At 40.4% G+C, this 127,730-nt stretch overlaps 1 protein-coding gene across 8 annotated transcripts; it reads left to right on the top strand.

Annotated features, from left to right (window-relative positions):
• The first annotated feature begins 15,447 nt into the window (after nucleotides 1-15,447).
• Nucleotides 15,448-125,149, top strand: LOC139465757 (diacylglycerol kinase beta-like). Of its 8 annotated transcripts, none has more exons than XM_071247621.1 (27): nucleotides 15,448-15,534; nucleotides 60,434-61,361; nucleotides 71,587-71,663; nucleotides 72,298-72,661; nucleotides 80,751-80,903; nucleotides 86,293-86,499; nucleotides 87,899-87,948; nucleotides 88,862-88,936; nucleotides 89,920-90,039; nucleotides 92,851-92,968; nucleotides 93,781-93,869; nucleotides 94,665-94,781; nucleotides 96,006-96,104; nucleotides 98,453-98,488; nucleotides 103,600-103,773; nucleotides 105,049-105,140; nucleotides 105,973-106,047; nucleotides 106,529-106,614; nucleotides 106,778-106,867; nucleotides 107,500-107,666; nucleotides 108,503-108,567; nucleotides 108,687-108,777; nucleotides 110,571-110,781; nucleotides 111,756-111,876; nucleotides 114,802-114,862; nucleotides 117,249-117,364; nucleotides 118,044-125,149. In XM_071247621.1, the coding sequence occupies exons 2-26, from the start codon at nucleotides 61,298-61,300 to the stop codon at nucleotides 117,336-117,338; spliced, it is 2,892 nt and encodes a 963-aa protein (XP_071103722.1). In that variant the 5' UTR covers nucleotides 15,448-15,534; nucleotides 60,434-61,297; the 3' UTR covers nucleotides 117,339-117,364; nucleotides 118,044-125,149. The 8 variants fall into 8 exon arrangements, with proteins under 8 accessions (XP_071103722.1, XP_071103726.1, XP_071103724.1 ...); XM_071247625.1 differs by lacking the exon at nucleotides 15,448-15,534 and adding an exon at nucleotides 21,886-21,984 and having other exon boundaries at nucleotides 72,298-72,424; XM_071247623.1 differs by lacking the exon at nucleotides 15,448-15,534 and adding an exon at nucleotides 21,886-21,984 and having other exon boundaries at nucleotides 86,308-86,499.
• The last annotated feature ends 2,581 nt before the right edge of the window (nucleotides 125,150-127,730 follow it).

Below are 127,730 nucleotides of genomic sequence, written 5' to 3'. Positions count from 1 at the left end.
CGACACCCATCTCACCCTCTCATTTCAAATTCAATTATTGTAAAATGGATATTAGAAACACGTGATATTACAGGTATTTCTAATTTGCTGGTGGAACCGATGTAGATCTGTTTAAAGTCATTTTCTGAAAGAAACGGGGATTATTGTTAAGCTGTTAAAATGAAGTGAAACGCTACGATTATGATAATTCTATGTTACAGTATGGGAGGAATTTTTTATTACTTATACAGAGGAGCGGTCGGGTAGCCTAGTTGTTAAAGCGGTCGCTCGTCACGCCGAAGACCAGGGTTCGATTCCCGGCATGGGTACAAAGTGTGAAGCCCATTTCTGGTGTCCCCCGCCGTGATATTGCTGGAATATTGCTAAAAGCGGCGTAAAACCATACTCACTCACTCACTCACTATATATATATATACAGAATACAGAATAGGTCTTCAGCAACCTATTCTTGCCGTAAAGGGAGACTTTGTTTGTCGTAAAAGGCGACTAACGGGATCGGGTGGTCAGGCTCGCTGACTTGGTTGATCCAAGTCATCGTATTCCAATTGCGTGGATCGATGCTCGTGATGTCAATCACTGGATTGTCTGGTCCAGACTCGATTATTTATAGACCGCCGTCATATAGCTGAGTGCGGCGTTAAACAACAAACGACTACTTATACCGATGAGGTAACGAGTGTAACGGGCGCTGCAACGAGGTCATGATCACACAGACATATCCATGGCTGTCTTTGTGCGGCGCACTCTTTATGATAAGCAAGGCCTGATATTTTCCTGGTTCATTTCAGTGTATCCATTTCAGCAAATTCAGAGTCTATAGCAATTTCCATTTTGATTAACACCCTATAAGTTCGTACAATAAAGGTAATAACTAAAATTAGTATTGGAATGCAACTATAGAAGAAACTATTGGAGAAATAGTTATTTGATTTTGCACTTTTATCAAACTATGCGTATTAATTCCTTGATCTTAAACACGACTGTAGGAAAGAATCCAGTGACAGACCTGTTCATATATATGATAGAAATTAAGGTATCAATGTAAGTATTTCAAAGTACATGACCCAAAAATATTAAAGAAACTCAGAAAAAAACAGAATTTATGCATGTCATCCTATTATATACGCAGGCCCATCTACAACAGCTGAACACTATGTGAGGTATGAAATAACTGCGTACGAAGCATGATACTACACTACCGGGCAAAAGAAAGTATACATTTAAAAATTGGATTCGACCAAAACACAATTTCATTAAAATCAGATCTGTGTTCTTGCTGCCGCTCAACAAAGATCTGAGGACATCCCATTACGGGTCACGTCAGACCGACCTTTCGCGAACTTTGACCGACCACTGAAATGACTAACAAGAAGTCGACATCAGCCAATTAGAAAGCAGCTTTCTCGAGCCTTACGGCACTCGTTTCAACCTGGCGACTTCCATTTCAGACTAAGCTTGAAAAATAATGTTGACACAGTTCTCGATTAAATTTTTGAAAACTGAACAAACGAACATTCCGGAATGTCTAATATTTGGTTGAGATTGTATGGCAGTACTTCCCACGTACTGTGCAACGCCTCCTTCGTTCAAATGTTTATCCCACGGAAGCGAGAGTCGTACGGGTCGTAACTGTCGTTCGGCATACTACGTGTTAACGTTATCGGGGTTGCATGATTAGACAACACATTCCGACTGTCGCTTTCATGATCTGGTAAGCGACGCTTTGATTGGTCGGAAGAAAGGTCGTTCTGAAGTCACCCGTAATGGGATGTCCTCAGATCTTTGTTTAGCGATAGCGAGAACTAAGATCTGATTTGAATGAGATTGGACCAAAACATTACAAACGTTTCCAAAACGTTACTTCGCTGAAAACATTCGCCGAAACACTGCAAACGTAAGGTCCAAACACAACAGTGATACCCGTATTAAAGACATCCCCATCGAATAACCATGTTCGTTTCATTTTAGACACCATTAAACATGGGTGTACATTTTCTATTGCCCGACAGTTTCGCATGTCCCGTTGAACTGCTGGACAGAAGGACACGTTACGTACAATGTGACTCCTCTTCGATTGACACAGGGCGTGGTCGGTCGCCGACAGCAGCTAACTCCCTCCGTCGATGCCAGCATCGATCATATGATGAATATTCCAAATGCTACATGTCTCCTCCCTGTGTTCTTGTCTGCATCAACACCATATAGATATTATCATACACGCCGCAATCATAGTTGGACTTTTCTCTGTTCAATCTCAATACATTCCCAAACGCTGAACTCTTCGGCTCAGGCTTGTCTTTTCATTTGGTAAGTAAAACCAAGTTTTATGACATTTTCTTTATATTTCGCTTAGCATATTTGCGCATTTGTTTATTCCTATTATAGACATCTTGAGGAAAAGCGTATTTCTTTATCAAAGTTTGAATTTAGGAGAAGAGTGGATCCGTGGTTACAAAACTAATTACTATTTGCGATATAGTGGTCCGATTTCAATACAAGGCAGGCCAGCATTAAAAATCTCGGGTTGAAAATTGCAGTAGAATAAATAATTTTTCACATCAGCTTTTTTAAAGTTACAATAAATTTGTATAACATTTTCGTGTGGTCGCTGCCTGTCATGACGTTTACCGTGAAAGGGTGTGTGGTGCGGGAAGTGACGGTTATGGTAGTGTGGTGTAATTATGGTATAAGGTATCGTAATTCGACGTGTGTTTATCTAATAGTCGTGCAAGAATCCGCTGATTCGCCCAAATTATGAACCGTTGTTTTTTATCAACAATTTCTCATTGTAATACTGTTTAAAGCAGCTAAAACCACTCTCGCTCGCTGATTTTGGAGACACCACGCGAAAGATGCAGATCTTAAAGGTTTTCCTCTTTGGTCTTTGGTGAAACCCACAAGAACGGATGCGGTGCTGACGAACCAATTCATTACCAGGAATCTAAATTTCCACATACCAAAAGCCTATGTTAAAGTATAAGTGTTGGGATCATCGTAGTACTGAGCGACGAGTCTGATGTCGCTTTGAACAGTATTCTAGTTATGTGGATTTTGGGAGGTAACCTAGGAAAATGAACGAGGCGAACCGGGACTAATAATTACAGTGCTGACATGCCTGATAAATGTACTTGTATTTGTACTTAGACTTCGCCTTGTAAACATAGAGAGGTTGTAATACAGAAGTCAATCATATCCCCAGTGTTACCTAACACTACCAACCCTTTCATGTGTGTCATAGGCGTCTAACAGGATCAGATATCCGACTCGCTAACTTTGTTTGTTTGTTTGTTGTTTAACGCCGCACTCAGAAATGTTCCAGTTATATGACGGTGGTCTGTAAATAATCGAGTCTGGACCAGACAATCCAGTGATTGACGTCATGAGCATCGATCCACACAATTGGGATACGATGATAGCATCAACCAAGTCAGCTAGCCTGACCACCCGATCCTGTTAGTCGCCCCTTACGACAAGCATAGTCGCCTTTTACGGCAAACATGGGTTGCTGAAGACAAATTCTACCCAGGTTTGCAAACTTGGTTGATGCATGTCATCGGGTCCCATCAATAGTTGGAGGAAACTATGCTTGTCATAAGAGGCGACTAACGGGATCGGGTGGTCAGGCTCGCTGACATGGTTGATGCATGTCATTGCATCCCAACTGCGTAGATTGTCTGGTCCAGACTCCAGTATTGACAGACCACCGTCATATAGCTGGAATATTGCTGAGTGCGGCGTTAAACAACAAACATTAGTAGAACGCATAGGAGAGTCTTATAACTCTGCGTGTGTTATCCGATGTCTGTAACACGTGATCCGCTAATGTGTTTCCTCTCTGGTACAGGGAGTATGTGAACATGTGGTAACAACTTGAGTACAAATGTGTTAATTTCATTAAAAGTATTATTTAGGATTTTTTAAGGCTGCAAGTTGTATGGTTGTGGGATAGCATTTCCTCATCTGTAGTCGCTGACCATTATGGAATTTAAGTGTGACTGAGTGCATGAGTTGGATTTAACGCCGTTATAAACAGTATTCCAATTATATCGCGGCGTGTCAGCTTAATGTGGGAGGAAAGCCCGACGTGATGCAGGTCCCAGACGTTTACCACTTCGGTGAACCCCACGATCACGGGTGTGGTGCTGACAAACCTAAAAACATAAATGGGGGAACCGGGATTCGAACCCACAATCATAGGTTTCTGGCGTGCCCAAGGGACGCAACTCTGCACAGCGAATCGCGACGCTTTAGACGACAGGGCCTGCATCACTTCGGGCTTCTCTTCAAGACGTACAATTTCTTTTTCTGAAAGGAGGAGCGATACTTTCTTCTTCTTTTTTACTCAGAACACATAATTTTACCGAGCATCCACCATGTCCACAGAACACTTTTGGGGGGGTCAAACCCGAGGACACCTTTGTGTGGACAGATATGTATTTTGGACAGAGTGAGTATATGAGAGAGTGGATATATTAGAGTGAGTATATGAGAGAGAGTATATGAGAGTGGATATATTAGAGTGAGTTTATGAGAGAGTGGGTACATTAGAGTGAGTATATGAGAGAGTGGGTATATGAGAGTGTGGGTATATTAGAGTGAGTGTATAAGAGAGTGGGTGTATTAGAGTGAGTATATGAGAGAATGGTTATATTAGAGTGAGTATATGAGAGAGTATATGCGAGAATATATGAGAGTGGGTATATGAGAGAGTCGGTATATTAGAGTGAGTTTATGGGAGAGTGATTATATTAGAGAGAGTATATAAGGGTATGTATATGAGAGAGTGAGTATATGAGTGTGTATATAAGAGAGTGAGTATATGAGGGAGTGGGTATATTAGAGTAAGTATATATGAGAGAGTGAGTATATTAGAGTAAGTATATGAGGACGTGTGTATATTAGAGTGAGTATATGAGATAGTGGGTATATAAGAGTAAGTATATAAGGGAGTGAGTAAATTAGAGTGAGTATATGAGAGAGTGGGTATATTAGAATCAATATATGAGGGCGTGTGTGTATTAGAATGAGTTTATGAGGGAGTGGGTATATTAGAGTAAGTATATGAGGGAGGGAGTATATTAGAGTGAGTATATGAGAGAGTGGGTATATTAGAATCAATATATGAGGGCGTGTGTGTATTAGAATGAGTTTATGAGGGAGTGGGTATATTAGAGTAAGTATATGAGGGAGGGAGTATATTAGAGTGAGTATATGAGAGAGTGGGTATATTAGAGTAAGTATATGAGAGAGTGGGTATATTAGAGTATGTATATGAGGGAGTGGGCATATTAGAGTAAGTAAATGAGGGCATGTGTATATTAGAGTAAGTATATGAGGGAGTGGGTATATTAGAGTAAGTATATGAGGGAGTGTGTATATTAGAGTAAGTATATGAGGGAGTGTGTATATTAGAGTAAGTATATGAGAGAGTGGGTATATTAGAGTAAGTATATGAGGGGGTGGGTATATTAGAGTAAGTATATGAGAGAGTGGGTATATTAGAGTGGGTATATGAGGGGGTGGGTATATTAGAGTAAGTATATGAGAGAGTGGGTATATTAGAGTAAGTATATGAGGGCGTGTGTATATTAGAGTTAGTATATGAGGGGGTGGGTATATTAGAGTAAGTATATGAGGGGGTGGGTATATTAGAGTAAGTATATGAGGGCCTGGGCCTTACTGTATTGGAGATTGATTAAGAGGCCGGGTAAGGGAGAAAGCGTATAGGTAGAGACAGAGAGTTCATGAGAGGCCGAGTATATGAGAGACTGATAGGTATTACAACCGGACAAAACATAAAGGAAATCGCCCTGAATACAACCGTTCACATAACATGTCGTAAATGACCCGAAGACTGACGAGAAATATACGCGAACTGAGTTGAAATGAGCACCGTTAGTTTACAGTTTTTTTGATCGTGGTGACGTTGATATCCCATGTATTATAAGACTGGTGTTCCTAAACATGATGCCCAAACCTATTCCCGTTTCTAATAACTGAATTTCCAGAGACAAATCTGTACAAAGCGTTATTCCGTTCCGTTTGCTAAACGTTTTGCCGTATTGGCACACGTGCTATTTTATTGGTACAAACACAGGTATTACGTACGTCACTGTTGCATAGTTGATGAAAGCACGTGCAAAACATTTTTTTAGTAAAATGATAAGTGTTATAGCGGATATGATCAAAGATAATCACCAGCCCAGGCCAAATTAAAAATCTTTATTGATGTTTTGACAGTGGGTCCGTCTGAACAGGGGCGTCGACCATGTCGCAATGATGTGAGGAGCCCATTAGCGGAAGTACTCGTGGCTTATCCGCATCGAATCGCCGCATTCGTGACCAACTCGTGTCATTCCGGGACAAGCCAAATGCCATTCGTCATCACTCGGCCCTTTCCGTAACCTGCAAAAATCCTGTCGATGAATGTTCATTCGCCTATTCGGCTTGTTCCGGAATAACACGGGTTGGTCACGAATGGATGAATGTCATGTGCGAAAATACGACAAACCAATCAGAATGCGCGTTTGACTTCAAAAAATACCTCAGGAATAATTTTTGATTTTACGTATGTCTTGCATTTAAAAATATTCCCAAGATTCAGTTAAATGTGTTCAATCATGCAGTATTATAGTGTAAGTTATAATGTCCCAATAGCACCTGGAATATATATGGGGGAATAATACGTGAATCATAATGCACAACGAGTTGACAATTCTTTTAGCTATGCCCGTTTGCGCTTAGACGGAACCCAGTCGCAAAAATGGCCGCGGGAGGGGCACGAGTCGTTATTCGGCTTGTCCCGGAATAACACGAGTAAGACACGAATGGCCAAATGCAGGTTATTTGATTCGGAAAGGGGCGAATGGCATAACACCGGAAACCTTGAGTGAAAAATGCAATATTTGTGTTCGATTTGAAAAACCCTTGACGACCCAGGTGAACCCGTGTTGACCAAGTTAACCTCTGACCTCCTGGGGGCGGTACTCTACCTAACAGCCTCCAAATGACGTCATCAGTAAAAAAAATAGTTTCTTTTATTGATTCAAAGAGGAACAAAAGCATGTTAAATAATATAATTAACTAGGTTTTGATAATGTCTGTTTATGTTGATATGCGTCAGGAAGATTTAACTTTCGATTGTTGATACAGTACTGTAGAATTAATCCAATTGTGAGGATGATTTGCCATGTTGTTTTATCTTATAATCGTTATTTTAAGTTCCTCGACATTTTATATGAATTAAATTTAAAAAAAGGTACAATGACAGCTTTGTCAAGCAGTGAAAAACTTGTTGACCTCTCAATAATTTTTTTGATAGGCAATACTTAGAAGTTGACGGATGACAAAGTAGACACAATTTAGTGATAACAACTTCTTTAATTACTGTAAAGGCGACGTTTCGGTATAGATCCTTAAACCGTTGTCAAGCAATTGCAAGACTGGTCGTTATCCATAAACTGTGTCTACTTGGACCTCTCATTGGTTTGTCTCATAGCAAACGGTTGTTGGGGTTCTCCGTCTCCTTGCAGCCTTCATTACATCTAAGATTGCATGTTATGCGTTATAATTCGGATACTTCGCTAAGTTTCCTTGATTGACATTTGGTAACTCAGGTTGAATCCAGTCAACCCTGGGTGCTAGAAATGTACATGTAGTAGCCTCGGATGACTATCCTAATCGAACGAACGTAGCGATCGTTTAGAGACATCTTAGGTGCCTTACTCGGAGAGTGGGGGTTCGAATCCCGGATAGGACCGACCATAAAAACGTCGAGTTACTGGAAAGAACTCAATAGAGCTTTACGAAGAAAGTCTTATGTCAAATAGCATATGTTATATCTCAAAATAAGGTGAAAAAAGCATTTTGTCCGAAATGTGTTAGAATTCATAATAAACGGTTTGTATAAAATAGTGGAAGTAAGACAATTGTTGATAGGATGGTGCATTTAATAATTAGTTACCCTGATGCTGTGGGCAGTGGGTAAGGTCCCGGATGCTGTGTTCAGTCCATCTTCTCGAGGCAAGCGTGTCCACTAGACTATATCAAAGACTTTGATAAAAAGGCTAGTGGACGCTCTTGCCTCGGGAAGATGTTTTCAGTGACGAAATGGAAATATGGCCAGCCTGGTGTCCTTGCAGACCGATTAGCTCCTATTGTGACATGTTGTCACTGGAATCGATTTGATGACGACTGATGTGCATTATCCAAGCTGTGAACATAAATCATCAGAAGTCTGAACACATGAACAGCCTACCGAGAGGAGCTGAAATCCTTACCGCGCCCTGCTGAGGATAAAACTGGTTTTAGCACTCTCCGCTTCCTCCCACTGCGCCCTTTATTGCAGGGCATTTGTATAATACGGTATAAAATATTCACAAGAAATAATGTCACAGCTCACCCACTTAATACCATCTCGGTTATCATCGTACAGTTATATATCTAATAATCAATGTAAACATTTAGCGTCGCTCCGGCAACGGAATGGTATTTCAACAAATCATTATTTCCAGGGTAACAAAGCGAAATTGATGTGCAGTTTATTCATCATTTCGTTTGTTTAACTTGTCTAGATGACAGAGAAGTATGACTGGACCAAGTAACGGCAAAATCTGTTTTCCATCTATAGGCGTGCCTGTGTAAAGACGGATCCAAGTTCCCCGAGGATCGGACCATTGCCCGAGTCAGGTGAGTCCGTATGCACCAAGGACAATCTTATATCTGTACGTGTACACTGCATTCTCTATAAGCATCTCTGCCATTCCATTGTTTTCTGACCGCCTCCGTGGTCTAGTGGTAGAGCGTCCGCCCGGAGAGCGGAAGGTCCGGGGTTCGATCCCCAGCCGCGTCATACTAAAAGACTTTAAAAGATGGTACTTGTTGTTACCCTGTCTGGCGCTCGGCATTAAGGGGTTAAAGCAAGGACTGGTCGGCTCGGAGTCAGTATACTGTGTCTGAGTGGGGTATTCATGTTAAACTGCGGCATGGTATGTCAGTGGGCTAGCACTATAAATCGGCATTAGTCCGGTCTAGTACAAGCAGCCACACACACACGTACATGCACGTCGCTATATAAGTGCAATAATCTTGGACGCGACGTTAAACCCCATTTCACCTCACCTCACCATTGTTTTCTGGTAGCTAGGCAGAATGCACCGACAATGGTTGAGTCCTGGTGGTAATAGATTCCTTTATATGTGCCGCGGGACAGATGAGTGTTCTTTGAGAACATTCATGTTCAGTTAGAATATTTCCGTGTATACCCCTGAAAAAGGTAAAATGTTATATACATATCTCGAACTTCCGTTTATCTCTTGATGAGTTGAGGCGGTGGGGTAGCCTTGTGGTTAAAGTGTTCGCTTGTCATGCCGAAGACCTGGGTTCGATTTCCCACATGGGCCCAATTCTTGTGTCCTCCGCCATCATATTGCTGGAATATTGCAAAAAGTAGCGTAAAACCATACTCACTCACTTTTCCAGTGTGTGTGTGTGTGCGAGAGAGAGAGAGAGAGAGAGAGAGAGAGAGAGAGAGAGAGAGAGAGAGAGCGAGAGAGAGAAAGGATTTTGCTGTGCAGAATGTACGTCGATTCGCTACAGACGTACCTATGGGTTCGAATTCACTCACCCACTATTGGTCCCTGAGTGTGAGTTAACATTATAGGTCAGTCGTATTTTATCGTGACTAGTTGTACACAAACACTTTCTAAAAATAACTGGAAATATATGGCCCAGTATATCATCGATACCGATTGAGTAACTGCTACAAGTGCACTGTGCGCGCCCCAGATGGTCTCGGGTAGGCGTGATGAAGACAAATAGGGCGTTCAACGACACTTAGTAATATATTTTGTCGGAACGAGCTCTCTAATTGGTCAATCGCACTCACCGCCGCACCGTTCCCGCCCACCACCGCTGCCACCGCCTTCCATCATCTGGCTGCGCTTTTAAGTGGGTATACAGTACAGTCCACATTGTTTATTACAGGTATAAGAAATTGTGGGGCTTCTTGGTGGTTATTTATTCCCCCACATAACCGACACGGATTTGCCCTATTATCGCAAAGTACCTGCAAAGTACATTTATGAGTGGCGTTGAACACGTGGTCATGCAAAGAAACAGGAATCAGTTGATAGGGTATTCAAATAGCTATTGCCACGGATCAACAACAAGACATGTCATGAGATCATTTATTTCGGTACATGTCATGAGATCATTTATTTCGGTTTCGGTATGTGTTTTAGAAAATACAGCCGATTTCAAAAAATTTTTATATGGAGTGAGTGAGTGAGTGAGTATGGTTTTACGCCGCTTTTAGCAATATTCCAGCAATATCACGGCGGGGGACAACAGAAATGGGCTTCACACATTGTACCCATGTCGGGAATCGAACCCGGGTCTTCGGCGTGACGAGCGAACGCTTTAACCACTAGGCTACCCGACCGCCCCTTTCTTTCTCTTTTTTCTTTTTTTTCACCTCCGTGGTCGAGCGGTAGAGCGTCCGCCCGGAGAGCGGAAAGTCCGGGGTTCGATCCCAGGCCGCATCATACCAAAAGACGTTAAAAGATGGTACTTGTTGTACTCGGAATTAAAAAGCTAAAACAAGGACTGGCCGGCTCGGGCTCTTAGGGGGGTATACATGTTAAACTGCGGCATAGTATCTCAGTGGGCTAGCAATATAATTCGGCATCAGTCTGGACTAGTACAAGCCGCCACACGCACATACTCACGCGCGCATGCACGACGCGACGTTCAACCCCATTTCACCTCACCTCACATCACCATGTCCACATAAATTTCTTTAAGTGAGTGAGTGAGTGAGTGAGTTGGGTTTAACGCCGCTTTTAACAGTGTTCCAGTTACATCACGGCGTGTCAGCTTAATGTGAGGAAAGCCCGAAGTTATGCAGGTCTCAGACGTTTACCATTTCGGTGAAACCCATGAGCACGGGTATGGTGCCGACAAACCTAGAAACATAATCGGGGCGAACCGGGATTCGAACCCACAATCATAGGTTTCTGGCGTGTCGAAGGGACGCAACTCTGCACAGCGAATCGCGGCGCCTTACACGACTGGGCCACCCGTGCCCCCAATTTCTTTAAGATAATATCAGACCTGACAGCACTTTTAAGAAGTTTTATGTAACTGGGTACTTGCGCAATATAGATCCATATATGTTTTTGTATGTATGAAACACAAATAAATGGGCTCCGTGTGTGTGGCGATGCGAACCCATGTTCTCAGTGTGAACCATGAAGCAACACTTCGTCCAACTATACGTGCAACGTTCTGTTCCTAAATATGTTGGACTGTGTTAATGGAGTTGGTTGCTAACTATTGTCATCACAACCCCTCCGAGGTCCACACACTTCTGCCAACGAACCCGAGTCCGGGACCCCACGGGTGTACAAGGCTTCCTCCCGGTGGTGTTAAAAGTCCGCCAATTCAGAATTGACGTCATCGCCAATTGGATAATGCTTGCCAAGGCAGTTCTTTCTTCAAGTTCGGGAAGTTCGGGCGTTCAATGAGTTCAAGCCACAGTCATATACTGAATCCATAGTGACAAACGACTTGTGCACCTTTAGTGAATTTTCAACGACTTTGGCCTTGATGTTATCACACAGTTGCCTAGATTAGCTTAATATTGGCCATTGTTGTTATGACCTTTCGGGGGTAGTCCACCTGTAGTATTCCTTTAGAATATCCGGGGCGGTCGTGGAGCCTAGTGGTTCAAGCGTTCGCTCGTCACGCCGAAGACCCGGGTTCGATTCCCGACATGGGTACAATGTGTGAAGCCCATTTCTGGTGTCCCCATCACCTTGCCAGCTTATGGAGCAGATTTTGCCTTCTTCGAAGGAGGAGACGTAAGATGTTTCCACTGCTTTGACTGTTCAGTCTCTGACATAGTGATGATCTCAAGACTTGTCCACGGCTACACATCGCTAAACAAAATCTGTCCGCTTCAAAACGACGTTAATTCTCACGAAGGATGAAGGACTTTCTGGACAGGAGTCAGAAGCCTTAGAATCCAGCATGCCGAAACATTTGTCATGCCTATCAGTGCCGTAGCCCGCCGGGGGGCAGGGAGGGCAGTTGTCCCCCTGGATTTTTTTATATAGAAAACAGTTTTATTTGAATCATGAAAATACATGTTGGGGACAAGTGATACTTGTACAAATATTTGACCCCCCTGTCAAAAAAGAGTTAACTACGGCCTTGTCTATTTCATTCCTTAGAATGTTCGCAACTCTCTCATGAGTGAGTGAGTGAGTATGGTTTTACGCCGCTTTTAGCAATATTCCAGCAATATCACGGCAGGGGACACCAGAAAGGGGCTTCACACATTGTACCCATGTCGGGAATCGAACCCGGGTCTTCGGCGTGACGAGCGAACGCTTTAACCACCAGGCTACCCGACCGCCCCGCAACTCCCTCATGAGAGATGCCTGCTATATTGGCTATGTGGCGTGTGTTGAGTTGTCGATCATCCATTATCATATCATGTATTTTATCAAGTGTTGGCAGTTGAAGGCCTTCCTGACATTGGACAATCGTCGAGGGTCTCCCTTCCCCACTTGAACCCCGCTGCTCGCGTGATAACAATTTCAAAGGAAGGAGTACCATCCCCTAGCGTTGACCATGTATGGCTTTTGGTGTTAGCCCTTTCAGTTGTAGAGGGGGCACGGGTGGCGCCGCGATTCGCTGTGCAGAGTTGCGTCCCTTCGGCACGCCAGAAACCTATGATTGTGGGTTCGAATCCCGGTTCGCCCCGATTATGTTTCAAGGTTTGTCAGCACCATACCCGTGCTCGTGGGTTTCACAGAAGCGGTAAACGTCTGAGACCTGCATCACTTCGGGCTTTCCTCCCACATTAAGCTGACACGCCGTGATATAACTTGAATACTGTTAAAAGCGGCGTTAAACCCAACTGACTCACTCACTCACTCACTTCAGTTGTAGATACTAGATGACAGCGCGGTAGTCAATCTTATTTTTTCATCAAGACAGGAGCGGTCGGGTAGCCTAGTGGTTCAAGCTTTCGCTCGTCACGCCGAAGACCCGGGTTCGATTCCCGACATGGGTACAATGTGTGAAGCCCATTTCTGGTGTCCCCCGCCGTGATATTGCTGGAATATTGCTAAAAGCGGCGTAAAACCATACTCACTCACTCACTTCATCAAGACAGAATACCTTGTTACTTTGATGCCTGCAGAAATATGCTGTCTGGTTGCGTATTTAGTTCAAATGTTGCCTGTAAGCGTGGGAAGTACTGTACTTAATACTTGCAAACTGTTGAGGATGTAACAAACATCCTTCGTAGTTAGGTCTGCGCACTTTTTTAAACCTCGTAGCAAATTGCATTGTGTATTATACAAACACATTGCGTCATTAAAGAATAAGTTGTGGTATGTCTTAAAAGATAGATAGATAAATGGATTGACCGATATGGGTAGACCGGGCTCATATCAGAATGCACTTTAATTCTGCATCTTGTTGTTTCAGTTGCGATTGCTTATTTTTTCCTCTCTTCAATTGCGAGCACAGATATATATCGAGATATTTGAATGATTGTATTTGTCCCACAATAATTTTGTGGAAGAGAAGTGAAATACTAGACTAGAATCGGGTGTGACGTTCCTGATTCCTAAAATATATATGCTGTATAAACATATCTGGGTTGCCCGCATTGAGAACCCGGTTTCGCCGGTGCTGAGATTAGACAATGAATCGCACGTAAAAGACTTGCAATGGCCGCCTTGAATCATCCTTATGAACAGGTCATAATGAATGATGACATAAAAATATCGATTGCATTCCGTTAGATAAGAATGTATCCATTATGTTAAGATATATATATATATTTAATGACTACTTAGAACCAGACATGCAAGATAGACAAGCCTAAAGCCCGTGGCACGCCTAGTTCAGTTGGAATAGACCAGCTACTGACAACGCCCATTCACTAGGCGCGGTCCACGCCGTGATACAGCATTCGGAAGGGCCACTTGGATGTACAATACATGGAAGCTCAATAATGGACTTAAAGTTAGGGTTTATCTTAATGTCAATTTGAGTACTTGTGCATGATGACGATGATGATGAATTCAATTAGTTTGCTGTTTAACGCCGCGCTCGGAATTATTCCAGCTATATTTACGGCGGTCTGTAAATAATCGAGTCTGGACCAGACAATACAGTGATTGACATCATGAGCATATATCCACGCAATTGGGATACGATAACATGCATCAAGCAAGTCAGCGAGCCTGACCACCCGGTCCCGTTAGTCGCCTCTTACGACAAGCATAGTCGCCTTTTACGGCAAGCGTAGTAGTAGTAGTAGTAGTAGTAGTAGTAGTAGTAGTAGTAGTAGTAGTAAAATCAAGTAGTAAAAACCCGACCTACTAAATCCAACATACTGAAACTCCAGCTCAGTATAGTTCAAACGGTCCTCAATATAACGATGGGCAGACATTGCGCAACAAAAAGAGATATATGTTCCCCAAAAGATAAATGATAAACGGATAGCATTTGTCCTTTTTCCATGACAGTGTCGTCATAACCTTATCTCTCAGAGATCTCCACTATGGCTAACGCGCATGGTCGACAAATACAAGTCGAGCTGATCAAATATCCCCACAATGAGGAAGTACATGAGACCTACAGATACGAGCTCAATGCTCCGGGTCGGGTCTTGTGTTGACCTGTACCTGGCACAGCTATAGCTGGTCGTATCGATCTTGAAGCAAGTGAGAACATTATTTGTTTTCTCTTTCTTATATGCATCTGAAATTAGACTCCGATCCTAACATCGAGGGTTCGAATCACAGATTAACCAAAGTTATTATTCTGGGTGTGTCGGCGCAATACCCGTGAGGCCAATGTCTAAAACCGGCGTTACGTGCGCACACACATTTTGATATGCCATAATAATACTGAAAATATTTAAACTCACGTCACTCACTCACTATGTCACTACTTTAATTTTTTAAGATGCACACTGACCCAACTGCAGAAAGAAACACTGCAGAATTTATTTATTTATTTATTTATTTATTTATTTATTTATTTATTTATTTATTTATTTATTTATTTATTTATTTATTTATTTATTTATTTATTTATTTATTTATTTATTTTCTGTTTCACTGCAACAATATCTAATACATTAAATATTTATATTTCAGGTATAAATGGTGTAATATATTTAGGAAGTAACGTTTCAGAAAAAAAGTTACTCGTTCTGTTGCCACTATACTGATAACACAATCAAGCCGTCAACAATGTTCCACCAGGACATTTTTTAATTTAAAATAAAACTAGATTGATTTTTTTAGACCTTATCTTGTATACACAACGGGTTTGTTTCTATTGGCTGAGTGCACCGGGAATACCACACGTATACAGCCATGGCCCGAATACACGTCATACATTCAGAATAATCTTGACAGGGAATCAAGCCAACCCAGTGATTACTCTTTTTGTGGCAAAGGCAGACGCGATATGAAAGTGCCGGCCTACCTGTACACCATGCGGGTAAGTGTTTGAGGTGGTGTTTGTTTTCAAGTCTATTTGGTATGTCGTTGTCTTTTGTATTACTTCCATGATTCACTTGGAAATATTTAACAGCGTTATTAGCGATGTGTGGACAATGACAGATTTCAGAAAGCTTACATGACACAACATGTACTGCTTTTCATTGACAAGAAGAAGGGCCACCATTTAATACCTTGGGGGAGAGGGACTGGCACTGACGCAGGATAATGTATTCGGTCACTGCTTCAAAACACGTAATTTTGTGAAAGCTTACTTTATTTTTTTGAAAGCACATTTTAATGGACTTCCCGCTTTTAACTTTTGGGGTAATTCATGGGGACAAAATATTTTTATAAAATAATTCCAATGAAGTCAGTCCAAGAGAGATCGCACATGGTTCATTAACATTGAGGTAGAAATGTGAATATGAAATTTATACAATTAAAGCGCTATTTATCCTTTGGAGTATTTTTTTATTGTCAATTTAGTTAATCTGTCCTATTTTTTAAACGGAAGAAAATTAATTTCATTTGAGCTAGAAATGGCCCCGTTAAATACGGTTTATTTTGTCTGGGAGTAATGTAGACTAACATCTAGTCTCTGAAATGAACACATTTCACAGGTAAAGAAAAGTTCTTAAATTATCTTCATAATAAAAAGGAGCCAAAAGATTTTTGTTCATTTTCAGAAACTGCTGAAACAGCAGTAATCAAGACTTGCCAAATATTATAGACTTGCATGGACTGTATTGGATATATTTGTTTCGGGGTCTGTATGACAGACTATGAGTAATGGTTCGTTCACGGCTATTCTCGTGCTTTAAAGCCTACGAGAGTCGCTGTACCTAGTTGGAGGCATTGTCAATGCGACGTTACATTTTAACTCACATACCCTACAAGCGCCCCTAAAATATCTTAAAATGGTAATTTTCTCAAAAGAAATCTGATTTTGTTTAATAATGCGCTATTATTGAGACTGCGCCTGTGCAGTATAGTGATGACAGTCATGTACAGACTCCAGCTAATGGGAGGGTCACACCTCATATATAATCATGCATATAGACGTTATTAAATGCGCGTGCTGTATAGTACATGCTTTTACGAAGCAGAAATACAACAAACATAAACACCATTTTGCTCGAATCAGTATTAAATCACTCTTGGTTTCTTGACCACATTTTAGTGATTAGATGCAGTGAAAAGGCAGTGTCCTCTAAAGAAAAAGTAACTGAAGCTATGCTGACAGTGTCAACACCTTTATGACGTCATTACACTTTGCGTCAACAGTGACCACTTTATCGCGTCACAGTCGTGTTGGCATTACGTCATCAACGCTGTAGGGCCCATGAAACCATTTTTACATATTTTTATATTACCGGTATATAGGTTAATAAGATTCATGTCAACATGCTTAGAACGAATGAGTGAGTGAATGAGCTTACTTTGGGGCGAGTGAGTTAAAATTTAACGTCGCATCGGCATTATTTCAACCTTATGGCGAAAGCTTGCTTTGAAAAGTTTCTCATTTTTGCACGGCGTGTCAACTTTATGTGTAAATAAATCCCTAAAGGATGCATGAGAAACGTGAAACCAAAGAGCTGCTGGCATACAATGGTCATAGCCAAGGCGAGTCTGGGATTCGACCCGTGATCATCGGATCCTGATACGCATATAAACGGACTCAACTCAACAGCGAGTGCGCGCCTTAAACGACTGGGTCATGTCTCCTGCTCCTAACGAGAACCAATACCTTTAAGAATTATTTAATAAGATGTATTCTTTAAGGTAATATTCGATTTGAGGCGGTTGGGTAGCCTGGTGGTTAAAGTGTTAGCTCGTTACGCAGAACGTCCGGGTTCGTTTCCACACATGGGTACAATGTATGAAGCCCATTCTCAAAAACCTTTAAGAATTATTTAATAAGATATATTCTTTAATGTAATATTCGATTTGAGGCGGTTGGGTAGCCTGGTGGTTAAAGTGTTAGTTCGTTACGCCGAACGCCGGGTTCGATTCCCCACATGGGTACAATGTATGAATCCCATTTCCGTTTTCCCCGTCGTGCAATTGCTGGAATATTGTTTCATAAACTAATATTCATTCACAAATATAGATTTATGTTCGCAAGAGGAAGTGACGTTCTCCAGCACACGGGTGTTCCAATGTGTCAAGATTCGCGAAAGAGGCTACGTCACTGTCACCAGTACCTCTTTATCACATCAGTCTATACTGATCACATAGTTTTGTCAATTGATAGAAAAGATATATTAGACATACCATGATGTATGTCACATTATAATTGAACGGGCGACAGAAATATGTTATGAGAACTATTGAGAATAGTATGGAACATATATTGGCACTGACAGATATATTGCTTATGTGAGTCACTGATTGCCTTTTGTGTTTTGGAAATTGACATATATACAACTCCCCTTGTGATAGGAATATTTTTATCTTTCCGTGATACACAAAAATGATTCTCATAATATATCAAGTGTATTTGAAATAGAACAACATATCTGATTATTCCTATCAAAATATGAGCAGTATATCAAAACCATACAATTGCATTAATGCTTGAAGTGATTGTGACACTCGTGCATGATAATACCATTTTGAACAGTTCGTAATTATGATTAACGATAATGAGTGATGATTATAATTAATATTTGAATAATTATGCATGTGCGTGGCTATAACATGTGAATGGCATTGTCAAAATGCGTGTCTACTTCTATTCCCTATATATAGGGGCGGTCGGGTAGCCTAGTGGTTAAAGCGTTCGCTCGTCACGCCGACGACCCGGGTTCCATTCCCGACATGGGTACAATTTTTGAAGCCCATTTCTGGTGTCCCCCGCCGTGATATTGCTGGAATAATTGCTAAAAACGGCGTAAAACCTCACTCACTCACTCTATTCCCTATAATGAGTAGAAACGGTCGTCACTTCATGTCAATTGAAATGTTATCGTGAGTAGAAGTAACTGTTAAAAAAGGCACCGTGACAATCACATGGCTATCTTGAGTATTCGAATTACTGTGTATGTTTATAATTATGAAAGCGTAGAGTCGTCAAATTTACGCAATGATTAAAGAATCGTCTTGAAATTGTGAGTTACATGATACTTGAAAAAAACATTAACAGTATATCCATGAAGCTTACTTGAACAAAGTAGCAGTGACCGAAGAGGCAGCGCCTACCATACACATATACAGAGAGAGAGAGAGAGAGAGAGAGAGAGAGAGAGAGAGAGAGAGAGAGAGAGAGAGAGAGAGAGAGAGAGAGAGAGAGAGAGAGAGAGAGAGAGAGAGAGAGGGAGACAAACACAGCATACGCGAGCACACACGCACGCACGCACGCACGCACGCATACATACATATATACATACATATGGCTAGCACGCATAATACACTCTATGACTATCATATTTGACGTAATGTTTTCATTCAAACGCGGGACAAATGCGCCCACATCACAATACGCGGTGTTAGGTGTCATTGTGCACGTGATAACATGGTGCACGGTCAAAGTAAATACCGGTCTGTAAAGAGTATTTGCTTACCTGCAATATCTATATTCGCGCAGCAGAATAGGGCGTGGGTCTATCAAATCTGTTGTCAGTGATGCGAGTGTTCGTGAATCACAGATCGGGGTGTGCGCATAATGAAGGTACGTCCTATAGGTGCAGCTTGCTGAATCACTGTGTGACGCAAGCGATAACCCATGTTTTGTTTGTTTGTTGTTTAACACCGCACTCAGCAATATTCCAATTATATGACGGCGGTCTGTAAATAATCGAATCTTGACCAGACAATCCAGTGATTGATATCATGAGCATCGATCCACGCAATTGGGATACGATGACATGCATCAACCAATTCAGTGAGTCTGAGCACCCGATCCCGTTAGGCGCTTCTTACGACAAGCATGGCCGCCTCTTACGGCAAGCATGGGTTGCTGAAGACCTATTCTACCCCGGATCTTCACGGGTTGATAACCCATGTCTACGGGGGTACTCACCGTTGTCCTTGAGTGAGTGAGTTGGGTTTAACGCCGCTTGGAACAGTATCCAGCTATATCATTGTGTGTCGCCTTAATGTTGGAAGAAACCCCGAAGTGATGCAGGTCTCAGACGTTTACCACTTTGGTGAAAACCACGAGCACGGATATGGTGTTCACAAACCTAGAAGCTTCGGGGAGAGTCGGGATTCGAACCCACGGTCACAGGTTTCTGGCGTGCCCAAGGGACGTAACTCTTCACAGCTAATTACGGTTCCTGGTTTGCCTGGTCCATACACGCTTATTCAAAGGCCGTCGTCATAAAGCTGAAAAAGTGCTGAGTGTGGCGCTTAACAACAAACAATTCATTCCTGATATAGAAGGACGGCTTAGTCTTGCAGTTAAAGGGGGCACGGGTGGCCCACTCGTCTAAGGCGCCGCCATTCACCGTGCAGAGTTGCGTCCCTTGGGCACGCCAGAAACCTATGATTGTGAGTTCGAATCCCGGTTCGCCCCAATTATGATTTTAGGTTTGTCAGCACCATACCCAGGTTTCACCAAAGTGGTAAACGTCTAAGACCTGCATCACTTCGGGCTTTCCTCCCACATAAGGCTGACACGCCGTGATATAACTGGAATACTGTTAAAAGCTCACTCACCTGCGGTTAAAGTCTGGGTTCTTTTCCCCACCTGAGAAAAAATGAAGCAGTGTTATATTCTGGACCGCTAGAACAATGCCACTAAAATACTCATTAACACAATATCTTAGTTCTCTAGGACTCATTAAAATCATATTTTAGTTCTAGAGAACTGAGATCTGATTTTAATTATATTGGTATTTACTTAACGTAGTGTATAGACAGACAATGTGATATTGATATACAATGTGGGAATAATATAAATGCGTGTTGCGTACTAAACCATAAACTGGGCCCGATCTGATTATTGTAGCATATCAATATGCTTGAATACACCCGCACATTAAGGCTAATGAACCAGAACAAATCAAGCTGATAAAATTCAATTTAATGCGAAAACAGCAGACCTTCTAAAGGTAAGTCTACTTTCAAAGTATAACGCAAATGTTCGTCCTCTTCGTTGTAATATTATATTGTTCGAGGGTATATTCTGTCACATTTTAGTTGTAAACACGACCGTATCAGATTTTCCCATATTATTTTCAATTTGTGCCGTTTGTTTTGGATATTTGAAACAACAATGTATTCCTAACTATACCCACTTACTCAACGTTCCATTTGCTATATACCTTAAAACAACACAAGCCATGGTTGAACGCACCTGTAATCCTCCCCCTTTTATCTGCTAGATTGTATATCGGAATTACATATTATATTTTTGAAAGTTTGACTTTTTACAACAAAATTATGAAGGCCCTATTACATAAATGTGTTAAAAAGAATATAAATCTTATTGAATGGAATTGAAAATTCAGTCACAATCTTGTGGCAATCTATCATACTCAAAGTCAGGAGAGTGACTATTTTGCATATATATCCCATACAAACACGTGTCATGTTGTCTCAGTGTTGAATAATGTGTGTGTAAATTGTTATGAATATTAAATAATGTAAAGTTTCGACTGGTAACATTTAAATGCAATGCCATGGGCTTTTTTTGTTGTTTTGTTCAGGAGAAAGAATACCGCGAGAGAAAAGAACTACATATATAAGAAAACAGTATATCGCGTTTCCCGCTGTTTAAAAAGCGCATGTACACATTCAATTTTCATTTGACTGGGAAACTAATTATGAAGGGCGTCTATCGCACTCCCTAATATAATGAACGTTTTGGTCAGCTATCTTTATATCAGATATATGTCAGAAACAAAGAGACACGATCACATTATTAAAAACATATTTTCTGTCCGAATGTCAAAATGTACGTTTGATAGAAATTTGTAATCAATATTCTATCATAATAAACAGTGACATGGTCAGAGAATTATGTAGAGGTGTTGTGTATGAACTATGGTGTGTATATATCTGTTTTTATCATTACAAGACGTGCTAATTTCTCACTCGGTATTGGCGTTTCTACTTAGGTGCGTATCGTTTTAATGGAATTATGATTTGCTTCACAATCTTTAACGCGCACTGTGTATTTACATAACCGATACGGCTGCAACCGTGAGTCGAATGGCTATGCAACGAAAATAGGTTACGCTAAGAAAACCCACGATCGTGCAGGATGTGTGCAAACATTTCGTGATGAAATAAGCCAAGTACAATTAAGTAATATATATGAAATTAATATCCGGTAAACATCCCTCGAACTGCCACCATTTGTAGAACAGACTATACCATGGTTGATTTTCGCGTGGGCGTAGAATCAGCTACGACAGAAGAGGAAGTGTACTCGAGCAGTGCGATCATGGCGATTGTCGAATAGGTCTCAGGATATAGACATATTAATTACTCTCCTTGACGAGTGAGTATGTTTGTTTTTTTCAACGTTATACAATGCAATTTCAAGAGGCGCATCGGCGGTGCGAAAATTGCGTTAGAATGTGCCATTATTTCGCAAATATACATAACATATGTGTGCCGATGTTGTACTACAAGGCAGTTTGTTATGGCGAACGCCTTGAAATCTCGCGTGTGGTTTTGGGCGAAAACGTATGAAGATTGGCCGGAGTGGTGACAGGCCCTATCTATGACCAGAAGCATATGTGTGTGTGTCTTTGTCGTTTTTCGACCTCTCGTGATCTTAGACTTTTCAGTAGTAGACATCAAACGAAAGCCGATGTGCTTGTCAGTGGAGTTCGCATCTCTGTGTTTTCCCTGATAACGGCGTATTTGAGATGCTAATAAATATCCATTGCTTTAGGATCGTGATTTATCATGTGGCGTTGAAATATTCATAAAACACTTGTCATAAACGTTTTAAACAATCATGCATCTCGCTAACTACTATGAGTCGATGCAGGGTGTGAATTAAATCTTATAGTCTATATCATATTTGCCTTTGTTGTCGATTGCAACAAGTGATTTCAGTAACAACTGGCCAAACTTCAGAACGATGCATAAAGTCAGACACTTTGATTCGAAAATACACGAGGTCATATTAGTGTAAATATATATATATATATTTATATATCATTAATGTTGTAAATATATGTATACATAATTTATGCGAAAGCTTGACAAACTTAGTGTCTGCTGGCTGATTAGACACTGAAATAAATATTAGAATTCAGTAAATAATTATGCTTGTATAATGTTATACAGGGTTTGACCAGTTTGACTTTCTAAGGTAACCAGTAGGACTATACTGCGTGAAAAAATTGGTGGTACCACAGAAATTTGAAGGACAAGTTCAAATATCACGTAAAGTTTCATACCGTAAATCACAGTTATTTCTTAAAATTCGATCATTCTGTTTTGCAAACTCAGACATAGTCTTGACTGTGGTACCCGGTTCTCTTCAAGTTGATACCATGTATTACGAAGTAGCAGAACAGTGTTATTTACCATTCTGTGTTGCTCTGTTTTGGTACATTGTCTTGTTTTGAGATACTGTTTATGAATTCATGGCTTTGTTGTTTGTTTGTTTGTTGTTTAACTTTGCAATCAGCAATATTCCAGCTGTATGACAGCGGTCTGAATACTCTAGTCTGGAGAAAACAATCCAGTGATTGACATCATGAACAGTTGGGATACAAATGACATGCATCAACAAAGTCAGCAACTCTGACCAGGCGATCCTCTTACGACAAGCATGGATTGCTGAAGATCAATTGTAACCCGGATCTTCACAGGTCGAATTCATATCTTCCCATGTGTGTGTGTGTGTGTGTGTGTGTGTGTGTGTGTGTGTGTGTGTGTGTGTGTGTGTGTGTGTGTGTGTGTGTGTGTGTGTGTGTGTGTGTGTGTGTGTGGATCGAGTGATGAAGCATGGTGACTTGCATGTGAGTGAGTTTATGCTTTACGTCACATCGGCAATATTTCAGCCGTATCGGGATGCATGTCATCATGTCCCAATTGCATAGGTTGATGCTCATGTCAGTCACTAGATTGTCGGGTCCAGACTCGATTATCTACAAACTGCATTCTTACAGCTGGTTCATTGCCAAGTGCGGCATTAAACAAAAAACAAACTAATTCTTATTAGCAATTAGCCGTATATCAAATCTCCGAATACCACTTTTGTAATGCAATTGGGAAATGTAGTAATATTAGTTTCTGTTTGAATTCCCACCAGTCATTATTTACAGGATACTCAAAATTGACGAATGAGCACTATTGCATATTGATATGAAATCCCAAATGTGTTTCATGGGCTAAAAAGTTAAAATTTTATCATGTTCCTCTAAACCCATTTGATGAAATGAGTTTCCACTGAGTCATCAATAATTAATGAATATCATCTGATTTATCAATTTGAAGAAGCGGGGGATAATTAGCCTCTATAATGAAATGCCAATAATAGCGGCATATATATTTTAACATTGGAGGTACAAATATGGTTGTCATGGTACTGACGTTCAGGGTATGTGTGGCACTGATGCTTCTGTCTTCTTAAAAAATATTGTCTCTGAATTTAAATATTAATGTTTGTGAATTTTGTATATGTCAATCATCTAAAGTCTGTACTCATTGTAAGGTCAAGTTATTGAAGATGCAACATTAAGTCTAAACTCTTCCCTTGGGGATGCGGGCGGTCGGGTAGCCTTGTGGTTAAAGCGTTCGCTCGTCACGCCGAAGACCCGGGTTCGATTCCCGACATGGGTACATTGTGTAAAGCCCATTTCTGGTGTCCCCCGCTGTGATATTGCTGGAATATTGCTAAAAGCGGCGTAAAACCATACTCACTCACTCACTCACCCACTCCTTTGGGGATGGTGGGTTAAATTAATCCCCTCTTATGCTTGTTTAGAGAGGAGACTTAATGGATCAGTGGTCAGTTGCGGTGACATTCGAAGCCGTGCCATCGTACACCGATGACTTTGGATTGTTGCTCAAAATATCAATCACTAGATTGTCTGGTCCAGACTTGATTATGTACAGGCCATCATCAAATAGATGCAATATTGCCAGTGCAGTGTTAAACAACAAAACAAACTAACAAATCTTTATTCACTATCATATTTATACACACTGTGAGTACTGCAGGCGTTAGAGAATGTCTGCTTGTATTATTTTGTGTTTGCTGTGCAACACAAACTGTCGTATTTCAGGAGTACTTAAACGATATATGTCATATGATATACTGGTATGCCGGGGTATTTTAGGAGTACTTAAACGATATATGTCATATGATATACCGGTATGCCGGGGTATTTCAGGAGTACTTTAACAATATATGTCATATGATATACCGGTATGCCGGGGTATTTCAGGAGTACTTTAACGATATATGTCATATGATATACGGTATGCTGGGTTTATCTGGACCTACTCAGAGGCCGATATTCGGCCCCAAGTCGGCAGCAAATGTCAGTAAATAGTCTCAAATTGGAACTAAAAATGTTCTATTCCTTGTTACAATGTATTAATATATAACTAATAACAAATTGTGTGGGTTGGAGAAGTAACCAGTATTTTGCTTAAAACAGACCAATAAATAGAAAGAAGTTTTAATGCTTTGTTTTATATTTTTGTTTTAAATGCAATCTCCAAATACCTTGGAATTTTAATTTATTCCCAATTTGTCTGCCAGGGGAGGGGCATTAGTTAAGAATCCTAGATAAGTTCCTGATATGTTATGTAATGTATGATATATACTCACCGATAAAAGAAACGCAGATACCATATATGTTGGTTAATATATGAAGAATTACACATATTCAAGAGATATTAGATTGGTTTGATGCACTTGATTTGTTTCATGCAGGATTAGCATGTAAATTTTGGATATTACATGCAGCATATTGTGATAAGAATAAGGACATTCTGTGGTAACACTTGACTGATTGTTAGTTTTGTCATTAATTGGTACAAATTGGAAACATCTCTTTTTAATGTACATACTTTTCTATGATTCTATATGTGCCGTTGTACAAAGCGATCTTGGCGCTAAGGTGATCGTAACACCCCACCTTAACATAGACTTACGACAGTCGTAGCCCTGAGGTTGTTTTGTATAACAGCACCATGGTCGTGTTTCTTTTGGCAGTGAGTATATGTTAGGTCAAACTATGGCCAATATGAAACTATACAAATATGTGCATAATATAACATACAGTTACAAAACATGAAAAAGTTTGATTATTATGACAGGTTATGTAGTCTTTTCGGCAAAGGTGAATGAGAGTAACATCGTAATGGTCTTTAAACAATGACGTCACTGCATTGCAGCCTTGTTGCATGACAACATGCAGTTAAATGTCACTGCACATTTCAAATCGTGGGAAATAGTAAACATGCATGTTTTAACATCATGAGCATCGATCTACAGAATTAGGATACAATGGCATGCATCAACCAAGTCAGTGAGTCTGACCACCCTATCAGACAAGCATGGGTTGCTGAAGAGCAATTGTAACCCAGATCTTCACCGTGGCCCAGTTGTTATATATATATATATCAATACACACTCCACTGGAATTTTCTTTTAAGAAGAATGTGTTTGACACCTGAAGATTTCATTCTAGGGCGTGTCAATGTTCCCCTTGAGTCCTAGTTTTCATGTGCCACACTTTATACAATGTAAATGTTGATAGGGCGTTGAACGGCACAGCCTGTCTCAGTTGATTGTATAATAACCACTCGTTAGATATGCCCATATGCCAAACGTGACATGTAGTATTTGTGACACAAATGGATACAACAATCACTGACAACGAGGAGCTATTTACTGGGAGATTTTAACCTATCTCTGACCCATTGTATACTCTGAATGGCCCAGTTGTGTTTGCGCTCAAGTTGGCTGTGGGCCTACATTGTAACAGGCCTAAAATGAACACTACAATCTATGATAAGGCTGTGTTTGTGAGATTCTAGGTAGATATTTTGGCTGTTTCTTTTGAAATATACACGGGGCGATGGAGTAGCCGAGTGGTTAAAGCATTTGCTCATCACACTGAAGACTCAGGTTCAATTTCCCAAAATGTGTGAAGCCCATTTCTTGTGCCATTGCTGTGATGTTGCTGGAATATTACTAAACGTGGCATAAAACCATACTCACTCACTCATAATTATACACTCGGTTGCGACTGTTGGGAAAAATAGGTATGCAGTATCCTTTGCTTGTTGAAGGAGTTGACTTAAGATTGAAGTGGTGCCCAGTTTCATTGTCAAGTGGGTAGCCTAGTGGTTAAAGCATTGATGCATGACATCGAAGCTCTGGGTTTGAATCCCCACATGGTGTCCCCTTTAGGGCTGGGACGGGTACCTCGGGTACCCGGGTCGGGTGGGTACTGAGTAGGATCTGGATACCCACATGACCACCCTGACCTGTGATAATATTGTTTAATAGCAAAAATTATCTAGAACTCTATGGTAACACTATAAGTGATAAATTCTTTCTGACTTTATATGTTTGCATAATGATAAAACATCAGTCAACTTCACTGTATGCATGACCAGATCGGTTTATAGGTGTATCTAATTTTCTTTTGACAGGAGTATGGTTAATCTATTCCCAATCGGACATGTTTTACCTATCTCTTGAGACCTACAGCGGGTACCTGGGTAGGTTCGGGTAATAGGGAGGTGGGTACCTGGGTTGTAAGTTTGGACTCGTCCCAGTCCTAGTCCTCTGTCGTGATGTTGCTTGAATATTGCCAAAAGTGGCATAAAAAGCAACACACTCACTTCTGTTGACTTATTGTTTGACTTATTGTTTGCAGCAAAATTATCCAAAATGGTGATGCAGCATTGAGCAGTAATCACTTGTTCGCTTGGTTTATGGTGTCGTCCAGACCTGTGACGATCCGGGTAGAGTATAGGGTTTCAGCAACTCAAGATTGCCGTAAAGGCGAACAGAATCAGGTGGTCAGGCTCGCTGACTTGGTTGATGCATGTCATCGTATCCCCATTGCGTAGATTGATGCTCATTAGGGCTGTTACGATTCACCCGCATATTCGGTGAATCGAACCGTAACCATTCATGAATTGAATTTGTTATTCATGGCCACTAGAGTCGAATATTTATGATATGCTATCATGTATATATACATACCCTGTACCAATGGTACCTACAAATATCCATAACAACATATTATATGCATAGATTTCTTTCAATGACAACACTCTGATAATATTTAATTTGATAGTATTGTTTTCACTGGTCATTGTCGCATTTGAGCAGATACTAGTACCTGGATAAGTACAGTATATAAATGTATAATTTATTAATAATTAACAAACCATGTCAAATAAATTATGATGTTATTGTTTCACTGAATATAATAAATACTACATAAACTGCAGACTTGTTATTGTAATTGTGAATTAATATTCGTATTGGTTACCCTATATTCGTGATATGAATCGTATTCGCCTCATAGTGTATTCGTTGCAGCCCTAATGCTCATGATGTCAATCATTGGATTGTCTTGTCCAGACTTGAGTATTTACAGACTGCGGTCATATGGCTGGAATATTGCTGAGTGCGGGATTTGACAACAAACACATATGGTGTCGTCCAAACTCGATGGTGTAGATTGTTGCTGATGCTGTCACAAATATGGTGTCGTCCAAACCCGATGGTGTAGATTGTTGCTGATGCTGTCACACATTGTTTTATCTGGCCAAGACTTGACCCTGTTTACAGGGTGCTGGAATATAGCTGATTGTGCTCAACATGAACCACGCATGTCATGTATGAGCCTAGACATGTATGACTTTGTTGTTAAATGCCCACTCAGCAATTTCCAGCTATATGCCCAGCGGTCTGTGAATAATCAAGTCTGGAGCAGACGATCCAGTGATTGGCATCATAAGTATCGATCTACCGTTTTTGGATACGACATGCATCAACTAAGTCTGCGAACTTGACCACCTGATCCCTTTAGTCATCTCCTACCACAAGCAGGGGTTGCTAAAGACCAATTCATCCTTGATCTTCATGGGGATATAAATAACTTCATCTTCACAGGAGTGTTTATTAAGATGTTTTCATTTTTACGAAATACAAACAAATTGCAATGTTTTGCATTAACAAAATACTTACTTTGATCATCTTATTGTTGCAGTCTTGTAACGTCTATTTATAAATATATTTTACAAAAAATAAGAAAAAACATATTCCCAGGAATTGTTTGTTTCAATTTTGCCTTCTTCATAGTGACTTTATGGTCCAAACAATCTGTACAGCCGTAAACAGCTCAACATGATGTTAATTGCAAACTTGGTCAAGTGTTATACATAGATAGTATTATCAGCACCTTTCCCCTGTGATGGCTAAATGATTTCCAGAGGAAACACCAAGCTTTTCATTAGTAAAGCCCTTGGCAGTGGCCTTGCTACAACCACTACTTGTCTTGCTCTGGGTGATGAGTGTACTAGATTGTCTATCTCAGGTTTATGTATTTTCCGATGAACTGATATCTACAGTTTTATGGTTTTATACTCTGTTGACTTTTCTCTGTAAAATCATGGGCGTACTATGTCGGTGATAGTCGTGTTTCATGGTCATTGGGTGTTGTAGGTTGCGAGTGTCAGAGTTTGATATATAGAGGTTATCACAGGAATGTGTTTGATGATGGTAAATATCCTGTATTGGGAATACACATTGTATTTGGTGAGCCATGACGAGTTAAACACTAGTGGTGTAACGATACGGCGATACAGTATTGTATCCCGAGGCACAGCCCTTGATACGATGCATCGATTTGGAAAGCATGTATCGCGATACATACGATATTTTCATAACACAGTTTTACTTACCCGCTACTGGGGTGTGTGCATTATACATTGGTGCGCACTATACTCAAGAAAATATGGTACTTTTAAACATGAAATATGTTTAACAGTTTCAAAGCCAGTTTGTTGTGTCAGTAAAACATACTGTATTGCTGACAATTTGCTATAACAGTAAATAAACACCTTATATCTTCTTCAACTGTACTTGTCACATCTTTTAGAGAGCAGAAAGACATCAACTTGGCTAACTTGTACCAGTTAACACTGTATCGTGATATGTATCGTATCGCGACCCCTGTATCGCGATACATAGCGTATAGCGACCCTCCCGTATCGTTACACCTCTACTAAACATATGGTGTTTGTTCCTTATACAAGATATGTGCCATCCCCAAATACACAAGCATTATTACCTCCATCATATAATGTCATTCTTCAATTCTGTGCTCGAAAAAAAAAAATCTCTTCCCATCATTCACAAACATTACCTAAACATTGCATGTTTTCCTTGAATGTGCGTATTAATATATATTACATCAGAAGGTAATGACATGTCGTTTGGACAGTGACAACAGTCAATATAGTTGCAACTGAAACCTGTTTCTTATACAGTGGTGTAACTACATATAGGCAAATCAACAATTGCCCACACAAATTGTTTCTGCTTGCATTTCACAGTTTCTCAGTCTGTCCACAAGAGTAACTGCCCTTTATCAAAGGGAAGCTACTCTAACCCTAGTCTATGAGACGTCATTTATGTATATAGTCTGCCTGTCCAGTCATAACGTTAAAAAGTGCAGTCAGATGTACACGCAGTGACAGAATGAGATAAGGTAACAATTCGGACATATTTCAGCCAAATCCAACTGTTTTAATTTTGGGATTTGGTCCTAGCCACAGAGGTCTACACAGATATGGAAACTGCTCCCAATAGGCTAGTGCCCTCGCTAAATTATTTCGCAATTTATGGCTCCAAAGTTGCCAAAATTTGTAAAATATTTTAGCTATGTTAGACACTGATTTGATAGACTTGTTTTGGTAATGATAACAATTATCCCAGTAGTTTCTCCAGATCCCTGATGGTTAATTCTGACATGATCGCCAAATGACAAGGTCGACGGAATGAAAGTAGTCCCTACTTGACCTTTGATATTTGCATCTCTATCTGCATATGACCACAACAGATATCGTTTTATCCGTTGGCGTTATCCTGCTGAGAAACCTACCCGTTATATGATAAATATTGATATTCTTTGCCCAAAAATTGAATATGGACCTGTGGGGATTCTGGGTTCAAATTGGTCCACAGGAACATATGCTGGTCGAGATCGAGACACTGACACTGACACACACACTGACACACAAACACACACCCACACACACACACACTCACACAACTGACTAACACACATAACTGACTATAAAAGACCAGTTCCCACCCTTTCCGAACAAGGCTGGAATTATGGAGTTATGTTTCGGCTGGACTAACGAGTCGATGCATAGTCCAATCAAAATCGCATAATCATTGATAATGAAATAGACGCCTGGTTCGGTAACTGCTGTGCAGATTTTAGTCGAATGCAGGATTTGCAAAGCATGTTTTCTGCCAACTCGGCATCAACAGATATTTTCCAAATCTTTTCATGTTTTAGGTTAGGTGCTCACATGATTTGATGCACTTTGCGAAGTAAGACCCATTTCATCATAACATAGATCTTGACTATCAATCAAATCGTCTTGACTGGGCGCCCTAATTTGTTTGAAGCAAATGCAAGTGATACGAAAGGTGGAATCTGATTGGTCAATAAGAGGGACATAGAAGGGACGTAACTCATCATAACCACTGGTGGAGCTACGATCAAGCCCCGAAATTCCAGTCTGGTTTGGTAAGGGTGGAAGCTGGACTTTGACAGTCATTTAACTCCTTTGCCTTGGGAAAATGGAAACAGCTATAAAACAATTACACTAACATGTGGTCCAATTATGACAAGGAGTCAAATGGAGTGTTATGGACTAACTTCTTAATTACTTTATTGGGGTCAAAACATTTTTGTCATTTTATTCCGTATCAAATTCAAGGGCAGGTAACTGTAACAATATTGCAGTGTGGCGATATGTATTTAATGACTTGTAAATTTCACTACTACTGTGCATTTAAGTGTATAGTTTCAAGAACCAATTTTGGGGCGGCAGGGTAGCCTAGTGGTTAAAGTGTTTGCTCAGCATGCCAAAGACCCAGGTTTGATTCCCCACATGGGTACAATGTGTGAAGCCCATTTCTGGTGTCCCTGCCATGACATTGCTGGAATATTGCTTAATCGGCGTAAAACCATACTCACTCACTCAAGAACCATTTCTCTTGTGGGGATTCCAAAGTAATTGCTCCCCAATGACATTTCGGAATGAGTGTCATCGTACCACGACATTGTGGATCATTGCTCACAATTAATCCTGGATTTTCTTGTCCAGGCTCTATTATTTACAAGCTGCTGTCATATTCCTGTAATATTTCTGAGTGTGGACCTAACAACAAATTAACAAGCAAAGAACAAAATACTACACTTGAAAATATCTGAAGACAAGCCCAAATACACCTCCACCAAATATTGTACAGGAAATGGATATCACAATACCATGATATAGTCTTACACGTAAACATACTATATATGTTAATACTGAACTCCACAGGATTATCATGGCTGGAAATATTCAGACAATGCATCAAGATGTCGGGTCAATGGTGAAACTTTATATGAATGCGAGCATAAGATCCTGTCGGTAGTTAGTTAGCATGGATGATCATATTGTCCTTGCAACTGACCACGTCCAGCTCGTCATGTTCTTGAGCCAGGCTGTATGCAGGCAGCCCTGGTTACACTCGCCAGTGGTACCGGCGGAATATCACTTAGCCATATGATGCTGCCTGTTGCTCAACTTGATCAATATTTTGTATCTCTGCGGAGTTGGGGTGTGACCCTCACTCTGTGACAGTGCCCATTGGTTACGATACGGTAGCGAGGACTGAGAAGATTTCCTACTGCCAGAACATTAGTGTCTGTCAATATGTCGTGGATGGAGGCCGATGGAAGACTTGTATTATTGGATATCGGGGCCGTCTTAAAGGTATATTAGCGTATTTTTTTAAATATTTGTGTCATTTTGGATGAGACTATTTTACATGGGAATCATTTTTGAGAATGTTTGACATGGATGCTCATGTTTGAGTTAGTATGTCATGGTAATATTTTAACATTGGTTTAAAGATTGACAGTATAGGTGTAAAGTGTGTGGACTAGGATGTGACCACGGACAAGATAATATATGTTTGTCTACATGGTGGTACCTCATGGAAATTGACCGCTCAAAAAGCTGCATAAATGAGGTCACCGGACTGGTTATCTTTTGCTGTCCAGCTTGTCTCACCATAAGAGGTGTTAAACCCATTCTAAGGGTCTTAGGCATGTTAGGTGGCTGGATCCCCGTGTAAATATGGCTTGGATCCCTCCCCATTTGTGGCCCAGATTTTACCCTGTTCCCAGTGCTACCCTACTCTAATTGGGCTTGGATCCCTTGGGATTTGGTCAAGATCCCACCATGTTCCCAGTGGGATCCCCTTTTCATTCGCGTCACATATCCCACTGGAATGGGGTGAGATCTCTCTGGATTTTGGGCAGAGATCCCATCTCATCCCAGTGACATTTTCACTTGGGTCGTATGGAGCAAAACCATACTCACTCACTCTGTGAGATCCTCGACATGTTTTGAAGAACCCAGATAAACCTGTTATAACCAATCAATATTCGGTATAATTTCTTTTGAATTTTCTAATTTTGTCTAATATTGTTGAAAGTATATCCTAAAATATTTGTAAAATATATGTGTAGTAAAATGTCAATTCCCCGATCAATGCAAAGGATATAATTTATATGCATTTATTGGATCCAAGCTTTATATTTCTTTAAATTTTGAAAATCTCTTCTATCATTGTTGACAGTATATCGTTAAGTAAATGTGTGGTAAATTGCATTATTTCCCAGATCAATGTAAAGGATATTTTTTATACACCAGGCTTGCTGAGTTGTGGGTTGGTTGTATATATATTGATACCCTCCATGCATATATGCCATATCGTCATGTTTGTCATGGGCTCCCGGAGGACTCCAATCCCCCAGCAACAGCATGATGAGTTGTAAGTAATTATTTATACTTGCAATGAACAGGAATCCTGACGATTGTGACAAGCCATTGATGGATAGAAATGCACATTGTTAGTTGATGACAGAGCGATATGCCACCTCGGCCTCTCTGAAGGTTACGAAGGGAATGTTTTCTCAACAGAAATATACAATGTTGATTTCATTGTCAGGCCCAGACTAACATGAACGTTGTCATTAATACGCAGGGCTTTGTGATGGGTCTGTTCGAATGTTTGACACAATTTGTCTGTTACATAAAGCATGATCGGTAAGCAAAATTATCATGTGTGTTATGTTGCAGTAACTAAATCTCCATGGGCAATAAGCTTGCCTGTTACCAATATTGACATTTCTGAGAGTAATAATTCAGTTCATGATAATTGGATCTGCATATGACATGAAGGAAAATGGATGCCATAGTGATAGGACTGGACTCACATCTAGTCTCTGAAATGGACATATTTTGAAGAAAAAAACTTCTTAAATTATACTGCGAAAATATAATATTAAGAAGCCCAGAGACTTTCTTCATTTTCAGATACTGCAGTAATCTAGACTTGCCAAATATTATAGACTTTCATGGGCTGTATTCGATATACAGTAAATTACGTTTATAACGAACACGCTTATAACGAACTGACCATATAACGAACTTATTTTTTTAGTCCCGGCCATTTGTTGTATATATGCTGAAAAATACTTATAACGCACTATGGTTATTACGAACTAAAATAACTGGTCCCTTTGAGTTTGTTATTATGACAACCGTAGTTTACTGTACTTGTTTCTGTTTGACAGACTATGATAGGACTGGTTCTGTCTGATATACCTGACTTAACATCATGGTATTAAAATACTTTTGTATACTCAGTGTCCTTATTGAGGAGTCCTGAAGATAATAAGAAATTAAATGTCACATTTTCAACTTCCCAGGGTGCAGTTTTGTTGCTTGTGGAATGAACCACTTAATACTCATGTTGACATTTACTTGTCATGCATGACACTCCATGGTCCAAACCACTGGTTGTGTTCAAACGTGTGTTTTGGGTAGCTTTTTCCATCACCTTTGATCTTGCGCTTATCATTGTGTAAGGTCTGGAAGGTAATTTAAGGTACCGACGTTTACTACAATATCTGAAAAACTATTGGACCTACTCCAGTCAAAGTTGGTATGAAATTATTAAACAGTCATACATAAGTGGAAATTACATTTAAATACAATCGTTGCATGAATAAAAAATCTGTCTACTTAGCTATCACTATATTTCATCAACAACCAGACCTGTTTGTCACGGGTGGAACGAGCATTCATTGAAACAGCCATCTGCATAATGCTACCCATGCGTCACAGGGACATATGACACAGTTGAACCAATCAACTCAACTCGAAAGGGTGCACAGGAATCACGCACACGAATACGGTGTTAGCTTTGGGCATCTCAACGTGCGTGATTCCAGTGCACCCTTTCAAGTTGAGTAATAATATCCAGTTATGTATGACTGTTTAATAATCTCATACCAACTTTGACTGGAGTATATGTCCGATAGTTTTTCAGATATTGTAGTAAACGTCGGTACCTTAAATAACCTTCCAGACTATATGGTAGTCGTCCACTTTTCCAGGTTGATAAGAGCATCCAATCAGTGTTTGTTTGTTTGTTTGTTGTTTAATGCCACACCCAGCAATATTCCAGCTGTATGACCGTGGTCTTTCTTTGTTGTTTGTTGGTTTCTTGTTTGACTCTGCAGTCAGCAATATTCCAGCAATATGACAGTGGTCTGTAGATAATCGAGTCTGGACCAGACAAGCAAGTGATTTACATCATGAGCATCGATCCATGCAATTGGGATCGATGACATGTATCAACTATGTCAGCGTGTCTGGCCACCCGATCCTGTTACAGCAAGCATGGGTTGCAGAAAACCTGTTCCTACCCGGATCTACACAGGTATCCAATCAGTGTGATAAACAACAATGATTGTTTATTGCAATAAACGACATGTTGTTCAAGTGTTAATCACATTGTCAACATACTCAGACCTATTGAGGCTTGTTCCCGGCATATGGTCATGTTTCACACCCTCCATACCTATAGGTGACCCTTTATTAATGATGCTGAGTATATTATGATAGTCTGAATTATTTCTGTAGTAATGACTACATATCCAAAAAGTTTCAATTTGAAATTCTGTGCAGTTAATGAAACCACTCCTTATGATGATATTTTGTCATTTTCAATTTTTGTGAGAGTTGCACTTTAACATATTAAACATGTACTTATAGAAGGGGCACGGGTAGCCCAGTCGTCTAAGGCGCCGCGATTCGCTGTGCAGAGTTGCGTCCCTTGGGCACGCCAGAAACCTATGATTGTGGGTTCGAATCCCGGTTCGCCCCAATTATGTTTCTAGGTTTGTCAGCACCATACCCGTGCTCGTGGGTTTCACCGAAGTGGTAAACGTCTGAGACCTGCATCACTTCGGGCTTACCTCCCACATTATGCTGACACGCTGCGATATAACTGGAATAATGTTAAAAGCGGCGTTAAACCCAACTCACTCACTCGCTCACTATTTATAGAAGTTTTAAAGTTATGAAATGATAAACATTAAGATGTTTAATGTCATGCATCCTGTTAAAAGCTAATGTCAGCATGGAGAAATGATAAATGTGATTTAATGGAATGGTTAACTGGCCACCTGGCTTCCAATGACATTTGTTCAAATCAGGGATTTATCCCCAGCATCTAGTGATATGTCTGGGAGTAAGACACTATTTTCCCAGTGTCGAGATGGAGATACAATGGAAGCGTTTGAATACATGTCTGTACAAGATGAAGAATTTTGTGAGATAGTACACTAACAGTTCCATATACCGGGAAACATGAGATCCCATTTGTATGGAAACCCATATTACTGTTTCGAATTTGTTTTGTTTGTTTGTTGTTAATGCTGCACCCAACAATATCCCAGTTATTTGACAGCGGTCTGTAAATAATCTAGTCTGGAACACACATCCAGTGATTGACGTCATGAGCATCAATCCATGCAATTGGGATGCGATGGCATGCAATCATTAAGTTACCGAGTCAGACCATCCAATCCAATTTGTCACTTTTTACCACCAGCTTAGGCTCTTGGGGATCTATTATTCTTACCCAGAATGCCCCTGGGTTTGGAATGTAAGTGATTCCATGACATTTGATTGGCTAACCAAGCAGTCTTTCTGTGGGTATTGAATATACTTTTACACCTGTGTGGACACACATTCTTTTAAATAATTCTGCTTAAAATTCAGGTGACATCTAATTTGTGTCTGTAAATGTCCTACACAAATGTGTGTCACATCTCGCAGAAACTCACAACAGAGATATATATGTTCAAGTAACAATAACTGATGCGTGACGCCTCTTTTATGAAATATTTCACCTCAGTGAGTTCATGGATGTATGACGCTAATAAATACAGGTACATAAGTTGAAAGGATACTTGGTAACTACACAGAGCATAAATACTTTTGGATTTTTATCTTCTTGCGTATTTGACGCAAACGGCTCAAAATTGATTGGGTAATGGTGAATTATTTTGCGTATTTTACGCAAATATGCAGCTTATCTGGATGTCAGCCATGACAACCCGTGCCAGAAGCGCCCTGTGTAGGGAGCTCAGGTTATGCGGATATGTCACCTCGTCATAGTTTGTATTTCGTGTTTCCCCCATACACCCTCACTGCTCTCGCTGTAGTGGATACATGTAGGTAGCAGTACTGTTGTCACTGATCTCCGTAGTGGACCACTAATCACTAAGAATGTAGCATCTTTCTCATCCAGATGCTCCGTTGCTATGGTTATGTGGAAGTAGAGGAATTGCAATAACCCTAATGTTAGATACTGGAAGGAACCGGCATCATTGGGGGTTGCCCTCATTCAATGTCCGTTAAGACCCACACAGAACACCCATTTCTAAACTATTGTATGATGAGGGAGGGATATTCTCCACCCAATGCAGGATTCTCCCAGGTTTAGTGGAAGGCAGTACAGATGGATTTTGTAGTACTTGAATAACAGCACTCGCTGACTGCTTTAAGTAATAGGAGGATGGGCACTTTAATCAGTGAATATAGCTGAATATATATCAACAATTATATTTCCAGTTAGAATATATATCTGAAAATGTTTTCAGTGAGCGGAGACTTTGTAGATTGATATTATTTTTCTGTGAATGAATTTGCTGTGAAACAAAATGGTAGACTCGCATTTAGTCCCAGAAATATAGTTATCATATTAAATGATTTATGTCTGCAAAATATGAAAATGGAAAAATCCAAAAGGAGCCCAGAACAATGCTTAATTTCTGCATCTGAAGCAAATCTAGACTTACTAAATCATTCTAGACTTGATTTAGATTTGTTTTTTATTTTATTCTCTAGGGTCTGGGAAACTAATAAATGGTTGAAAGATTTTCAAAATATAAGTTTAGTGATGGTTGGGTTTATGAAATGTGATCATACATCAAGTAAGTATTAGACTTTTGGTTTTAGTTGTGTATGTGCAAGAGGTATGATTTTGGAACATTATCCAAGATAACGACAGATAAACCTGGGCTAGTACTCTGTTCTGCAGTTGGACTACTTTCGGGTATAACATTACGATAATTATGTGTGGAGGATATTTTCAGATACCATTTTGTGAAGGCTGAGACGATCACTAGTGCTCCACGATATTAACCTAAGGGATGCGATACACCTCATACTTGTTTTTAATCATCTTCTCTACAGGGGATGCAACAAACTAATGCGGATGTTGACTCTGGGTCTAGGATATGAAGCTCATGGTACAGGGTTATTGTGTATAAAACCATCTCGAACTTGATGGCGGGCACTGGTGGCCCAGTTGTCGAAGGCGACTCTTTAGCATGCCAGAAACTTGCGATCGTGGGTTTAGATCTCGGTTTGCCCTGATTCTATTTCTAGGTTTGTCAGCACCATACCCATGTGCTTCACCAAAGTGGTAAATATCTAAGACCTGCATCACTTTAAGCTTTCCTCCCACATCAAGCGGACTTGCTGTGATATAAATGGAATACTGTTCAAAGCAACGTTAAATCCAACTTATGTCACTCACTTTTGAAAAAATGTGCAATATGAGCAGTTATTATTCTACTCTAAAAGACATACTGTGTCATGTGTTATTGGGATGTCAATGTTTACCTTTAAACATTACGTTCTTTTGACTTTCATGCTTGATTGTAACTCTTTAGGCTTGAACCTAATAAGCTATAGACAAATCTGTTTTTATTAAACATATTTTATTGTCCAAAAAGACAAAGGACCACTTATTGCTACCTCCCAACAAATCTGTCTGGTTGTGAATATTAAATGTTATATCATAAACGATGGAGATTCGGAGACAAGCCGTTTAACCATAATTACCACCTATTTGTCATTTATAAAGTTTCCATGACATTAAAAGGGCAATTGTGGTGATTTAAAGATGAGGTTACAATTCAAGAATCAGTCAGTTTCAATCCAAATCAGGTGAGGCACCTGTAGCATTTGTGAGATTCCAACCTCGATTGTCCAGTGTATCCTATCTCCATTACGTTAATGTATACATACCCTGGACCCATTCATCACGGTAGTTTCATTGGAGAAGTGACGTCAACATCTTCATCCCTGTTATCACTAAGGTAGCACAGAATTCCTGGCATCAGCATCCAATCAAATGTCTCTTCTGAAGGCACAGTGGGAGGGAAGTCTTTATGCTACAGGATGTTCAGGTTGTATTTGAGATTCCACACACAAGTTGAGTAGAGTTCCTGGGATATTGTCACTTGTTTTAATCCTGAAAGAACAGTGGAATTTGATTGGATGCCTAAGGTTAGCATCATACCATGAAGGTCCGGGGTAGAGTAGGTCTTCTGCAACCCATGCTTTCCGTAAAAAGCGACTATGCTTGTCGTAAGATGCGACGAATGGGATCGGGTGGTCAGACTCGCTGACAAGAGGTTCAACACTTATTTCCACAAGGCCGCCACAGCAGACATATAAAAAATCTTGTCATTGCCATTACTTGGCCAGTTTCACACGTTTAGGTTGATTTTTTTTCAAGACACAGAAATTTATTTAAGCACAACAAAACTTTAGAGGACACATTTGAAAATGTAAACATGGTTTGGAGAATTACCTCCCAGTAAGTTATATGAGTATTGACCTATTTGAAAATGGGCATAGGGTGTGTACAAGTACAAGTACAGATGCTTCTAAACTGTATAAGGAGATAGTCATTGAGTCGAGTCCTTGTTACCTTGAGAAGAGACAATTTAACAATAGGGTATTGTGGTGGTGTCTTTTTATGCTGTGCTTCCTTTAACCCTTTTTACAGTAAGGTTCACTGGAACACTTAACGACTTTGTCAAGAAAGAAAGAACATTAGCTTTATGGGGTTAAATCTTTCAGGAGTTGCCTTTACATAAATATTTTTATTGGCTTGTCATGCTTATTAAAGATGAGGTATGTATGAGAGGGACATGTTTTTTATGTTTACAAGTTAAGGGGTTAATTGGAGCAGTGTCAAATTTAGATTAAGATGGTGTCGTGTTTGACAATGTGTTGTGCAAGGTTAAATTTCTATATTGGGAGTCGAAGCCATCAGGAAAAGTAGAATTGGGTAATGCGTAATTGTTTGATAAAGTAGTGTTTCAAATTTGGAGAAAGGTTATTGTGTCAGTCATGCAGAGTTTGAAGCTGGGTTTGATTATGATTTTTTTGTTTGTGTGTTTGTTTGTTTATTAATTCAGCAATGTTCTAGCTATATAACAGAAGCATTTGATTATGAAGGGGGACAACTGAAATATGTTCTTTGTTTATAGCATGTGGTTTGTTTGCTCCAATATGAAAGGTATTCATTCTTTTGTTGTGGTATATCAGAGCTCCAGATAAGCTTTTGGTGTTGTGGGTATTTTACCCATGCATTTTAAAATCATTGGGTATCAGTTATTCTATCTCCGTATTCAAATTTCTGTTACCCACTAGTTTTTACACATGTGGGTATTTAAGTTAAATATTTAAAAACACTATTCATCTAGTCCCTACAAACTGGTGTCGTGTGGGTTCGAGAGCTTTATAGGACTCAAAAATACCTCGATACTTCCACAAGAAAGTGTGATGGCCAATGATCATGATGTAACTGTCATCGTGGAGTTTGGCAAGGTTGACGGAATGCCCGATGCTGATTTGCTAATTGAATACGCAGGGTTACTTCACAATATTTTGATGATACGCACAAGTTTTATTTTTGTAGCGTATCTGTAATGTTCGTTGCGTATTTGATACGCTTGGATTATATTTTACTGTGTATTTTTGCATTTCTGATGTGTATTTCACGCAGATACGCAGCTTATCTGGAGCTCTGTATATCCATTATAGACACATGTACCCATGAAGATCCAGGGTAGAATAGGTCTTCAGCAACCCATGCTTGCCGTAAAAGGCGACTATGCTTGTCGTAAGAGGCGACTAACAGGATCGGGTGGTCAGACTCGCTGACTTGGTTAAAGCATGTTATCGATCCCAAATGCATGGATCGATGCTCATGATATCAATCACTGAATTGTCTGGCCCAGACTCGATTATTTACAGACCGCCGTCGTATAGCTAGAATATAACTCAGTGCGGCGTAAAACAACAAACCAACCAAAATAGACACATGTTTTTATGTATGCATAATTATGTCCTAGAAATCTTTGACTGTTTTGAATTTTTAAATGATATATGTCTCGTAATGTGATAACTGCAAAATGGTCTTTGTTTCGTTTGGGAAATATATTTCAATGTTATTTTGTCATGCCATGTGTATACAAGCCCATATCTTGGAACAATCTTGTCCAGTTTATCAGTGTTGTAAATTAAGGCGGTCCTGAGTTCCTAAGGTTTGCATTTGTGTTATTGAAGTAGTGTGTAGTAAAGGAACCCCCTAAAGTTCAGCTTTTAACATTAGGGATATGACAAGGAAGGGATACTTCCAGATTTAATTTTGAAAACATGATTTGCAATAGCTGATACCTGTCTTATGCATCTATCCTGTGTTAGGGGCATTGAGGCAGCTTTAGGTTCCCAATAATGTGGTCAGAATAGGACTCCTGAGAGTACCCCTTGGTGGTCTCTCTCTGGCATTTCCTTATCTTAATAGGACCTCAGTACCCCTTTCTTGTCTTCCTGTGGGGATTCCCGATCATAACTGGACCCCAATACCTCTTGGTGGCGTCACTGTGGATATTCCAGGTCAGAATAGTTCCCCAGTACCCACTGGTGGTCCGTTCTGTGGGGATTCCTGGTCATAACTGGACCCCAATACGTGTTGGTGGTGTCACTGGGGATTCCAGGTCAGAATAGTCCCCCAGTACCCACTGGTGGTTCGTTTTGTGGGGATTCCTGGTCATAACTGGACCCCAATACCTCTTGGTGGCGTTACTGTGGATATTCCTGGTCAGAATAGTCCCCCAGTACCCACTGGTGGTCCATCTGTGGGGATTCCAGGTCATAACTGGACCCCAATACCTCTTGGTGGCGTCACTGTGGATATTCCTGGTCAGAATAGTCCCCCAGTACCCACTGGTGGTCTATCTGTGGGGATTCCTGGTCATAACTGGACCCCCATACCTCTTGGTGGTGTCACTGTGGATATTCCAGGTCACAATAGTCCCCCAGTACCCACTGGTGGTCCATCTGTGGGGATTCCTGGTCATAACTGGACCTCAATACCTCTTGGTGGCGTCACTGTGGATATTCCTGGTCAGAATAGTTCCCCAGTACCCACTGGTGGTCCATCTGTGGGGATTCCTGGTCATAACTGGACCCCCATACCTCTTGGTGGCGTCACTGTGGATATTCCAGGTCACAATAGTCCCCCAATACCCACTGGTGGTCCGTTTTGTGGGGATTCTTGGTCATAACTGGACCCCAATACCTCTTGGTGGCGTTACTGTGGATATTCCTGGTCAGAATAGTCCCCCAGTACCCACTGGTGGTCTATCTGTGGGGATTCCTGGTCATAACTGGACCCCCATACCTCTTGGTGGTGTCACTGTGGATATTCCAGGTCACAATAGTCCCCCAGTACCCACTGGTGGTCCATCTGTGGGGATTCCTGGTCATAACTGGACCCCCATACCTCTTGGTGGCGTCACTGTGGATATTCCAGGTCACAATAGTCCCCCAATACCCACTGGTGGTCCGTTTTGTGGGGATTCTTGGTCATAACTGGACCCCAATACCTCTTGGTGGTGTCACTGTGGATATTCCTGGTCAGAATAGTTCCCCAGTACCCACTGGTGGTCCATCTGTGGGGATTCCAGGTCAGAACAGATGCCCAGTACACCTTCCATGTCTCCCTTGGGAATTTCAGGACAGGTCTCAAGTACCCTATACTTGTCTCCCTTGGAGATGTCAGGAAGGTACCCTTTACCCAGTGCTGGTCTCTCCATGGGGATGCCTTGCCAGAATTGCCCTCTGGTGAGTTCCCATGCTGTTCCCTGGTCAGTGCCCGTGCTGTCTCCTGGTGAGTTCCGTGCTGTTCCCCGGTCAGTGCCGTGCTGTCTCCTGGTCAGTGCCCGTGCTGTCTCCTGGTGAGTTCCCATGCTGTTCCCCGGTCAGTGCCCGTGCAGTTTCCTGGTGAGTTCCCATGCTGTTCCCTGGTCAGTGCCGTGCTGTTCCCCGGTCAGTGTCTGTGCTGTTTCCTGGTGAGTTCCCATGCTGTTCCCCGGTCAGTGCCCATGCTGTTCCCTGGTCAGTGACCATGCTGTCTCCTGGTGAGTTCCCATGCTGTTCCCTGGTCAGTGCCGTGCTGTCCCCTGGTCAGTGCACGTGCTGTCCCCTGGTCAGTGCCGTGCTGTTCCCTGGTCAGTGCCGTTCCGTGCCGTGCTGTCCCCTGGTCAGTGCCGTGCTGTCCCCTGGTCAGTGCCATGCTGTTCCCTGGTCAGTGACCATGCTGTCTCCCTGTGGGAATCATGGATCCAAAGTTTTCCCTATGCAGGGACTCTGTTTGGGCTGTCCTCAGAGCCAAGAAAACAGGTCAAGTTGAAATCAGTGGTTGCCTAAAACCAAGATCGCTCACTTTCTGTTTAAAGAAAACAATTGCAATGTTCACAAACTATATTTATTTATCCCACTTGTGGAGCGGTGAAAGGAGTAAGATAGTATCATGCTGTTAAAGCCTGGCCTGTGAACCGAGTGAGAAGTGTCTGCTATAAAGAGATTAGTGAAGTCCTAAAGACGACATGTTTATTATGTTTATTACGGTGTGTGTTTCAGCTGTCTGCTGGTATAAGTGTGTGTTCACTGTGCAACTCAGACCTTTGTTTATCTGTAGTCACACAAGTTTGGTGCTAAACAAAGTGATGCAGGCAAAATCATAGACTATAAATCAAATTGTTAAATTAGGGTATTATTTTTCAAACATCATGTGAATTAATTGCCATTTTATGACAGGTTGCATATACTTCCGGCAAAAGTGAATGCGCTTTGCGCTTTGATTAATCTATAAAGTCACTGCATTGTAATCTTGTTTCTGATGTCTGTATGACATCATCTTTGAAATATCAACCCAAGGTCGGTGTACTGGTGTAGGCTAGTTACAAGGTCAGTTACAAGGTAAGTTACAAGGTCAGTTACAAGGTCATTTCAGCTCACCAGAGAGAAATATATCTAGTGCATAATAATCATTGCAGGTCATCTTGGTCACTGAAGGAACAGTGTGAAAGTCTTTCTCAAGGTCATCTTGGTCATTGTAGGAATATGGTGAAAACATTTCACGAAGAGTCGCCTTAGTCGCTGTGGAAATATAGTAAACACATACCCCAAAATTGTCATAGTGAAAACTTTCCCTACGAGGTCATCTTGGTTGTTGACGGAATATACTGAAAACTTACCCTACGAGGTCATCTTGGTCATTGTAGGAAAATAGTGAAAACTTTCCCTACAAGGTCATCTTGGTCATTGTAGGAATGTAGTGAAAACTTTCCCTATGAGTATCATGAGTATCTTGGTTGTTGTAGGAATATAGAGAAAACTTTCCCTACGAGGTCATCTTGGTTGTTTTAGGAATATAGTAAATACTTTCCCTACGAGGTCATCTTGGTTGCTGTAGGAATATAGTGAAAACTTTCCCTACGAGTATCTTGGTTGTTGTAGGAATATAGTGAAAACTTTCCCTACGAGGTCATCTTGGTCATTGTAGGAATATAGTGAAAACTTTCCCTACGAGGTCATCTTGGTCATTGTAGGAATATAGTGAAAACTTTCCCTACGAGGTCATCTTGGTTGTTGTAGGAATATAGTGAAAACTTTCCCTACAATAATCTTGGTTGTTGTAGGAATATAGTGAAAACTTTCCCTACAGGGTTAACTTGGTCATTGTAGGAATATAGTGAAAACTTTCCCTACGAGGTCATCTTGGTCATTGTAGGAATATAGTGAAAACTTTCCCTACGAGGTCATCCTGGTTGTTGTAGGAATATAGTGAAAACTTTCCCTACAAGTATCTTGGTTGTTGTAGGAATATAGTGAAAACTTTCCCTACAAGTATCTTGGTTGTTGTAGGAATATAGTGAAAACTTTTCCTACGGGGTCAACTTGGTCGTTGTAGGAATATACATGATATGCCGGTCGTGTAAAAATAAATCAAGGTCATTTTGAATATAATGAAAACATTTATATTTTCCTGTTTCTGACAGCCTGTGCATTCACATGTGCTCCAAAGAATAATTAAAGCCTTACGGGTGTTTGGATATCTGACATAACAGACACGCATGAACGACTATGTTTCATTAAAACAACACTGCAAGCACGATCGTTAGAATGGTATTTTTTCTATTGACAGCTATTGTTGGCCTTGCTATGCTCCTGCAACAGATGGCCATTTTCATGTGTGTAGTTGGAGGGAAAAGGCCTTCAGTGCTTGACATGCTTGATCAGTTGTCAAATAAATCACTTGCTCATCATAAGGCATTAGTAATATTTTATTGGGGTGAGGGGGGGGGCATTTCTTGTTTAATGCTGCACTCATCAATATTCTAGCTATACGAGGGCGGTCTGTAAATAATCAAGTCAGGACCAGACAATCCAGTGATTGACATCATGTACCTTGATACCTATTCTACCCTGGATCTTCACGGTTGCATTAGAAAACCCAACTAACTCTCAAGAGTAATGTTAGTAATATATTACCATAACAATGGGTTGTTCTTGAGAGTGGGTTAGTGAGTTGGGTTTTATGCCAAATTTAGCAGAATTCTAGTTATATCACAGCGTGTCAGCTTGATTCGGTAGCAAAGCCCGAAGTGATGCAGGTCTCAGATGTTTACCACTTTGGTGAAACCCATGAGCACAGGTATGGTGCTGTTCTTAAGAGCTATTGCAGTGTCTTGTCCATGTTTTATCCCGACACGGGTACAATTTGTAAAGCCCATTTCTGGTGTCCTTCGTTGTCATATGCCTGAAATATTGCTAAAAGTGGTTCAAAACTGTAACATACACACTGAAAATGTTTTTTGAATGAAATTTAAGTTGAAACTCAAATTGCTGCCGGTATACCACAAACGGAGTCCATGTTGATATCATCATGGTGTGGGGAATTTTGATATAGCCAGGTCATTGATACTTGTCATCAATACTGTCATACACATATGTGCTAATGAGAAATATTCATTTCACGACATCCTCTGACCATTGATATGAAATATCTGTGTATATGACCACCTGTATGTTTTTGTTTAACCATTGGTATTGTTGATAGCGGGGAAGATAGGAACAGCTGTAAGTGCCCCCATTTCTAGTCATTATTGTCGATCAATAGACCACTGCACTAGGACAATATTCAAATGCCATTTGTCGTCAGTAACAACGTGTCAGATCCCCTCACAAGCCACAGAGGCTGGTGATCAATCTTGGCATGCATTGCAAATGAGAAAATCATATTCAAATGTATATAAGCGTGTGTATATTTAGAAACACAGACAATCACTCCCTACTGACGTCGTAACTCGGTTGACATGAATTCTGAGAGGTTTCGAATCATAAATATGCTGAAATTGACATTTAGTAAAAACGGTTCAATAGAAAGTATGGATTGCATCAAGTGCCCCACACCTGTTTCCTAGCCTCCCACATTCTTCCAGGATTGGTCGTTTGTCCGTTGTGGCGGCGATGTAGTAGCAACGACGAAGTAGCAACTGTCTCGTCTGTAACGCTGACCGCGTTGGTTATTCCCTGTAAGTACTGTGGGAATTGGATTAATTGTTTTATTGTATGTGACTTCACGTTGATTACAGGGGTAAACATGTTGTTAGTCTGTTGGTCCGAGACAAGTGAAAATCCAGTTGGACTAGTCTTTTTCTCCCCAAATCTAATTTTACATAACCACTAGTCCAAACTGAGATGCAGACTAGTTGGATTAATGACCAGTGGTTTATGGTGGGTTATGCTGGATCATATTGAATTGACCATATTGGGATCTTGCTTGGAGTTAGTGATTTGGTGTGGTTTTGTTCTGCAGTTTAGTCAGACACATAGCTGAACATGTGTGAGTCAAACCATGTTTGTTTGTTTGTTGTTTAACGTTGCACTTCAAAATTCCAGCTATATGTAAATAATCGAGTCTGGACTAGACAATCCAGTGATTGACATCATGAGCATCAGTCCACGCAATTGGGATACGATGACTTGCATCAACCAAGTCAGTGAGCCTGACTACCCGATCCTGTTAGTCACCCTTTCCACAGGTATAGTCGCCTTTTACGAGAAGCATGGGTTGCTGAAGACCTATTGTAACCCGGATCTTCACGGGCCGAGTCAAACCATGGCTTCCTTTTTTATATGTTCATGGGAATTGTGGGTTGCAATAGGTCAATAGTGATAACAAATTACCTGAGGGGCCTGTTCCACAAAGCGATCTTAGTGCTATGATTGTCGTAAGCCTGTGTTAAAGTATGGGGGTTAAGATTATCTTAGCGCTAAGATCGCTTTGTGGAACGGAGCCTAGGTGGTCAGGCTTATTGGCTTGGTCGATTGCATGTCCGTATACCCTGATGGTGTGGATCGTACACAAATTCGATCACTAGATTGTCTGGTCTAGAATAGATTGTTCACAGGGTGCTGTCATGTAGATGGAATACTGCTGAGTGCAACATTAAACAATAAACAAAACCAAATAATCTTTCTTGTTTTGCTGATTATTTCTAATCAGTTAACTTCGATCGGTCAAAATGAAAATAAGTTTGTGTAGCTCACTAATGTTCATTTTCTTAAATATATTCCGCCTATCGTTGTCTAATAATAGTGCAAGATGTTTAGTATTTGATTTCTAAAAAGGGCTTTGTGCTATTTCTGAGAAGTTTGCCTTGGTCAGACACTTATAAAAGTGCATTTGATCAAAATTTTCTAAAAATTTAATACATGTATTTTGGTGGTTTTTTTTATGGAATCCTATCCTTTTTTTCTAATTCACCAGAGTTGGAACGGTCAGGAAAATAGAAATATGTTTGAACTAGTTTAAGTGTAAGCTTGTTCAGTGGTATTTGTGAATTTTGGCTCCAGTAAAAAATATAGAGAGGATTGATCTTGTTCATGAAGCAGCTAGCTTGTGCATGAGATATGAACTACCTCACGTGCTCACAGTACCTGTGTATAAGACGACCCCCACTAAGAAGGCTTTCTTAGTAAAAACTCACCCTATACACAGCAATATACGATATGCGAGTTTACAAGGATCATTCAACTTGAATTTTGTATCTTGTCATGTTAATAAGAATCTTTGTTATATGTTCAGTATTTTTATATTTTCTCAGAGGATATATATTAGATATACTATACCCAAGATACAATGCTACACAGTATAATAGTGAATGTCAAAGGGGCCATTGAAATATTGCTGATGCTATATTAACACACTCATATTATCCTTACATTAATGTTTGTTTTGTTTATGGATCTGCAGACCGTAGAAATAAAAAATTCAGCCCAATGTAAAATCAGCATGACGGTTAAGATTAATTTGACAACAAAAATAATCCAAGGAATATTTATATGACTAAAACGGAAATTATAACCAGAGACCATGCCTATTTATTCATATTTGGCCTGTCAATTCAATTTTTCAGCACCAAGATCTGTAAACTCAAACAAAAATTTGTCTGGCCTTATTTGAATATTCACAGCACCACTGAGTTTTATCTAGAATTTTAAACTGAGAGACTTTGGGAGGCTAATTGCGAATAATTTGTAGCATTGTTCAATATTTGATTATTATTATTTTGTTCTAATTTTTGTAGGGAAGTGTGGGTAGCCTAGTGGTTAAAGCATTCGCTCATCCCGCTGCAGGCCTGGGTTCGATTCCCGACATGGGTACAATGTGTAAAGCGCATTTATGGTGACCCCTGCCATGATATTGCTGGAATATTGCCAAAAGAGGCGTAAAACCATACTCACTCATTCACTCACTCTAATTTTCGTAAATTTGGAGGAATTGGGAAATTTGTTGTTTAAATTGGGAATTTTTGCTTTCATATGCCGAAGACCTAGGGCAGAAAAATCGGCCACTTGCTGGTCTAGATAAATCCCTCTTAAAACGCTTACACGCAACTTACTGTCTATGCTTTTTATTTTTGGTTTGGTTCAGAGAGTACACAGAAATCTGCTTCCCTTTATGCCATGGAGTCTCATTGTGTTCTAACATTTTGATGCTTATCCAAGTTCATGTATATATGAACTGGACCATGTCAAGGCCTAGAGCATCCTTTCAGAAAGTTATGGCTGACTGGGTTTATGAGAGAAATGACTGAACAACTAGAATCAGTTGATTGGAGGGAGCAACGAGTGTGCAAATCAACTAAACGTTACCTTGTGTGTTGTGATGCAACAAATCGAATGATGTCTGTCTCGTTTTATGTTGTAATCCCTCGTTAGGACTCTTATATATCCTAGGATCAGACATTGCTTCTCTTTCTTGCTGTAAAACCTAGATATGAATATTGATAAGCATATTCAAGCATGGATACCGCTTTTGGGGAATCGACGAGTGTATTTCGGGATCAAAGTAAACAGGCAAATGCCAGAATGAAAAAATATTGTGAAGCAATTTGCATTTTGTTCTGTCTTGTTAATTTCTTTCTTTGGTCTACTTTGTCTTGTTCTTTTTTTTTTAAAAAAACAGATAAGGCGGTGTATTAGCAAAAAAATTGGTATGGCAATCTATTGCGATATGTATAGTGATATATTGGGAGCTGTAGTGTTTGACAATGATTGACACTGATTCTACATGCAGATCCTGTTTTCTACATACAAATGTGAATATTACAATGTCAAAGTCAGCATGGTCAGTTGCCACCATTTTGTAGTCATGGATACAGGGGAGATAACTATGTGAGAGAAAAATCTCTTCCTTGTTTCCGATGTTTTGTCAATCAATTTCGAATGGAAACATCAATTGTGAATGTTCAGGTTAAATGATACAAATAATAACGAAACCGGAAAAATATTGTCATGTGTAATCGTTTCAAAAGCGTATTGCCATATACTGTTATAACAATAATACTGTGCAGTCCTAAAAACAGATAAACAAATGATAGTGTTGTTAGACTTTCTAGCAATCATTTCCAAAACTTATGCTTGTATAATGCTAAAAAAAAAAGGGTTTGCTCGCCCCAGCACGCATACTCTGGGATACATTAAGTCTGCCCATGGAGCGGAAGGTCGGAGGTTTGATCCCCGGCCGTGTCATACCAAAAGATGTAATATGATGGTACTTCTTGTTTCCCTGACTGATGCTCACCGTTAAGGGGATAAAATAATGATTGGTCGGCTCGGAGTCAGTATACTGTGTGTGAGTGGGGTATCCATTCTAAACTGCGGCATGGTATCTCAATGGGCTAGCACTGTAAAACGGGCATCAGTCTGGATGCACACACGCACAGAGTTAAACCCCATTATCAACGAGGATGAGTTATATAATGATGCTGACAAACCAAGCATCACATTCAGTACAGTTTGGTACATGCAGTCTCTCACTCTCTTTCACTCTCGCTCTCTTTTTACTGTCTCTCACTCTTTCTCTCCTCTCACATTCACTGTTTCTCTCTCTCTTTCTCTCTTCTTTTTCTCTCACTGTTTCATTCTTTCTCTTCATTCATGTTTACTGTTCTCTCTCTCTCTCTCAATCAAAATCAAAATCAAAATCACTAACAAATAGGGAAAAAATTAAATGATGCCCCTAAAAGAGTTAATACGGTACATGTACAGACCAACAACAGGTTGTTAATAGTATGTTTTTGATATGCGCCCAAAAGGGTTAATATAGGACATTTACAGACCAACAACAGGTTGTTAATAGTATGTTTTTGATATGCACCCAAAAGGGTTAATATAGGACATTTACAGACAAGCAACAGGATGTTAAGAGCATGTTTTCGATATTATTCTCCCAAATTCGTTAACCAATCTGGACACAAGCAGACAAGTTAAATTTGGAAGTCATGGCCATGACCAGTTTGTCTTGGCAAGACATTTCGTGGTTCATCTTGTATTGCACATATTTAATGATTATGGATAATTAGCAGACAGCTTAGGATGTAATTTCAACTCAAATAGTGTACTTATTTCTAACTCAATTACTTTGATCAGTTTTTACTAACGTCTTTGACAAAATCATCAATAGAGTCTCTTTAAGGTTCTTGCGCAAGTCTGAAAATAGCCAAATTTATCAGTGATGTGCCACGCCCTAAAGAGAGATTGATCGGTATGATGAATTCCAATTTATTTCTGTTTAATGTCATCAGCAGAGGCTCTCTGAGTATGCTTAATGTCGACATTTACATAGTTGATGTTCTGTACACACGTTGCCAATGCTGGACACAAAGGTTGGAGGGGTTGTTGTGATATTGTTTGATTATTGTTGTTGTCATTGCTAGGTTTAACATAATAGCTTTTGCATGTTTTTAATCTTTTATTCTAAATAGTGGGTGGGGGGCGGTCGGGTAGCCTAGTGGTTAAAGCGTTCGCTCGTCACGCCGAAGACCCGGGTTCGATTCCCGACATGGGTACAATGTGTGAAGCCCATTTCTGGTGTCCCCCGCCGTGATATTGCTGGAATATTGCTATGACATTACGAAGGAACAGATTTCAAGAGTACAAAATGCATATTTTATGGTTGAGAAATTGATGCAAAATAGTACATTTAGGAATTTTTGTTTCTTTAAGGAGAGGAGGGCCCACAAGGAGATGCACCCAATTAATTAGGGTCACCATTTTACGAGTGGTTATTAAAAATATAGAGGTCACCTTCTGGGGAGGGGCTGGCAGTTTTAGGTAGGCCAAAAAAAAATTAATGCTTGCCAGTTGTATCCCTGAGTCAATATCTAAAAACATTACGTAAAACATTTGAATAAACAAAGTTCCAAACTCTATCCTTTCCTTGAAAGCCCCAAACTCCAAATAAGAAGTACTTAAAATCCGGGCAATCAACCGATCTTAATGCTGCAACTGGACATGATGATGGACTAGATTGCAGGTCTGAAGCGAATCTCTCTGTAGTGTAATATCAGGATGAAGCTGAGTGAAGATTCTCGCACAGTGATACTTACAGGGATATTAGCATTGCCTGCTGTGGTAGATGTGCCTTGGCGCTATTGATCCATGTATGTGGAGGATGCTGTATGTCCATGGCGCCGTGAAAAAAAAGCTGCCATCTCCTGTTGAACGACCTTGACCTTTTGGTGTGTTTGTGCTGTACTGGACATTGTAAGGAAGAAATGTGATGGTTCAACTGTCGTTTTGTATCGTTTCTTGTAGGTTTAGCATCAATTGTTTGTTAATCAATGACTAGCTCTTGTGCACATGATATGGTATGTGTTTTTTTTAACAGTTCTTGAAATTTGAAAAGAATAATTTGATTATCATTTGCAGTTTCTGATTGAAAGTATACAAAAATTTGTTTTCTATGGTTGGAAATGAAAAGCAACGTTTTTAAGAGGTCACTTTGACCATTGTCAGGTTTTGATAACAATGTGAATGTTCGGTAAATAACTATTCTTTAATTGTTCCCTGATACAAATATGTTTTTTGAAGTTATATTTGAATTGGCTACCAATTTGGAAGTCATGGCCATGACCAGTTTGTCTTGGCAAGACATTTCGTGGTTCATCTTGTATTGCACATATTTAATGATTATGGATAATTAGCAGACAGCTTAGGATTGGCTACCAATTAAAACAATATCTTTTGCTTTAGAGTTTCGATAAACCAAAATAAATTAGGCCATGCCCACTGCTGTTTTCATATTGGCTGAAAATAGAGTGGGTGGGGCTTGTGTTGCGTTGTTTCGCAGAACAATGTCACTGATTTCATATCAATATGTACAGTTTTGGTGTCAGTGCTTAGTATGCAGTCTGTTCATTTTTATTTTTGACGTTCATATTTATGAAAATTTACTTCAATATGTTTTGCTTTTATGGAGTTCTAAACGTAAAATCTGTGCATACAGGATTTTACTTTTATATTTCTACAACACAAAATATATTTGGTAAACTTTGTAAAGTCATAGGAAAGTTGAAGACACTGTCCTGTGTCTGTGAATGTGTAAGTCAGTGTTATTTTAGTTGGGGGGGCACGGGTGGCCCAGTCGTCTAAGGCGATTGGCTGTGCAGAGTCGGTCCCTTGGGCACGCCAGAAACCTATGATTGTGGGTTCGAATCCCGATTCGCCCCGATTATGTTTCTAGGTTTGTCAGCACCATACCTGTGCTCGTGGGTTTCACCGAAGTGGTAAAGGTCTGAGACCTGCATCACTTCGGGCTTTCCTGACACATTAAGCTGACACACCATGATATAACTGGAATACTGTTAAAAGTGGCTCACTCACTTATAGATGATTTATCCTGTTGCTTGAGTAAAGAGTAAACATGGTAAAGAAATAGGACATGGATATCCAATGGTCTTGGGACTAAACAAATTACCGTAAACTACAGTTATAACAAACTCAAAATTATAAGCATATATACAGCATGTATATACAGCAAATGGCGGGGAATAAAAAATAAGTTTGCTATACTGGTCAGTTTGTTGTGACCGAGTGCATTATAAAATAGTTTACTGTATGTGGTTCCGATTTCTCAACCAACGCTAGTTAAAGGTGCTGACTCCTTACTGTAGACTTACTTTTAGTCTTGGAAAATATATAATTTTCATTGAAACAAGAAACTACATTTTAACTGTAAAGGAGCTCCAATGGGTGGAAAATATAGACTTGCTACATTTAGGGCTATAGTATAACATTAAGGGCTTGGTGGAAGGGAAAAATAATATGGTTCAGGGATTGTGACACAGACAACTATTTCTGCCTCTCAGACCCTAGTGAATAAATTAAATAAGGCGTCCAACTCAAGTCTAGAATGATTTAGCAAGTCTAGATTGCCTCAGCTCCAGGCCTGAAAATTAAGGATTGCTTTGGGCTTCATTTGGATGTTCTTTTTGTTATTTTGCAGATATATACTTTTATATGAGATAACTTAATTTCTGGGACTAAATGTCTGTCTCTACTCTGTTTCTCTCAATGAATTGAAATGTAATGTTCTCTCACTCCAGGCTAATCATATAAGGGGCGGTCGGGTAGCCTAGTGGTTAAAGCGTTCGCTCGTCACACCGAAGACCCGGGTTCGATTCCCAACATATGTGAAGCCCATTTCTGGTCTCCCCCGCCGTGATATTGCTGGAATATTGCTAAAAGCGGCGTAAAACCATAGTTGAGAGATAAACAGGTACTTCCAAAATGGTATCCTACAATCTTAGGTTATTGAACTAAAACTTTCTTCTAAGGATCCGCTACCCCCTGTCAGCCCAAGCATTTCTACATTTTGCTTTTCCCTTGCATCATGCCTTGTCATAATAAATTATGAAAAGCCAAAAAGGAAACTGTCCTGTCCTCAAAGCAGAAAAGTACCTCCTCTCTCTCTCTCTCTCTCTCTCTCTCTCTCTCTCTCTCTCTCTCTCTCTCTCTCTCTCTCTCTCTCTCTCTCTCTCTCTCTCTCTCTCTCTCTCTCTCTCTCTCTCTCTCTCTCTCTCTCTCTCTCTCTCCTCTCTCTCTCTCTCTCTCTCTCTCATATATATGACTTTTTGACTCATTATAGTTGCCCTGTCTATATTAGATATAAAAAAAAACCACTATGCATACTATTAACATTATACATTATTACACAGTGTGACATTAAGTCTGGCCTGTAATCACTGTTAATGATGACAGCGCTGAGGCTTCTGATTTACTTAACGAGACACCACAGTTAACCCTTAAAACACTTCCGAGAACCAGATTGCTGCAAGCTATTGTGATTAAGCAGAGGGTCTGCCCAGCAGGGGTTACGTAAGGAAGGGTGTCTTCAGAAGGCCAGGCTCTGTACCCTGCTATAGAAGGACAGTGGGATGACATTTTCAAGTGAAATGAATATCGTTCCAAGGGAGACACCATAATCCATCATTGTGTTACATCATTTACCATTAGCTTTGTTAATTGGCCCATATTCAGAGAAATTATTCTCTCGTCCAACCCAGCAGGTTTCCAATGCGAATCTCAGGAGGCATTTTATCTGTTGGTATTTCGGCCATTGAACTTAGCTTATGATTGGTGCAGCCAGGCGGATGTGTCGGGAAATTTGGATGGCAATCTTTAAGGTTTGGTTCATAGAAAGATTGTAATAATACAATTTGGTGCATATCTCTATATTGAGATCTCTGATACTGTAAATCATGAAATAAGTGTGTCACCCAATTAACTCTAGTGTCTCGTGTGTTATATGCACTTTTAATTATTGGCAATTCAATTCTGGAAAAATATATCTGTCGTACATAAACATTTCAGGCTGTCACTATAAACCACGAAATCTCTTCACCAACATAATATTCTAATAAGAGCCCCCTATTTCTAATTTTGAGAGCCGCCTAGGCGCATATTACATCGAATATGGTACTTGACATGTGATCAAACTTCCATGAAATCTAAAGCATTCGAATTAGCTAGGTCAGAAGATTGTACATGTTCCAAGTGTTATTGCATGGATTAGTATAGCCCTTTAAACGTATATGAGCAGTGTCATGTGTTTCCCCCAACTGCTGGTGCTGGACTAGACGTGTTCACTACGTGGGTGAGCAGTGTTTTGCTTCTAATTATAAGATTATTTGACAAGGTCACCAAGAACAAAGGCGTGTACGTGTGTCAAATCAGCTTGATGAACTTGTGTAAACAAAGTGACCACACTGGACATGGAACCTTGCGAAAAGCACTGTCTTATCGAGCAATCAAATACTTTGTTCATTGTTTAAAACAATGGCACATGCATTATGGACACACCGTTTTGAAAGTGCTCAAATGTAACAAATGTTATATTTGGGATAACACTTTCCTACTTAAGTACAGATTCTCGTACTTTTTCGGTGTTGAGTCCTGTCCGGGTTTTGAACCCACACTGCCAGAGAGAGGCACGTAATCGCCAGCACACAAAGTCAGCGATCTAACCCACTCAGCCACCGAGGCTTCCACAAAAAGGAAAGTCCGACAACTGGTAGTCTAGATCACATACTTAGTGAAGCCCTCTGACAAGCGTAAATTGGCAAGGCTCCCCTGGCCAAAAGCTATGAACTCACAATGCCATTTAGAAAGTGGTCAAATGTAACAAATGTTATATTTGGGATAACACTTTCTTAGTAAAGTACAGATTCTACCAAAATACCACTTTTTTGCCTTTCATGCCAAATGAAATCTGTTACGGCAGATGATCGAGATTTGACGTTTTATGTTTACAGCATATGTTATGATGGTGAACATTTGACATACGAACCATATTCTCTCATCAAAGGGAATAAACAGTGTGTCTGTTGTTTACTGACAGACCTGCGGTTTTGATAGGAGTGTAATAAATTTGTATAGTTGACAGATGACTGATGTGACATAACAATTGAAATGAACGTACACTGAATGGTAGAGAATGACAAAAGAAGGTAAACTTCATGTTAGAAAGGCCAAGTTATGGATGGATGAGGTGAGCACCATGCATAAAGGGAGATAACTCCCATGGTGTTAGTATAGTCCCACTTGCAAATAAACCAGCTCTCAGCTTTACCCTTAGGAGACGAGCTAACCACTCTCTCTGCTGACAGGAGTTATGGATCATAAAACGGCCAACACGGCAGCAGACAGCGAGATGGAGTGAGAAGTGGAGAGATTTGACCGAGTGAGGACTGTGACGTTGTGGTGATGTCAGAAGTGTATGATGGTTGGGAGGGTTAGCATGTAAACGTCCATATGTTTGTTTGTTTGTTGCTTAACGCAGCACTCAGCAATATTCCAGCTATATGACGGCAAACATAGATTTGAGGCATAGGCATGTTAGTGTATGGTGAAAACAAGGACATCAGACTGTCAACTTCTTGATTTCACATATGATCTGAAAGAGGATAATTATACCAGAAGGGTGCGTTATGTCCATTGTTTCGGCAGACAGTTATTCTTCGTAACGACCCCTCTTGTGCAACGAGCAATGATGATTTGATTCAGGGAGCAGGCTTTGGTTCATGGTTCGGCATCCTCATGTAAAGCCCACTACATTGCCCTCATGGTATAAGTTGGTTAGCGCCCACCTCTGTGGGTGCTATGGAGTTCATTGAATGAGGCGTTAATATATACTGAGAAGGGAGCTAATATATACATACTGTACATCTGTGCTCCCAGAGGAGCCTTGGTTAGAATAGGTCCCCAGCTTTTTAGTGTGTATGAATAAGAGGCGACTAATCAGATCGCATTGTCACGATATCCTGACAGCCTGGAATGTTGCTCATGATATCGACCACTGGTTTGACCTTGACTTAATTCCAGTGTTGCTGTGAAGTACCTGGTCCGGGGTCCGGTACGACAAACATGTATTAGCGCTATGACTATCATAAGCCTAAGTTAAAGTAAAGGAGGCATGCTAGAGCTAAGATTGCTTTGTGGAACGGGGCCCTGGAATAATGCTGAGAGGGGCATTAAGCAACCAACAAAAACCTCTTTACTATACAAACATATTATTCTCTCAAGAAATTGTAATGTCATGACATTAGAGTGTCAAGTGTTTGATTACAGTATGATGTGTACACTTGACTTGCAGTGTTACAGTACTTTCAGTTGTAGATAAGATAGGATGAGAGTGAGTGAGTGAGTATTGTTTTACGCCGCTTTTAGCAATATTCCAGCAATATCACGGCGGGGGACACCAGAAATGGGCTTCACACAATGGTTTAGATCGATGACTTGGAATAGATGCGCTGCCAGTCTCTTACACATATTTGTAGCCAAACAAAAGTAATAGTTAGAGAGCCTTATTCATAGATCTCGGTCAATATATGGTCCGGCAGTATACAGTTAATGGAATGAGGTCCAGCATTGTCTTCTTTTGAGCGACTATGTATTGTCAAAGTTATGAGTGTTCTATGAAGACCAATCCTTTTCTGTGTTTGTTTTTTTGACATGTCAATTACTCCGTGGTCATGATTTTTGGATCCTTTGTTAAGCAAGCTGAGCACTGTTCATGGAGTGAGTGAGTGAGTTTGGTTATACGCTGCTTTTAGAAATAGCTAGGGACACCAGAAATGGGCTTCATACATTGTACCCATGTCGGGCTTCGAACCCGGGTCTTCGGCGTGACGAGCAAACGCTTTAACCACTAGGCTACCCGACCGCCCCGATAAGATGAGATAATAGTTGATTATTGTGTCACTCAACAGACCGTAATCATTTGAACATGGTAGTTTATGCATCACTAAAAGATCAAAGGCGCTGACTCTACTTTATCCTGAAATATTATTTAAGATAACTAAGCCATAAATGGCAAAGAACAATGAAGAACAAAGCATGGTTTATTTCACGATAAAACATTGTTCTATCATGATGTCATTTCTGGAGATACAAATATGTGCATGCAACTTGATGAGGTTACGTATCAGATGACATTGTTTTTGAGAGGGAAGTGTCCAGTAAGTTGTTCCCCATAGATGTAACTGGGGAATGCAGATAAGCGCAATGGCTGAACGTTCGCATCCAAAAGTGGGAGAGATATGATAATCAGTAGTAGGAGAATAGGTACAGATAATTAATGAGAGGATTGTGAGAATATGCAGGAAATATCAAAGTTAACAAACCTGTTCGTAAAATGGACTTGTCCGACATTTCCGTGGCCGGATGCTATTTAGGGAGTCATCATTATTGAAATTTGGGTAAATATTTTTAAGGCTTGTACATTTTATCAACATCCTTAAAGAGGCTGAACATGTTGCTGATGTCTCATACAAGGTTTATTGTCCCTGCAGTGTTTTATCGTATGATAAACAACTCCCAATCGCCGTTTATTTCTTAAATAAAGTATACTTTTTGAGTGACATCATAATGGACTGATGTCATGATGATGTTATGTCCTGTAGTATCATAATGTCAACGCATCCTCGTCCTTTTATTGTTAATAAGATAAGATAAGACAATACTTTATTATCCCAAGGGAAGTTCATATTGCACATTTGATTAGCTCTAAAATATGAAAAAAACAAAATATATGACATTAAAATATGTTCATAAGAAACAAAACTATATTTAATTTTATTTGATTTAAAGCAAACTTTTTTTCTTAAATATATTTCTGTATGTGCTGAAGGAATCAAGGTCACTGATTGTTCTACCATGTCGCTGCCAGTGTCTGGAGACAACTAGACTCCCATCGACACAAGAGCACACTTTGAAAGCTAGTCTTTCAAATTCGCCACAGCAATATGATTTAAGGAAGATTGTTACAGTGTCTAAACTTCTGAAGTGCAAGAGAGGCACATGCATCTCACAATAATCATAATAATAATATCTGTTCTGTATTGATGATAGAGGCTGTTTATTATCACATAGACTGTCTTTTACATCACAAATAGCATTAACCTGATTTAATGGGGAATTCTGTCTTTCAGCAATGGCCACACCCAAGGTTTATTGGGCTGCCATAATCATGACAATGCTGCACCTTCGACAATGTTCATAAATGATACACATCTATCGCCATGGCGACCACACACAATAATGTGCCTAATTGGTATAAAGATAATTTTTGATTCATATAGATGGGAATGCATCGTAAATAGCAACATGGTTAGAATTTGCTAGGGAGGGTTATCATTTAGGAAACCCTGCCTTCATTTTCTTTATTCATTGTTGTCATATACATGTATAAATGTTAATATAAAGAAAACAAATCATTGTCTTGATGTTATTTTTGACATATGTGCTTGCCTTTTGTGTTTTCTGATTGTAATTAGTATTTGAAGGGCTATCCTAGTGGATGAAGCGCTGCTCATCACGATTAAGACCCGGGTTTGATTCCCCACATGGTTAAAATGTTTCATCACAACAGAGTTTAGATGAACATAAAGTCTCTGAAATGAAAATATTTTACCGAAAAACAGTTGTTATATTATCCTTATAAAATATAGTAAAGAGGGGCCCAGACACTCTCAACATTTTCAGTCTGAAACTGCAGTAAACTAGACTTGCCATCTTTTATAGACATGCATGGGCTGTATTGGATATATTTGTTTCAGGATGTGGATAAAACTGCAGTTATCTACACTTGCCAGCTGTTATAAAATTGCATGGGATATTGTTTAATATATGAGTTTCAGGGTTTGTTTGATAGATTAAACAGAGTTCAACATTGGAAGGTTTTAATACAACAATCAATAATTTAAAGAATGTAAATCAGGAAATATAACTCCACAATACTTAACAATGAGTCTCATTTAGCAATATTTATCTAATTTGAAGAAATCCTGTTTCAGATTCCATCATGGCTGAAGGTGAAAGCTTGATTGATGACCGGAGGACCAAACCTGCTTCTTGAGATGGAAGACCGACCCCTGCCTTGACGAAGGGCACCCTTTTAGTTATTTGAACTGAGTTAAGTCCCACCTCACAACGGGCACTTTCCAAAATTGTCCCATTGACGCCTCCTCCAATGTCCAGTATGTGAATTTTGACATTGATCTCAACACAGTTGGATCGTAGTGGCCTCCTACTAGTCTGCAAGTGTAGAGAAAGTAAACAGTCATATGTGTACCCGACTTCCTTCCACTGGCTATTGGAACAATGGAGAGTAATCCATTAAAACATGAAGCGACTGTTTGTTGAAGAGCAGGAGTACTGATCAAGGAAGTCCTAATCAGCTTCAACTGCCTCACTAAGGTATTTAGCAATATTGGCAAATAAGGAGTTCAATAGTAACTAGCGCCGTCGTGCCACCAGTGTCGACTACAGCTTATCGTTGTTGTATAAGGGATTGACCACAGTTTCAAAAAGAAGAACAATGTATTAATTGATTGATGCCAAGTTCAACATAAGGTAATCAATGACTATTTGTTGCAAGGAGGAAAGTACTGCCATCTTAGCGATTGTTCAAGAAGGATCAGTGGCAGACTAAATGGTTTGACAATATTTATGGAAAAGGCTAATCTTGTCGCGTACGGGAGAACTAATTAAGGTGGCTGTGAACCAAAATGCTTGGTTGGACTTCTACTGGGTGAAAGCTTTGGAAAAATTGTGATCCTGTGTACTTCTCCATGACAGAAGTCACCATGTTAATGATCTGACACCAAGATTCTCCAGTCACCTTTTGACCTTGACCTCAACCTTGACCTGAAGTCAACATGGCAGTTCAGTGGCAGAAACTGAATCCTGCGCAGTTTCAGCAGCTGCAGGAGTACATGTCATGTAAGTAGGATGTAACTCTCATTTATATGTACATACACCTGGACAAAAGCTTAGCATCATTTCCTATATATTTCCATATGAGATAAATCATAATCATAAACCTCATTTTTCGTAAATCACATTCTCTATTTTCCTACGAAACATTTATTTTCACAAAGCAACATATTCATATTGAAATATAGAAACATCAATTTTTTAGAAGCATGATTCGTAACTGTTCTTTGTCAATATTTATCTGAGAACCCTTTCAATTGCTCCTCTTCGTCTTTCAATCAGAGGGCGATATGGGTAGCCTAGTGGTTAAAGCATTCGCTCATCCCACTGAAGACCCTTGTTCGATTCCCTACATGGGTACAATGTGTGAAGCCCAGTTCTGGTGTCTTTCGCCGTGATATTGCTAAAAGCGGCGTAAAGCAATTCTCTCTATTGGGGGTCATCTGGATCCCTAGTTTTGTAGGTCAGGATAAAAGACAGTGAGACACAAAATTTGAATACAAACATTATATTCTCAATCATAATAGATCAAACCAATTGTTGGTTGTTGGTTTTATGATTAACCTCATTTTGAAAAATTTGAAAAGTACCTAATTTTTCAGTTAATATTGTGTTAATCTGAATGATAGCTGTGAATAGTTGAGAGATAAACAGGTACTTCCAAAATGGTATCCTACAATCTTAGGTTATTGAACTAAAACTTTCTTCTAAGGATCCGCTACCCCCTGTCAGCCCAAGCATTTCTACATTTTGCTTTTCCCTTGCATCATGCCTTGTCATAATAAATTATGAAAAGCCAAAAAGGAAACTGTCCTGTCCTCAAAGCAGAAAAGTACCTCCTCTCTCTCTCTCTCTCTCTCTCTCTCTCTCTCTCTCTCTCTCTCTCTCTCTCTCTCTGTCTCTCTCTCTCTCTCTCTCTCTCTCTCTCTCTCTCTCTCTCTCTCTCTCTCCAAAGTGGTAAACGTCTGAGGCCTTCATTACTTCAGGCTTTCCTCCCACAACAAGCTGACAAGTAACTCCCAAAGCACTGACTGCCATCATACTGCTGGAATATTGCTGAGTGGCATAAAACAACAAACAAACAAGATGATGTCATGCAATATTAAGTTGCTATAATTTTCATATCTTGACTGAGCTCCAGTAAATGATCCCTCCGGCTTGTTCTTCTCACACTTCGAACCGACATCAGACATGTAGCTTTGTTGTAGAGGATAATAGACAGTTTGTCTCATTGTCATTTGCTAGATAGAATTTCATGTTTTACATGAGGGTCAATAAAACCATCAGCAAGGTTAAACATGCAAGTATACATGGTGATGGGTGTTGTTGAGGACATATTGACTATGAAGTATCTTCTTTTATGCCTTATCAACAAATATAATTTGTTCAAGTACATTAAGCATAGCCCTGTGAAGATCTGGGTATATCATGCATTGTATTGTTGAGTTAATATTGTATAGTTGGCTGTGCACCAGTGCATAAGGGATTCATATCAGCTGAATTACCTGTGTCAGATTTCCCTTGTAATGCCACCTTTATCATGACCCACAAAGATCTGGGGTTGAATAGGTCTTCAGCAACCCATGCTTGCAATAAATAGTGTCTATGCTTGTCGAAAGAGGCGACTAACGGGATCGGGTGGTCCGGCTCGCTGACTTGGTTGATGCGTGTCATCGTATAAGGAAAACAATATTTGAATAATACAGACTGAAGTATATCATGTATTGTATTGTGGAGTTAATATTGTATTGTTGGCAGTGCACCAGTGCATAAGGTATTCATATCAGCTGAATTACCTGTGTCAGATTTCCCTTGTAATGCCACCTTTATCATGACCCGCGAAGATCTGTGGTTGAATAGGTCTTCAGCAACCCATGCTTGCTATAAACAGCGACTATGCTGTCATAAGAGGCGACTAACGGGTTTGGGTGGTCAGGCTCGCTGACTTGGTTGATGCATGTCATCATCTCCCAATTACGTGGTTCGATGCTCATGATGTCAATCACTGGATTGTCTGGTTTAGACTAGATTGTTTACAGACCATCGCCATATAGCTGGAATAGTGCTGAGTGCGGCGTTAAACAACAAACAAACAAATCAAAATTGTACAGCAGTGATAAGCAGTGTTTATATTTTTGACGAGTATGTCTATTTCTCAGTGAATTAAGCTGTAAAAGTGCAGACGAAGCTGACTGGTCTTTGATGTGACTGACACTAACTGAGGTTTGCTAATCTGTAAGAAAGTGATTATCATTTAGTTACAAGAATGTTTAATTTCACCGTTAATCAAACCTGAGGTTTGCTAGATTGCTACTGACGTAATATCTAAATATTGATGTGTAGGTCTCCATTATCTATTCATAGCTCTGTTTACAACCTTTCATGCCTTCAACATGTTCTTCAACTACGACAAACAAACAAACACAAACAGCCTACTTAAAAAGGAGAATCTGGTTTCTTTTCTTGCTCTTGTTTGTTGAAAATCATTTGTGATTATGGAATGGACTATTGAACATTAAAATTGCCAATTTTGAAAGAGACTATTGTTGACTTGCATGACATAACGACATGACCCATTGTGTTATTTTGTACACCTGGCCAGTGTAGCAAGTAGACAATGGAATTAATTAACTGCATTGTCTCACACAATTATCTAATCAATGATGCAATTTACAAGTCTGGTTGACTTTGATCTTGTGGATGCAAAGGGTTTGATTAGCATGAGGGTGGGTGGGTTGTGGATAATGCATCAGTCTGAATTCTTGTTGAATGCCTAGCAAACAATGAATTTAGATAATGACAATCAACAAACTACACATCTTTGCATTAACGTGAAATTATTATTACTATATTATTCATATATATAACACAGGTAATCAGGTACTAGTATCTACTCAAATACGGTTTTATATCTTCCCTGACCAGTGGATCTGTTTGCATATAGTTATCATTCTCAACTCCCTTGGGAGTATACAACCCAAGCTGCCTACGGGCGCCAGAAGGTTTTCATATCCACCTCACAAATCGGGTACCCATTCGCTGCTGGGTGAACAGAGGCACATTTTAACTAAGTCACTTGCCAAGGGTGATGCCGCACATTTGACACCTGTGTTTCAGGTGTATGTATGTATTCATGTTTCAACCATCTGTCATCTACCATCGGATGAGTTGTATGTGTGTATTAGGGCTGGCACCAGTCCAAATGTACTCCCCGGGTACCCACCCCACTATTACCTGACCCTACCCGGGGACTTGCTGTCTCAAGGGATAGGTACAAACTGTCCGATGGGAAAAGTTTGCCCTCGCAAAATGTATTCAGATGCACGTATAAAACGATGAGGTCACGCATACATTGAAGTACATTACTGCATTACTGCATAAAGTTTTATCTTTATTCAAAGATATACAAGTCAAAAGTAATGGGTGTATAGTCAGAACATTAGTGACTTGTAGTGAAACCATGGACTTTTAGATAATTTTTGTCATAAAACAATATATCACGTGACTAACCACGGGTCCGGGTACCTGTGGGTACCCAGGTCCTACTCAGTACCCACCCGACCCGAGTACCCGAGTTACCAATCTCAGCCCTAGTGTGTATGTACTAAAACAGGAGAACGTCTCCAATCTCTCCAACCAGTGATACTCAGCATGGAATTATGATCATAAGCTTTGGCACAGAACTAGTAAAGCAATATTTTGTCCGATCAACTTGCTGTGACTCAACTATCAACTCATCAATTCGTGACCAGCATGAACTGTGACTCTATGACTATCATGTAAAACTGCACATTTACCATCCGTTTATCATCTGACTTCAGACATGTTTTTGGAAAGCTATTTTGTCAGGTTGTGATGCGTTTTTAGACCAGAATCAATTGAAAACAGCCACTAACTGCACGTAAACCCAAAAATGTATTTTCATATCATTTACCGTTTACAGTAATCTATGGTTATAACGAACTCAAAGGGACCACTTATTTTAGTTCTTAATAACCGTAGTTTGTTATAAGCACATATACAGCGCATATACAATAAATGGGCAGGACCAAAGTATACAGTTCGTTATATCCGTCAGTTCGTTATAAGCGTGTTTGTTATAACAGTAGTTTAAAGTATCTTGAACATGTTGAAGGCATGAAAGGTTGTAAACAGAGCTATAAATAGATAATGGAGACCTACGCATCAATATTTAGATATTACGTCAGTAGCAATCTAGCAAACCTCAGGTTTGATTAACGGTGAAATTAAACATTCTTGTAACTAAATGATAATCACTTTCTTACAGATTAGCAAACCTCAATTAGTGTCAGTCACATCAAAGACCAGTCAGCTTCGTCTGCACTTTTACAGCTTAATTCACTGAGAAATAGACATACTCGTCAAAGATATTAACACTGCTTATCACTGCTGTACAATTTTGTTTTGTTTATTTGTTGTTTAACGCCACACTCAGCAATATTCCAGCTATATGATGGCGGTCTGTGAGGTGGTGAGGTGAAATGGGGTTTAACGTTGCATCAAATATTGTTGCACTTATATAGCGACGTGCATGCACATGTATGTGTGTGTGTGGCTGCTTGTACCAGTCCGGACTGATGCCGATTTATAGTGCTAGCCCACTGAGATACCATGTCGCAGTTTAACATGAATACCCCAGTCAGACACAGTATACTGACTCTGAGCCGACCAGTCCTTGTTTTAGACCTTTAATGCCAAGCACCAGACAGGGTAACAACAAGTACCATCTTTTAACATCTTTTGGTATGACGCGGCCGGGGATCGAACCCCGGACCTTCCGCTCTCCGGGCGGACGCTCTGCCACAAGACCACGGAGGCGGTCCAAGGATGTTAATAAAATGTACAAGCTTTGAAAATATTTTATTGTATATAAATAATGATGACTCCCTGAATCAAATCGGACCTAGGCAATGTTGGTTGGAGAAGTCCATATTATGAACATGGGGTACAATTTGGTCTTTCCCGCATATTCTCACAATTGTCAAGTCAATTATGTGTACCTTTTCTGGGGGCATGGGTGGCCCAGTCGTCTAAGGCGCCGCAAATCGTTGTGCAGAGTTGCGTCACTATGGCATGCCAGAAACCTATGATTGTGGGTTCGAAACCCAGTTCTTCCCGATTATGTTCTAGGTTTGTCAGCACCATACCCGTCCTCATGGGTTTCACTGAAGTGGTAAACGTCTGAGACCTGCATCACTTTGGGTGATGACGGAAAAATGTTTCATCGTGAAATATACCATGCTTTGTTCTTCTTAGTTCTTTGCGATTTTTAGTAGCTGTCTTACATATTAAGATAAAGGGGAGCAACACACAGTAGTATTTGTTGTGTGCCAACATAGCGCACTTTTACAGCACTTTTGTAAATTGCTAATGCGCCATATTTGCACCGCTATATCCAGTTACGAGCCACTATTCCGGCATTTTTAGTCATTATCATGTCATGTTTGCACCCTTATTGAACTACAGTGTATTAACAATACGTCGCACCGTTTTCATTGCAAGTTATCGCCATTTTAAGCCACATTCGTAATACCGTCACTGTACTATCGTGAACATATATCAACACTATTTCGCAATACTGGGGAAGGAACTTATTACCTGTACAGGTTGTGGTACTCAAACATAATATGTAATATGCATCATAACTGATTACATTCCACGAACAAGGGGCGGTCGGGTAGCCTAGTGGTTAAAGAGTTTGCTCGTCACGCCGAAGACCCAGGTTCGATGCCCGTCATGGGTAGAATGTATGAAGCCCATTTCTGGCGTCCCCAGCTATTTCTAAAAGCGGCCTATAACCAAACTCACTCACTCACTCCATGAACAGTGCTCAGCTTGCTTAACAAAGGATCCAAAAATCATGACCACGGAGTAATTGACATGTCAAAAAAAACAACACAGAAAAGGATTGGTCTTCATAGAACACTCATAACTTTGACAATACATAGTCGCTCAAAGGAAGACAATGCTGGACCTCATTCCATTAACTGTATACTGCCGGAACATATATTGACCGAGATCTATGAATAAGGCTCTCTAACTATTACTTTTGTTTGGCTACAAATATGTGTAAGAGACTGGCAGCGCATCTATTCCAAGTCATCGATCTGTAAAAGTTCACAAACCTAACATCACCTTTTGTCCTTGATCAGGTTCAGAATGATTAGCCGAAGTGATTCATCTTTTTGTTTTCTCACCAAATTGATGTGAATATAAATATTTTAGGGTTAATCTAGCTACTTACTGGAAAGTAGAAGTGATGACAACTAAATCTCCTGCTCCAGTGTCCAGAAGGAACGGCCTTCACATGGTGGAGCTTCTCTAAGTAAGATAGAAAAGGCTGGTTGGTTTGAATATTTAGCTCTAATTCTCTTCTCAAGTCTCAAAATAAAGAACCAAGGTTCTTTAAGACGTTCTTGCATATGGAGGTAACCATGTCTGAAGTTCCTTCTGATATTTTATGGATGATTATAGAATTTTATCTGAAGTTGAAAACAATTCCGAGTTCAAAGCTTTCAACATGTGATGAGGAAAAAAGCACCAAGCTATTATGGAACAAAACGACAGTGTTTTTATGAACATATGTGTCACTCAAAAGAAGTGAAAGAACACCCTGTTCTTTCAAATTATGGGCGGTAGGGTAGCCTTGTGGTTAAAGCGTTCGCTCGTCACGGCAAATACCCGGGTTCGATTCGCCACATGGGTACAATGTGTGAAACCCATTTCTGGTGTCCCCTGCTCTGATACTGCAGGAATATTGCTAAAAGCGGCGTAAAACCAAACTCACTCACTCACTCACTCACTGACTCATGTCATGACAGATTAACTATAGTAATATGAAAGAATCAGGTGCTCCTTAACTTCTCTTGAGTAGTATAATATACACTGGCGGAGTAAACCTGAAGTGAAATTTACGCTAGAGTCAGTACTTCCTAATGGGATATGCTTATAGGAGGAACACTCCCTGTTATCCCTTGTAACCATGACAACAGTTTTTCCTCAAAGGTTTCCTCTTTGCATTTGGAGGTACATTTTAAGGCTGGGATGGGTAACTCCGGTACTCATCAAGTGGGTCCTGAGTAGGACCCGGGTACCAAAAGGACCACTAAATTGGACCCGTGATTAGTCACGTGATATATTGTTTAATGACAAAAAATATTGAAAACTCTATGGTTACACTACAAGTCACTAATGTTCCCATTTTTTTCTGACTATGCACCCATTCCTTCTGACTTGTATATATTTGAATTAAGATGAAACTTTATGCAGTAAACTTCAGTGTATGCGTGACCAGATCGCATTACATGTGTATCTAAATACATTTTGCAAGGGCTATTGTCAAACTCTTCTAAATCGGACAGTTTATACCTATCTCTAGATATCTACAGCGGGTATTCGGGTAGGGTTGGGTAGTAGGGTGATGGGTACCCGGGTAGTAAATTTGGACTCGTCCTCGTATCTCCTCTGGAACGTCCTCAAGTATCAAAATACAAAAATAATGACTCTGATATGTTTGGAGATATTGGCACAAATAGAATCTTGATTTAGCGAATGGCTTATGAATCTTGATACACATGATCATACTCCCAAGAACTAGTCTTTGGGAAAAGGGCTTCGTTGTTGTAACGTACACCGTAGTCAACCTTGACCTTAGTTAACTAGGCTAAACTCTCAGGTATGTAACAAGATCATTCTATACAGTGTGGAGAGCGTTTACAAACCCACAAAACAGGAATATCACCGTCACACTCACTCTATCTATCTATTTCACATTCACTCTATCTATCTATCTATCTATCTATCTATCTATCTATCTATCTATCTATCTATCTATCTATCTATCTGATACATTTTATAGCTGTAAATACATCCCAAGTATTTCTCCCATTATGGATTTATAACGAACGATTCATCAATCATGTCAGTCACCAAGTCTGTCCTTGCTTATAATTTGATGGTGACAAGGTCACATTTAGGGTGTATCAACAACAAAGAGGTCACATTTAGGATGTATCAACAACAAAGCGTTCACATTTAGGGTGTATCAACAACAAAGAGGTCACATTTAGGGTGTATCAACAACAAAGAGGTCACATTTAGGGTGTATCAACAACAAAGAGGTCACATTTAGGATGTATCAACAACAAAGAGGTCACATTTAGGGTGTATCAACAACAAAGAGGTCACATTTAGGGTGTATCAACAACAAAGAGGTCACATTTAGGATGTATCAACAACAAAGAGGTCACATTTAGGATGTATCAACGACAAAGAGGTCACATTTAGGATGTATCAAGAACAAAGAGGTCACATTTAGGATGTATCAAGAACAAAGAGATCACATTTAGGATGTATCAACAACAGAGGTCATATTTAGGGTGTATCAACAATAAAGAGGTCACATTTAGGGTGTATCAACAACAAAGAGGTCACATTTAGGGTGTATCAACAACAAAGAGGTTACATTTAGAGCACATCGACAACAAAACCCTGGTAACATCTCATTTCATGTGTCATTTACCCTTGACGGAGATCCAATGACCTGAAGACTTGACCCCCCTCCCCCATTATCAGCGTCTAACATGGCAGCATCACGTCGCAGCCTCACTATGGATGAACGTATTCATTATATCCTGAGTCCACAGTTATTGACATATTTATGCAATTGGTGCCGTATAATTATTGATGCAAGAAATATGGCCAGCTGTTCGATTCCCAGGTCATTACAGTGATTCAGGCTGTCGGAGAAACTCCACGCTCGTAACCATCGCTTTCTCAACACGATGTATTAATCAAGCTCGAGTCCACTTCCTCTGTTAATGCTGCCTATCCTAGTGTATCAGGCACATTAGTGTGACGTCGCCTTTTGACTTGTTTAAACATTGAGAAGATTTATGCATAAGCTACTTTCTGTTTTCCCATTCTGGAGCTATTTTGGGTAGAATTTGCATTCAGCGTGAGCTGGCATTAGTACCTCTTACACAGGAATGGTTTACACATGATAGGTTTTATTGCTATTTGCCGTCCCTCTTTAACATAACACTGACAGCAAGCATAACCAAGTTTCACTTGGAAAATAAGTAACTGATGGTCAGGCTGTTTGGATGATAGTGGTAATAATGTAGCGCTTTGAGCACGCAGGGATAAATATCATCATCATCATCATCATCATCATCAGCCCACTGACATACCATGCCATGGAAACCCCACGTAGACGGATTAAGTTGACTCCAAGCCAACCAGTTCTTGTTTTATCCCTTAATGCTGAGCACCAATCAGGAAAACAACAAGTACCATCTCAAGAAAGCAATATTTATAATAAAAACTTTGATGTCGTCTGTATTAAAAAAATATACCAAAAAATAACCTACCTATCGACCCACATATATGTTAGGGCCATGTTACCTGAAGCACAATTATTTTGTTTAGGCCTTAGTACACATGGTAGATATTGCACAGAGTTGCCTCCCCTACCCTTGGCAGGATTTGCTGTTGACTGTACCTGTCCCCTGTGTCATGTGTATATTTGCTGGTGAAATGTAATAGTAAGTTTCTTATATTGCTACTACCATAAGCAGTGATAAGTGGCATAAACCTTTACATAGATATTCATTTATTAATTATTGTGAATCTATGTTATTAGTGGTGTAACGATACATCGACCTATCGATTGATTGCGATTGCTTGTCTCACGATAGTACACTATCGATTGCAACTTGAAACAATCGATACTATTGGCGATAGTTTGTCTAACTATCGATAGTTTTGATTGTTAATTTGTTTGGTACATTTACTTTCTTAAAAAAAAATGAAAGAGTTTGACAGTTTGTATAGTCAAATACTAGTCATTCAATCACATTCTTTCACATTGGTGCTAAAACACTGCAGTAACCTAAGACTTAACCAGTTACATGAAGTGAAATTTTGTATTAACATGTTTTTGAAAGGACAATTTGAACTTGTTTTCTTTTCATTTCTTGTTTTCTTTACAAATAGTATCAGACAGATATAATTATTTTCATGGTGTCAGTCAAAATGCTGAAATATATGCTGCTAAAGCCTGCTATAATTGCAAGTGAAAACTATCACAATAGTATCGCAATAGTAGGGCCACTATCGCAATAGTATCGCAATAGTTGTTTTAACTATCGCAATAGTATCGCAATAGCCAAAAATGCCTCAATAGTCACCCCTATATGTTATGTTACAGACTCCTCGAAGAAGCTGACTGATGTCCTAGATGAGTTCAATGGCAACGGAGCCTTGTCCAAATATAATCGAGATGAGGTTAGTGTTGCTTATTTTAGTCTTGTGTTGACTAACTGATTTACAAATAATGAAAACAATATGTGAACAATGCAGACTGAAGTACCGTATTCGACGTAATCAGCATAAACCACGAAATTTACAGTCTTTCAACTCTGTTTTCTTCACCAAAATAATAATCTATTAAGAGTCAGCTATCTGTAATTTTGAAAGCACCCTGGGCGCTTATTATGTCGAATACGGTATATCATGTATTGTGTTGTTGAGTCAATATGGCAGTGCACCAGTGCATTATTGTATATGGTGTGATGCACCGTGTGTGTGAGAAATTCATTTTACCAACATTCATTCATACAGGTCGGGAATATTTGTCCGCAGTTACACAAACAGAGTTGTTTCCCTTTACCCAATGCATTTGGACAAACATCAGTTCATTTCAGAAACTCAGTGATACATATGCAAGACGAACATGCCACTTAAGATGTGTTCTGATTAATTTCTTAGTGGGTTACATGAAATTTGTACCCCACCTGTGAGAAAGTACATAGAAAAACAGTTGCTCGCTCCTTGACCAATCAGAAGCTTGTATTTGAGGTAAGGTAAGATGCAGATTTTTAATGAGCATTTCAAATAGTTGCTTTTTGTTTCGTTTCAGCCGATCGACTATGAGGGGTTCCAGCTGTTCATGGAAATTCTGATGGAATCCTCATTAACTGAAGAATTGTGCAAGACTCTCTTTTTGTCTTTCATGAAGAAACCAGTCCCCCAAGGGGCCAATGTCGGTAAGGAATTCCACATCCGTGATGTGGCTGCAGCAATGGCATCACAAACGTTGTGTGCACCAATCACCCACCAGACGGCTGATATCCACCTCGAAAAACCAGAAAAGCACCATGGTCTTGCTGAAAAGCTCCATGGACTTACTGAGAAGCTTCACGGCCTTGGTCATCATGGCGGAGAGAAAGGCCACTCCCGCCATGATAGCAGCGGCACCGATGCTGGGAGACGAAGTAGAGCAGGTAGATGTCAGCCACGCCATCAAACAAATTGTTTGAGTTATGAAGAAAGGACTGAGCCTTCACTTTACACTTATCTTATTTCTGGCTGAAGAACCAAAATCCTGACCTGCCTTGACCTTGCAATAACCAGTTTCTTTTAAAAATCTGAAAATCTTTGCTAACATCTAAGTATATTGGTCCTATCGAATAATGTCTAGATATATATGAATATATGCCAACATTTCCGAAGTAAGGTATGGACATAGAACATCATACTGTAAGATATACCCAATGATTGTACACTGTAAAGAAGTAGAAAGATCTTGGTGAGATTCGGTAAAAGAGTGAAGGACTCAGGTTGAATGCCTATCAAGCTCAATTCATCACAAAATTATGGTTAATCCTGTTGACCAGTATGAAGTGGTTATCAGGTAATCATCCATTCCATATCGTCCTTGAAGATCACCTCTTTATATTTCTGAATTGGTTGCATAAGTCTCAGTTTGGAGTATATTGAGTTGGTTACTCTGGTGCTAAAAATTAGGGCTCGTCACACATATACTGAGTTTGAGTCTGCTCATTGGTAAAATGTATGAAAACATGCTTTATGTCCTCTGGTTTATCAAATGCTTATGGCTGAAATAATAACACACTGGATCATTCAAGGGTTGTAGTGTAGCCTATTGGTTGAAAGTGTTCACTCTTCGCGACAAAGTCCAGGGTTTCGATTACCACATGTGTATAATGAGGGAAGCCATTTCTGGTGTCCCCTGTTGTGATTCTGCCAGAATATTGCTAAAAACGGCATAAAACTATACTCGCTCATAATGTTTAACAAAAATAACCAAGCTTGTCATCATGGTCATCTATGAAAGAAAGAAAAGATGAAATGCTTGACTTTAAAAAAAGTGTAATAAAGTAATAATAATGAAAATGAATGTCTAATAATTAATTTGTGCACGCCTTCCTCCAACTTACAGTATGGTGGTCTATGTCTTCAGCTTACTGTTTGTGATATAATCCATAGTTAACATCACGCGGACGATGTTTCAAATTCGGCCCCTGATCCACCACAAGCACTACCAGCACAAACGTTATCATTTGCAAATAGTTTTATATTATTATTTTTTATCCGAAATTTTTTACCACTATATATACAAGAGCACACATGCAGCAGCTGCAGCAAGATGACCATTTCCTCATACACAAAAGTATATACTACTCAAAAAATGTTAAGACACCTCGGTTCTTCGTATTACTGTAGTTAATCTGTCATGGCATGAACTATAGTACTATGAAAGAACCGGTCAGTCCTGTCCATGGCATGACAGATTAACTAGAGTAATGTGAAAGAATCAGGTAATCCTTAACCTTTTTTGAGTGGTATATTTTATACATATGGTCCGTGTACTTGTTTTGTCTTTTTTGGTTCCGTAATGTCCTTCCATATGAAATGCCATCTTTGACCTCTTCATTTGCATGCATAATGTACACTATTGACCAACTATTCCCTTACCCTGTTAATACAATCCTTTAAGTAATGCATGGTGCATGACCCCTTGACCTCTCACATCTGACCTTTCTATTTGCATATTGTACTGGACTGATTGACAGTTTGGGACTTGTGGTCCAAAGAAAGATTGTTGAAGTGTGCATGTGTGTGTGAGGGTGTGATGTGTGTAAAAATAATGTCAATGGGTAAATTGACTTTTGAATCGTGTCAAGCCCTTAATAATGAATTTCAGCAGATTTCGTAATACGTTGTTTAATATTTTTATATTGGATCGCATTGTTTTTAAGTATTAGGATTTTTTGATTTTTTGAAAATGGAAATATAAACGAAACGTGTGGCAGACATTTTAATGATGTGGGCGGTGCCTAAAAACCGAGACTATTTTTCTATTTTAGCCTAAACTAATCTTCATTGAAGGCATGGACAAACTATTTCTTTAAAAATATATCTTTGAAGTTTATAGTCAAAGTGGAAGAAAGAATGTGGTCGATATCAGTATACAGATAGAATATTCAGATTATGAAACAGAAATGACAGGAAATCAATCAATCTTCAAGGGCACACACCGCATTTATTAATGCCCACCTGTCGAAGGTGACACCACTAACACCATGCATAGCATGCACACCTATGCATGATGCAGTTGCACCAACCACCTTTCAATCAGTCTTCATTCTGCCAATCAGAATCTGTCTTGCATGTGGCTTGCTCCACCCTTTCTTCAGTGGCGCTCCTTCGTCTCCTGGGACATGGCAGCTGACTTGCTAGGTTCAAGGTCACCAGATGACCTGACCTTTGACCTATGGCCTGATGTGGTATGTAGTTTCAGACCATTTTTTGTTGCATTTGGCCTTTGTTTTGGACAACAGACCATGGTGGGTAATTTGGTGTGCGTTTCTTCAAAGCACCTGTAGAGTGGTTCATGCATTTTTTCATTTTATTATTTTTCATGTTAAAAAATTCATTCATTATGTTAATTAAAGAAGAGCAGAAAATTATGAAATTGAACTATGAAGTGAAGTTCTTCTGCGGTGAAGTTCATTTCTATAATCTCAGACGATCTCCATTTCCTTTTCTAACTGGAGTGACTATTTGTATTACTTATACCTTTGTTCATTGATCATTTTGAGTTGATTTTGTGTCTGTTTAGTGTTGTGTTGTGTTTACCCTTTGTGCTCATTGTGTTATTTCAATGTGTCGTTCAACTGTTTGTATGTCGATTGTTACAGAAATCACTAACTGTCATATCATGCATTGACGATAGGAAATACATTTTCCGAAGGTTCCCACGGTCAAATGAAGAAGTCAGATTTTCATGTGTTTATATACACAACATTCTTCCATCACCATAAATACATACGTCCGTTATCAAATGTAATGTGGCTGTTTATATGAAATGACAAAGTACAAGAATAAACAGTCCAGATTGCCCACTGATCCATTGGACTTGAAAGGCAAAATGGTGGTGAAAATTATATCAATGGATCTCCGACAATTGACCATGACACCAGGTGTGTAAGAATGTCTTGCTCTACTAATAGTACCTGCCAGTGTGGACCCATGAAGACCCGGGGTAGAATAGGTCTTCAGCAACCCATGCTTGCTGCAGGTTGACTATGCATGTCGTAAGAGGCGACTAACGGGATTGGGTGGTCAGACTCGCTGACTTGGTTGATGCATGTCATCGTATCCCAATTGCTGAGATTGATGTTCATGATATCAATCACTGGACTGTCTGGTCCAGACTCGATTATTTACAGTTGACTATGCTTGTCGTAAGAGGCGACTAACGGGATCGGGTGGTCAGGCCCGCTGACTTGGTTGATGCATGTCAACGTATAATGTAAACAATATTTGAACAATACAGACTGAAGTATATCATGTATTGTATTGTTGAGTTAATATTGTATTGTTGGCAGTGCATCAGTGCATAAGGGATTCATATCAGCTGAATTACTTGTGTCAGATTTCCCTTGTAATGCCACCTTTATCATGACCCGAGAAGATCTGGGGTTGAATAGGTCTTCAGCAACCCATGCTTGCTATAAATAGTGACTATGCTTGTCATAAGAGGTGACTAACGGCATCAACCAAGTCAGACTCGCTGACTTGGTTGATGCATGTCATCATCTCCCAATTGTGTGGATCGATGCTCATGATGTCAATCAGTTGATTGTCTTGTCCAGACTTGATTATTTACAGACCACTGTCCTATAGCTGGAATATTGCAGAGTGTGGCATTAAACGATAAACAACAACAACAACAAACAGTAACCTGCCAGAGTCACAATTTGTGGACATCGAATAAGCCGAATCTGTGCATGAACTTGTGCTAACCCTACTATTGCCTGACCATAAGGCAGTGTGTAGGGTGGAGGCTGCTGGGATATGGCCCATGTTGCACTCCTCATGAAACAAGAAACATTACTGTTTGTGCAATGTACACTAAGCCATCATTGGCTTGAGCACCCACTAAAGACACAAGCCTACTGTGAACACCTGGTGTCATCACTCATTTTAAGTGATCCATTTATTTTGACCGCGATTTTGCCTTTTAATCTAATAGTTTTGACCACAATTTTTGCCAATGGAATCTGTTTTGACGGATAATCGAGACTGGTTATTCTCTGGCATTGATGTTTTCACATTCATTGATTAGTTGGTGAAAAATATCAACTCTGCAAAACCACCCAATGTTATCACAGGTGATGGAGGAACATTGTGCTAACAAGACCTGAAGATATCTGTTTATAATGTTTACAGGCCTAAATGTAATTGTACTATATTACTACATAGATTCTGATACACATACACTAATCTTTTTAAAAACAAATATGGAAGTCCAGGCAGTTCCCCCGAGAAATTTAGGTATTGGTAACATGTTGTGATAAGTAAGGGTTGAACTAAAAAACACAGAGGTGTCAATACATCCGGATGCAATATGGTGTCTTCCCATTCTGCCCAAAGTCAGGTCTTCAGAAACCCATGCTTGTTGTAAAAGGTGACTATGCATGTCTTAAGAGGCGACTAACGGGATCGGTTGGTCAGGCGCGCCGACTTGGTTGATGCATGTCATCGTATCCCAATTGAGTGGATCGATGCTCATGATGTCAATCACTGGAGTGTCTTGACCAGACTTGATTATTTACAGACTGCCGTCATATAGCTGGAACATTGCAGAGTGCAGCGTTAAACAACAAATAAACAAACAAAATACCGTAAAATCATGATATGATATGGTCTGATGCTCAGAAAGGGATGCACAAGTGAACATGACTGTTACCTATTTCAATAGGTACAATAGGAAACACTTGTGAAATGAAATAAAACAATAACACATAATGAAAGTCACGGATGTGTGATATTTATAATATAACACAGAAGAAAAATATAACAATAGTTTTGGCGATACTTTCACATTTAATCAATTCACCACAGGCAAATCAGAGAAAGTTATTGTCCAAATTTGGTCAGGTGCCCAGCGGCATAAAGAAACATTTACATAAATAGGGATAAAAGTGAGTGGGTTCGAATCCCGGTTCGCCCCAATTATGTTTCTAGGTTTGTCAGCACCATACCCGTGCTCTGGGTTTCACTGAAGTGGTTAACGTCTGAGACCTGCATCACTTCGGGCTTTCCTCCCACATTAAGCTGACACGTCGCAATATAACTGGAATACTGTTAAAAGCGGCGTTAAACCCAACTCACTCACTCACTCACTGTAGACAAATTGGGATATAGGTGCAAAGGGCTGTAGGCACAATGGGATTGAACCGATGCAATACACAGTACAAGACAGCGTGTATAACAATGCTAGGATTGGTATCGATGCAGCTGTGATGGGATTTTTACAGACGCCAACTGTTAGGTAAACAAGTCGGTAGTCGGTAATTTCTGAGAATATCCTACCTCTGTAACATCAGTGTCATAAATCCTGTCTGTTGGCTGTCATCACACTATTGGATCTTCAGATTTTCAACAGAATCTCTTTTCACTGTCATCTATCCATGAACAGTTGTACAGGAAATAGTAGATGTAGATTTGTTCCGATTATGATTCTTGGTTTGTCCGCACCATGCTCATGCTCTTGGATTTTACCAAATGACTGAATATCAAGGACATTGTAGAATAAGTGGATATGCAGCGACATGAGTAAAACTATATCTAAATCAACTCATTTCTTTGATCCTAATCATATTGTGTAAAACAACTAAAAACAGCTTGTATACTGCCCAGGGAGTTGAGAATGATAAACTGATCCACTGGTCAGAGAACAAATAAAACCTCATTTGAGTACCTGAAAACCTGTGGTATATAATCATGATCATAATCAGATACTAGTACCTGGATACCTGTGGTATATAATCATAATCAGATGCTGGTACCTGAATACCTGTGGTATATAATCATAATCATAATCAGATGCTTGTACCTGAATACCTGTGTTTTATAATCATAATCATGATCAGATGCTAGAACCCGAAAACCTGTGGTATATAATCATAATCAGATGCTAGTACCCGAATACCTGTGTTTTATAATCATAATCAGATGCTAGTACCTGAATACCTGTGGTATATAATCATTATCATAATCAGATGCTAGTACCTGGATACCTGTGGTATATAATCATAATCATAATCAGATACTTGTACCTGGATACCTGTGGTATATAATCATAATCAGATGCTTGTACCTGGATACCTGTGGTATATAATCATAATCAGATGCAGGTACCTGAATACCTGTGGTATATAATCATAATCATAATCAGATGCTAGTACCTGGATACCTGTGGTATATAATCATAATCAGATACTAGTAACTGAATACCTGTGGTATATAATTATAATCGTAATCAGATGCTGGTACCTGAGCACCTGTGGTATATAATCATAATCATAATCAGATGATAGTACCTGGATACCTGTGGTATATAATCATAATCATAATGAGACACTAGTACCTGAATACCTGTGGTATATACTCATACTCAGATGATGGTACCTGAATACCTGTGGTATATAATCATTATCATAATTATAATAATAAGTAGTCTAAATTTTAAGGTTGATCAAGAAAATATTGAAATACTGCTTAGCATTAAATATGAATGTATGTCTTATAAAGGTTAAAAATGTTATCGGAAAGAGTCCCATTCTGTCTGTTACAGATTTTTTTACTGCATTGTTATCAATTCAACTACGCAGTGTTTCTGTAGGCTGTTTGGTAAAAGACAAATTCCATGAAAGAAAATGAGTAGAATAGATATTCCGCCATTAACTTATTGACATTAACTGATTTAAAAAGGTGTTGGTGTCTATGTGTTGGTTGGCCAGGAAGCTGGTTTAGTCTGGTCATTGTCTGAACAAGGAACAGGTTGAAGCTGATTGAGTTCAACATGCACTGTGTCGCAGTTGTATACTTCACAATCGTATCAGATTCACACTGTGTTGTACAAGTTCCAATAGCTTTGATATTCATGTGCTTATTGTGGTAAGGAAAACTTGTTCATGACATATTGACATCCAATAATGGATTGAAGGTTATGTCATTGCAAGGTGAAACATATTTACCGATACATTTCTCCATGGTGGCATGAAAAGCCATACGATTGTATCATTAGTGTCAGATTAATATTGTTTTGTTTCAGTTTTTAAAAATAATCTATCTTGCTGAGAATAGATATCAATGGATGACATTGTCATCTTTATAGTTCACATTGGTTGCCATGGAAACCATGTTACTGAAATCATTTTGTAATCCTAGAATTTAATTATTTTTTTTTTACCTATATAACCAATTGTTTTTCATCTCTAAATTAGTCAACATCTTTAGAGAATGTTTATTTGTTGCTTAACACCGCACTCAGCAATATTCCAGCTATAGAATGGCGGTCTGTAAATAATCAAATCTGGACCAGACAGTCCAGTGATTGACATCATCAGCATCGATCCACGCAATTGGGATACGATGACAAGCATCAACCAAGTCAGCGAGCCTGACCACCCGATCCCGTTAGTCACCTCTTACGACAAGCATAATCGCCTTTTACAGCAAGCATGGGTTGCTGAAGACCTATTCTACCCCGGGTCTTTTAGGTCCTTTAGTGAATGTAAACAAGTGGTTTATGTTTGCTCAAATTTCTGCATTAAGTACATCCTTATGTTATGTCTTATATTTTAATTCTTTTTCACTTTTTATTAACTGGTTTTCAAGATCAGTTTGAACTTCAAAACATTCTGAAAATTATGTTCAAGCAAATGTATAAGGTCTGAATATTGTTAGTATGTCATGCTGGACAACATGTAGAATTCATACCTAAGGGTAGAACCCAGTTTTTTATTTGAATGATGACAGGCTGATCTGATGACATAGGTGTGTCTTTACATTATTACTAAGAGCAACTTATCACCTGGGAAGATACCTCCAAATAAGTCCTGGAATTTCAGAGATTCCAGATCTTTTTATGAAAATACTAATATGCTTTTTCTGAGACAATGCATTGATCAACAGTGTTGATTTTCATGTCCATGGAAATAAAATCATTGTGAAAACTCGACACTGTTTAATATGATATCATGAAATGTTGTGTAGGTTCGACAGGTGCGTCGACCCACCCATCAGTGGCAGTCAACCAGCAAATGGACAAAGTCCACCACGGGGAAGATGGGGCCCCTAATGAAGCGTCCAACCACTCCCGGTCATCCTCAAAGAAGTCAAGCCACAGTATTCACAGTGTTCATAATGGTACGAGCTGTTTTCCTTATCTTGGCTATCGTGCCCAAAGTGTTGTTAGCGTTGTCTTAATTTGAATTGAGGGGTCTGTGAATCAGCAGTCTAAGGTGTGCAGTTCACTGTGCAGAGTTGCATCTCTTAGTAGTGCCAGGATCTGCAGATCATGGTTTAAATGCCAGATTCACCCCAATTAAGTTTCTTGGTTTTATGCCTGTGCTTGACAGTGTCATATAAGTGGTAAATGTCTGCGGTCAACACATCCCTTTAAGTGTGTCCTCTTGTGTCAAGTTGACATGCTGTGATGGAACTAAACTTGTTGTTCGAAGTGTTGGTAAACACATCTCTCTCAGTGTGGGGAAGTAGGAGAATTGCAGAATTACTTGCACTGAGGTCTGTGAAGTGGTCATAGCACTGAGGTCTGTGCAGTCAGCATAGCGATGCGGTCTGTGCAGTGGTCATAGCGCTGAGGTCTCTGCAGTGGTCATAGCGCTGAGGTCTGTGCAGTGGTCATAGCGCTGAGGTCTGTGCAGTGGTCATAGCGCTGAGGTCTGTGCAGTGGTCATAGCGCTGAGGTCTGTGCAGTGGTCATAGCACTGAGGTCTGTGTAGTCGGCATAGTGCTGAGGTCTTGTACAGTGGTCATAGCGCTGAGGTCTGTGCAGTGGTCATAGCGCTGAGGTCTGTGCAGTGGTCATAGTGCTGTGAGGTCTTGTACAGTCGGCATAGCGCTGAGGTCTGTGCAGTGGTCATAGCGCTGAGGTCTGTGCAGTGGTCATAGCGCTGAGGTCTGTGCAGTGGTCATAGCGCTGAGGTCTGTGCAGTGGTCATAGTGCTGTGAGGTCTTGTACAGTCGGCATAGCGCTGAGGTCTGTGCAGTGGTCATAGTGCTGTGAGGTCTTGTACAGTCGGTATAGCACTGAGGTCTTGTACAGTCGGCATAGCGCTGAGGTCTGTGCAGTGGTCATTGCACTGAGGTCTGTGCAGTCGGCATAGCGCGCTGAGGTCTTGTACAGTGGTCATACCACTGAGGTCTGTGCAGTCGGCATAGCGCTGAGGTCTGTACAGTGGTCATAGCGCTGAGGTCTTGTACAGTCGGCATAGCGCTGAGGTCTGTGCAGTGGTCATAGCGCTGAGGTCTGTGCAGTGGTCATAGTGCTGAGGTCTTGTACAGTGGTCATAGCACTGAGGTCTGTGCAGTGGTCAAAGCGCTGAGGTCTTGTACAGTGGTCATAGTGCTGAGGTCTTGTACAGTCAGCATAGCACTGAGGTCTGTGCAGTGGTCATAGCGCTGAGGTCTGTGCAGTGGTCATAGCGCTGAGGTCTGTACAGTGGTCATAGCGCTGAGGTCTTGTACAGTGGTCATAGCACTGAGGTCTGTGCAGTGGTCATAGCGCTGAGGTCTGTGCAGTGGTCAAAGCGCTGAGGTCTTGTACAGTCGGCATAGCACTGAGGTCTGTGCAGTGGTCATAGGGCTGAGGTCTGTACAGTGGTCATAGCACTGAGGTCTGTGCAGTCGGAATAGTGCTGAGGCCTTGTACAGTCAGCATAGCGCTGAGGCCTGTGCAGTGGTCATAGCGCTGAGGTCTTGTACAGTCGGCATAGCGCTGAGGTCTGTGCAGTGGTCATAGCGCTGAGGTCTTGTACAGTGGTCATAGCGCTGAGATCTTGTACAGCCGGAATAGTGCTGAGGTCTTGTACAGTCGGCATAGCGCTGAGGTCTGTGCAGTCGGCATAGCGCTGAGGTCTGTGCAGTGGTCATTGCACTGAGGTCTGTGCAGTCGGCATAGCGCGCTGAGGTCTTGTACAGTGGTCATACCACTGAGGTCTGTGCAGTCGGCATAGCGCTGAGGTCTGTACAGTGGTCATAGCGCTGAGGTCTTGTACAGTCGGCATAGCGCTGAGGTCTGTGCAGTGGTCATAGCGCTGAGGTCTGTGCAGTGGTCATAGTGCTGAGGTCTTGTACAGTGGTCATAGCACTGAGGTCTGTGCAGTGGTCAAAGCGCTGAGGTCTTGTACAGTGGTCATAGTGCTGAGGTCTTGTACAGTCAGCATAGCACTGAGGTCTGTGCAGTGGTCATAGCGCTGAGGTCTGTGCAGTGGTCATAGCGCTGAGGTCTGTACAGTGGTCATAGCGCTGAGGTCTTGTACAGTGGTCATAGCACTGAGGTCTGTGCAGTGGTCATAGCGCTGAGGTCTGTGCAGTGGTCAAAGCGCTGAGGTCTTGTACAGTCGGCATAGCACTGAGGTCTGTGCAGTGGTCATAGGGCTGAGGTCTGTACAGTGGTCATAGCACTGAGGTCTGTGCAGTCGGAATAGTGCTGAGGCCTTGTACAGTCAGCATAGCGCTGAGGCCTGTGCAGTGGTCATAGCGCTGAGGTCTTGTACAGTCGTCATAGCGCTGAGGTCTGTGCAGTGGTCATAGCGCTGAGGTCTTGTACAGTGGTCATAGCGCTGAGATCTTGTACAGCCGGAATAGTGCTGAGGTCTTGTACAGTCGGCATAGCGCTGAGGTCTGTGCAGTCGGCATAGCGCTGAGGTCTGTGCAGTGGTCAAAGCGCTGATGTCTGTGCAGTGGACATAGCGCTGATGTCTGTGCAGTGGTCATAGCGCTGATGTCTGTACAGTGGTCATAGCGCTGAGGTCTGTGCAGTAGTCATGGCGCTGAGGTCTTGTACAGTGGTCATAGCGCTGAGGTCTGTGCAGTCGGCATAGCGCTGAGGTCTGTGCAGTCAGCATAGTGCTGAGGTCTTGTACAGTGGTCATAGCGCTGAGGTCTGTGCAGTGGTCATAGCGCTGAGGTCTGTGCAGTCGGCATAGTGCTGAGGTCTGTGCAGTCGGCATAGCGCTGAGGTCTGTGCAGTCGGCATAGCGCTGAGGTCTTGTACAGTGGTCATAGTGCTGAGGTCTGTGCAGTGGTCATAGCACAGCGGGCCGTGTACAGTGGTCGTAGCACTGAGGTCTGTGCAGTCGGCATAGCGCTGAGGTTTTGTACAGTTGGCATAGTGATGAGCTCTTGTACAGTCGGCATAGTGCTGAGGTTTAGCACAGTGGTCATAACGCTGATGTCTGTGCAGTGGTCATAGCGCTGATGTCTGTACAGTCGGCATAGTGCTGATGTCTGTGCAGTGGTCATAGCGCTGATGTCTGTACAGTCGGCATAGTGCTGAGGTCTATGCAGTCGGCATAGCGCTGAAGTTTTGTACAGTCGGCATAGTGCTGAGGTCTGTGCAGTCGGCATAGCGCTGAGATCTTGTACAGTCGGCATAGCGCTGAGGTCTGTACAGTGGTCATAGCGCTGAGGTCTTGTACAGTCGGCATAGCGCTGAGGTCTGTGCAGTGGTCATAGCGCTGAGGTCTGTGCAGTGGTCATAGCGCTGAGGTCTTGTACAGTGGTCATAGCACTGAGGTCTGTGCAGTGGTCATAGTGCTGAGGTCTTGTACAGTGGTCATAGTGCTGAGGTCTTGTACAGTGGTCATAGCGCTGAGGTCTGTGCAGTGGTCATAGCGCTGAGGTCTTGTACAGTGGTCATAGCACTGAGGTCTGTGCAGTGGTCATAGCGCTGAGGTCTGTGCAGTGGTCAAAGCGCTGAGGTCTTGTACAGTCGGCATAGCACTGAGGTCTGTGCAGTGGTCATAGGGCTGAGGTCTGTACAGTGGTCATTGCACTGAGGTCTGTGCAGTCGGAATAGTGCTGAGGCCTTGTACAGTCGGCATAGCGCTGAGGTCTGTGCAGTGGTCATAGCGCTGAGGTCTTGTACAGTCGGCATAGCGCTGAGGTCTGTGCAGTGGTCATTGCGCTGAGGTCTTGTACAGTGGTCATAGCGCTGAGGTCTTGTACAGTCGGCATAGCGCTGAGGTCTTGTACAGTCGGCATAGCGCTGAGGTCTTGTACAGTGGTCATAGCGCTGAGATCTTGTACAGCCGGAATAGTGCTGAGGTCTTGTACAGTCGGCATAGCGCTGAGGTCTGTGCAGTCGGCATAGCGCTGAGGTCTGTGCAGTCGGCATAGTGCTGAGGTCTGTGCAGTCGGCATAGCGCTGAGGTCTTGTACAGTCGGCATAGCGCTGAGGTCTTGTGCAGTGGTCATAGCGCTGAGGTCTTGTACAGTGGTCATAGCACTGAGGTCTGTGCAGTGGTCAAAGCGCTGATGTCTGTGCAGTGGACATAGCGCTGATGTCTGTACAGTGGTCATAGCGCTGAGGTCTTGTACAGTCGGCATAGCGCTGAGGTCTTGTACAGTCGGCATAGCGCTGAGGTCTGTGCAGTGGTCATTGCGCTGAGGTTTTGTAAATTCGGCATAGCGCTGAGGTCTGTGCAGTGGTCATTGCGCTGAGGTTTTGTAAATTCGGCATAGGGCTGAGCTCTTGTACAGTCGGCATAGCGCTGAGGTCTTGCACAGTCGGCATAGTGCTGAGGTTTTGCACAGTCGGCATAGCGCTGAGGTTTTGTACAGTCGGCATAGCGCTGAGGTTTTGTACAGTCGGCATAGCGCTGAGGTCTGTGCAGTGGTCATAGCGCTGAGATCTTGTACAGCCGGCATAGCGCTGAGGTCTTGTACAGTCGGCATAGCGCTGAGGTCTTGTAGTTGTCATAGCACTGAGATCTTGTACAGTCGGCATAGCGCTGAGGTCTTGTACAGTCTGCATAGCGCTTAGGTCGCAGCTTGGAACTGATCACCTTGAGCATTTTTTCTCTGTTTTAACTCCTGTCCTTGTATATTGAGTTGTGATGGCCATATGATCCCCTGTGGTCTGATGAATGGATAATCTGACTTAATACATGTTTTTCTCCTTCATCGATGTTACAGGTTCATTTCATTACACATATCTGTACTGTTGTCACAATCATAATGGTCATCATTATCATTATCATTATCATTATCATAGCATCACCAAAACTAATTTTCTGTTTTTTATATATCATATAATATTTCAACAAATTATATATGATTTTAATGATGATAGTTCTAACCAAATATCAAATCAGTAAATATACACTGCAATATTAATGGACCTGCGAAGATTCAGGATAGAATACGTCTTCAGCAACCCATTCTTGCCCTAAAAGGCGCTATGCTTGTTATAGGAGGCGACTAATGGGATCGGGTGGTCAGGCTCACTAAATTAGTTGATGTCATCGTATCCCAATTGCTTGGATCGATGCTCATGATGTCAATCACTGGATTGTCGGTCCAGACTCGATTATTTAGACAGACATCATATAGCTGGAATATTGCTGAGTGCGGCGTTTAACAACAAACAAGCAAACAATAATATTAATGATTTTAACATTTCAATATTATCATTTAGTAACAGCTGAGTAGAGATGTTGTGTTTTACATGATTGTATTGTGTCCCACAATGAACAACTGACTAAATACATGAATCATCGTCCTATTAAAGGAGTACGTGCTTCAGGTCCATTACTAGAGGGCACAGACCCTTGGATCCGACAGTCCACTTCCTCTCTCCTTCGCACAAACGTGGACATGAAAGCTATGAAGAACCGGTCGGCCAGTCTGGACATCAAGACTGGACACATCTACCTAAAGGACCTGGTGTGCTACTTGTCTCTACTGGAGGCAGGGCGCCCTGAAGATAAGCTTGAGTGTGAGTACTGGGTACAGTGATCCCTCACTACAACGCTACTGTCAGGGTCCAAATAATTATATAAGGCCAGACTTTGAGACCAAAATCCAAATAACATGGGTTGAAGGTCGCGTCCAAAATTATTGCACTTATATAGCGACGTGCATGTATGTTAGTGTGTTTGTGTGGCTGCTTGTACTAGTCCGGACTGATGCCGATTTATAGTGCTAGGTCACTGAGATACCATGCCGCAGTGTAACATGAATACCCCACTCAGACACAGTATACTGACTCCGAGCCGACCAGTCCTTGTTTTAGCCCCTTAATGCCGAGCGCCAGACAGGGTAACAACAAGTACCATTTTTTAACGTCTTTTGGTATGACGAGGCCGTGGATCGAACGCCAGACCTTCTGCTCTCCGGGCAGACGCTCTACCACTAGACCACAAAGGCGGTCTGTAGTGAAGGATGATTAGCGCTATTGATGCTGCTCGTTTTCTACCAGGGTACATTTTGATATATAAAGAACAAAAAAAGTTAACAATCATGAATATTTTGGGGGATATATTTATGAAAGTGTGGGATCAGTCTTCGCTATGAAAACATTCGCCCAAAATATTCATGATCCCTTATGTTTTTTTGTTCAGTATGTCTTCATGTGATCTATTATTGATCAGGGATGTCAAATTGTTTTTTTAACCCAAGCTTGTCTCTGCCAAGATACTTCCTCAGGCTCCCTGTGAATACCATGTGACCGCATTGCCATAGATATATCTAAGTTGGAAATTTCGTTTGCATTATCAGAATATTCTTCAGGGAAATTAAAAAGAAGTACATTTCATGAGGCTGGAATATGATTCATAAACATTACCAATAAAATTGTTTTCTCTTTCAATAACGTGATAAGGGGCGATGGGGTAGCCTTGCGGTTAAAGGATTTTCTTGTCACACCGAAAGCAATGTTCGAGTACTAGCATGGAACCATACTCACTCACTCACTCACTCAATAATGTGATTAAGGTGTGGTACACAGGTGTACTTACTGTCCGTTTTCGCTTGTGATGATGTGGGTGATAATAAAATATTGAACTAATTTAAAACACCTAAAATAATGAAATGAGCTCAGTGATGTCATTCATGATTATTATTATTTTATGGGTGGTCGGGCAGCCTTTTGGTTAAAGCGATCGCTCATCATGCTGGAGACCTGGGTTTGATTCCCGACATTGGTACAAAGTGTAAAGCCCATTTCTGGTGTCCCCTGCCATTTTACTCTATCATGTTTGTATTTATCAATTTATCACTAAAGAACTCATTAAAGTAACAAATGACAATTGGATGTAAAATGAAATATAAGGAAGTTGTTTTCATTATTGTCATGTTGTTTGCTGATGTATTAACTGTTGTTTGTTTTCTTTCAGTCATGTTTCGACTGTATGATTCCGATGGAAATGGCATATTAGATTCCAGTGTGAGTTGTGTGGATACTTAATTCAATCTATCAATTTAGCTTGCGTTTATTGACAGAGAACAGCAAGGGTGCCTCAGTGCTTGATTTACTGTGCAGAGTTGCTCCCCTTAGCTGTGTCAGGTTCTGTTTATCACTGGTTTGAATCCAGAATCTCCATGTTGTAACCTGTGGTTTGTTAGCACCATGCTTGTGGATTAGGGCATGGTGGTAAATCTCTGTGACTAATGCCACTGTGGGTTTTCCTCTCACGTTGAACTAAGCCAACTAACTGGTTTATAAGGATCTATGAGGGGATAACAAGACAGGTAGGCCTTGTTTACATTGATGAACCATTGTTTTTGACTTCCATGAATTGTTCAATACTGGATGTACTTGCACTGATCTCTTTAAAGTAAAACTGATGTTGCACTGATCAGGCCATGACCTAGTGTCTTATGTATGCCACACAGGTCATGACCTAGTTCCTGATGTATGTCACAGGTCATGACCTTGTGTGTCTTATGTATGTCACACAGGTCATGACCTTGTTTCTGGTGTATGTCACAGGTCATGACCTTGTTTCTGGTGTATGTCACAGGTCATGACCTTGTGTGTCTTATGTATGTCACACAGGTCATGACCTTGTTTCTGGTGTATGTCACAGGTCATGACCTAGTTCCTGGTGTATGTCACACAGGTCTTGACCATGTGTGTCTGATGTATGCCACCCAGGTCATCGATGCTCATGTTGTCTATCTCTGGTCGAGACTTGAATATTTACAGACCGCTGTCATATAGCTGGAATACTGCTGAGTGCAAACAAACAAAGAAACTTTAGTAACAGCGGTTCATCTATATATTCATGCACTGTTACCTAGGTCCATAGACCTTCATGGTCCTATGGTATGACTCTAACTGTGTCTTATATTTCTAGGAGCTTGACTGTATAGTGAACCAGATGATGTCGGTGGCAGAATACCTCGGCTGGGATGTGTCCGAGCTCAAACCTGTAAGTGAAGCATGTTCATCATTTGTTGGTTGAAGGCGCAATAATCTAATGTTCACTGGGCATTAATCAAAACAGAAACAGATACATTTTCCAAAAGTGTACAATTTAAGTAAAATATCCAAATTGTTAAGGTGTGATGTAAATGGAATGCAGTCACTCTGCGCAATGACCTGTTCATGTTATTTTGACTCTCTGTGGCCTGTTCCCTTGGATTAACTGAATGTTGTCATTTACAAGGTTTTTGGATACAATCTGTGTTCATCTGTTTTATTATGAAGTGGAACTTTTGTGGTCATGAGAAATAAATGCGTTTGGGCTGTTCCTGATGACATTGTTCCAAATTCCTTGTAATTTACTTCCGATGGTGAGGATAAAATCATAATGGCATTGTTTGAAAAAAATTTCGGGTGCCTAAAAGGCACACTTAGAAAACTATACTGCTCAATACTTGCTAAGGATCAAAATAGGCATTTTGGTCAGATATCCTCAGCAGATATTCAGTGGTATATTTCTTATAATATTAACACAGCGCTCTTGAGTTTTATCATTCTCAATGAAAAGGCAAACTGTTTCTGAATTACAACTGGTTTTTGTATCAAGCCTTGGTGAAATAGTGACCAAATTTTAAAGATGGAACAAAAGTATTCTTGTTGTTGAAACACTTGATTCCAAAAGGCACCCTAAGTGTCCTTGGGAACACCCAAACATCTTAATGAGTGCCCTTGGGAACACCCAAACATCTTAATGAGTGCCCTTGGGAACACCCAAACATCTTAATGAGTGCCCTTGGGAACACCCAAACATCTTAATGAGTGCCCTTGGGAACACCCAAACATCTTAATGAGTGCCCTTGGGAACACCCAAACATCTTAATGAGTGCCCTTGGGAACACCCAAACATCTTAATGAGTGCCCTTGGGAACACCCAAACATTTATTTTTGTATTTTTTCTTGTGTTCTTACTGAATGTATGTTTGTCTACAGATTCTGCAGGACATGATGATAGAGATAGACTATGATGCTGATGGAACAGTGTCACTGGAAGAATGGAAGAAAGGAGGAATGACGACCATTCCCCTGCTTGTTTTGTTAGGCTTAGATACAGTAAGTACTTCAGTGTGTGTAGGGTGGCTTAGATACAGTAAGTACTGCAGTGTGTGGAGGGTGGATTAGATACAGCAAGTACTGCAGTGTGTGGAGGGTGGATTAGATACAGTAAGTACTGCAGTGTGTGGAGGGTGGATTAGATACAGCAAGTACTGCAGTGTGTGGAGGGTGGATTAGATACAGTAAGTACTGCAGTGTGTGGAGGGTGGATTAGATACAGTAAGTACTGCAGTGTGTGGAGGGTGGATTAGATACAGTAAGTACTGCAGTGTGTGGAGGGTGGATTAGATACAGCAAGTACTGCAGTGTGTGGAGGGTGGATTAGATACAGCAAGTACTGCAGTGTGTGGAGGGTGGATTAGATACAGTAAGTACTGCAGTGTGTGGAGGGTGGATTAGATACAGCAAGTACTGCAGTGTGTGGAGGGTGGATTAGATACAGTTAGTACTGCAGTGTGTGGAGGGTGGATTAGATACAGTAAGTACTGCAGTGTGTGGAGGGTGGATTAGATACAGTAAGTACAGCAGTGTGTGGAGGGTGGATTAGATACAGCAAGTACTGCAGTGTGTGGAGGGTGGATTAGATACAGTAAGTACTGCAGTGTGTGGAGGGTGGATTAGATACAGCAAGTACTGCAGTTTGTGGAGGGTGGATTAGATACAGTAAGTACTGCAGTGTGTGGAGGGTGAATAAGATACAGTAAGTACTGCAGTGTGTGGAGGGTGGATTAGATACAGTAAGTACTGCAGTGTGTGGAGGGTGGATTAGATACAGCAAGTACTGCAGTGTGTGGAGGGTGGATTAGATACAGCAAGTACTGCAGTGTGTGGAGGGTGGATTAGATACAGTAAGTACTGCAGTGTGTGGAGGGTGGATTAGATACAGCAAGTACTGCAGTGTGTGGAGGGTGGATTAGATACAGTTAGTACTGCAGTGTGTGGAGGGTGGATTAGATACAGTAAGTACTGCAGTGTGTGGAGGGTGGATTAGATACAGTAAGTACAGCAGTGTGTGGAGGGTGGATTAGATACAGTAAGTACTGCAGTGTGTGGGGGGTGGATTAGATACAGTAAGTACTGCAGTGTGTGGAGGTTGGATTAGATACAGTAAGTACTGCAGTGTGTGGAGGATGGCTTAGATACAGTAAGTACTGCAGTGTGTGGAGGTTGGATTAGATACTGTAAGTACTGCAGTTTGTGGAGGGTGGACTAGATACAGTAAGTACTGCAGTGTGTGGAGGTTGGATTAGATATAGTAAGTACTGCAGTGTGTGGAGGTTGGATTAGATACAGTAAGTACTGCAGTGTGTGGAGGTTGGATTAGATACAGTAAGTACTGCAGTGTGTGGAGGTTGGATTAGATACAGTAAGTACTGCAGTGTGTGGAGGTTGGATTATATACAGTCACTACTGCAGTGTGTGGAGGGTGGATTAGATACAGTAAGTACTGCAGTGTGTGGAGGTTGGATTAGATACAGTAAGTACTGCAGTGTGTGGAGGGTGGATTAGATACAGTAAGTACTGCAGTGTGTGGAGGGTGGACTAGATACAGTAAGTACTGCAGTGTGTGGAGGTTGGATTAGATACAGTAAGTACTGCAGTGTGTGGAGGTTGGATTATATACAGTAACTACTGCAGTGTGTGGAGGGTGGATTAGATACAGTAAGTACTGCAGTGTGTGGAGGGTGGATTAGATACAGTAAGTACTGCAGTGTGTGGAGGGTGGATTAGATACAGTAAGTACTGCAGTGTGTGGAGGTTGGATTAGATACAGTAAGTACTGCAGTGTGTGGAGGTTGGATTATATACAGTAACTACTGCAGTGTGTGGAGGGTGGATTAGATACTGTAACTACTGCAGTGTGTGGAGGGTGGCTTAGATACAGTAAGTACTGCAGTGTGTGGAGGTTGGATTAGATACAGTAAGTACTGCAGTGTGTGGAGGGTGGCTTAGATACAGTAAGTACTGCAGTGTGTGTAGGTTGGGGGGGTGAGTGAGTGAGTATGGTTTTACGCCGCTTTTAGCAATATTCCAGCAATATCACGGCGGTGTGTGGAGGTTGGATTAGATACAGTAAGTACTTGAGTGTGTGAGGGTGGCCTTGTGGTTAAGGTTGGGTTTGCCATGCGAATGACTGGGGTTCAGTTCCCTACATTGTTACAATGTGTGAACTCATTCACTCACTCACAACCTTAGGTTCTTGCAGATTAGGGGTTCCTAGATATAAGACTCTATGGTCTAGTGGATAGAAGATCTAGTGGATAGAGGGTCTAGTGGATAGTGGGTCTAGTGGATAGAAGGTCTAGTGGATAGAGGGTCTAGTGGATAGTTGGTCTACTGGATAGAGTGTTGAGTGGATATAGGGTCTGTCCGGCCAGCCAAGGATGTTGGTTCGATCCCTGGCGACGTCATACCAAAAGATGTTAAAAGACGGTGCTTGTTGTTACCCTTAGTCCAGACTAGTACAAGCAGCCACACATGTCACTATAATCTAGAACGCAATGTTAAACCCCATTTCACCTCACCTCCTAGAAATCAGACTGGCTCCTAGACATTCATGAAAGGAAACACATTTAACTAGGTCCATCGGTATATATATATGGTATAAGCAGTCAGCTTAATGCCACAGAAAACCATTCCGAAAATGTTGCGCTAATTTTTCTTTCAAAATTGTTTAGAAAGCTTGATAAATTCTTGTGATGTAGTTAATAAACGCAGTATCTATATGTTTAAAATACCAGAAAAGCAGAACCATGAGCGATCAGAAATGTATTGAACCCAATCTCACTCAGTACAATTGTGTTTCAGAATGTTCAAGATGATGGCACGCATGTGTGGAGACTGAAGCACTTCAACCGGCCTGCTTACTGTAATCTGTGTCTCAACCTGCTGGTGGGGCTGGGCAAGCAGGGGCTCTGTTGTACATGTGAGTACTTCCTTAGTCTTATACAGCATAACCTTCTTGCAGAGTTGCTTCCCTTGGCCATGACAGGATCCCCTGAGAGTCAATTCAAATCACCAGTGATGCCTAGTGAGGTGTGGAGATCTTCTGATGGTGGCCATGGGGACTTTGCTGGAATGTTGTTGAGAGGGCAGCAAAACCTCGCTCACTCACTCAAAAGTTGGTGTTCGATCATCATTTAGATCTGTTGCATAATGCGTGTATTTTTTTTTAGAAATTTCAAGAAAGGGCACAGGAACAGATGAATGACTCATGATTTTGTTTTATTTTATTATCCATCTGTTTTCCGTACTTGATAATTTGAGGAGGAGGAGAAGATATTCCTGCTCAATTTCCACAGTTTCTTAGTTTAATTTGTTTGTTTGTTGTTTAACGCCGCGCTCAACAATATTCCAGCATTCTGAAAATAATCTGGACCAGACAATCCAGTGATTGATATCATGAGCATGGATCCACGTAATTAGGATACGAGAATGACCATCCGATCCTGTTACTCACCTCTTATGACAAGCATAGTTGCCGTTTATGACAATCATGGGTTGCTGAAGACATATTGTACCCCGGAACTTCAGGGGTCTCTTAGTCTAAAGGAAAATGGGGAACACATGCATTAAGTGTGTCTTTCACGTCAAACATTTTTTCATTGTGGCACGATAAGCAAAACACATTAATGTTGTCCTTAGTTGTGATACTGCTGCAAAATGGCTAAACGTTGCATAAAACTCAGTTCAACTGTTTCGTCACAGTCTGCTGAATCTATACATTTTGTTCTTCAGTTTGTAAATACACGGTGCACGAGAGGTGTGTGCAGAGGGCGCCAGCATCATGCATTACTACGTATGTCAAGTCAAAGAAGACCTCACAGGTAAACACAGCATGAGTCTCTATTGCTCTGTCTCTGTGGAAGGACAGCAGGACGGGCATATACGGAAAGGGAATTTTGGGGGTGTGGCTTGTTCAGTGAAGCTTTTGTGTGATTAGGTAACTATGTCTCTTTCATTTATGTAGTGTGGCTAATGTTATATGCAACCAAAGACAGACCCAATAGACAAATATGCAGGTCCGGTAGACACATATGCTGATCCAGTAGACAAAAATGCAGGTCCAGTAGACAAATATGCTGATCCAGTAGACAAATAAGCTGATCCAGTAGACAAATATGCAGGTCCAGTAGACAAATATGCTGATCCAGTAGACAAATATACAGGTCCAGTAGACAAATATGCAGATCCAGTAGACAAATATGCTGTTCCAGTAGACAAATATGCTGGTCCAGTAGACAATTATGCTGATCCAGTAGACAATTATACAGGTCCAGTAGACAAATATGCAGATCCAGTAGTCAAATATGCAGGTCCAGTAGGCAAATATGCAGATCCAGTCGACAAATATGCAGGTCCAGTAACTTGACTAGATTGAAGTTGTCCAACTGACTTGTAGAATATCTTGAATATCAGTCTCTCCTGCAGAACAAATGTACATAAATTGGGTTATATTTTTATATAAAGAAATGAAAATCTGTAACACTTTATAAATCAATATTTTGTAGTATTTCTGGCAGTTTTTTTAATTTTTTGTGGCACTTTTCCAGACATCTGCCTCAGTAAGATATGAGTGTCAAATGCTGATTATGTCAACTGTGTATGTGGATGTTCTTCAGACGATGAACCACCACTGGGTTGAGGGCAACTGTGTCGGCAAGTGTGACAAGTGCCGCAAGTCCATCAAATCTTACAATGGAGTCACGGGGCTTCATTGCCGGTGGTGTCATCTCACGGTAAGATCTCTGAACTCTTGGATTCCAGGTTACCCTTGCTGGACATCAGGAAGAACACTGGGAAGTGTATATATGATAGTAAGAGACTGAGGGAGGAGGCAGTGATACACCGGTACTCTACCTCGCAAACAGAGGACCAGTGACAGTACGCTTCATTGTAAAACATAGAGGATGAGGGACAGTACAATACCTTGTAAAACAACATTCACCCACTCCTGACCCACTTCTGAACCTCTTGTGACCCACTCGTGACAGACTTCTGACCCACTTTTAACCCACTCATGACCCACTTCAGACCACTCATGACCCATTTTTGACCCACTTGTGACCCACTTCTGACCCACTCGGGACAGACTTGTGACCCACTTTTTACCCACTCATAACCCACTTCTGACCCACTCGGGACAGACTTGTGACCCACTCATGACCCACTTCAGACCACTCATGACCCATTTTTGACCCACTATGGACCCACTTCTGACCCACTCGGGACAGACTTGTGACCCACTTTTTACCCACTCATAACCCACTTCTGACCCACTCGGGACAGACTTGTGACCCACTCATGACCCACTTCAGACTACTCATGACCCATTTTTGACCCACTATGGACAGACTTGTGACCCACTTTAAACCCACTCATGACCCACTTCTGACCCACTCGGGACAGACTTGTGACCCACTTTTTACCCACTCATGACCCACTTCAGACCACTCATGACCCACTTCAGACCACTTGTGACCCACTCACGACAGACTTGTGACCCACTTTAAACCCACTCATGACCCACTTCTGACCCACTCGGGACATACTTGTGACCCACTCATGACCCACCTCTGACCCACTTGGGACAGACTTGTGACCCACTCATGACCCACTTCAGACCACTCATGACCCACTTCAGACCACTCATGACCCACTTGTGACCCACTCGGGACAGATTTGTGACCCACTTTAAACCCACTCATGACCCACTTCAGACAACTCATGACCCACTGGTGTGTCTGGTCCATTACTTCTATTCGATTCTGATATTCTCACATTGGCTTTGGCATTAAGCTCCTCTCATTCACTCACGACAAGTGTAAAATGACCAATATGAGACAGCAGAAAGTTAGTATATGTTTAGACAATAGAGCCACATAACAAAGACTCTGTCCACTTGACTGAGTCATCACCTTCCTAAAGTTACCAGTCCACAACCAAAGCATGGTCTGTTTCAGCTACACAACAAATGTGCGTCCCAGATGAAGCCAGAATGCGACATGGGAGACTACCGCGACCACATGTTACCTCCAACCACCGTCTGCCCAGCTGTGCTGGTGAGTAACGCTGTCTACCAAGGGTTTTTTTCATAGAAGATGCATTTTATGATCAAAAGTTAACAATCACGGTCACCCCTTAAACTTCCAAATGTATAAATGGTCCGTAAGCTGCAAGAGGGAGAGGTGTGACTCCTATGCCTCTGGATCGTCACATGGGGAATATGTCTTTCCGTCACAGCTGGGAAATCTTTCCAGCATTACTGTTATTTTGACTAGGTGTCAGATTTTTTTCATGTTTTGAAGCTTTCAAGCTGATTTGATAGTTTTTTTAAAGAAAATAAATTCTGATAGACCTATATGTGACCAGTGTATATGGTAGAATAAATTGTAGAATTAAATTGCATATAGGATTATTATATGAAAGCTCCCATGAAATTCCTGAACAGATGTCATTTATAGGGTGATCTGGGAACATGCATGATTAATTGAACCATCAGTGTAAGAAATAATGCAAGTGTATAATATACCATTGAACTGTCAACAGTGAAAGTTCAATTGTAGTCTAGGGGAGATAATTCATGACAATTATCTCCCCTTGCATGTCTTGACCAGGGTGGTTTTGACATTAAATGGAGCTGTTAGGGTCTCCTGTATGCCACAAATACACTCTAACATGACAAAAAACTGAATCTATTTTCACAATGCACAAAAGTTATTTTAGTTTGGGTGTCACATAAAATCTGTTGCATGTGCCTCGAGTTCAGTCGCAGATGCAATGTGTAGTTCGATTTTGGTTTGGGTACATTATCTGTACAAAAAGGTACTGGGTACTGGGTACAGCTTACATTGAATCTTGTTTTTAGTATTAGAAAAAGAATTTTAATTTGTGATATGGTACTCTGTGTTTTTCTAGCATGCATGTGGGCAAAGCATGGGCCGTGATTTTGTTTTTTAGCAAAAGCTTCTTATGATTTGGGTTTTAATTGCATGCTGCTGATTGATAGCAGCTTTTGTGCTTCGCACACGAATACAATGATACAAGTATTAATGTGATCTTTGACATGTCCATTAGAATGCATGTTTTTTTGTTGTTTTTCACACTTTCCAAATAAGGGAAATATTTCAAATTAGGAGTGGAAATGATTATACAGAGGGGAAATAATTATGCAGGCCAGATCAGTCCTGGATCCTTTTTTTAAAGTTTCCCAGTGGAGGTATTTCATGATGCACAAGGAAATAAGACATTTAGAATTTTTATGATGAATTATTTGACTTTAGGTCCGTTACAAAATGACGATCGGATTAAAAAACAAAACAGGATATATTTGGGAAAATACATGTTTATTCTACTTCCTGATAAAAGTTTCAATGAAGCTAAAATGAAGCTATAGCTGCATAGGGGTTTGAAATAAGTATGATTTCATCCTAGCTCAGAATTTAATCGTATGTTTGTGAACTACCTTATATTATTAGGTATATGTTAGTTTTTAACATCTAGATCCATGGTATCAACTTGGATTAGCTGTTATTGTCTTTAATGATAAGAATAGTAGGTATACATTGAAGAGCTTGGAAATAGTTGATATTGTGGGGACAGACGTTCTCTCAGGCATATCATTTAGGTGGTGATTTCAAGGGCTGAGATTGGCCTGTACCCCAAGTCTGCCAATACCCTGAAATAAACGAGTAGTTTCATGGTGTTTAGGGGAGATGCAAACCATGGGGATAATTAGTCGGCATATTGATATACGTCCATATGTTGACTGATCCCTTAAGAAATTGTCAGTGCAAGGGTGGATCCAACATTGTTAAAAAGGAGGGTCCAAAATATCAAATTCCTCCCCCCCCTGGATCCCCCCTGGATCCCCCACGCCCCGGGTCCCCTCTCTGGATCCACCTATGGATCTCCCCCCCCCCCCCCCCTGGATCCACCTCTCTGAATCCGCCTATGCAGGCCCTTCATTTTTGTATTGCTTGGTTTACGGCTCCGGCGACCTAAAACATTGACAGATCGAAGATAAAACGAAACCAGAAAGACAAGGTTTTTTATTGGACCCTCAACGGTAAAGATCACTTTGAAAATAAAAGTAGTCCATACAATTTTTATGACTAAAACAAATATTATGCATAATAAATAGTCATCACAAGTCACATTTTATAATTATTGTATTTAAAATGTCCCAAACCATAAATACATCTTTTTGGCACTTTCCAATCCAAATCAAACTTTAAAATGCTTTAACTCTGTACATTGCAATTATATATGTTTGGTTAAACTACTGACCAAATATTTCACTTTCATAATTTGTAACCCTCAAGGTCTAGCCTAATCTGTTGTGTGTTTAGTTAGTGTTGTCTCGTTATGCATGACTTTCACATTTTCAGTTTGTTTTGTGTTGATGTAGAAATATTTTGACACCCATCCACATCACAATCCTCATGTGAGTATGAAAGATGGCCTTACTAACACATGAGTGCTCCATTAACCTGCTGTTCTCACAGACACCTGTCTTCAGAATAAGGCTTGTCATTACTGATGTTTCTATTTTGACTATTTTCTTTGTTTCTTTTTAAAGTAGAACTGTGTTAATCCAGAGAGGGGGTGGTCGGGTAGCCTGGTGGTTAAAGCGTTCGCTCGTCACGCCGAAGACCCGGGTTCGATTCCCGACATGGGTACAATGTGTGAAGCCCATTTCTGGTGTCCCCCGCCGGGATATTGCTGGAATATTGCTAAAAGCGGCGTAAAACCATACTCACTCACTCACTAATCCAGAGAGACCAGTTTTCATTATGTTCTACATGTGGGGATTCTTGGGTAGAATAAATCTCAGATATCCCATGCTTGTTTTGCCATTTGGATCCTGGGTTGGCACAGACATCCAGTCACCAAATGGTTGTCATAAGGCGACTAAACTGATGGGGTGAGGTGAATGGAATGGACAGACAATTCCCCGTCCCAAGCCCCTAAGAGATATCAATATCACAACTACCGTATTCGACATAATAAGCGCCCCGCTCTAATAAGCGCCCACGGCGATATTTGCTGATATATTGGCTAGTGAACAATCCCAATAAGCACCCCTTCCGATTGATCAATGTATACAAGACTTATTTATTCGCGTATAATACGCACTCGTGTGTTATATGCATTCTAAATTATGGGCAAATAAATTCTTGAAAAATTTATCTGTTGCATGTAAACATTTCAGTGTGTCAGCATAAACCACGAACTTTATCTTTCAACTCTCTTTTTTCCACCAAAATAATATTCTAATAAGAGCCCCTAATTTCTAATTTTGAGAGCATCCTGAGCGCTTATTACGTCGAATACGGTAGTTTATTTAATCTACAGGCAATAGCTCATAGGGATTCTTTTCATCACAATTGTCATAATACAATTCAGAAACAGTACTCATCATCGAAGTTCATGTGTTCTGCTTAAATACATTTCCTCCAAATAGGTTATTTTATCTTTGAGTTAATTTTTCCTTTGAGAATCCTCTGCATTTTCTGTTAAGGGTACAAGATACATTACAGTGATTCCTTCGTTTCCATAGTGTTTTACACAGTGGAACAACCAGCTCAGGGATCTTAGTTGTTGTGGCTATACAGAGTTGCCTCCCTTTGATACCCTGGATGAGTTGGTTGTGTGTTGAGGTTTAATATGTAAGACCTGTAAGCACCATCCCATGTCCAAGTATTTCAAGTAATGAACATCTAAAATTACATTAGATTGAGCTTTGCCACTTTGATCTGACATGCTGTAACATCCAACCCATATTCCTCACCAGCTTCTGACTAACATGGCCGCTGCAGCTTTAGCTCCTGCTTGGATGACTCGCTGTGTATCAGTACACTTGTGCATTGTGCACCGATATATCTACTGATTGATTCAAAGTGGACACAATTTATGGATAACAACTTCTTGAATATGCTATGATAGCACCGTTTCACTATTATAAGTTTTAGCAGGATCACGAGGGGTACATGGGGTTTTATGCGTCCCACGTTAGGTTTTATACCACGAGCCGGAGGTGAGTAGTGTAAAACCTAACTAGGAATGCATGAAATCCCATATACCTCGAGTGATCCGGCTACAATGAATTGACTTCCCGACATGTTTTGATATGACGTTCTGGGGGCCATGGTTGGCCCAGTCGTCCAAGGCGCCGCGATTCGCTGTGCAGAGTTAAGTCCCTTTGGCACGCCAGAAACCTATGATTGTGGGTTCGAATCCTGGTTCGCCCCGATTATGTTTCTAGGTTTGTCAGCACCATTTAAAGTATTTTATCAAGGTCATGTGGACCAATCAGATCTCATCATTCTGACGTGGAGGTATGATAAAGATCCTTAGACTGTTTTAAGCATGGTACATAATCTCATGTTAATCTCTTTCATGTATGTAAATTGTTGGTGTTGTTGATCCTTCACCAACCATATAAAATTTTGTGCCATGCTCAGATTATTCAGACTTGTTCAACAATGGTACAAGGATCTATGCCGAAATATCGCTGTGATAGTGTATTAAAGATGTTGTTTTCCATAATTTGTGTCTACTTTGCCATCCATCAACTTCTAAGAAACGCCTATCAAACAATTCATACTGATTGATAGCTGTGAAGTAGTGTATTCTAGATGCTACATTACAGAGACTTCTATGACTATTTGCCACTAATGTTGATGTACGACATCGGCCATCTTCCTTATCTACCACTAACAGCTATTTTGGATTTTTTCTCTTTGTATGATTTATATTTTATATTCTTTCACTTTCTACATTTAACACTTGTGTGTCAAGAATCTGACATTTGAGAGGGGGAGGGATCGTCTGTGGACATGGTTGTCATGGATGTTCAGTAGTGTTCACATGCCTTCATGTGTGTTCACATGCACTGTGCAAATGTGTTTGAGCAAGAGACGATAAATTTTAAGTCTTGAGTTTTCATAGTCTTTAATATTTCTTTTTGTTTTTACTCTAACAAAGTGAATATTTTTATCTAAAACATGATCTTTTCTCAATTCAGCTGGATTTTCATTTATATACAGTGAAATATGTTTATAACGAACACGCTTATAACCAACTGAAGGATATAACAAACTGTGGTTTGGGGTCCTGTTCATTTGCTGTCTACTTGGTTTATGTGCCGTATCTATGCTTATAATGAAATACGGTTATAACGTTCTAAATTTAGTGGTCCCTTTGAGTTCATTATAACCGTAGTTTAGTGAATGTTACAATATTAGGAATGTTATTGATTAGGACTACAACATTATTTGTATTAATGTATTGCTAAGTGTTTAGTTTGGGTAGGACATTTTTATTTACTCATCAGGAAGGGGAGGTGGGGTAGCCTATAGCGTTTGCTCATCAAGCCAAAGACCCGAGTTCGATTCCCGAAGTGGGTACAATGTATGAAGCCCATTTCTGGTGTCCAATGATATTGCTGATATATTGTTTAAAGCGACGTAAAACCACTCACTCACATATGTGACTGTTTTATTAATATATACTCAGGCGTCTGTAAGAGACTACTTCACTCACCCTGTCTGTCTTAACAGTTGGCTCGATGCCACATATATATACTACCTAGCTCCCGTCAGCCATGTTGGAGGTTATACCAGTTAGCTCCCCTCAGCCATGTTGGAGGTTATACTACCTAGCTCCCCTCAGCCATGTCGGAGGTTATACCACCTAGCTCCCCTCAGCCATGTTGGAGGTTATACCACCTAGCTCCCCTCAGCCATGTCGGAGGTTATACCACCAAGCTCCCCTCAGCCGTGTTGGAGGTTATACTACCTAGCTCCCCTCAGCCATGTCGGAGGTTATACCACCAAGCTCCCCTCAGCCGTGTTGGAGGTTATACCACCAAGCTCCCCTCAGCCATGTCGGAGGTTATACCACCAAGCTCCCCTCAGCCATGTCGGAGGTTATACTACCTAGCTCCCCTCAGCCATGTTGGAGGTTATACCACCTAGCTCCCCTCAGCCGTGTTGGAGGTTATACCACCAAGCTCCCCTCAGCCGTGTTGGAGGTTATACCACCTAGCTCCCCTCAGCCGTGTTGGAGGTTATAGCACCTAGATCCCCTCAGCCGTGTTGGAGGTTATACCACCTAGCTCCCCTCAGCCATGTTGGAGGTTATACCACCTAGCTCCCCTCAGCCATGTTGGAGGTTATACCACCAAGCTCCCCTCAGCCGTGTTGGAGGTTATACCACCTAGCTCCCCCAGCCATGTTGGAGGTTAGACTTTGTCCCCAGCAACATGTGTTGGTCATTAGAGGCACAACATCAAGGTGACAATACTGTATAATCAGTGTTAAAATACAGTTAAAGTTCCTGTAAAAATAAGTAAATAAGTAAAGGAAAATACATAAACCACAAATCAACTGCACGGACATTTCATGCATTATGTTTGTAATGCATGAGAATCTTTAACTTCGTGCATTGGTATCCGTGCTGCATTTGAAGTACTGCACATGCATTTTGTGCAATTTGTTTTGAAGCCAGTATTTTGTTATGCACTTGCTTAGAATTAATGCATGAGATTAATATTTGCATTTCAGAAAGTAGGTCAGTAAACTCTGAATTTGTCATCGATAATCTGTAGTTGAAACAATAGTGACGACATAGCTGTATTTTAATTCTCATTATGCGTGACTTGTGTGGATATGACAGTATCTGTGGCCTATCAGCATGATGACCAGGTCAGTTTCATGCTGCTGGGTAGTTTTGCTAACATCACCATAGCAACCCTGTCCACTCCCAGCATTTGAAGCAACTTTCACAGTGTGTGGACATTCATTTATTGTCCCAGACTGGCTTCCACAGGAAATATCATTTGGATGATATCAAGCAATATCACCTACCGTATTCGATGTAATAAACGCCCCGCTCGAATATGCGCCCTCGGCGATATTTGCTAATATATTGGCCTCCCTTCTGATTGATCAATGTACACAAGACTTATTTATTCGTGTATAATAAGCACTCGTGTGTTATATGCACCCTTAATTATGGGCAATTAAATTCTGGAAAAATATATCTGTTGTATATAAACAGTTCAGATCGTCAGCATAAACCACGAAATTTATCTTTCAACTGTTTTTTTCAACCAAAATAATATTCTAATAAGAGCCCCCTATTTCTATTTTTGAGAGCGCCCTGGGCGCTTACTACGTCGAATACGGTAATAGAAATTGCTACAATGAAATTGCAACACATTGTTTTGCAGACCGTCACAATCAAATGACATCACTAATCTCTCTGAAGCTGGGTCGCATTTCTTATTACATGGACGAACCAGGTTATTAGAGTATGACTGAAAAAGTTTGAAGAATGATTTTGGATGACAAATACAATTTCACTCTTGTGTCTTCCAATTTCAAATGTATCAAGACATGTTGAGCCAAGGAAACTATGCTCTGCAAGCCTCAGATATTTTTTACTTTTGTCAACTTGTCTTCATATATTTGATGTCAAAATCACTGGTGATTATGTATGTAATATGTGCTGACCCAACTACAAACCCACCTGGTGGCCATGTTGTTTCAGGATCGGCCCCGGCCAGGCAAGACGACGCCCTCCAACCGTGAGAGTCAGAGTCTGACGCAGCTGGACGGGATCAGTACGGATGGGGAGGAACTAAGTGGGGGCGACCTGAGTGGTGAACAAAGCCCAAGTCAGCCATGTCTTGATATGCTACCCTCTCCAGCACCAGGCCCTGCAGTGAGTACACCAGTCCATCGGGGACCAGTCCTTCTGTGGTAGGCCTGGGACCAGTCCAGATTTACTACCCGGGTACCCACCCAACTATTACCTGACCTGGGTACTGGCTGTAGGCGTCAAGAGATACGTACAAAATGTCCGACTGGGAATAGTTTGACTGTAGCCCTGGACAAAATGTATTTAGATACACCTATAAAACGATCTGGTCATGCAAACGCTGAAGTTGACTTAAGTTTTGTCTTAATTCAAACAAATAAAAGTCAGAGAAGGAATGGTGCATAGTCAGAAAGAAATGTGAACATAAGTGACTTACCATAGAGTTCTAGATCATTTTGTCATTAAACATCACATGACTAACCACAGGTCCGGTTAGTCCTGTGGGTACCTGGGTCCTTCTCAGTACCCACCCGACCTGAGTACCCGAGTTACAAAAAATGCTTTTTTTATTATTATTATTATTTTCTGAAGTTTAGAAAAGTGATATTTTCATTGCAGTGACCATAACACTGCAAATTTCTCTGCAGTGAACGTAACACTCGTGAAAAGTATATCTTCTTTCCCCCCGTTACCCGATGAGAGAAACATGATATTTCACATGAAACATGAAATATCCTCTATGTACTTCATGGGGGCAGCTTTAAGTTGTTGAAACAATGACCCACCATACCAAGACATGGGTTCTATGGGTGCAGTCTGTTTCTGGTGTGTGCCAGATATTTCATGAACAATGCTAAGCAAAGGATAAAACCCCTACTCCCGTGCTTGGAAGTCCATTGCTGTCTTCCCCTTGCCATGATGTGGGTTGCCCCGTGAAGATTCGGTTAGAACTGATTGTCACCAAGCCATGCTTGTCGTAATAGGCAACTATGGGGATCGGGTGGTCAGACTCACTGACTTGGTTGATTGCATGTCATCGTATCCCAATGACGTAGATTGATGCTCATGATGTTAATCACTTGATTGTCAGGTCTAGACTCTCTTTTTTAACTTTATTTCTGTTGCGTTTTTACACATGGGCTATACAATGTAATACATAGGCAGTAAACAAAAGTTGAGAACAGAATTATTGTGTGGAAAACAAAAGATGACAAGAAGACCAAAAGTCTAGACTTGATTATTCGTCTTGATCTTGTCTGGCTCGAATTTTTACAGAACACGTCTGTATAGCTGAAATATCGGTTTGGGGCTTTATACAATACAACAAAGTAAGAAATAAACATGATGTTGATTGCATATTGTAGAATAAAACTCACCTCACTCGCGTTTGTGTTTCAGGGTCAGAGCTCCTTCCAAATCACGCCAATAGATGGGACACATCCATTGTTAATATTCATCAACCCGAAGAGTGGTGGCAAACAAGGGGGCAAGTGAGTGCTGCATGCTTGTCAGTGTGTTTCAGGACAAGATGATGCACAAAGTGTATGTCCTCTTGAAGCATTGAATCTGAATTCTATTGTTGAAGCATCACATCCCGGTATGAACACAAATTTAAGTTGTGATTAACTCACCCTCGAAATATCAGCAATTTCGAGCATTGAATCTGAATTCTATTGTTGAAGCATCACATCCCGGTATGAACACAAATTTAAGTCTTGATTAACTCACCCTCGAAATATCAGCAATTTCGTCTTAACTGTTTAAAACTTTCGTCTGAACTGTTTAAATATTTCGTCTTAACTGTTTAAAAATCGGATATGCAATGGTAAGCATTGTCTGGACTATACAAGAATGCTAATCTTGTTTATGATGCAAGTTTGTATTTGATCACAGTTTGATCATATTTTGATCAAATTTTTAGTAGCGTTTATATTGTGCTGATCTATATACTACTCAACTTTATTAGGGATGTTTGTTATTTGTTTATGATACACAACACTGATTCAATATGTCAAGTGTCTATTTAAATAGAAAGGCATATCTGATTATCCTTATCAGAATTTGAGCAGTATGTAATAAGCATGATAAGGGAGGTGGGGTTGAACTTATTTTGTAATTCTATTTGAATGTTTGTCATTTCAGTAGCCAATGAAGAGAATGCCTGTTTGTCTGTTTCAGTAGCCAATGAAGAGAATGCCTGTTTGTCTGTTTCAGTAGCCAATGAAGAGAATGCCTGTTTGTCTGTTTCAGTAGCCAATGAAGAGAATGCCTGTTTGTCTGTTTCATTAGCCAATGAAGAGAATTCCTGTTTGTCTGTTTCAGGCTTTTGCGGAAGTTTCAGTATTTATTAAACCCTAGGCAAACATACGACATGATTAGGAATGGTCCAATGGTGGGGTAAGTGTTCGGTGTGTCGACCAACGATTTCGTTTTGTTTGTTTCTTATTTAAGATTGCACTTTTGGTCGATGACCCGTGAAGATCCAGGTTAGAATTGGTCTTCAGCTGCCCATGGTTGTCGTAATAGGCAAGGATAATTGCCATAAGAGATGACAAACGGGATGGGGTGGTCTGACTTGGTTGGTGCCTATCATCGTATCCCAATTCCAGAGATCAATACTCATGACAATCACTGGATTGTCTGGTCCAGACTCGATTATTTCCAGACTATTACTGAGTGTGGAGACAACAGACAGACAAAACTAACAAAACTGTTTTGACATTTGTTCATATTTGCTATATTACGAGCACTGCTTTAGTAAGTGCACCACTCTCTTAATTGTGTAAGCGCCGGAGTACTTATTACGGTGACTTTGGTAAGTGTAATATCAAGATTGCATTCATGCATATGTCCCAATATAGTTTTTCTTCTTCCGCAGGCTTCAGTTTTTGAAGGATGTACCAAACACTCGTATTTTAGTGTGTGGTGGTGATGGTTCTGTTGGTTGGTTACTTGATACAATGGGTAAGTGAAGCATAACAACAAATTCGCCCGAAATGCAAAAATTAAGTTAAATAAATCATTTTTGGAAATATTGTAAAATTATTTGAAAAACCTTTGAATTACCCTTCCAGATTCATGACTCAAATTTTATACAGCATTTCATGGGTTGTGTCCCTTGTTACAGATAAGTTGGCCTTGAACTATCAACCTCCAGTTGCAGTGCTACCTCTTGGAACGGGAAATGACCTTGCTAGGTGCATGCGGTGGGGTGGAGGTAAGCAAGCAGAGATCAGTTGGAGCTTTATCTGCTTCTTGAAATGCACCAATGACGTCATTCTGTTGTTTCACCCATGTTTGCTGTAAAGGCGACTATGCTTGTCGTAAGAGGCGACGAACAGGATTGGGTGGTCAGACTCGCTGACTTGGTTGATGCATGTCATCGTATCCCAATTGTTGAGATTGATGTTCATGATTTCAATCACTGGACTGTCTGGTCCAGACTCGATTATTTACAGACCGCCATTATATAGCTGGAATATTGGTGAGTGCGGCGTTAGACTATGGGGTTTTCCATCGAGGAAGTAGTCATATTCAACAGCTCTTGTGACCACCAAGTTGTGTAGACTACAACTAGTTCGAGAGTTCTTCAGATTATTATGAAGTATTAAAAAATCTTAAACCAGAAAGTCACATGACTCTAACTACCTTATTAACTGAGGAATATGTGCTTGGTTTTATAGCATGTCTCTTCAGCTTTTTGAAAGCACACGTCTAACATATTTGACTGATGCTTCCTTGATTAGAAGGTATATGGTTTTCCGGAATAATGAAATCACTTCTAGTTTCAGCTAGAGTACCCTTCCTCAGCCTTCTGTTACAGCCTCTTTACACTTGCTAATGTTGCAGGTTATGAAGGCGAGAGTCTGCTCAAGGTGTTGAAGCGTATTGAACACAGTACGTGCATCATGCTGGACCGATGGCAGATCGAGTTCAGCAAACCCGAGGGTACTGATGAGGAGGAGGGCGACCCCATCCCCTACAACATCATCAACAACTACTTCTCCATAGGGGTGGTGAGTGTGTTATTTGTGGATGTCCTGAATCACAGACAGGGGTGGGGCGGTGGGGCATTTCTTGTGTCCCCGCAGGATATTGCTGGAATATTGCTAAAAGCGGCGTGAAACCATACTAACTCACTCACACATACAGGGGCCATGGTTATTCCTCTCAACTGGCACTAGCTTGAGACATTTGTGGATGACAAGAGAGATTTGTTCTGCTCTATGGCCTGTTAATAATCCAGTCTGGACCAAACAATCCAGTGATAATATTGCGAGCAATGATCCATGTCATTTTGATACGATGACACCCAATCCACCGAGTTACCGACCACCGAATCCATCCATGAAGATCCGGGGTAGAATAGATCTTCAGCAACCCATGCTTGCCGTAAAAGGCGACTATGCTTGTCGTAAGCGGCGACTAATGGGATTGGGTGGTCAGGGTCGCTGACTTTGTTGATGCATGTCATCGTATCCCAATTACGTGGATCGATGCCCATGATGTCAATCACTGGATTGTCAGGTCAAGACTCGATTATTTACAGACCGGCATCATATAGCTGGAATATTGTTGAGTGTGTAACCAAACCAAAAAACAAACAAACAAAACTGACCTTGCACAGCAGTGTTGAGTTCTGCTGAAGACATGTTGCACTTTGTCTTTGTCCTTCTTAGCTTTTTGAGTATGGCGTTAAACAACAATTAAAACAAATAAAACATTAAGTTGCCTCTTACAACAAACATAGGTTGCTGAGGACCTATATCCTCACCCAGAATCCCCACAGGGGGATGTCATACCCGCCATGTGCTAAGAGGGCAGAAATAATGAAAGTATTTCTTTGTTTCAGGATGCATCAATATGTCATCGATTTCACATTATGAGGGAAAAGCATCCAGAAAAGTTCAACAGCCGGTGAGTGGTGATTACATTGATTCACATGTAGAAACAACTCACTTGAAGTTGAAGTAGTTTGGTTTCGGAGTAATTTTCCCATTTCAAACAGGTGTCAACAGTTTATGTTTCTTTTACAGGATGAAGAACAAATTTTGGTATTTTGAGTTTGGCACATCGGAGCAGTTCAGCTCTACTTGCAAGCATCTACATGAAGACATTGACATTATGGTGAGATCACTCAACTCTCCTGGGATATCTCAGATAAACATTCTAGCAATCCTCGATCTCCCATCTTCCTGAGGTAAAAGTCCAGTTTCCACTCTTGCTTAACTAGGCTACAATTTCCTGCTTCGATCATAACACCACCAGTGGCGATTACAAGCTATGTCCCTCCCATGTCCCTCTTATTGACCAATGAGATTCCACCTCTCATATCACCTGCATTTGATTCAAACAAAATGGCGGCACCCCGTCAAGAAAATCTGATCGATAACCCAGATTTTTTTTGTAATAATATGGGTTGGTGCCCATTGGACAGTACACATGTTCTGCAAATCCTGAGATCATCCGAAATCAGAGCGGCAGTCGCCATGTTGATTATGAGCTGAAGTTGATTTCGTTACTTGATATTGAATGGACTATGTATAAACTTGTTAGTCCATCCAAATATAACTCCATTATTCTAGTTTGGCAAGGGTGGAAACTGGACTTCTGTCGCCTTTTAACTCCCTTGCCTCGGGAAGATGTCGATCTCCATTCTATTGTGAGAACTACCATTCCCAACCAAGCTTTTTTTGGAGCCCATTTGAAATTACATGACATCAAAAATAGCCATCAAATCTAAATACACTCATAAGTGAGAGAAATTTTGTGTGATGTGATAGATTGAGATGGTGACGAAACAAAGGTCAGAAGAGAATGGGTCTGATAGTAATCTGGGATATATTTGAACGCTGAGGGAGGATTTCCTGTGGGTCTGTTGATATAGTCTGTCGTTCTTTGTGGTGGCACGTGGTCCTATGCACAGCGCACAGGCCACAGATCAGATTAAGTAATGTCGGAGAGTCCTTGGATGGGTGACCACGTTCGGCCTTCAGTCCTGCCCCACACTGAAGCACATGGAACACATGTGGTGTCTCCCAGGGCAAGTGACTTTGTTCGAAATGTGCCTCTGTTCACCCAGCAGTGAATGTGTACCCGGTAGGGTGAAATGGCAATGTGATTGTTAACCTTTGAGTGCCTGTCAGGCAGCTTGGGTTTTATACTCCTCAGGCAGCTGAGAATGATTGTTGAGGGCAGGCACACTGATCCCGTGACGGGGGTAATAATAGCGCTTTGAACACGCCCCTGTTCCCTGACATGATATTGTTGTAATATTTCGAAAAGCAGCATAAAACAAGAATCACTCACTGTACACGAGGGGAGTACGGTTTGATGGGTACACAGCTACGCAGTGGATACATCAAAACATATTCCCAAAACAACAAATGTATGTCTTGCCATGTTTGAGATGTCAAGAATTTTTTGGTTTTGTAGCCATACCGCAAGACAACAATTTTTGTGTGTTTAGGCTCTGCGCATTATGTGCATCTAAAGACGATGTGCATCTACATTAGGCGACATCTTTTCACTGTAAGGAGCTTGAATTGCAGAGATCACAGAAATCATACAAATATGGACAAAATGTCTATGCAATGAAGACATGGTATATTTTTCCAGTTGTACATCTCAGTAAGGGGCACATGGGGTAGACTGCAGTATTTGGGTCTCCACTTTGGAACGAACGTTTTTACGTGTTTACGGAAGTTGTCGAATGGAAAACGTTCCACGCATGCGCAGTTCTTTATTTACGCTCGAAGCGAGAGGATTTATTGGCCGCCATTTTTCTATCGAACGCTGTCTGCAGTTCAGTATTTTCTTACTCAGACAAAAAATGAATATTTATGTAAATGTCATTGACCAATAACATTCAAGTATGTATGAAAGGTGAGATAATGTTGTTTATCTCCCTCCTCCCCTAGTGTGATGGTTACTCTCTGGACCTGGCCAACGGCTCCCCCCTGGAGGGTATTGCTCTTCTCAATATTCCAAGTATCTATGGAGGTACCAACCTGTGGGGTGAGAACCCCAGCCAGAAGAAACGACGGAAAGCTCAAAAAGCTAAGAAGGACAAAGACAAAGAGTTTTCCACGAGCAGCATGTCGTCAGCAGAACTCAACATTGCTGTGCAAGGTCAGACTTGTTTGTTTGTTTGTTTGTTTGTTTGTTTGTTTGTTTGTTTGTTTGTTTGTTTGGTTACAATCTCAGCAATATTCCAGCTATATGTCGGCGGTCTGTAAATAATTGAGTCTGGACCAGACAAGCCAGTGACTGGCATTATGAGTATTGATCTCAGCAATTAGGATAAAATTACATGTGACATCCACCAAGTTAGGAAACTCGACCACCCGATCCCGTTAGTGGCCTCTTACAACAAGCATGGGTTGTTGAAGACCAAACTTGGATCTTCACAGGTTGTATTGACTTTGAAAGGATTAGAAAGGACATTTTTGTGGAAGCCTCGGTAGCTGAATGGGTTAGATCGCTGACTTTGTGTGCTGGCGATTAGGTGCCTCACTCTGGCAGTGTGGGTTTGAAACCTGGATGGGACTCAACCTAAAAAAGTACGAGAATCTGTACTTTTCTAAGAAAGTGTTATCCAAGATATAACATTTGTTAGATTAGATTGGTATTCCAATAGGTTGAATTATTGGTAGAAATTAGGAGAGTGAACGCCAAAAAAGTATGAAGAGTAGCTGGATGGGTGACCACATTCAGCATCTTGACTCCTGAGAGTTTCTAGGGCTTTTGCCCTGCCCCAAACTAAAGCACATTTACCACATGTGGTGTCTCCTTAGGCAAGTGACTTTGTTCGAAATGTGCCTCTGTTCACCCAGCAGTGAATGTGTATCAGGTTGGACGAGATGGTAATGTGGCTGATAACCTTCTAGTGCCTCACAGGCAGCTTGGGTTGTGTACTCCTCAGGGAGCTGAGAATGAAAATTGCATACCGATCCATTGACCGGTATTATGATGTAGCGCCTTAAGCATGCTTTAGGGCATGGATTATTATCATTATTATTATTATTATTATTATTATTATATGAAATCGCTGCTTGCTTCTGTTCTTTATATACCTGATATTAAATCCTGTATGTGTGTTGCAGATGTTGGGGACAAGCTGATTGAGGTGGTGGGCCTGGAGAACAGTATGCATGTCGGTCAGGTCTACGCCGGACTGCGGGCATCCGGCAAACGTCTTGCTCAGTGCTCACAAGTTGTCATTAGGTATGCGTCAGTGCTCACAAGTTGTCATTAGGTATGTGCCAGTGCTCACAAGTTGTCATTAGGTATGTGTTAGTGCTCACAAGTTGTCATTAGGTATGTGTCGGTACTCACAAGTTGTCATGAGGTATGTGGCAGGGCCCACAAGTTGTCATTAGATATTTGGCAGTGCCCACAAGTTGTCATTAGATATTTGGCAGTGCCCACAAGTTGTCATTAGGTATGTGTCAGTACTCACAAGTTGTCATGAGGTATGTGTCAATATTCACAAGATGTCATGAGGTATGTGTCTGTGCTCACAAGTTGTCATTAGATATTTGGCAGTGCTCACAAGTTGTCATTAGGTATGTGTCAGTACTCACAAGATGTCATGAGGTATGTGTCTGTGCTCACAAGTTGTAATGAGGTATGTGTCGGTACGCATAAGTTGTCATTAGATATTTGGCAGTAACCACAAGTTGTCATTAGATATTTGGCACATGTTGTCATTAGGTATGTGTCAGTACTCACATGTTGTCATTAGGTATGTGTCAGTACTCACAAGATGTCATGAGGTATGTGTCTGAGCTCACAAGTTGTCATTAGGTATGTGTCGGTACGCATAAGTTGTCGTTAGATATTTGGCAGTGCCCACAAGTTGTCATTAGATATTTGGCAGTGCCCACAAGTTGTCATTAGATATTGGACAGTGCCCACAAGTTGTCATTAGATATTGGGCAGTGACCACAAGATGTCATGAGGTATGTGTTTATGCTCAGAAGTTGTCATTAGATATTTGGCAGTGCCCACAAGTTGTCATTAGGTATGTGTTAGTACTCACAAGATGTCATGAGGTATGTGTCTGTGCCCACAAGTTGTCATTAGATATTTGGCAGTGCCCACAAGTTGTCATTAGATATTTGGCAGTGCCCACAAGTTGTCATTAGGTATGTGTCAGTACTCACAAGTTGTCATTAGATATTTGGCAGTGCCCACAAGTTGTCATTAGATATTTGGCAGTGCCCACAAATTGTCATTAGGTATGTGTCAGTACTCACAAGATGTCATGAGGTATGTGTCTGTGCTCACAAGTTGTCATTAGGTATGTGTCGGTACGCATAAGTTGTCATTAGGTATGTGTCAGTACTCACAAGATGTCATGAGGTATGTGTCTGTGCTCACAAGTTGTCATTAGATATTTGGCAGTGCTCACAAGTTGTCATTAGGTATGTGTCAGTACTCACAAGATGTCATGAGGTATGTGTCTGAGCTCACAAGTTGTCATTAGGTATGTGTCGGTACGCATAAGTTGTCATTAGGTATGTGTCAGTACTCACAAGATGTCATGAGGTATGTGTCTGAGCTCACAAGTTGTCATTAGGTATGTGTCGGTACGCATAAGTTGTCATTAGGTATGTGTCAGTACTCACAAGATGTCATGAGGTATGTGTCTGTGCTCACAAGTTGTCATTAGATATTTGGCAGTGCTCACAAGTTGTCATTAGGTATGTGTCAGTACTCACAAGATGTCATGAGGTATGTGTCTGAGCTCACAAGTTGTCATTAGGTATGTGTCGGTACGCATAAGTTGTCGTTAGATATTTGGCAGTGCCCACAAGTTGTCATTAGATATTTGGCAGTGCCCACAAGTTGTCATTAGATATGTGTCGGTACGCATAAGTTGTCATTAGGTATGTGTCAGTACTCACAAGATGTCATGAGGTATGTGTCTGTGCTCACAAGTTGTCATTAGATATTTGGCAGTGCTCACAAGTTGTCATTAGGTATGTGTCAGTACTCACAAGATGTCATGAGGTATGTGTCTGAGCTCACAAGTTGTCATTAGGTATGTGTCGGTACGCATAAGTTGTCATTAGGTATGTGTCAGTACTCACAAGATGTCATGAGGTATGTGTCTGTGCTCACAAGTTGTCATTAGGTATGTGTCGGTACGCATAAGTTGTCATTAGGTATGTGTCAGTACTCACAAGATGTCATGAGGTATGTGTCTGTGCTCACAAGTTGTCATTAGATATTTGGCAGTGCTCACAAGTTGTCATTAGGTATGTGTCAGTACTCACAAGATGTCATGAGGTATGTGTCTGAGCTCACAAGTTGTCATTAGGTATGTGTCGGTACGCATAAGTTGTCGTTAGATATTTGGCAGTGCCCACAAGTTGTCATTAGATATTTGGCAGTGCCCACAAGTTGTCATTAGATATTGGACAGTGCCCACAAGTTGTCATTAGATATTGGGCAGTGCCCACAAGATGTCATGAGGTATGTGTTTATGCTCAGAAGTTGTCATTAGATATTTGGCAGTGCCCACAAGTTGTCATTAGGTATGTGTTAGTACTCACAAGATGTCATGAGGTATGTGTCTGTGCCCACAAGTTGTCATTAGATATTTGGCAGTGCCCACAAGTTGTCATTAGGTATGTGTCTGTGCTCACAAGTTGTCATTAGGTATGTGTCAGTACTCACAAGTTGTCATTAGATATTTGGCAGTGCCCACAAGTTGTCATTAGGTATGTGTCAGTACTCACAAGATGTCATGAGGTATGTGTCTGTGCTCACAAGTTGTCATTAGGTATGTGTCGGTACGCATAATTTGTCATTAGGTATGTGTCGGTACGCATAAGTTGTCATTAGGTATGTGGCAGTGCTCACAAGACATCACCCAAGACAATGTACTCTAGGCCATTGGCTTCATCAATGCTGTGAAAAAAGATTGGTTGACATAGCCTGGATATGTTGTTGACTTCAGTGTAAAACAACATCTTAGGACTGGCCATTTATTATAAGGGGGTGGGGGGTGCTGATGAGTTTGATTCCCCTCCCTTATGATAAATGACCAGTCCCTCAGTCCCTTACCTACCAATAACAAAATACATCCTCATGCTAAGAGAAAAAGGAAGAATTGTAAAGTTTGTGATTTTATGCTTTCAGAACAAGGAAAAGATTTCCAATGCAAATAGATGGGGAACCCTGGATGCAACCACCGTGCACTGTGAGTAGGAGACAGAGACTATTTCCTGCTTTTCTGACTTCACGAGATCAGATATACATCGTATTTGACTTAAAACGTGAAATAGTGTATTTATTATAAACATCTTGATGCTACAATGCCCCTTTTTCAAACATTTGTCGACAGCTGGTCAAGTCGCATTCTTACTCACTACAATGATCGACAGCGTGTGCACAATATAGTTCCTCATTAAAACTTAACAAACAAAAACATGCAAAATTATGTTTTTTATATTTTTCAATATTTATTGTTGATTCTCCATATTTTGAAGAACATGCCACCTTAAAAACTTGTTTTGTGGCGCACTAGTGGGAAAGCGCACGAATACATGTATACAACAAATCTACAATTATGGCAAAGATCAGTGACTCACTTCATCGCAAGGTCGTCGCATCATGGTAGTTTTTTGTAATAGGAAAGTTGTAGGACATCAAGTAGTCAATACCACAAGAAGGTGCCCACAAGTTGTCATTAGGTATGTGTTAGTAGGGCAGTCGGGTAGCCTGGTGGTTAAAGAGTTTGCTCGTCACGCCGAAGACCCGTGTAGGATTCATGACATGTGTACAATATCTGAAGCCCGTTTCTGGTGTCCCCCGCTGTGATGTTGCTGGAATATTGCTAAAAGCAGTGTAAAACCATACTCACTCACTCAATATCACAAGGTGAATGGACCAAGGGGGAGACAACTTTCAAGGGTGGTAATCTGGATGAAACTAGTTCTGTCATCCCAGGGCCATGAAAATTCTGGTTTTTATTTTAATGACAGTGAAATATGACTTTTGATGAAAATAACATTTTGTTTCTTTTCAAGTAACTGCATATTTCACACTCATGCATAATTAACAATGTTCCTTCATTCTTACACATGTCAGGGCGGTTGGGTAGCCTAGTGGTTAAAGTGTCCGCTCGTCCCGCCGAAGACCCGGGTTCGATTCCCGACATGGGTACAATGTGTGAAGCCCATTTCTGGTGTCCCCCGTTGTGATATTGCTGGAATATTGCTAAAAGCGGCGTAAAACCATACTCACTCACTCACGCTTACACATGTAGATTCTGGGTACCAGCTGACAATGAGACATCAGTCATTTAGTACCTCCATCTGTTTGTGTTTGAGACTTTCCAGAACCACTGTATCTAGTTAGAACATCATAGCTGATATAGGCATGGAAATGTCACGTGACAAGCTCACTTAGAATGTTTACATGGGGCTTTTTATAAACGATCGGATAACCTGATCAGAAAGGTGTTTCACCACTATAATTAAATTATTGAGTGATAAGATTTTGACAAAAAATAACACATCTGCCAAACACAAATTGCATCCATGTAGCTCCTGTATTTTAACCTCCTTTTCCAAAAAGGGGCATGAGTGGCTTTGCTGTCTTAGGCCCTGCAATTCGCTGTGCAGAGTTGCATCCCTTGGGCATGCCAGAAACCTATGATCATGGGTTCGAATCCAGGTTCACCCTGATTATGTTTCTAAATTGTCAGCACCATACCCGTGCACGTGGGTTTCATCAAAGTGGTAAACGTCTGTGACCTGCTTCACTTGGAGATTTCCTCCCACATCAAGCTGACACGCGGTGATATAACTGGAATACTGTTAAAAGCGGCGTTAAACCCAACTCACTCACTCACTCACTCACTCACTCACTCACACTAACTCACTCTCACTCACTCACTCACTCTCACTCTCACTCACTCACTCACTCACTCACTCACTCCCACTCACTCACTCACTCACTCACACACTCTCACTCACTCCCACTCACTCACACACTAACTCACTCACACTCTCACTCACTCACTCACTCACTCACTTGGAGATTTCCTCCCACATCAGGCTGACACGCGGTGATATATACTGTTAAAAGCGGCGTTAAACCCAACTCACTCACTCACTCACTCACTCACTCACTCACTCACTCACTCACTCACTCACTGACTCACTCACGCACTCACTCACACACTCACTCACTCTCACTCACTCACTCACTCACACTCTAACTCACTCACTCACTCACACTCTCACTCACTCACTCACTTGGAGATTTCTCCCACATCAGGCTGACACGCGGTGATATATACTGTTAAAAGCGGCGTTAAACCCAACTCACTCACTCACTCACTCACTCACTCACTCACTCACTCACTCACTCACGCACTCACTCACACACTAACTCACTCACACTCTCACTCACTCACTCACTCACACTCTAACTCACTCACACTCTCACTCACTCACTCACTCACTCACACTCTCACTCACTCACTCACTCACTCACTCACTCACTCACTCTTCCTCCTTCTCCGAGGTGATGTTCTCACTCCTATTCCACGCTTGTTGAAGTTACTGTTGTACTTGCAGATCTATGTTACACACAAGAACCAAGTGCCCGTACTGATGGCGCCCCCGTCAAACAAGAAGTCCAAGCTTTTCAAACTTTTCAAGAAGTAGCTCAGTCTGTGCAGCGCAAGGTGAAGGTGGGTATCAGGAAGAGTGCCAGCTCACATAGGCACTATATATACTGATCAGTATATTCAGACCAGCCACAAAATATAACATGATTTGAACTGTTTGTTCTCTCCTTAATAAAGAGGGGCAGTGGGGTAGCCATGTGGTTAAAGTGTTGACTCGCCACGCCGAAGACCAGGGGTCGATTCCCGTCATGGGTGCAATGTTTGAGCCCATTTCTGGTGTCCCCCCCGCCGTTATATTGCTGGAATATTGCTAAAAGCGGCGTAAAACCATACTCTCACTCATAAAACTCCCCATAAAACTACATGTTATTACCATGTTATTATTGATATATAAATCTCTATAATTTTGCCTAATGACATCAGTTGTGCATCCGTTTAACACATTCAGAATGGCCAGGGGGGGTCGGGTAGCCTAGTGGTTAAAGCTTTCGCTCATCACGCCGAAGAGCTGGGTTCGATTCCCGACATGGGTACAATGTGTGAAGCCCATTTCTGGTGTCCCCCGCCATGATATTGCTGGAATATTGCTAAAAGCGGCGTAAAACCAAATTCACTCACTATTATTTTGCATAATGACATTAGTTTTGCATCTGTTAAAAACATACAGAATGGCCAGTGATTACCTGGCTGAGAATCAACTGCAACAGCAAGACCTGATCATAGTTGAACTTTGTAATTTCAGGCCAGCCTTGCGTCGTTGAACATTGTGGATCAGCAAGTTGAGCCTTTCCCAGCTAATCTAGCGCAGTAGCCCGAGGTCCATATGATAGGCTGATGCAGGTCATCGCTTTTACCAGTTGTAGCCCCGGTCAATAGCCATGGCCACTGTCTCGGCAATACTTCTTGGTGCAATATTAAACAACCATAGCTTCTTACATAGTGGCATCCTCCCATCGCCCATCTTGTTTCTTGTTATTGAGTGTAGCCAGAATCCCACCTAAGTGGTTATCAAAATTGTCATTTCTTTGTTGCCATGGTTACCTCTATTACATTTTGATAATTTATATCATTTAGATTTCTATTTTGTGTTTATATTTGACATAGTTATAACTTCATGATATACTTCTGTATATTTTTTTCCATTTTTATTCAATATTCATATTATAGTTTCAGTGTTAATTTCATAGAAAAATTATTTCAATTTTTGTAGTGTTTTGTTTTTGTATTATCATTTTTTGAAGTAATATATATTTTTTGTATTTTGTACCCTCCTCATTTCCAGGAATCCGAAATGAAGCAACAGATGGGTGTTAATTAATCAGAGAATTATCTTGTCATAATATTTCAGTTTAGGTCATTTTCTAGAAAAAAACAAATCAGTCATAATAGTAAAGTGGACCTCCATATATTGAGAGACATTTTGATATCGCTATATACTATTTTCACTGTGACACTCAGGTATTTTATTGATGTGCAATTTGCAATATTTGATATGCCACATCACTAAAGGTAATATTGTACCAAGAATTACATCACTGAAACCCTCTTCCCTATATATGCCTATAGACTATTCCATATGAATGTGTGGAAGATTCCAAGAATGCATGGTAGGGGCTATAACATAGGTCTAGATTACATCAACCCCACAACCAATGGGCAGCTAAATAAGATAATAATTTCAATGCCAAATATATGTTTTTAGTGGTGTTTTCTGACACTGTTCATGGTCAAATCCGTCGACAGATGTAATAAGAATAGTCTTGTGGATGCTGATTATGTTTATTTGAAGGCTCAATCATGTGACCGTTTTCACTGGCCTTATAATTAAGCAATTATCGAAGTGTTTCCACGTCTGTTACGACAGCCTCTGTTAAGACTGCCGTGATGCACCATTAAAGGTTAACAAATATTTCAAAATTAGCTGTCAAGAATGGGTGTGTTGATACTACTCTCTAATGATACTACTCAAAAAATGTTAAACACCATCCGATTCTTTCATATTACTATAGTTAATCATAGCAATATGAAAAAAATCAGGTGGTCCTTAACTATTTTTTTGTAGTATATATAATGTCAACGCCAGAAAATAATCAATATTGATTATCTGCCTAAACAGTTTCCATTGGGCGTAAAAGGCAAAAAAAGCGGTGTAAATTTATGAATGTATCACATAAAATCAGTGGTGACACCTGGTGTTCATAAAAAGGGTAAGCATGACCTCCTCTACAAATAACACCCACCAAAGAAATCCCAGAAGTTTAAATCTGAACTAAAGGAGAGTGGAATAACCCAGTGAGTTTGCCCAAGTGAACAGAAGGACAAGGTTTGAATCCTAAGATGGGTACTATTTGTGAAACCCATTATGACTGCAGGAAATGTTAAGTGTGGATACAGCGTTCTTCTTTATTACTCACTTTTCTTTATTAAATATCAAGAATACATTCATTCTCCTAAAGAGTTATCTTGAGTTGGAGAGAGTTAAAATTTAACTTCATATCAGCATTACTTCAGCCATATTAGGGGTTTATTTTATAAAATTAGTATTGACCATGCTGTTTGAGAATCTGAAGGAGTTTATCCAGTAAGGAGTCTAAAGAGGTTACTGCAATTATGCAAATAGTCTGATAATGCTCTATTTACCCATTCTGATTGAGAAAGGAAAATATATACTACTCAAAGAAGTTAAGGATCACCCGATTCCAAAAATGCCATTGACAGATATATCATAGTTGCATGAAAGAATCAGGTGGACCTTAACTTATTTTCAATAGTATGTTTGTGACTTTGTCATAGGGATGGATTTATTATCTAAATTGTGGACATTCTTTACCAAAGACAGGAGACACTTGATATTGTTTAATTCTAAGGCCCTCTTTCATTACAAGGAATAATATCTTGATAAGATTCATGGCAGTTCGTGGCTCGTCATTGTCGTAATTAACGACGCTTTTTAAGCCTCCCATGCCTCTGTCAGACCTTCAACCCAAGTTTTTTTAATCCTATAAGTATTTTATTTCCTGTCCATTGATCTTTATGTGCATACATGCATGGAACAGCAAGTTTGCAAAACCTACTTGTGATATATGTAAACATAATGCCTTCTGTATACAGTGATGTTATTGTTGTGTATAATCGATTGCACTTCTGTCATGCTTGTGTCATATAAGTTTGGTGTATATTGCTATGCCAGCCAGCCAAACAAGAGCTTATTCATGCTCTTCCCAAGGTAAATCTACATGGAAAATTTGACCATTCTTGTGCCTATTTCTAAGTAGAAACATTATCTCTATTGTAGTGTGCCAGTAAAGAAAGGACTCTCTGTAGTAGTGTTCATAGATTTCTTAAATGTATGACCTGTCTGATTCAATATCAGACCTCAATACAGTGGAACCTTATTAATCTGGACAGTACCAATTCCAGGGAATTCCTTCAGATTAACAAATTTCAGGGTTAAATGTCATGGTTTGGAGTGATGTGTGTGTATATATATATATATATATATATCTATATATATATATATATATATATATATATATATATATATGCATCGTATCTGGATAAACGGGGGTCAAGATAAATGAGGTTTCACTGTATGTGTAAAAGTACAGTTTGGGTAGGTTTCATTTTAAGATCCATCTAATTTGTGGTAGTTTTCTAGTAGAAAAAAGATAGAGTGATTTTTAAAGAAATATGATTTTTGTGGAAGAAGTTTTTAGATTATAGAATAGAACGTGTATAGGTCTTGTAGCCAAACACCTTACAGCAGATGGAAGGGCCTAGTAATGTAAATGACATTGAATTCTGCAGGAGTGAATATGCTTTTTATTTTCATGATGAATATATGGCATTCATTTCCTTAAGACATATTTTTTTCGAAATTGTGTAATTTCAGAACAAACAGGAGAACATTGAAGCTTTCAATTTTGCTTTTTTTTTCAGCATCAGTAGTCTTTAAACCTTGTAGAGGTTTTTCTTGAACTCTAGGCTTACAAAAATGGAGACTATGCATGAACTACAATCCTTCCTTATGAAATAAGCAGTATAATAGCTTTATTGAAATATTAATATATTTGAGATACTTCCTGTTGATTTTGTAGTTTTATAAATCTTTTTCCATATGGTATAGAACTGGATTTATTCTTTATCTGATTCGCATTTAATACGATACTCTGTCATGATTCATATCTTCCATCAACGCACAAAATACAATTTCAGTATATTATAATCATTATTGGACTGAATGTATCAACATGTTTGTGTCCAAGGAAACAAGGAAACGTCAAGAAAGAAAGCAATAATATTGTGTTAATTATCACCGAGGAAGTAATGCTATTTGATATACAGCTTATCGCATGCCTGAAAATTCATGTAAATGTTTAACTATGTCAAATGTACCAAAATGCACTAGTATTCAATATGTATAAATACATTATAGGCTGTTCCTTGAAGGGAGATAAGCAGTATATAAAGGGGAATAACTCTTGTGAGTTGGGTAAATTGTCATCAACTATGACTGTCAGGCGGATACAGTTTTTTTGAAAAGGGGGGTGCACAACTAAGATCTATTTATTGTCTTTGGTGGTAATTTATATGACTGTAGCCGGAGTTAGAGTTAACAGTTTAACAATGTTTTATTTTCACTCTATTATGCAAACAGTTATTCATATTCAAATAAGTTGTTTCATTTAGGGAATTTTGAGTTAGCTCCCTTATTCATGCATATTGATAGCTTGGTTAGGCCATGTTATACAGCCATGTGGGACAGTGTGGTCACTGGTCAGGGCAGTTTTTGACCTTATTTGTTAATTCCTGAATATTAAATTCATGATTAGGACAACTATATCCATGATTATGTATCCAGCTTCTGTTTGTTGTAAGTCTTACAACCCCTTGATATTTATCTAGTTGTTAGGATGTCATATCTCGTTAATATTTCTTTTCAGATATTGTATACCCTAATCAAAATGTGTTATTATTTTTGTATTCAGAATATATGATTATAATGTGAAGTCATGCACAAAATAGTCCATTTTTTCCATTTAATTACACAAAGTTTTGTTAACATATGTCTGTTTCAAAAGAGCAGCCTAAATATTTATCCTATACAAGTATATACTGCATAGTTGCCACTGGTTTTGGCTGTGATGTGCGCAGGTTTCTGAGTGTTTAAGTTATACGGATGAACAGAGGTCAGCATTCTGTATTCCTCTTCTAGTAATCTCCTGCCTTTCTTCATACAGTATTTTTATGAAATATTTTCACTATTGTACATTGTAACTATAATTTACCGTACCAAACATGGGCCTTGGAAAAGCAACAGTACTCACAAAATACCCATTTGAAACCATTACTGATTTTCTATCATACTGTTCTGAAGTCATACTTTTGTCAAATTGAATCATTTGTGCTTTTGTTGGTAGGGTTATATATATATACTTTGTTATGTCAGTAATGTTTTGCAGGATGCTGTTTTCATGAGTTTACAAAACTGAGACAATTTTCAATTTTTAACTTTGATAAAAAGATTATATATAGACAGAAAGCAGTGGATAAACAAGTATATTAAGTTGTAAGAATTAGATGTGCACATCAGGAAAAAAAGAGATAATAGTATGTCCTAAAACAAAGTTTTGTCATTCAAAATATTTCTATATGGAAAAATCAAATCCTTAACTACATCTTAAGAAGCAAAATGTTTAAATAGATGTAGGAATACAAGAACAAGGCAATTATGATGATGAACACTATAGGTTTTGTTATTTGGAAATCAGAAACCGTACAATTGTGTGTCCTTTTAAGATATACTACTCAAAAGAAGTTAAGTTATTTTGACTTCTTTAACTTCTTTTGAGTTGTATTTTTTCAATATAACCTTCCCATAATATTGGTCAGTCGTCTTTCATACCTCATGCATAGTCGCAACAAGTCTATACTGGATACTTCCAGGAGAGATGGCAGTCCTTGTGTATATATTCAGGAACTATCCAAGAATAGTGCAGTATTTGTCGGTAGTGAGACTTCCTGTGGCAGTTTCTTCAATCGACCAATCAAAAATCGGTGAAACTATTAGATCTGAGTGTCACTATATAATTAGGGGACTACTTTATATACAACCATATATCAATTCTGTTTTAGTATTCATGTAGAAATTGTATACGTTTTTTCTTCTTCACATTATAAGCTAATAGTCGTTTTTGACAAATTGCGTTAATTATTTCCTACTAGTTGTTGTTTTTGTGCACTTATACGGTTCTACACTCATGCCATGCCAGTCTGTTTTTAGCCATAACCTATTGTGTCTTGAACAGAACCATCCCTATTAATTAGTATATCGGTTGACAGTATATGTTAGTGTATAGGGGATTCAGACAGTGCTTTGCTCAACTCTCCTTTGGCTTTAGCCTGATATTTCCGCTTTTATTGCTGATATTATATTCTACTTATTCCACCATGATCTCTGTATGATAGTTGTAAGGTATTTTCATTTTGTTATGTTATCATAGCTTCCAACTATCCCAAATATTTCGTATTTGTTACGAAGTAAAGTATGAATTCTTACTCAATTCATGCAAATAATATGCCAAACTACAAAAAATATCGCAAGAATTATTTTTTCATAGATGCATGTAAGGAAAGGTCATTACTTAGCCTTACATCGTCTGTAAAAAATTGTGAGGACATGTTTATCGACTGGTATGAAGTCTATTTGTAGTGTTGCATCTGCCCGAATGAGACAGTCCAATATTTTTGGAAGCGGCTTCAGTCGATGTAGAAATTAGTGATACCATTATCAGATGAGTTTCGGGATATCGTCGGGCTTTGGTGTCCTGACCATAAGATCGTAACAAAATACAAATCGTTATAAGGGATGTTGGCAGCTATGTGTTATTAATATTGATGGACATTTGTCAAAGATAGTCCCACTGTTACAGCCAAAATGGTTAAAGCTGTGACAATTATTTTACACCTGTCATTGAAGATAAGAGAGGAGTGTCTAAGTTGCTAGAAGTCATAATAGCCAGTTATTTGAAAAGGTAAAGATTTGTCACAGCTTCGAACGCCTTGGTCATAAACAAAACCAGAGTTCTGGTTTCATAATACTGAGTGTAAGTACTTCAGTATTGTGTAAAATGTACTTCATGTTTCTGAAATAGGGCCAGATGTTATTCTGTACATGATAGATCTTTGCAGGCAAAGATACCTTAAGTTTGGGATTCACTCATGAGCAATGCTATAGGATTCTGTTGCAATTTTGAAAAGTGTAAGTTATGTTTTTCAATGTATGATTGTTTATGTGATAACAACATTAACAACGTCTTAATGCAAATATGAGACGTAAAATTGAAAATTCTTTCCTACAATGAAATAATTAATATTTATCAAGACTTTGTGACCAAGGTCATGAATTATTTCATCGCACATTATGAATATGATTGATCGACCATATTCCTGTTTGTTTTCCTAAATTTGTTATTCCTTGTTTTGTTTACTTGCGTCATATCATTTAAATCCGTTTGATCTATAATCAGTGTTTGAAGCTAAACCCAGCATATTGACATTTAGTTGTAAATGTGCTTGTAGATCCTAACTCCTAGTTATACTAACTGTAGATTGTGGATATTCTACTTCAAGCTCAGTGTTCTCCACTAGTTTCCTCTGATAATGTCTCAATCTTCACTGTTATACTGGGTCCTACAGATGCCCCAACTACTAGAACTCTCAATTTGTTGATGTCATAAAATTTACATGAATGCAGATTTTTATTTGAAAATTTCATCCTATAATATGAAATGTTAAGAAATTGAAATGTGCTTTAATGTCTTTTTATCCAATTTCAATAAATATTTCAAGCCAGAATTTATTTGTGGTATTTTAGAGTGCATGAGAAAGTGGAAGCAGAATAGGGCTGGGACGGGTAACTTGGGTACTCGGGGCGGTCGGGTACTGAGTAGGACCCAGGTACCCACAGGACTACCCGGACCAGGACTCGTCCCATCCCTAATGCATAAGAAGGCTTGGCAAGAAGGATTTCATCTTCCCAAAGAAGGGAGTTAACTGACTGTAAGAATCCAGTTGCCACCCTTACCGAACTGGGCCAGAATTTCCTGGCTGGATCGTAGCGCCACCAGCGGCTATTACAAGTTATCTCCCTTCTATGTCACTCCTGTTTGATCAGATTCCACCTCTCTTATCACTTGCATTTGCTTCAAACTAAATGGTGGCACATAGTCAAGAAGATCTGATCTAATCAAAATCTTTACAGTAAACTAGGGCTATAACAAACTCAAAGGGACCAATAGGTTTGTTCGTTATGACCAGAGTGTGTTATAAGCATTTCAACTAAAGCATACCGTAAATGGCCGGGACCAAATATATATCTGTCACTTCGTTATAAGCATGTTTGTTATAAACATAGTTTACTGTAGTGTAAGAAAACCAGTCTTACATCGCGAAGTGCATCATATCCCTTGAGCACCTTGATTAACAACATGAAAAGATTTAGAAAATATCTGTTGACTAATGCTTTGAAAATTCTGCAAATGTGGGTTTCGTTACGCGATTTTGATTGGACTATGCAGAGAATCGTTAGTCCAGCCAAACTGTAACTCCATAATTCCAGGCTGGTTCGGCAAGGGTAGAAACTGGACTTTTATAGTCAGTTTACTCCCTTGCCTCAGGAAGATGGAAGGATCTTAAGTGTTATGGAGTCTGAGACACTGTCCAATCCTGTGTCCATTCTGCATACCAGGAACCAATCGTTGTCAGTTCCAATCCCAGATTTGACCTGATTTTGTTTCCAGATTTGTCAGCACCACACCCTTGCTGATTTTACGAAAGTGATAAAAGTGTAAGAGCTGCATCACTTTTGGCTTTCCTCCCAAATAAAGCTGACATGCTGTGATATGACTAAATACATATCAGGGCATGGTGAACCCTGGAGTTATACAGAAATGTTTGTTTGTTTGTTTCTTTGTTGTTTAACACCCAACTCAGCAATATTCCAGCTATATGACGGCGGTCTGTAAATAATCGAATCTGGACCAGACAATCCAGTGATTGACATCATGAGCATCAATCCAACTGGGATACGATGATATGCATCAATTAAGTCAGCGAGCCTGATCACCAGATCCCGTTAGTCGCCTCTTACACAAGCATAGTCGCCTTTTACGGCAAGCATGGGTTGCTAAAGACCTATTCTATCCCGGATCGTCACTAGTCAATATAGAAATGAAAAACCTCAGGCAGCAATGGAAGATAACAGGATGCAGATGATAGTCCCGGCCTTGTTTAACGTTGTTATGATGGTCAGACAATGGAGTAATCATACAGGCAGATATATATAACAGAATATAAACATGGCCTGGACCAAACCAACCAGTGATGTCTGTCTCATCAACCTGTTGGGATTTCAGTGTAGAATAGATGCCCATCCACAAATGCTGCTTGTGACAAGCAAACAAATGGATCAGGTGGTCAGGGTGACTGTGTAGACGGTGTGTCATTGCTAATCTTACCGAGGCAAGGGAGTGAACTGACTATAAAGGTCCAGTTTCCACCCTTGTCAAACTGGGATGGAATTTCTGAGATATATTTTGGCTGGACTAACGAATCTTTGCATAGTCCAAATCAAAATCGCGTAAAGAAATCAACATCTGGTTCGTAAATAACATGGCGAATGTGCTGATTTGTGTTGTTTGCAGGATTTGCAAAGCATGGGTACCGTCAACTGGATGTCGACAGATATGTTCCGAATCCTTTCATGTTTTAATCAGTTTGTAAGAAGCCATTGAAGTGATGTGAGCGGTTGAATCTGATTGGTCAATGGAAGGGACATATAAGGGACATAACTCGCAATAGACATAAATTCCAGTCAAGTTCAGGAAAGGTGGAAACTAGATTTTTTATAGTCGGTAAACTCCCTTGCCTCGAGAAGATTGTGTCAATGCACCCTCTCTGCTGTTGCGTTGCTCATAATATCACTCACTGGTTGTCAGGCACAGACTTGATTTATTTACAGGACACAGTGACACAGCTGGAATATTGCTGATGGTGGTGTTGACAACAACAAAACCCATCTTATCCCTGTTTATGATTATCAGGGCCACCTTCGGCCCCTTCATTGACTGGCATTGCTCACACCAGTTTCACACCCTGCTTGATAGTTTCATTTCAGACCAAAACTGAAAATGCTGATACCTTCATAAATAAAAGCGACAACACCCTTTCCATAATCAAAGAAATCACTGCTAAAAGTAGTCCTTTTGTTCGATTCGTCATTATCATACGCAGGTGTTTGTGAATCTCTTTCAAATAGTGATGATACCACTTGTTCGCAAAAAGGAGAGTGTACCCTGTCCCACTGGTGGCACCTATACCACATGCAAGGCCAAGTTAATTGTTCACGTGAAAAAACATAGGAACATAT

Source organism: Haliotis cracherodii, unplaced genomic scaffold (assembly GCF_022045235.1).
Source record: "Haliotis cracherodii isolate W230 unplaced genomic scaffold, xgHalCrac1.p SCAF_18, whole genome shotgun sequence".
In the NCBI taxonomy this organism is placed as follows: domain Eukaryota; kingdom Metazoa; phylum Mollusca; class Gastropoda; order Lepetellida; family Haliotidae; genus Haliotis; species Haliotis cracherodii.
This window is presented reverse-complemented; position numbering and strand designations above follow the sequence as displayed.

Excerpts from the sequence above, each read along its gene's own strand:
- LOC139465757 (XM_071247621.1), top strand. The coding sequence starts at position 61,298 with ATGGCAGTTCAGTGGCAGAAACTGAATCCTGCGCAGTTTCAGCAGCTG. Across the intron at positions 61,362-71,586 it reads GCTGCAGGAGTACATGTCAT|ACTCCTCGAAGAAGCTGACT; the intron begins GTAAGTAGGATG and ends GTTATGTTACAG. Across the intron at positions 114,863-117,248 it reads GGATGCAACCACCGTGCACT|ATCTATGTTACACACAAGAA; the intron begins GTGAGTAGGAGA and ends TTGTACTTGCAG.